Source organism: Leuresthes tenuis, unplaced genomic scaffold (genome assembly GCF_036924035.1).
Source record: "Leuresthes tenuis unplaced genomic scaffold, fLeuTen1.0.hap1 SCAF_21, whole genome shotgun sequence".
Lineage (NCBI taxonomy): Eukaryota > Metazoa > Chordata > Actinopteri > Atheriniformes > Atherinopsidae > Leuresthes > Leuresthes tenuis.
The window spans coordinates 13,742,083-13,886,261 of record NW_027325375.1 but is presented as its reverse complement, the minus strand read 5'-3'; the positions used below and the strand labels follow the sequence as shown (position 1 = coordinate 13,886,261).

The 144,179-nt window shown below is 42.5% G+C and overlaps 17 non-coding genes across 17 annotated transcripts; 10 read left to right on the top strand and 7 right to left on the bottom strand.

Annotated features, from left to right (window-relative positions):
• Positions 1-37,094: 37,094 nt before the first annotated feature.
• Positions 37,095-37,208, top strand: LOC140280687 (U5 spliceosomal RNA). Its single transcript, XR_011909621.1, has one exon. It is a non-coding gene; the product is annotated as a U5 spliceosomal RNA (small nuclear RNA).
• A 308-nt stretch (positions 37,209-37,516) lies between these two features.
• On the top strand, positions 37,517-37,700 carry LOC140280477 (U2 spliceosomal RNA). The gene has a single exon (XR_011909441.1). It is a non-coding gene; the product is annotated as a U2 spliceosomal RNA (small nuclear RNA).
• A 4,203-nt stretch (positions 37,701-41,903) lies between these two features.
• Positions 41,904-42,088, bottom strand: LOC140280494 (U2 spliceosomal RNA). The gene has a single exon (XR_011909456.1). It is a non-coding gene; the product is annotated as a U2 spliceosomal RNA (small nuclear RNA).
• A 308-nt stretch (positions 42,089-42,396) lies between these two features.
• LOC140280686 (U5 spliceosomal RNA) lies at positions 42,397-42,510 on the bottom strand. The gene has a single exon (XR_011909620.1). It is a non-coding gene; the product is annotated as a U5 spliceosomal RNA (small nuclear RNA).
• Positions 42,511-53,004: 10,494 nt separating this feature from the next.
• Positions 53,005-53,118, top strand: LOC140280609 (U5 spliceosomal RNA). Its single transcript, XR_011909550.1, has one exon. It is a non-coding gene; the product is annotated as a U5 spliceosomal RNA (small nuclear RNA).
• A 308-nt stretch (positions 53,119-53,426) lies between these two features.
• Positions 53,427-53,610, top strand: LOC140280476 (U2 spliceosomal RNA). Its single transcript, XR_011909440.1, has one exon. It is a non-coding gene; the product is annotated as a U2 spliceosomal RNA (small nuclear RNA).
• A 2,272-nt stretch (positions 53,611-55,882) lies between these two features.
• Positions 55,883-55,996, top strand: LOC140280590 (U5 spliceosomal RNA). Its single transcript, XR_011909531.1, has one exon. It is a non-coding gene; the product is annotated as a U5 spliceosomal RNA (small nuclear RNA).
• A 316-nt stretch (positions 55,997-56,312) lies between these two features.
• Positions 56,313-56,503, top strand: LOC140280617 (U2 spliceosomal RNA). The gene has a single exon (XR_011909557.1). It is a non-coding gene; the product is annotated as a U2 spliceosomal RNA (small nuclear RNA).
• A 15,901-nt stretch (positions 56,504-72,404) lies between these two features.
• On the bottom strand, positions 72,405-72,518 carry LOC140280588 (U5 spliceosomal RNA). Its single transcript, XR_011909530.1, has one exon. It is a non-coding gene; the product is annotated as a U5 spliceosomal RNA (small nuclear RNA).
• A 2,267-nt stretch (positions 72,519-74,785) lies between these two features.
• Positions 74,786-74,969, bottom strand: LOC140280536 (U2 spliceosomal RNA). The gene has a single exon (XR_011909494.1). It is a non-coding gene; the product is annotated as a U2 spliceosomal RNA (small nuclear RNA).
• Positions 74,970-75,277: 308 nt separating this feature from the next.
• On the bottom strand, positions 75,278-75,390 carry LOC140280752 (U5 spliceosomal RNA). Its single transcript, XR_011909681.1, has one exon. It is a non-coding gene; the product is annotated as a U5 spliceosomal RNA (small nuclear RNA).
• A 14,850-nt stretch (positions 75,391-90,240) lies between these two features.
• On the top strand, positions 90,241-90,424 carry LOC140280510 (U2 spliceosomal RNA). The gene has a single exon (XR_011909471.1). It is a non-coding gene; the product is annotated as a U2 spliceosomal RNA (small nuclear RNA).
• A 3,248-nt stretch (positions 90,425-93,672) lies between these two features.
• Positions 93,673-93,786, bottom strand: LOC140280647 (U5 spliceosomal RNA). The gene has a single exon (XR_011909584.1). It is a non-coding gene; the product is annotated as a U5 spliceosomal RNA (small nuclear RNA).
• A 30,371-nt stretch (positions 93,787-124,157) lies between these two features.
• LOC140280748 (U5 spliceosomal RNA) lies at positions 124,158-124,272 on the top strand. The gene has a single exon (XR_011909677.1). It is a non-coding gene; the product is annotated as a U5 spliceosomal RNA (small nuclear RNA).
• Positions 124,273-124,581: 309 nt separating this feature from the next.
• On the top strand, positions 124,582-124,765 carry LOC140280521 (U2 spliceosomal RNA). Its single transcript, XR_011909481.1, has one exon. It is a non-coding gene; the product is annotated as a U2 spliceosomal RNA (small nuclear RNA).
• A 1,017-nt stretch (positions 124,766-125,782) lies between these two features.
• LOC140280603 (U5 spliceosomal RNA) lies at positions 125,783-125,896 on the bottom strand. The gene has a single exon (XR_011909543.1). It is a non-coding gene; the product is annotated as a U5 spliceosomal RNA (small nuclear RNA).
• Positions 125,897-139,857: 13,961 nt separating this feature from the next.
• On the top strand, positions 139,858-139,970 carry LOC140280750 (U5 spliceosomal RNA). Its single transcript, XR_011909679.1, has one exon. It is a non-coding gene; the product is annotated as a U5 spliceosomal RNA (small nuclear RNA).
• The last annotated feature ends 4,209 nt before the right edge of the window (positions 139,971-144,179 follow it).

The window sequence follows — 144,179 nt, the reverse complement described above, 5'->3', positions numbered from 1 at the left end:
CAGGTTCTGGACGTCACGCGGCAGCGGAGCCTCCACTAATGGGTGATAGCACAAACACACTCACACATTTTTCCTGCTCTGTGTAGTGAAGCAACGCTTGCCGACTGTGATTCACGTAGTAAAGTTTTGCATGCTATTTCAGTCCTGGAGCAAAGATATTTCTCTCAGAATATAGGAACTTATGTTCATCAGTAGTGACGTCAGGGGAGTTTGATTGTCCTCCAAAGTTAAGTGGAAACCACGTTTACTGTATGTCTGCATCAGGCCAGGTTGTGAAGGAGAAAATGACAATGCCCATTGCGTGTTGTCACTCCAGATGGGCTCTCCTTCAAACACTCATTTTTGTTATCAGAGTTGTGTCCCATTAACCTGATGGGCTGTGATCTCATGTGTAAATTAGGCATTATTTTAACTTCTACACCAGAGGGTGTTAAGGTTATGTTACAGCCTGACAAAGTTTTCACAGCAGTGCAGTTTGATTCATCGGCACACTTATGAGTGGAAACTTCCCAGCTCTCCTTTTTCACAACAACTAGTGGAAAAAGCAAAAGCGTTAGTTTCACCCCTTTCTGATTTCATGCAACCTACTGATTTGCACTGCACATCACACATTTCTTTGGGGCCTGACAATGACTATGAGAAGAAGTGAAAAAATATGTGCGCCTACTTTATTGGCTGTGTCGCTCACTCCAGAGCACTTCGATTTTTTTAATGTTTGTGGTACTCGCCCTCACATTTCCTTGGCCAAACGTACACACTGGCAGTGACAAGGTGTGGGAGAGTTTGTTGCTACATGTCAGAAAGAAATGGAGTGGACTGTTTCACCTGCTGATCCAAATTTGATGTTTTCTGAACGATTGTCAGCATACAAAAAAACATTTTTGAGTACAATGCATTGTCAAAGAACTGTGGACTTAATTCCTACCACAGAATCACATTTTGAAGCATGTTTTTTATCTGAAACAGATTTGTCTTCGATACCCATGTTGGCTGAAGTGCCCAATGATCTTTGGGCTAAGAGCAAATATGATGTGGGGTTGATAAAAGGCTGTGAACCAGTAATTGTCACCCCTAAATCAGACTTTTGTCCATGTAAAAAACAATACCCTTTTAAGCCTGAAGCAATTAAAGGGATTAAACCTGTTTTTCAATCTTTTCAGAAAACAGGCGTTATTGTTCCTTTTGAAAATTCACCTGTGCTTACTCCATTGTTTCCTGTTAAAAAGATTAAAGATGCTGGCCAGCCAGATGAATGGCGTTTTGTACAGGACCTCCAAGCGGTGAATGCTGCAGTTCAGCCACATGCTCCTACTGTGCCCAACCCACACACTATTTTGTCTCAAATTACATCAGATGCACAGTTTTTCTCAGTGGTTGACTTGTCGCCAGTGCACCCTGATAGCCCATTTTGGTTTGCTTTTTAGTTTGAAGGGAGATCTTGGACTTTTACCCGGTTATGCCAGGGGTACTATGAAAGTCCCACTATTTACAATGCTGCCCTCAAAGCTAGTCTGGATTAACTTCAATCAACCACAGGCTCTGCTCTTTTGCAGTATGTGGATGACATCCTTTTATGTAGTCCATCTAAACAACAGTGTGAAAAAGACCAAATGACTCAAATAACTTTCTTGCTTTCAAAATTTTTCCTCTAGTGACGCTGACTTAGAGAGGGATGAAGATAATCATGTTTAATTGTTCATGTTTTGATTGTTTATCATTGGACCCTTTATTACTATGATGCCTGCATTTTAAACTCACGTTGTGTGCAAATGCAGGCTGATGTTTTACAGATAAAGTTATTATTTTCCTTGTTTCTTTTGGGTTGATTAATATAATGGTATTATTATAATCAAAAGGGAGGAATGTAATGGAAAATAATTCTTATATGCATTGTATTGAGTGTTACTGTGTATAACCTGCAAATGACCGAGCTGCAAGGTACCACCCTGCCCTGTTTTCTTAAATTCCTCTTTACAATGGTGGGCTTGTTATAATGAGATAGCTGCACTTTAGGGGGGACAGGGTTAGGCTGGTATTTACGAGTGTGTCTGGGTAACCTCAACTGATGGTTGGGGAGGAAAGTTAGAAGAACAATCAATTATACCCAAAAACAGATGACGTGATGAGCGGGCAATATAACTGTGTGTTTTTGCTTCAGTGGTCAGAGCAACTCTGTATTCTGTACTGTGTTGTTCTCTCTTGCAAGATATTATTATTAAAGCCTCTTATCTCCTCACAAGAAAATAACTGACTCCCCAAATGCAAGTGTCAGGACAAATGATCAAACTTCTCCAATTTTCAGTCTGCAGAGAGGTACAAGACAGGGTTGCTCACTTTCTCCCTCACTTTTTGCTATTTTCATCAAACCTTTAGCAGCTGCTATCAGACAAGATAGAAATATTAAAGACATCCAACCCCAAAATATTGAGCATAAAATAAGTCTTTATGCTGATGATGTATTACTTTTCCTTCAGAACTCACAGACGTCTCTCACTCACACGATCACACTCATAAATAAATTCTCAGCACTTTCTGACTACTCTATCAATTTGTCTAAGACCACAGTTCTGCCCATTATCTGTAGGGTCCAGAATATACCTGCGATCACTTTACAGTCAGGAAATATTAGATATTTAGGCATAAACATTTCCTCCAGGCTCTCAGAGCTAACAAAGCTAATTTATGTGCAATTATTAATGACAGTAGAGGACAATCTCTCTCGTTGGAAGTCCTTACCTATATCACTTATGGGGAGAGTTACAACCATTAAAATGATGATACTACCAAAAGTTAACTATTTGTTCTCAATGATCCCCATAAAACCAACCTGCTACTTGGTTTAAGTCACTAAATTCATGCATCTCCAAATTTCTGTGGAAAAACAAACCACCACGTATTAGTTTAAAAACCCTACAGAAGACCAAGGACAGTGGTGGATTAGATTTACCTAATTTTCAGCACTATTCCTTAGCCAATAGGTTACGGTATATATCAAAATGGTTTAAACCTAGCCCAATAGATGAACATGGATAAACATAGAACAAGCATTGTGTGATAATCTGGAAATCTCTGACCTGCCACTTATTAGTCAAAACGTAAAAAATCACAAATGTTTCAAAAGCATTAACATCAGCACCTCTCTGACAGCCTGGTGGGAATTTCTTAAAATAACAAAGTCTTCACTTGTCCCGTGTAAGCTTACACCCATCTGGAACAATCCTGACATCCTGCAAAACAAAAAAATGCTAAACTTTACTCTGTGGAAGATCAAAGGAATCAAACATCTGGAACATATAATCCAAAATGGACATTTTATTTCATTTGATGAGCTCATATCACAACATGAGATAGGCAGCAATAAATTCCTAGAAAATCAACAACTTAAGTCTATAATAACAAAGAAATATATCCTCCACCAACCAGACTTACAACTCCCGATTAGGGTAGCAGAATTTCTAAGCATCTGCACCCCAAAACTACTATCAAAAATATATAAATTATTGTCTAAGATAGATGACACAATGTCTCTACCGTCCTCAAAATGGGAGGCAGATTTATCCATCAGTTCTAGTTATAGCTTCTGGCCACAAATATGTTTGAACACCTTCAGAATGACTCAAAATCCTAATTTACAGCTCACACAATACAAAATTCTTCATAGAACACACTATACAGGACAAAGGATGTTCAGGATGGGTCTAACACACTCAAACATCTGCTCACATTGCACAGATAACACACCTGATGATTATGCACACGCTTTGTGGTTTTGTGCGCCTGTCCAGAAGTTCTGGCTTGAAGTCTGTGCGGACCTATCAACATGGCTAAAGTGTAGCATTCCTGCATGCCCCACACTGTGCATACTGGGTGACTTAGACAACATCAACGTGGAATTTAGCTTAGCACACATGATCCTCACAGTGTTATGTATAGCAAAGAAAACTATTCTCATGAACTGGAAAGCGAAGAACAATCTGTGTATTAACCAGTTTAGAAATTTTCTTTTAGATTATATTAGCATGGAAACAATGTCTGCCTCCTCAAAACATCAATTGGCTGAATTTAATTCTCTCTGGTCCCCTCTGATTAGCTTGATCACATAGTGTTGGTGGTGGGTTGCTGTCCCGTCGCTCTGGGCGGTTGGGTGTGTGCTGGGGGGGGCTGTGTGGCTTCGGGCGTCTGGTGGTCTCTCGGGTCGTGGGGAAATACAGCAGCCCTGTATTATTGCTTCCTGTGAAATCAAGATACAATGTGCACATGCTGGTTACAAATAAGAAAATACAAACAACAAACAGTTTGAACCATGGTTCACAGCATGTGTATGATCATCTTCATCGCTGGTCTCAGTAAGGATGTTTCAATCTTCGGTGTCAGAGGTTACTAGCACTTAACACACCGGTGGAGTACAGCTTTTACTGCTGACTCTTATCTTTGTCCTTCCGGGCGTGTTGGTTAGGCTGATGTATGTCAGGGTGGAAGTCATCTACTGGTTCTGGTACCTTCTTACAGTGACTGGCATGAATCCAGGTTGCTCTCTCTGCAACTTTAACAACTGTATGAGTGACCAGTAGCACCTGGAACGGGCCTTGCCAACGTTTGGACTTCCAATGTTTCCTGCGAAGTTCCTTCACCACCTGTCATCTGGTTGGAGTGGTGTGTTTTCTGTGGCTGGAAGGGCTGCTTTTACTGTCTGTGAAACTTGAGATAGAACAGTGGAAAGGTTTCGACAGTAAGACAACATAGCATCATCACAAACAGTTGTGGAAGGGAGGGGTCTGGTTACAGGTCCCAATCCCAGGTTAGGAGGTCTGCCAAATAAAATTTCAAATGGGCTGAGTTTCACTTGAGCTCTGATTCTCATTCTCATGTAGGTAAGCACAATAGGTAATACTTTTGTCCATGGCAGACCTGTTTCTTCACAACATTTGGCTAACTTGGACTTTAATGTACCATTTTCTCTTTCCACAGCACCTCCACTCTGTGGATGATAAGCACAATGTGTGCGCAAGGTTATTCCCAGGAATTTACCAACCTCAGTCAATGCAGTGTTTACAAAATGTGTGCCATTATCACTGCTGATCTTCTCTGGAATGCCCCATCTAGGAATGATTTCTGTTTAGCAGTGCTTTAGTCACTGCATTACTGTTTGCGTGTTTTGCAGGGAAAACTTCAACCCATTTACTAAACACGTCCACTATTACTAGTGCATATTTCTTTCCTTCAGCTGGTGTGAGTTCAACAAAATCCATCATCAAATGTTCAAAAGGTTTCTCTGGTGGAGGGTGTGCAACTTGCGATGTGTGTAATGCCTTTCCTACATTATGTGTGGCACAAACCATACATGACTGACAGTATTTTTGCGCATGTGAACTGAACCCTTTTGTGAACCACTGAGCAGTGAGTGCATTCAGCATCCCCCCTTTTGACACATGGTCCAACCCATGTGTCAATTTTGAAAAATGAGGAAAAAAATGTTTAGGTAGACAGGGTTTACCATCAGGTCCCATCCAAACACCATCCATATGAGTTGCACCCACAGAGGACCAAATGCGTCCAGAGGACCAAATTTCATCTGCAGAGGCAAAAGTTTGCAAAGCATGGAGATCTGTGAGGGAGTCTTCTGCCTGCAAAGAGAGGGAAGCGAAAACAGGAAAAGATTTAGCTGCTTGCTTAGCTGCAGCATCAGCTCTGGCATTGCCACAAGCAACAGGATCGTCTGAGTTAGTGTGAGCCGCACACTTACAGACCGAGATTGCTGTAGGCAAAAGGATCACATCAAGAAGATCAGAAACCTGCTTGGAGTTCAGAATAGTTTTACCATCTGATTTAAGGAAATGCCTGTGTTTCCACAGCGCACCAAAGTCATGAACAACACCAAAAGCATATCTGGAATCTGTGTAAATAGTGACAGACTTACCAGCTGCCAACTTACAAGCTTCAGTAAGTGCAATAAGCTCAGTAGTTTGAGCAGAGAAATGTTTAGGAAGAGAACCAGACAACAAAGTGTCATGTGAAGAACATACTGCAAACCAAACACAGTTAGTACCTGTGGCTGGATCACGCAAAGCTGATCCATCTACAAAAAGAATCATGTCAGAGTTTGGAAGAGGAGTCTCTAAAAGATCAGGTCGGGGTGTACAAACTTGTTCCAAAACAGCTTCACAGTCATGAGGCTCCCCATCCTCAGGAGTCGGAAGCAAAGTAGCAGGATTCAGAACAGTACAACGTTTAACAGTGACATTTGGCATATCACAGAGGTGTATCTGAGCCAACGAGCAGTTGAAAGATGTGAAGTTTTCTGCTCGAGAAGAATAAAGGCAACAGCATGAGGAACCAAAACAGTCAAATTAGCGTAGCCCACAATATCTTGGGAGGCCAGGACAGCTTTCTCTGCAGCTGCAACAGCACGAAGACAACCAGGCAGGCCTGCAGTCACAGAGTCCAGTTTTGCTGAGAAATGAGCCACTGGCCTTTGCCTGCCCCATGTTCCTGCATAAGAACAGATGTCATACAACCATGCTTCTCATCAACTGCCTGTATGAAAGGTTTATGAGGATCTGGAATGTCAAGTGTTGGTGCTGTTTGAAGAGCCAGCTTAAGCTGACTAAAGGCTGGAGCTGCATGTCAGAACTGCAGCTGCCTTTACCATGGATAAGAGCACCTAAGAGAGCTTCGAGAAAAGAGTAGTTAGGAATAAAGTTCCTGCAGTAAGATGTTATACCTAAGAATGACATAAGCTGTTTTTTAGTAACCGGTTTAGGAATGATCTGAACTGCAGCAACACGTTTAGGAGAAAGTGAGCGCCCATCCTTAAAAATCACATGACCCAAAAAGGTGACTTCGTCCTGTACAAACTGTAACTTAGAAAGGCTGGCTTTATGGCCATAAGAAGGAAGATGTTTCAACAGATTCACTGTCTTTTTCACACTGTTGTTTAGATGGACCACATAAAAGGATGTCATCCACATACTGCAAAAGAGCAGAGCCTGTGGTTGATTGAAGTTAATCCAGACTAGCTTTGAGGGCAGCATTGTAAATAGTGGGACTTTCACAGTACCCCTGGCATAACCGGGTAAAAGTCCAAGATCTCCCTTCAAACTAAAAAGCAAACCAAAATGGGCTATCAGGGTGCACTGGCGACAAGTCAACCACTGAGAAAAACTGTGCATCTGATGTAATTTGAGACAAAATAGTGTGTGGGTTGGGCACAGTAGGAGCATGTGGCTGAACTGCAGCATTCACCGCTTGGAGGTCCTGTACAAAACGCCATTCATCTGGCTGGCCAGCATCTTTAATCTTTTTAACAGGAAACAATGGAGTAAGCACAGGTGAATTTTCAAAAGGAACAATAACGCCTGTTTTCTGAAAAGATTGAAAAACAGGTTTAATCCCTTTAATTGCTTCAGGCTTAAAAGGGTATTGTTTTTTACATGGACAAAAGTCTGATTTAGGGGTGACAATTACTGGTTCACAGCCTTTTATCAACCCCACATCATATTTGCTCTTAGCCCAAAGATCATTGGGCACTTCAGCCAACATGGGTATCAAAGACAAATCTGTTTCAGATAAAAAACATGCTTCAAAATGTGATTCTGTGGTAGGAATTAAGTCCACAGTTCTTTGACAATGCATTGTACTCAAAAATGTTTTTTTGTATGCTGACAATCGTTCAGAAAACATCAAATTTGGATCAGCAGGTGAAACGGTCCACTCCATTTCTTTCTGACATGTAGCAACAAACTCTCCCACACCTTGTCACTGCCAGTGTGTACGTTTGGCCAAGGAAATGTGAGGGCGAGTACCACAAACATTAAAAAAATCGAAGTGCTCTGGAGTGAGCGACACAGCCAATAAAGTAGGCGCACATATTTTTTCACTTCTTCTCATAGTCATTGTCAGGCCCCGAAGAAATGTGTGATGTGCAGTGCAAATCAGTAGGTTGCATGAAATCAGAAAGGGGTGAAACTAACGCTTTTGCTTCTTCCACTAGTTGTTGTGAAAAAGGAGAGCTGGGAAGTTTCCACTCATAAGCATATGTAAGTGCCGATGAATCAAACTGCACTGCTGTGAAAACTTTGTCAGGCTGTAACATAACCTTAACACCCTCTGGTGTAGAAGTTAAAATAATGCCTAATTTACACATGAGATCACAGCCCATCAGGTTAATGGGACACAACTCTGATAACAAAAATGAGTGTTTGAAGGAGAGCTCATCGGGAGTGACAACACGCAATGGGCATTGTCATTTTCTCCTTCACAACCTGGCCTGAGGCAGACATACAGTAAACGTGGTTTCCACTTAACTTTGGAGGACAATCAAACTCCCCTGACGTCACTACTGATGAACATAAGTTCCTATATTCTGAAAGAAATATCTTTGCTCTAGGACGGAAATAGCATGCAAAACTTTACTACGTGAATCACAGTCGGCAAGCGTTTCTTCACTACACAGAGCAGGAAAAATGTGTGAGTGTGTTTGTGCTATCACCCATCAGTGGAGGCTCCGCTGCCGCGTGACGTCCAGAACCTGCCTCCCACCCTCAGTCAGCCTTTTGCCCAATTTCATCACTTTTCAGCTGTGGACAGTCCTTCTTCCAGTGTCCAGTCTGGCCACAGTAAAAACAAATATTCGGATCATAGCTCTGGCGTGGCCCATTTTCGACCTCCTCTCCCTCCTCTCTTTCAACTTCGGCCTCGTCCTCTTTTTACACCAACTGCGTAATACATGGTCATGGCTGCCAAATGCAGCTCCTTTTCACACTTGTCCCTTTTGGTTGTCTTACGCGTCTCAACTTGGTTATGAGCATGGCAAACATATCGGCGAACGTCAGCCAAACGAGGACCCTCACACCATCCCACGTAAATGTTCTTTACTTCAGTGGCGACATCTGGCATGAGGCCTTTAATTATTGCATTGCATGCAATACTCTCCCATGGTCCTGATTCATTACCCAAATCCCTTGGTCTCTGATGACCGCTGTGCTTGCTGACTTCCTCAAGGATGCGGTGTACAAAATCATCAGTCCCTTCACCGGGTTTCTGTTTGCAGGTGTAAATGTGGGACATATTGATTTTGGTTGGAAATTGAGTGGTGATGGTTTGACACAGTCTTTGGATGGCTGCTTCATATTGAGCGTTATCATTATGTCCTCGTTCACTGTTGGTAGGTCGCAAATCCAGTTGTAGCATACTGGCCTCTATTTTGCAGAGGTCGGTCGGTTTGAACTTTTTTGCCAATATGCGACGCAATTCAACCCCAGTCGGGCAGATTGCGCGCAGAAATCTCGCAACTCGTCAGCAAAATGGGGTCCAGAAATCTCTGGATCTGGTAAGCATTGTTATGCTTCCATGATGTCAGTCTCAGTCCAGGGTCGATAAACCAGTAATGGTCCAGTGGGAACTGCAACTTTAACCATAGGCATGGTTTGAATCTGGTTTTGTTTTTTCTCACGTTTAGATCTCTGAAGTCCAGATTGTGGGTAAAGGATTTTTGTCACTTGCGTTAAAAGTTCTTGGGCAGGTACGCTGGAGAACCAAACGTCTTCCTTTTCCTCATCATCAGACCTATGTAACTGATGTTGTGAGAATGATGGAATTTCTTCCCGAGGGAGGATGGAAGAAGTCCCTTCTTCCCGAGAGCCAGAGGCTTGTGGCAGGGCTGGCTGTTGTTGTTGCAGGGCAGGAGTCCAGGTCTGGATCCGGCACAGCTAATACTAAATTATTATCATCATTCCGTCATGGCATTTGTTTAACATTTTCCTTTCTTTCTCTTAATACACTTTATTTTTTCCAAAATTCTATACCTTTCTTACTTCTTATATAAACTTAATTTTCTTTTTTTTGCTTCATCTCTTTCTCATATTTGCAAAACTTTTCTTCTAATTTTCTTATTTCTAACATACTAAAAGAACCTTCAGGTGGAAAACCTCTGGACCATATGTCTTTTTCATTTCATCATGCTTAGGTCCCCCGGTAGGGTCAAAAGTCTGAGACCTACTGTTTCCCATTCTCAGACTCGGAATGGGGAAATATATTCCTTCACTCAAAGGACGTCTCCAATGAGGACCTTAATCTGTACTCACACTTCTTCGGAGTACTTCACACTTCTTCGGACTGCTTCAAAAGTTTCACTTACCCATGAAATCTCTGTCTCACTAATGACACAACCGGGAAACACTCTTTTATTCAAATAAAAACTAAAAAGCAGTCCTATCGTCTCAGACTATCATATTTCAAAAATGATCCCAGCGCTGGTATTCAAGAAAAGGACCTGCCAGTCCTCTCTCTCAGAAAAGGCCTTGGAGGTATGAGGCTGGAACAGCTACTTCAGTCCAGGCTGGCCATGCACTGCGATCCGGTCCAGAGACACCAGTCGAGGGATCCTGTTCGTGAAGCCAAAATTGTGGTGGAAATTTAGTAACGCACAGAGTCAGTTATTTTCTTCTGAGGAGATAAGAGGCTTTAATAATAATATCTTGAAAGAGAGAACAACACAGTACAGAATACAGAGTTGCTCTGACCACTGAAGCAAAAACACACAGTTATATTGCCCGCTCATCACGTCATCTGTCTTTGGTTGATAGTTGATTGTTCTTCTAACTTTCCTCCCCAACCATCAGTTTAGGTTACCCAAAAGGAGTGTATTGCTCCATCACAAGTATGCTTCTTTCACATACAGGGTAATATGAAGAATATTATGCCTGAAACCTATTTAGACATGCAAAAATATGAAGGACAAAGCAGTTTTAACTTGGTTTGAGTGAAGGAATTCATTTTATATCAAAATCCGGAATTGTGTAGAACTCGTGAAAAGAAGCTTATTCTTGGATTCCTGAAAAAATTTAGTGTTGTTGTTTCCTATCCTGAAAAGTACTACGTTCGTTTTTGTTTAAAGCTATTTAGACATGGATAAATATGAAGGACAAAGCAGTTTTAACTTGGTTTGAGTGAAGGAATTCATTTTATATCAAAATCCGAAATTGTGTAGAACTCGTGAAAATAAGCTTATTCTCAGATTCCTAAAGGTTTAGTGTTGTTCTTTCCTATCCTGCAAAGTACAACGTTCTTTTTTGTTTAAAGCTATTTAGACATGGATAAATATGAAGGAAAAAGCAGTTTTAACTTGGTTTGAGTGAAGGAATTCATTTTATATCAAAATCCGGAATTGTGCATTATGTCAGCAGAATTGTAATCTGAATACCTTTATGCCAAACAGATTTGCTTTGCCAAGGGAAGTTTTATAAATGTTTATTGTTTATGTTTACAATATATAAACTAGCAGAATAATTAATTCATCCTCCTGGTCCCTCCCACCCCGGAGAGAACAGCCAGAGACTGGCTGCAATAGGCATCCCCGCTACCTGGGACCCAACACAGGGCAGGAGGGCCTGATGTCCACCAGGCTCGGGGCCTGCAGTCACCATATTCCGGGAGCTACAGTACCCCCAGAAGGAACCCATCCCGCCCCACCCCACTCAACCCAACCCCACCCCGGAGGACCTCTACAAAAACAAACAAACAACAACAAAAATCAAACAAACAAACAAACAAATCACCCGGTCACACCAGTCGCAGCAGCGAGACCCACCATCACCCAGGCCCCCCCAGGCCCCCCCCAACAGGGGAAAAGCACACCCCCACACATACCCCCTCCCCCTCACCGCACGCCCCAACACCCTAAAGAAAATAACCACCTGCGGACACCTTGGAGTTCCCAGAGCAACAAGGCCGGCACCAGGACCTGCACCAACCCACGCATATTGTGGCATGTCCAGGGCAACCCAGACCCCCCAGGCACAGGCAGGGCCCCGCCCCGGGCGCAAGGCAGCGGCAAGCCACCAGGTCCAGGCCCAGCTCCACCACACACGCCAGAGCGGCCCGGTCACCCGGTACAGAGCCAGCAGCCACCACCCCAAGGCCCCTAAGGGACCCCGCCCCACACCGCAAGACAGCCCCACCCGCAAGCCCCCAAAACTGCCCTCCAAGCCCGACACACAGTCACCCCCAGCAATGACCAACCCGGTCCCCACGACCCGAGAGACCACCAGACGCCCGAAGCCTCACAGCCCCCCCCAGCACACACCCAACCGCCCAGAGCGACGGGACAGCAACCCACCACCAACACTATGTGATCAAGCTAATCAGAGGGGACCAGAGAGAATTAAATTCAGCCAATTGATGTTTTGAGGAGGCAGACATTGTTTCCATGCTAATATAATCTAAAAGAAAATTTCTAAACTGGTTAATACACAGATTGTTCTTCGCTTTCCAGTTCATGAGAATAGTTTTCTTTGCTATACATAACACTGTGAGGATCATGTGTGCTAAGCTAAATTCCACGTTGATGTTGTCTAAGTCACCCAGTATGCACAGTGTGGGGCATGCAGGAATGCTACACTTTAGCCATGTTGATAGGTCCGCACAGACTTCAAGCCAGAACTTCTGGACAGGCGCACAAAACCACAAAGCGTGTGCATAATCATCAGGTGTGTTATCTGTGCAATGTGAGCAGATGTTTGAGTGTGTTAGACCCATCCTGAACATCCTTTGTCCTGTATAGTGTGTTCTATGAAGAATTTTGTATTGTATGAGCTGTAAATTAGGATTTTGAGTCATTCTGAAGGTGTTCAAACATATTTGTGGCCAGAAGCTATGACTAGAACTGATGGATAAATCTGCCTCCCATTTTGAGGACGGTAGAGACATTGTGTCATCTATCTTAGACAATAATTTATATATTTTTGATAGTAGTTTTAGGGTGCAGATGCTTAGAAATTCTGCTACCCTAATCGGGAGTTGTAAGTCTGGTTGGTGGAGGATATATTTCTTTGTTATTATAGACTTAAGTTGTTGATATTCTAGGAATTTATTGCTGCCTATCTCATGTTGTGATATGAGCTCATCAAATGAAATAAAATGTCCATTTTGGATTATATGTTCCAGATGTTTGATTCCTTTGATCTTCCAGAGAGTAAAGTTTAGCATTTTTTTGTTTTGCAGGATGTCAGGATTGTTCCAGATGGGTGTAAGCTTACACGGGACAAGTGAAGACTTTGTTATTTTAAGAAATTCCCACCAGGCTGTCAGAGAGGTGCTGATGTTAATGCTTTTGAAACATTTGTGATTTTTTACGTTTTGACTAATAAGTGGCAGGTCAGAGATTTCCAGATTATCACACAATGCTTGTTCTATATTTATCCATGTTCATCTATTGGGCTAGGTTTAAACCATTTTGATATATACCGTAACCTATTGGCTAAGGAATAGTGCTGAAAATTAGGTAAATCTAATCCACCACTGTCCTTGGTCTTCTGTAGAGTTTTTAAACTAATACGTGGTGGTTTGTTTTTCCACAGAAATTTGGAGATGCATGAATCTAGTGACTTAAACCAAGTAGCAGGTTGGTTTTATGGGGATCATTGAGAACAAATAGATAACTTTTGGTAGTATCATCATTTTAATGGTTGTAACTCTCCCCATAAGTGATATAGGTAAGGACTTCCAACGAGAGAGATTGTCCTCTACTGTCTTTAATAATTGCACATAAATTAGCTTTGTTAGCTCTGAGAGCCTGGAGGAAATGTTTATGCCTAAATATCTAATATTTCCTGACTGTAAAGTGATCGCAGGTATATTCTGGACCCTACAGTTAATGGGCAGAACTGTGGTCTTAGACCAATTGATAGAGTAGTCAGAAAGTGCTGAGAATTTATTTATGTGTGATCGTGTGAGTGAGAGACGTCTGTGAGTTCTGAAGGAAAAGTAATACATCATCAGCATAAAGACTTATTTTATGCTCAATATTTTTGGGTTGGATGTCTTTAATATTTCTATCTTGTCTGATAGCAGCTGCTAAAGGTTTGATGAAAATAGCAAAAAGTGAGGGAGAAAGTGAGCAACCCTGTCTTGTACTTCTCTGCAGACTGAAGCTTGGAGAAGTTTGATCATTTGTCCTGACACTTGCATTTGGGGAGTCAGTTATTTTCTTGTGAGGAGATAAGAGACTTTAATAATAATATCTTGCAAGAGAGAACAACACAGTACAGAATACAGAGTTGCTCTGACCACTGAAGCAAAAACACACAGTTATATTGCCCGCTCATCACGTCATCTGTTTTTGGGTATAATTGATTGTTCTTTTAACTTTCCTCCCCAACCATCAGTTGAGGTTACCCAGACACACTCGTAAATACCAGCCTAACCCTGTCCCCCCTAAAGTGCAGCTATCTCATTATAACAAGCCCACCATTGTAAAGATGAATTTAAGAAAACAGGGCAGGGTGGTACCTTGCAGCTCGGTCATTTGCAGGTTATACACAGTAACACTCAATACAATGCATATAAGAATTATTTTCCATTACATTCCTCCCTTTTGATTATAATAATACCATTGTATTAATCAACCCAAAAGAAACAAGGAAAATAATAACTTTATCTGTAAAACATCAGCCTGCATTTGCACACAACGTGAGTTTAAAATGCAGGCATCATAGTAATAAAGGGTCCAATGATAAACAATCAAAACATGAACAATTAAACATGATTATCTTCATCCCTCTCTAAGTCAGCGTCACTAGAGGAAAGATTTTGAAAGCAAGAAAGTTATTTGAGTCATTTGGTCTTTTTCACACTGTTGTTTAGATGGACTACATAAAAGGATGTCATCCACATACTGCAAAAGAGCAGAGCCTGTGGTTGATTGAAGTGAATCCAGACTAGCTTTGAGGGCAGCATTGTAAATAGTGGGACTTTCACAGTACCCCTGGCATAACCGGGTAAAAGTCCAAGATCTCCCTTCAAACTAAAAAGCAAACCAAAATGGGCTATCAGGGTGCACTGGCGACAAGTCAACCACTGAGAAAAACTGTGCATCTGATGTAATTTGAGACAAAATAGTGTGTGGGTTGGGCACAGTAGGAGCATGTGGCTGAACTGCAGCATTCACCGCTTGGAGGTCCTGTACAAAACGCCATTCATCTGGCTGGCCAGCATCTTTAATCTTTTTAACAGGAAACAATGGAGTAAGCACAGGTGAATTTTCAAAAGGAACAATAACGCCTGTTTTCTGAAAAGATTGAAAAACAGGTTTAATCCCTTTAATTGCTTCAGGCTTAAAAGGGTATTGTTTTTTACATGGACAAAAGTCTGATTTAGGGGTGACAATTACTGGTTCACAGCCTTTTATCAACCCCACATCATATTTGCTCTTAGCCCAAAGATCATTGGGCACTTCAGCCAACATGGGTATCGAAGACAAATCTGTTTCAGATAAAAAACATGCTTCAAAATGTGATTCTGTGGTAGGAATTAAGTCCACAGTTCTTTGACAATGCATTGTACTCAAAAATGTTTTTTTGTATGCTGACAATCGTTCAGAAAACATCAAATTTGGATCAGCAGGTGAAACAGTCCACTCCATTTCTTTCTGACATTTAGCAACAAACTCTCCCACACCTTGTCACTGCCAGTGTGTACGTTTGGCCAAGGAAATGTGAGGGCGAGTACCACAAACATTAAAAAAATCGAAGTGCTCTGGAGTGAGCGACACAGCCAATAAAGTAGGCGCACATATTTTTTCACTTCTTCTCATAGTCATCGTCAGGACCCAAAGAAATGTGTGATGTGCAGTGCAAATCAGTAGGTTGCATGAAATCAGAAAGGGGTGAAACTAACGCTTTTGCTTCTTCCACTAGTTGTTGTGAAAAAGGAGAGCTGGGAAGTTTCCACTCATAAGCATATGTAAGTGCCGATGAATCAAACTGCACTGCTGTGAAAACTTTGTCAGGCTGTAACATAACCTTAACACCCTCTGGTGTAGAAGTTAAAATAATGCCTAATTTACACATGAGATCACAGCCCATCAGGTGAATGGGACACAACTCTGATAACAAAAATGAGTGTTTGAAGGAGAGCTCATCGGGAGTGACAACACGCAATGGGCATTGTCATTTTCTCCTTCACAACCTGGCCTGATGCAGACATACAGTAAACGTGGTTTCCACTTAACTTTGGAGGACAATCAAACTCCCCTGACGTCACTACTGATGAACATAAGTTCCTATATTCTGAAAGAAATATCTTTGCTCTAGGACGGAAATAGCATGCAAAACTTTACTACGTGAATCACAGTCGGCAAGCGTTGCTTCACTACACAGAGCAGGAAAAATGTGTGAGTGTGTTTGTGCTATCACCCATTAGTGAAGGCTCCGCTGCCGCGTGACGTCCAGAACCTGCCTCCCACCCTCAGTCAGCCTTTTGCCCAATTTCATCACTTTTTAGCTGTGGACAGTCCTTCTTCCAGTGTCCAGTCTGGCCACAGTAAAAACAAATATTCGGATCATAGCTCTGGCGTGGCCCATTTCGACCTCCTCTCCCACACGTCCACGTCTTCGACTTCGGCCTCGTCCTCTGTTTACACCAACTGCGTAATACATGGTCATGGTTGCCAAATGCAGCTCCTTTTCACACTTGTCCCTTTTGGTTGTCTTACGCGTCTCAACTTGGTTCTGAGCATGGCGAGCATATCGGCGAACGTCAGCCAAACGAGGACCCTCACACCATCCCACGTAAATGTTCTTTACTTCAGTGGCGACATCTATATAATATTGTCTGGGTCCCGTTAAAACATGTATTTTTCCCATCTAATTCCTTGTTTGCTTTAAAACAAGTATTCCCCATTTTCTATCCCTTCAGTAGCCAACCAGTTTGTATGGAGTACACTGGAGCAACTTGACTGATCAGTAAAACACTGCTTTTGTTGTCACCGCAAGGCTTCCCCCGTCGGTTGTTTCACTGAGACACTACTGAGTAACTACAACTCAACACAGTTTATACACATAACATTCATATACATACTAACAAACAAACAAACAATAATTTATCGCAATTTTCTCATCTCTGTTTGAACGTACACCCAGGTAAATATTCCTGTAGTCTTCTCATACCGACTATGGACCCATTCATTGTTTAACTTCACTGTTTTGCAAATCCTAATTGAATATTACACATTGACATTGAACTTTACTGGATAAGCAGGTCTTCATTGCATTCAGCAGCCTATATGTGAGCATCTATGTGTAAGCTGTTCTTCTTTGCATTTATCAGCAGCAAGCAATTCTTCACTGCACATGCATATGTAAATAGTAAAACAATTCCAATGTGTTAGCGAAACCTTCTATATCACAGTGGTTTCTAAGATCTATTTTAAGTTCTTTGCCATCAGTGAGATGACATAGTTTACAAAGTGTGTCAAATTATCACTGAAGATCTTTTCAGGAATTTCAAATCTAGAAATGAGTTATTTTACGCGTGATTTTGCTACTGAGAGTGCATCTGCTTGTGCACATGGAAATATTTCAGACCATTTGGTAAAAACCTCTGTTGTCACTGAGCAGAATCGTTTCCCTTAACATTAATTTAGTTCAATGAAATCTACACAATAATGAAATAATGAAATCCAAACAAATATGTTGAAAAAGATACACTGGCTTAGGGAATTATCTTCGTTTTGGTCTTAGATTGCCCTGTGGAATGTATTTTGCACATATTTGACCTGCTAGACAAAACTTTATTCATTTATTTATTCTAAAAAAAAAAATTCAATAATTAGTAAAACCATATGCTGTAAAAACCTTGTTCATTATTGCTTCCATCCCTCCTGTTGAGACATGACATGGTCCGTGGCTCAATACTGCAGCATATTTAAACAAATTCTTTGGCAGTATGGTTTTCCTTCCGGTCATTCATACGAGTCTATTGTAGATGGCAATTGAATAACATCTAATAATGCTAAAATATTTGTAGTTTATACATTTAGCTGTGGATGTCAACATACCTGTTTTTCCAATGCTGTGTTAACACATGTACAGTTGAGAAGGCATACTGACTGTCAGTGTAAACGTTAACAACCTTTTTGTTATTTAATTTACAAGCTTCAGTTAAAGCTACCAATTCGACTGCTTGAACAGAGTAATTTTTTGGTAGTGGTTGTTTTAAGAAAACTTCAGTTTCTGTTACTACTGCAAATCCTGTAGCATTTGTGCCATCAGGGTTTTTTGCTTGACCTGTTGAATAAATATAGTTATTTCTGCATTTTCATAACGTATATCAGTTAAGTCTGGCCTGGGTAAAACACTGATGGTTATTTCTGACATGCAATCATGAGGCTTTCCATCTGTGGGGTAGGTAGCAGTGTGGATGGATTAAGTGTAGCACATCTCTCGACAACAAGGTGTGGCTGTGAAAGAAGAACTGTTATGTAGGAGAGATGTCTGGTAAAGATATTTTGTTAAGTAACCATATCACAGCCACTGCATGAGGTACCTTAAGTGTTAATGGGTGAAATAACACCATTATTGTTGATGCCTGCACTGCCAATGGCTTCTGGCCATTGATTCAAAAGTACGATCTCGTCCCTGTTTCCCCCTTTCAGTGGACACTGGCCCCTAATTACCGCAATTCAGCAGGGGGTCTTTCATTAGGAGTACTGGACTCCCCCGTGCACGGTTTCAGCTCCGACCCTGGAAAGCGGAAAAAACGTTGAGATCTGGTTTGAGGACCCAATTGTTGAGAAAAGTCTCTCAATGAGACTCAGAGTTGCTGGAGTCAGTTAATGCAAATGTTTAATCTTGCAGCAAGTTCAAGAATGTGTGTGTGTATGGGTGTATGTGTGCGAACGTGTGTGAGTTTGTGTGTGTGAGAGTTTAAAGAACCTGTTATCCACAGGCCGGTCTTAACTAGTATGGCACAGGTCCAGCCTGTCTCATCTTTTTTGGAAGGTCCAGCGCTCGGCCGTAACCCTTCTGTCTGTTTGGACTCTCACATACATTCGGTTAATCATAGAAAAACGAGAACAAAACTTTTTAGCCCCTTAAATTCATAAAACAGACATGGTGCAGTTATTTCCATTCTAGAAAATAAGAGTAATCACCACCATTCCTATAAATTCTGGATATTCTAACAATCTGAATCTTTTTTAAATGTTCGATGAAGCCCTTTGCTGTTCTGTTTAGAGACTCAGCTGATCATAAACCAAGTTTTGCTCTTGAACCAAGCTTCTAAACTCTTCACCTTTTTCATTTCTCAGTTAGTATTCACTTTAAAACTGATTAAAAGAAAAATTAAATGAATGCCTATCAACAAATGTGGGATCTAAACTCTAGTGCTTTCTCTAAAATAATTTCCTTTCTCAATTCAGAAATGTGTGTGTGTAAGTCACAACACCCGTGACACCAAAACGGCTTTCTTTTCTCTCTTTTCTCTACACTCTGCACTGTGAGCACACACACCAAATCAGAAAGGCTTTTTTCTCTCTTTTCTACATTATGGACTGTGGGGACACAAAACCGCTCTCTCTCTATTTTTTTTTTGATTGTGTGCCAGGGCGTTGTCTCACGTATTAGATTATGCTTAAGATACGAATGGGTTTATCAGTCACATCAGAATCCATACATACTGATCCTCCCGTAATAAAATGGTCGGATCTTATCAAACACACTTTGTTTCTTGTGACAAGTCAGCGAAACAGCGTATACACGTCAAGACACTGAATCAAGTTTGCCACAAGAACTCATAAGTTTGGCAGTATTGCTCTGCCGTCAGCAATCATACACCCATTTTATTTTCATGAGACATGTGCACAAAGCCTGTTCAGCTGCAAGAAGGTCTAAATGTCCATCAATAATTGCTAGAAAACATGAAAGAAAATGTTCGAATATCAAACTGCACATGATCATAAGCGGGAGAGGAGGTGTTCAGCTGCAAGAAGGTGTGAATGTCTACCCATAATTACTGAAAAATGGGTAAGAAAAGGTGCGAATGCCTAACCATACATCATCAAAAGAGGGAGCGGAGGTGTTCCGCTGTAAGACGGTGTGAATGTCCGACCATAGATGGTAAAAAGCGGGTAAGAAAAGGTTAAATTACCCGACTGTACACAATCAAAAGAGGGAGCGGAGTTGTTCAGCTAAGAGAAGGTGTGAAAGTCCGACAATGGTTTGTAAAAAGCGGGTAAGAAAAGGTTCGTATGCCTAAATATACACCATCAAAAGCGGAAGCGGAGGTGTTCGGCTGCAAGATATTGTGAACGTCCGACCAAAGTTTGTAAAAAGCAGTTAAGAAAAGGTTCGAATATCTAACCAAACATAATCAAAAGCGGGAGCAGAGCTGTTCGACTGGAAGTAGGTGTGAATGTCAGATCATAATTTGCAAAAAGCTGATGAGAAAGGGTGAGAATGCCCGACTATACACCATCAAATGCGGGAGCGGAGTTGTTCGGCTGTGAGTAGGTGTGAATCTCCAACCATAATTGCTGAAAAATGTGTTAGAAAAGGTAAAAATGCCGGTCCATACATCATCGAAATCGGGAGAGGTGGTGTTCAGCTGCAAGAAGGTCTAAATGTCCATCAATAATTGCTAGAAAACATGAAAGAAAATTTTCGAAAATCAAACCACACATGATCATAAGTGGGAGAGGAGGTGTTCAGCTGCAAGAAGGTGTGAATGTCCACCCATAATACCTGAAAAATGGGTAAAAAAAAGGTGCGAATGCCCAACCATACATCATCAAAAGCAGGAGTGCATGTGTTCGGCTACAAGAAGGTGTGAACGTCCAACCAAAGTTTGTAAAAAGCAGTTAAGAAAAGGTTCGAATATCCAACCATACATAATCAAAAGAGGGAGCGGAGTTGTTCAGCTAAGAGAAGGTGTGAAAGTCCGACCTTGGTTTGTAAAAAGCGGGTAAGAAAAGGTTCGTATGCCCGAATATACACCATCAAAAGCGGAAGCGGAGGTGTTCGGCTGCAAGATATTGTGAACGTCCGACCAAAGTTTGTAAAAAGCAGTTAAGAAAAGGTTCGAATATCTAACCAAACATAATCAAAAGCGGGAGCAGAGCTGTTTGACTGGAAGTAGGTGTGAATGTCAGATCATAATTTGCAAAAAGCTGATGAGAAAGGGTGAGAATGCCCGACTATACACCATCAAATGCGGTAGCGGAGTTGTTCGGCTGTGAGTAGGTGTGAATCTCCAACCATAATTGCTGAAAAATGTGTTAGAAAAGGTAAAAATGCCGGTCCATACATAATCAAAATCGGGAGAGGTGGTGTTCAGCTGCAAGAAGGTCTAACTGTCCATCAATAATTGCTAGAAAACATGAAAGAAAATTTTCGAAAATCAAACCACACATGATCATAAGTGGGAGAGGAGGTGTTCAGCTGCAAGAAGGTGTGAATGTCCACCCATAATACCTGAAAAATGGGTAAAAAAAAAGGTGCAAATGCCCAACCATACATCATCAAAAGCAGGAGTGCATGTGTTCGGCTACAAGAAGGTGTGAACGTCCAACCAAAGTTTGTAAAAAGCAGTTAAGAAAAGGTTCGAATATCCAACCATACATAATCAAAAGCGGGAGCAGAGCTGTTCGACTGCAAGTAGGTGTGAATGTCAGATAATAATTTGCAAAAAGCTGATGAGAAAGGGTGAGAATGCCCGACTATACACCATTAAATGCGGTAGCGGAGTTGTTCGGCTGTGAGTAGGTGTGAATCTCCAACCATAATTGCTGAAAAATGTGTTAGAAAAGGTAAAAATGCCGGTCCATACATAATCAAAATCGGGAGAGGTGGTGTTCAGCTGCAAGAAGGTCTAGATGTCCATCAATAATTGCTAGAAAACATGAAAGAAAATTTTCGAAAATCAAACCACACATGATCATAAGTGGGAGAGGAGGTGTTCAGCTGCAAGAAGGTGTGAATGTCCACCCATAATACCTGAAAAATGGGTAAAAAAAAAGGTGCGAATGCCCAACCATACATCATCAAAAGCAGGAGTGCATGTGTTCGGCTACAAGAAGGTGTGAACGTCCAACCAAAGTTTGTAAAAAGCAGTTAAGAAAAGGTTCGAATATCCAACCATACATAATCAAAAGCGGGAGCAGAGCTGTTCGACTGCAAGTAGGTGTGAATGTCAGATCATAATTTGCAAAAAGCTGATGAGAAAGGGTGAGAATGCCCGACTATACACCATCAAATGCGGGAGCGGAGTTGTTCGGCTGTGAGTAGGTGTGAATCTCCGACCATAATTGCTGAAAAATGTGTTAGAAAAGGTAAGAATGCCGGTCCATACATCATCAAAAGCGAGAGAGGTTGTGTTCGGCTGCAAGTAGGTGTGAATGTCCAGCCATAATTACTCACAAACGGGTAAGAAAAGGTAGTATTGCCAGACCATATATGATCAAAACAGGGAGCGGAGGTGGTTCAGCTGCAAGAAGGTTTGAATGTCCGACTAAAGTTCAAATATATTAACAAAAGCGGGAGGAGAGGTCTTCGGATGAGAGTGGTTGAAAATTTCCAACCATAATGTATAAAATGCGGTGAAAAAAAGGTGTGATAGAACACTAAAAGGTGGAGCGGAAGTGTTCGGCTGCAAGAAGGTGTGAATGTCCGACTATATTTGGTGAAAAGCAGGTGAAGCAAGGTCTGAATGCCCAACCTTACATCATCAAAAGCGAGATCAGAGGTGTTTGGCTGCAAGAAGGGCATAGTTTGCCAAAAGCGGGTAAGGTGCGAATGTCCGACTAAATATCAACAAAATTTTGGGCGGAGGTCTTCGGATGCAAGTGGGTGTGAATGTCCGACTATATTTGGTGAAAAGCAGGTGAAGCAAGGTCTGAAAGCCCAACCTTACATCATCAAAAGCGAGATCAGAGGTGTTTGGCTGCAAGAAGGCCATAGTTTGCCAAAAGCGGGTAAGGTGCGAATGACCGACTAAATATCAACAAAAGTGGGGGCGGAGGTCTTCGGATGCAGGTGGGTGTGAATATCCCACCATACAAGTATGGTGGAGAGGAAGCTGTGAATGGCCGACCATAGTAAAAGGCGGGTGAGAGAAGGTGCGAATGTCAAACCATACATAATCAAAACAGGGAGCGGAGGTGTTCTGCTGTAAGAAGGTGTGAATGTCCAACCATAGTTGGTAAAAAGCGGGTAAGAAAAGGTTAAAATACCCGACTGTACACAATCAATAGCGGGAGCGGAGTTGTTCGGCTACTAAAAGGTGTGAAAGTCCGACCATGGTTTGTAAAAAGCTGGTAAGAAAAGGTGCAAATGCCCGACAATGTATGATCAAAAGAGGGAGTGGAGGTTTTCGGCTGCAAGAAGGTCTGAATGTCCAACCATAATTTGTAAAAACCGGGGAAGAAAAGGCTCGAAAGCCCGACTATACACCATCAAAAGTGGGAGCGGAGGTGTTCAGCTGCAAGACGGTCTGAATGTCCATCAATAATTGCTAGAAAACATGAAAGAAAATTTTCGAATATCAAACTGCACATGATCATAAGCGGGAGAGGAGGTGTTCAGCTGCAAGAAGGTGTGAAGGTCTACCCATAATTACTGAAAAATGGGTAAGAAAATACCCGACTGTACACAATCAATAGCGGGAGCGGAGTTGTTCGGCTACTAAAAGGTGTGAAAGTCCGACCATGGTTTGTAAAAAGCTGGTAAGAAAAGGTGCAAATGCCCGACAATGTATGATCAAAAGAGGGAGTGGAGGTTTTCGGCTGCAAGAAGGTCTAACTGCCGGTCCATACATAATCAAAATCGGGAGAGGTGGTGTTCAGCTGCAAGAAGGTGTGAATGTCCACCCATACATCATCAAAAGCAGGAGTGCATGTGTTCGGCTACAAGAAGGTGTGAACGTCCAACCAAAGTTTGTAAAAAGCAGTTAAGAAAAGGTTCGAATATCCAACCATACATAATCAAAAGCGGGAGCAGAGCTGTTCGACTGCAAGTAGGTGTGAATGTCAGATCATAATTTGCAAAAAGCTGATGAGAAAGGGTGAGAATGCCCGACTATACACCATCAAATGCGGGAGCGGAGTTGTTCGGCTGTGAGTAGGTGTGAATCTCCGACCATAATTGCTGAAAAATGTGTTAGAAAAGGTAAGAATGCCGGTCCATACATCATCAAAAGCGAGAGAGGTTGTGTTCGGCTGCAAGTAGGTGTGAATGTCCAGCCATAATTACTCACAAACGGGTAAGAAAAGGTAGTATTGCCAGACCATATATGATCAAAACAGGGAGCGGAGGTGGTTCAGCTGCAAGAAGGTTTGAATGCCCGACTAAAGTTCAAATATATTAACAAAAGCGGGAGGAGAGGTCTTCGGATGAGAGTGGTTGAAAATTTCCAACCATAATGTATAAAATGCGGTGAAAAAAAGGTGTGATAGAACACTAAAAGGTGGAGCGGAAGTGTTCGGCTGCAAGAAGGTGTGAATGTCCGACTATATTTGGTGAAAAGCAGGTGAAGCAAGGTCTGAATGCCCAACCTTACATCATCAAAAGCGAGATCAGAGGTGTTTGGCTGCAAGAAGGCCATAGTTTGCCAAAAGCGGGTAAGGTGCGAATGTCCGACTAAATATCAACAAAATTTGGGGCGGAGGTCTTCGGATGCAAGTGGGTGTGAATGTCCGACTATATTTGGTGAAAAGCAGGTGAAGCAAGGTCTGAATGCCCAACCTTACATCATCAAAAGCGAGATCAGAGGTGTTTGGCTGCAAGAAGGCCATAGTTTGCCAAAAGCGGGTAAGGTGCGAATGACCGACTAAATATCAACAAAAGTGGGGGCGGAGGTCTTCGGATGCAGGTGGGTGTGAATATCCCACCATACAAGTATGGTGGAGAGGAAGCTGTGAATGGCCGACCATAGTAAAAGGCGGGTGAGAGAAGGTGCGAATGTCAAACCATACATAATCAAAACAGGGAGCGGAGGTGTTCTGGTGTAAGAAGGTGTGAATGTCCAACCATAGTTGGTAAAAAGCGGGTAAGAAAAGGTTAAAATACCCGACTGTACACAATCAATAGCGGGAGCGGAGTTGTTCGGCTACTAAAAGGTGTGAAAGTCCGACCATGGTTTGTAAAAAGCGGGTAAGAAAAGGTGCGAATGCCCGACAATGTATGATCAAAAGAGGGAGTGGAGGTTTTCGGCTGCAAGAAGGTCTGAATGTCCAACCATAATTTGTAAAAACCGGGGAAGAAAAGGCTCGAAAGCCCGACTATACACCATCAAAAGTGGGAGCGGAGGTGTTCAGCTGCAAGACGGTCTGAATGTCCATCAATAATTGCTAGAAAACATGAAAGAAAATGTTCGAATATCAAACTGCACATGATCATAAGCGGGAGAGGAGGTGTTCAGCTGCAAGAAGGTGTGAATGTCTACCCATAATTACTGAAAAATGGGTAAGAAAAGGTGCGAATGCCTAACCATACATCATCAAAAGAGGGAGCGGAGGTGTTCCGCTGTAAGACGGTGTGAATGTCCGACCATAGATGGTAAAAAGCGGGTAAGAAAAGGTTAAATTACCCGACTGTACACAATCAAAAGAGGGAGCGGAGTTGTTCAGCTAAGAGAAGGTGTGAAAGTCCGACAATGGTTTGTAAAAAGCGGGTAAGAAAAGGTTCGTATGCCTAAATATACACCATCAAAAGCGGAAGCGGAGGTGTTCGGCTGCAAGATATTGTGAACGTCCGACCAAAGTTTGTAAAAAGCAGTTAAGAAAAGGTTCGAATATCTAACCAAACATAATCAAAAGCGGGAGCAGAGCTGTTCGACTGGAAGTAGGTGTGAATGTCAGATCATAATTTGCAAAAAGCTGATGAGAAAGGGTGAGAATGCCCGACTATACACCATCAAATGCGGGAGCGGAGTTGTTCGGCTGTGAGTAGGTGTGAATCTCCAACCATAATTGCTGAAAAATGTGTTAGAAAAGGTAAAAATGCCGGTCCATACATCATCGAAATCGGGAGAGGTGGTGTTCAGCTGCAAGAAGGTCTAAATGTCCATCAATAATTGCTAGAAAACATGAAAGAAAATTTTCGAAAATCAAACCACACATGATCATAAGTGGGAGAGGAGGTGTTCAGCTGCAAGAAGGTGTGAATGTCCACCCATAATACCTGAAAAATGGGTAAAAAAAAGGTGCGAATGCCCAACCATACATCATCAAAAGCAGGAGTGCATGTGTTCGGCTACAAGAAGGTGTGAACGTCCAACCAAAGTTTGTAAAAAGCAGTTAAGAAAAGGTTCGAATATCCAACCAAACATAATCAAAAGCAGGAGCAGAGCTGTTCGACTGCAAGTAGGTGTGAATGTCAGATCATAATTTGCAAAAAGCTGATGAGAAAGGGTGAGAATGCCCGACTATACACCTTCAAATGCGGGAGCGGAGTTGTTCGGCTGTGAGTAGGTGTGAATCTCCGACCATAATTGCTGAAAAATGTGTTAGAAAAGGTAAGAATGCCGGTCCATACATCATCAAAAGCGAGAGAGGTTGTGTTCGGCTGCAAGTAGGTGTGACTGTTCGACTAAAGTTTGTAAAAAGTGGGTAAGACAAGGTGCGAATGCCTGACAATGTATGATCAAATGCGGGAGCGGAGGTGTTCAGCTGCAAGAAGGTCTACATGTCCATCAATAATTGCTAGAAAACATGAAAGAAACTTTTCGAAAATCAAACCGCACATGATCATAAGTGGGACAGGAGGTGTTCAGCTGCAAGGTGTGAATGTCCACCCATAATTCCTAAAAAATGGGCAAAAAAAAGGTGTGAATGCCCAACCATACATCATCAAAAGCAGGAGTGGAAGTGTTCGGCAACAAGAAGGTGTGAACGTCCAACCAAAATATGTAAAACGAAGTTAAGAAAAGGTTCGAATATCCAACCAAACATAATAAAAAGCGGGAGCAGAGCTGTTCGACTGGAAGTAGGTGTGAATGTCAGATCATAATTTGCAAAAAGCTGATGAGAAAGGGTGAGAATGCCCGACTATACACCTTCAAATGCGGGAGCGGAGTTGTTCGGCTGTGAGTAGGTGTGAATCTCCGACCATAATTGCTGAAAAATGTGTTAGAAAAGGTAAGAATGCCGGTCCATACATCATCAAAAGCGAGAGAGGTTGTGTTCGGCTGCAAGTAGGTGTGACTGTTCGACTAAAGTTTGTAAAAAGTGGGTAAGACAAGGTGCGAATGCCTGACAATGTATGATCAAAAGCAGGAGCGGAGGTGTTCAGCTGCAAGAAGGTCTACATGTCCATCAATAATTGCTAGAAAACATGAAAGAAACTTTTCGAAAATCAAACCGCACATGATCATAAGTGGGATAGGAGGTGTTCAGCTGCAAGTTGTGAATGTCCACCCATAATTCCTAAAAAATGGGCAAAAAAAAGGTGTGAATGCCCAACCATACATCATCAAAAGCAGGAGTGGAAGTGTTCGGCTACAAGAAGGTGTGAACGTCCAACCAAAATATGTAAAAAGAAGTTAAGAAAAGGTTCGAATATCCAACCAAACATAATCAAAAGCGGGAGCAGAGCTGTTCGACTGCAAGTAGGTGTGAATGTCAGATCATAATTTGCAAAAAGCTGATGAGAAAGGGTGAGAATGCCCGACTATACATCATCAAATGCGGGAGCGGAGTTGTTCGGCTGTGAGTAGGTGTGAATCTCCGACCATAATTGCTGAAAAATGTGTTAGAAAAGGTAAAAATGCCGGTCCATACATCATCAAAAGCGAGAGGGGTTGTGTTCGGCGGCAAGTAGGTGTGAATGTCCAGCCATAATTACTCACAAACGGGTAAGAAAAGGTAGTATTGCCAGACCATAATATGATCAAAACAGGGAGCGGAGGTGGTTCAGCTGCAAGAAGGTTTGAATGTCCGACTAAAGTTCAAATATATTAAAGAAAGCGGGAGGAGAGGTCTTCGGATGAGAGTGGTTGAAAATTTCCGACCATAATGTATAAAATGCGGTGAAAAAAAGGTGTGATAGAACACTAAAAGGTGGAGCGGAAGTGTTCGGCTGCAAGAAGGTGTGAATGTCCGACTATATTCGGTGAAAAGCAGGTGAAGCAAGGTCTGAATGCCAAACCTTACATCATCAAATGCGAGATCAGAGGTGTTTGGCTGCAAGAAGGCCATAGTTTGCCAAAAGCGGGTAAGGTGCGAATGTCCGACTAAATATCAAAAAAATTTGGGGCAGAGGTCTTCGGATGCAAGTGGGTGTGAATATCCAACCATACAAGTATGGTGGAGAGGAAGCTGTGAATAGCCGACCATAGTTTGGAAAAAGCGGGTAAGAAAAGGTTTGAATACCCGAACATACACCATCAAAAGAGGGAGCGGAGGTGTTCCGCTGTACGAAGGTGTGAATGTCCGACCATAGTTGGTAAAAAGCGGGTAAGAAAAGGTTAAAATACCCGACTGTACACAATCAATAGCGGGAGCGGATGTGTTCGGCTACAAGAAGGTGTGAAAGTCCGACCATGGTTTGTAAAAAGCGGGTAAGAAAAGGTGCGAATGTCCGACAATGTATGATCAAAAGAGAGAGCGGAGGTTTTCGGATACAAGAAGGTTTGAATGTCCCACCATAGTTTGTAAAAAGCGGGTAAGAAAAGGTTCGAATGCCCGACTATACACCATCAAAAGCGGGAGCAGAGGTGTTCCGCTGTAAGACGGTGTGAATGTCCGACCATAGTTGGTAAAAAGCGGGTAAGAAAAGGTTAAAATACCCCACTGTACACAATCAATAGCAGGAGCGGAGTTGTTCGGCTACAAGAAGGTGTGAAAGTCCGACCATGGTTTGTAAAAACCGGGGAAGAAAAGGCTCGAAAGCCCGACTATACACCATCAAAAAGAAGGTTTGAATGTCCATCAATAATTGCTTTAAAACAAGAAAGTAAATTTTCGAATATCAAACCGTACATGATCATAAGCGGGAGAGGAGGTGTTCCGCTGTAAGACGGTGTGAATGTCCGACCATAGTTGTTAAAAAGCGGGTAAGAAAAGGTTAAAATACCCGACTGTACACAATCAATAGCGGGAGCGGAGTTGTTCGGCTACTAAAAGGTGTGAAAGTCCGACCCTGGTTTGTAAAAAGCGGGTAAGAAAAGGTTCGAATGCCCAAACATACACCATCAAAAGAGGGAGCGGAGGTGTTCCGCTGTAAGACGGTGTGAATGTCCGATCATAGTTGGTAAAAAGCGGGTAAGAAAAGGTTAAAATACCCGACTGTACACAATCAAAAGAGGGAGCTGAGTTGTTCAGCTAAGAGAAGGTGTGAAAGTCCGACCATGGTTTGTAAAAAGCGGGTAAGAAAAGGTTCGTATGCCCTAATATACACTATCAAAACCGGAAGTGTAGGTGTTCGGCTGCAAGAAGGTGTGAACGTCCGACCAAAGTTTGTAAAAAAGCAGTTAAGAAAATGTTCGAATATCTAACCAAACATAATCAAAAGCGGGAGCAGAGCTGTTCGACTGCAAGTAGGTGTGAATGTCAGAGAATAATTTGCAAAAAGCTGATGAGAAAGGGTGAGAAATCCCGACTATACACCATCAAATGCGGTAGCGGAGTTGTTCGGCTGTGAGTAGGTGTGATTCTCCAACCATAATTGCTGAAAAATGTGTTAGAAAAGGTAAGAATGCCGGTCCATACATCATCAAAAGCGGGAGAGGTGATGTTCGGCTGCAAGTAGGTGTGAATGTCCATTAATAATTGCTTTAAAACATGAAAGAAAATTTTCGAATATCAAACCTTACATGATCATTAGCGGGAGAGGAGGTGTTCAGCTGCAAGAAGATGTGAATATCCACCTATAATTACTGAAAAATGGGTAGGAAAAGATGCAAATGTCCAACCATAAATCATCAAAAGCAGGAGTGGAGTTGTTCAGCTACAATAAGGTATGAAAGTCCAACCATGGTTTGTAAAAAGCGGGTAAGAGAAGGTTCGAATACCCGAATATATACCATCAAAAGCGGAAGCGGGGGTGTTCGGCTGCAAGAAGGTATGAACGTCCGACCAAAGTTTGTAAAAAGCAGTTATGAAAAGGTTTGAATATCCAACCGAACATAATCAAAAGCGGGAGCAGAGCTGTTCGACTGCAAGTAGGTGTGAATGTCAGATCATAATTGCTGAAAAATGTGATAGAAAAGACTAGAATGCCGGACAATACATCATCAAAAGCGGGAGAGGTGGTTTTTCGGCTGCAAGTAGGTGTGAATGTCCAGCCATAATTACTCACAAACGGGGGAAGAAAAGGTAGTATTTCCAGACCACACATGATCAAAACAGGGAATGGAGGTGGTTCAGCTGCAAGGTGTGAATGTCTGACTAAAGTTTGTAAAAACCGTGTAAGACAAGGGGCGAATGCCCGACAATGTATGATCAAAAGAGGGAGCGGAGGTTTTAAGCTGCAAGGTCTGAATGTCCAACCATAATTTGTAAAAATCGGGGAAGAAAAGGCTCGAAAGCCCGACTATACACCATCAAAAGCGGGAGCAGAGGTGTTCAGGTGCAAGAAGGTCTGAATGTCCGACCAATAATTACTGAAAAATGGGTAAGAAAAGGTGCAAATGCCAAATCATACATCATCAAAAGCAGGAGCGGATGTGTTCGGCTACAAGAAGGTTTGAATGTCCAACCATAGTAAGTAATAGGTGGGTAAGAAAAGGCTCGAATGCCCGACTATACACCATCAAAAGCGGAAGCGGAGGTGTTCGGCTGCAAGACGGTGTGAACGTCCGACCAAAGTTTGTAAAAAGCATTAAGAAAATGTTCGAATATCCAACCAAACATAATCAAAAGCGGGAGCAGAGCTGTTCGACTTCAAGTAGGTGTGAATATCAGATCATAATTTGCAAAAAGCTGATGAGAAAGGGTGAGAATGCCCGACTATACACTATCAAATGTGGGAGCGGAGGTGTTCGTCTGTGAGTAGGTGTGAATGTCCGACCATAATTGCTGAAAAATGTGTTAGAAAAGGTAAGAAGGCCGGACCATATATCATCAAAAGCGGGAGAGGTTGTGTTCGGCTGCAAGAAGGTGTGAATGTCCAGCCATAATTACTCACAAACGGGTAAGAAAAGGTACTATTGCCAGACCATATATGATCAAAACAGGGAGCGGAGGTGGTTCAGCTGCAAGAAGGTTTGAATGTCCAACTAAAGTTTGTAAAAAGCGGGTAAGACAAGGTGTGAATGCCCGACAATGTATGATCAAAAGAGGAGCGGAGGTTTTCGGCTGCAAGAAGGTCTGAATGTCCACCCATAATTACTGAAAAATGGGTAAGAAAAGGTGCGAAAGCCCAACCGCACATGATCATAAGTGGATGAGAAGGTGTTCGACTGCAAGTAGGTGTGAATGTAATCAATGTCTAGATAGATTTCAACAAAAAACAACGTTGTACTTTGCAGTAAAAGAAAGTGCAAATCAAAAGTTTTAGGAATCCGAGAATAAGCTTATTTTCATGAGTTCTGCACGATTTCGGATTTTATGTATAAAATGAATTTCTTCACGCAAACTAAGTTAACACTGCTTTGTCCTTCATATGTACCCATTTCTACATATATTTCAAGCATAAACTTCCTCATATTACCCTGAATGAGAAAGAGCCACACTTGTGATTAAGCCATACCTCCCTTTTGAGGAGTTCTGCATGATTTGGGATTTTATCTATAAAATTAATTCCTTCACTCAAACTATGTTAAAACGGCTTTTACCTTCATATATATCAATGTCTCGATAGATTTAAACAAAAAAACAACGTTGTACTTTGCAATAAAAGAAAGAGCAAATCAAAAGTTTTAGGAATCCGACAATAAGCTTATTTTCATGAGTTCTGCACGATTTCGGATTTTATGTATAAAATGAATTCATTCACTCAAACCAAGTTAAAACTGCTTTTTCCTTCATATTTATCAATGTCTAGATCGACTTCAACAAAGAACAACATTGTATTTTGCAGTAGAAGAAAGAGCAAAACTGAAGGATCAGGAATCCGAGAATAAGCTTCTTTTCATACGTTCTGCATGATTTGGGATTTTATGTATAAAATGAATTCCTTCACTCAAACTAAGTTAACACTGCTTTGTCCTTCATATGTACCCATTTCTACATATATTTCAAGCATAAACTTCCTCATACTACCCCGAATGAGAAAGAACCACACTTGTGATTAAGCCATACGCCCCTTTTGAGGAGTTCTGCATGATTTGGGATTTTATCTATAAAATCAATTCCTTCACTCAAACTATGTTAAAACGGCTTTTACCTTCATATTTATCAATGTCTCGATATATTTAAACAAAAAAAACAACGTTGTACTTTGCAGTAAAAGAAAGAGCCAATCAAAAGTTTTAGGAATCCGAGAATAAGCTTATTTTCATGAGTTCTGCACGATTTCGGATTTTATGTATAAAATGAATTCATTCACTCAAACCAAGTTAAAACTGCTTTTTCCTTCATATTTATCAATGTCTAGATCGACTTCAACAAAGAACAACATTGTATTTTGCAGTAGAAGAAAGAGCAACACTGAAGGATCAGGAATCCGAGAATAAGCTTATTTTCTTATGGGCAAGTGGGAACTGCTTTGTCCTTCATATTTATCAATGTGTAGATGGATTTCAACTTCTTCTACTGCAAAGTCCAATGTTTTTCTTTGTTGAAGTCGATCTAGACATTGATGAATATGGAAGGACAAAGCAGTTTTAACTTGGTTTGAGCAAAGCAATTCATTTTATAGCAAAATCCGAAATCGTGCAGAACTCATGAAAGCAGGCTTATACTCGGATTCCTGAAACTTTAGATTTGCTCTTTCTTTTACTGCAAAGTACAACGTTGTTTTTTTGTTTAAATATTTCTAGACATGGTAAATATGAAGGACAAATCAGTTTTAACATAGTTTGAGTGAAGTAATGCATTTTATAAGCAAAATCCCAAATCATGCAGAACTCACGAAATGCTTTTTCTCGCTTTTCACTGCTTTTTACAAACTTTGGTCGGACGTTCACACCTTCTTGCATCCGAACACCTCCGCTTCCGCTTTTGATGATGTATATTCGGGCATTTGAACCTTTTTTTACCCGCTTTTTACAAACCATTGTCGGACTTTCACACCTTCTTGCAGCCGAACACCACCTCTCCCGCTTTTGATGATGTATGGTCCAGTATTCTTACCTTTTCTAACACATTTTTCAGCAATTATGGTCGGACATTCACACCTACTCACAGCCGGACACCTCCGCTCCCGCTTTTGATCATACAATGTCGGGACATCGCTCCTTGTCTTACCAGCTTTTTACAAACTTTAGTCGAACATTCACACCTTCTTGCAGCTGAACACCTCCGCTCCCGCTTTTGATGATGTATAGTCGGGCTTTCGAGCCTTTTCTTACCCGGTTTTTACAAATTATGGTTGGACATTCAGACCTTGCAGCCGAACACCTCCGCTCTCTCTTTTGATCATACATTGTTGGGCATTCGCACCTTGTCTTACCCGCTTTTTACAAACTATAGTCAGACATTAACACCTTGCAGCTGAACCTCCGCTCCCTGTTTTGATCATGTATGGTCTGGCAATACTACCTTTTCTTCCCCCGTTTGTGAGTAATTGTGGCTGGACATTCACACCTACTTGCAGTCGAACAGCTCTGCTCCCGCTTTTGATTATGTTTGGTTGGATATTCCAGCCTTTTCTTAACTGCTTTTTACAAACCATGGTTGGACTTTCACACCTTCTTGTAGCCGAACAACTCCACTCCCGCTATTGATTGTGTACAGTCGGGTATTTTAACCTTTTCTTACCCGCTTTTTACCAACTATGGTCGGACATTCACACCGTCTTACAGCGGAACACCTCCGCTCCCGCTTTTTATGGTGTATAGTCGGGCATTCGAACCTTTTCTTACCCGCTTTATACAAACTATGGTAGGACATTCAAACCTTCGTGTATCCGAAAACCTCCGCTCTCTCTTTTGATCATACATTGTCGGACATTCGCACCTTTTCTTACCCGCTTTTTACAAACCATGGTCGGACTGTCACACCTTCTTGTAGCCGAACACATCCGCTCCCGCTATTGATTGTGTACAGTCGGGTATTTTAACCTTTTCTTACGCGCTTTTTACCAAGTATGGTCGGACATTCACACCTTCGTACAGCGGAACACCTCCGCTACCTCTTTTGATGGTGTATGTTCGGGCATTCAAACCTTTTCTTACACGCTTTTTCCAAACTATGGTCGGCTATTCACAGCTTCCTCTCCACCATACTTGTATGGTGGGATATTCACAACCACTTGCATCCGAAAACCTCCGCCCCAAATTTTGTTGATATTTAGTCGGACATTCGCACCTTACCCGCTTTTGGCAAACTATGGCCTTCTTGCAGCCTAACAACTCTGATCTTGCTTTTGATGATGTAAGGTTGGGCATTCAGACCTTGCTTCACCTGCTTTTCACCAAATATAGTCGGACATTCACACCTTCTTGCAGCCGAACACTTCCGCTCCACCTTTTAGTGTTCTATCACACCTTTTTTTCACCGCATTTTATACATTATGGTTGGAAATTTTCAACCACTCTCATCCGAAGACCTCTCCTCCCGCTTTTGTTAATATATTTGAACTTTAGTCGGGCATTCAAACCTTCTTGCAGCTGAACCACCTCCGCTCCCTGTTTTGATCATATATGGTCTGGCAATACTACCTTTTCTTACCCGTTTGTGAGTAATTATGGCTGGACATTCACACCTACTCACAGCCGAACAACTCCGCTCCCGCATTTGATGATGTATAGTCGGGCATTCTCACCCTTTCTCATCAGCTTTTTGCAAATTATGATCTGACATTCACACCTACTTGCAGTCGAACAGCTCTGCTCCCGCTTTTGATTATGTTTGGTTGGATATTCGAACCTTTTCTTAACTTCTTTTTACATATTTTGGTTGGACGTTCACACCTTCTTGTAGCCAAACACTTCCACTCCTGCTTTTGATGATGTATGGTTGGGCATTCACACCTTTTTTTTGCCCATTTTTCAGGAATTATGGGTGGACATTCACACCTTGCAGCTGAACACCTCCTATCCCACTTATGATCATGTGCGGTTTGATTTTCGAAAAGTTTCTTTCATGTTTTCTAGCAATTATTGATGGACATGTAGACCTTCTTGCAGCTGAACACCTCCGCTCCCGCTTTTGATCATACATTGTCAGGCATTCGCACCTTGTCTTACCCACTTTTTACAAATTATGGTCGAACATTCACACCTACTTGCAGCCGAACACCTCCGCTCCCGCTTTTGATGGTGTATAGTCGGGCTTTCGAGCCTTTTCTTCCCCGGTTTTTACAAATTATGGTTGGACATTCAGACCTTGCAGCCGAAAACCTCCGCTCCCTCTTTTGATCATACATTGTCAGGCATTCGCACCTACTTGCAGCCGAATACTTCCGCTCCACCTTTTAGTGATGTATGGTTGGCATTTGCACCTTTTCTTACCCTTTCTTACCCTACTGATTGCTTAAGATGAAGTTGTTTTTTCTCAAACTACAACATTTTTTTAATTGTTGAAACTTGATTTGAAGTGGATAAATAAGGAGGACAAACAGTTTTAAGTCAGGCTGATAGAAGGAATTAATTTTATAGCAAAATCTGTATTTCGTCATATGTCGAGAGATGCTTATTGCTGAAGAAGTTCTTTCTCATTCTACAAAGTTTGTTGTTTATTGTTGAAACTTCATCAGAAGTGAAGAAATAAATGAATGCCTATCAACAAATGTGGGATCTAAACTCTAGTGCTTCCTCTAAAATAATTTCCTTTCTCAATTCAGAAATGTGTGTGTGTAAGTCACAACACCCGTGACACCAAAACGGCTTTCTTTTCTCTCTTTTCTCTACACTCTGCACTGTGAGCACACACACCAAATCAGAAAGGCTTTTTTCTCTCTTTTCTACATTATGGACTGTGGGGACACAAAACCGCTCTCTCTTTTTTTTTTGATTGTGTGCCAGGGCGTTGTCTCACGTATTAGATTATGCTTACGATACGAATGGGTTTATCAGTCACATCAGAATCCATACATACTGATCCTCCCGTAATAAAATGGTCGGATCTTATCAAACACACTTTGTTTCTTGTGACAATCAAGTCAGCGAAACAGCGTATACACGTCAAGACACTGAATCAAGTTTGCCACAAGAACTCATAAGTTTGGCAGTATTGCTCTGCCGTCAGCAATCATACACCCATTTTATTTTCGTGAGACATGTGCAGGCACCTGTTCATCTACTGTTCTATCACTATGAATTAGTTTATCTATTATCAATAAGGATACTTCTACAACTACTATCAAAGTATGTCCAGACTTCTTATGTTGTCAGTTGCTATATATGAATAAGTGGGTAGCTACTGACAAGCATTAAGCATGTCACACAGCCCAAACATATAACATTTCAGGACACACCACACAGTTAACAACCACAGTGAAGTGTCAAAGCCCAAACATGTAACATTCAACAGGACACTTACACAACACATTCAAATCAAACAGTCAGACAACATACAAGAACATATACCCCAGCCGGCATTGCTCCCTGCCTATTTTCCTACAGCTCACTATGTGTGCGCACACCTTTATTCACAAACTCTTCAACTTATACTCTTTTACCAAAGCTGCTACAGCTCGATTGGCCGAATACCCTTAGATCCTATTTCGGTGAATTTGACATCTGCCTTACATGTAACAGATTAGCGGTTTAGCAGTTTTAATTTAGTTTGAGTGAAGGAATTCATTTTATAGCAAAATCCGAAATCGTGAAGAACTCATGAAAGTAAGCTTATTCTCGGATTCCTGAAACTTTAGATTTGCTCTTTCTTTTTCTGCAAAGTACAACGTTGTTTTTTTTTTGTTTAAATCTTTCTAGACATGGTAAATATGAAGGACAAAGCAGTTTTAACATAGTTTGAGTGAAGGAATTCATTTTATAGATAAAATCCCAAGAGTCTGCTGAGAAAAGAGAGTGAATGCGAAGTAGACTTTAACACGGCTCTGGGAGCGAGCCGAGTGTGGGCTAACCGGGAGAATTGCTTGAAAGAAACGCGACACCGAATGAGAGGTCAGAACAAAGCCTCAATACGGTGTTCCCGTGGTGTTTTTGTTGCTGCCTTGTCGATTGCACAGGGGCAAGCGTTTCAACCAAGCAACGCTCACCATGGGGAAGGTGGCTATGGCAACTAGCCTGATGCCCTGCTCCCGCAGTGACGGATAATCGTACTCTGGTTTCTCTTCATAACATACAAGTCTTTCGCCTTTTACTAAAGACTTTCGTGGAGAGCAGCACTAATGAGTTGTTTCTATTTTTGGCAGGCTTTACCTTTGCGGGTGAAGCCCTTTCTGTCTGTGCAAAAGAAATCTTGTTACTGTGCAGAGTGACTTCTCTGAGTAGAGTCGCCTTACTTGTTGCGATTGTGCCGATGTTCGAAGCTGGAGTGCAAAGTTGTTGCTTGAATGGTGCTTGCTGGAGCATGCGGGAGTGCAAAGTTATACCATTTAAAAGGGCTGAAGAGTGCTCAGTGCAGCGGGTGGGCGGAGGTGCAACGTGACACTCTGGCCACCTATGGCCATAAAAAGAACACTGCTACAAGTGCGCATTGTGCCAGCAAGGGCCCTCGGACCTGAAACAGTGGACAGTTATCGCTTCTCGGCCTTTTGGCTAAGATCAAGTGTAGTATCTGTTCTTATCAGTTTAATATGTCCTCTATACGAGGACTACATATTAAATGGATTTTTAAGAATAGGAGTTGAAAAAGAAGCTTGCTCCGTTCACTCCAAGCATTGACCCAGTACTGCAGTGCCGCTGGGAACGGTGCGCTCTTCTCTGCTCTTGTGAAAAAGCAAACAGCGGTGCAGGATGCAAGTTTCAGGGAGCCCAAGATGAAACTTTCTTTTAATCTGCTGAGAAAAGAGAGTGAATGCGAAGTAGACTTTAACACAGCTCTGGGAGCGAGCCGAGTGCGGGCTAACCGGGAGAACTGCTTGAAAGAAACGCCATACCAAATGAGCGGTCAGAACAAAGCCTCAATACGGTGTTCCCGTTGTGTTTTTGTTGCTGCCGCTGTTTTTTTTTTCACAAGAGCGCACCTGTTGAGGGGGGGCCTGGGGGGGCCTGGGTGATGGTGGGTCTCAGGCCCGGGCTGCTGCGACTGGTGTGACCGGGTGGTTTGTTTGTTTGTTTTTTGTTGTTGTTTGTTTGTTTTTTGTAGAGGTCCTCCGGAGTGGGGTTGGGTTGAGTGGGGTGGGGCGGGATGGGTACCTTCTGGGGGTACAGTAGCTCCCAGAATATGGTCGCTGCAGGCCCCTGGCCTGGTGGACATCAGGCCCTCCTGTCCTGTGTTGGCTCCCTGGTAGCGGGGATGCCTATTGCAGCCAGTCCCTGGCTGCCCCCAGTGTATATCCCCATACCCCTCTCCCTTCTGGCTCCTGTACACAGCACACACTCACACATGAAGGGTTTTGGGGGCGTGTGTGTTCGGTGGGGTGTAGTGGACTCTGCAGTAGTTGCCCTCTGCAGTTCCCACCCCTGTTTTAATTACACCTTAGACATTACTACTTATCAAACACACTCACACACACACATTAGGTCTTGGGGGGTGGTTACACTGAGTGGCATCTGGTGGGCGGGGCTCTTTGGGTATGTAGGCTGCCCAGAGGGCCACGCTCCCAGTTCTACAAATTTGGCTGCCCCTCAATTTTAATTGCTCACTATTAGAAAATATTGAAGAGCCAGAAGGGTGAGGGGAGGGGTCTTCTTCGCACACCCCTGCTTCCTGGTTGCTGCTCGGGGCGGGAGGGGCCAGGAGGATTAATTAATTGTTCTGCTGGTTTGGGGTCTGTGGTGGCTGGGGGGCTGCTGGCCCCCTGGTGTGCCCGCTGCACTACACCCCAGCGGAGTCGAGGGAGGGAGGACGTGTAGATGTATGGGACATGAAAGTGTGTGTGGTAATGATTGGGCCTGGATCTTGGACTTGCTGTCGCCTGGCCTGCCTGTGCGTTTCTCCCGATGGGGGGGGCGGCGTGGCCTCTCTCCGCTGCTCGCGACTTCACCCACCTGTGGGCACGTCTTGATTCCCAGGGCACTTGGCCAGGGGTGCTGGGGCAGGCACTGACCCACTGTGTGGCTGTCTGGGGCGCTTGGCCCTCCTGGGTATTGGGTGGGGCCTCTGCCGGGGGGTTTGGGGGCGCTCGGGCTCCTGGGGCCCGGATCCAGTGCACGGCCCATGTCTGGGCGGCTGGGGCCTGGCGACGTCGGTGGGCTGTTGCCCCTGGCTCCCGGAGGGCCTCTGCCCTATGCTTATGGGGGCTCTTTCCGGGGGCTTCCTCTGCAGTCTTCTGGGTGGATGCGTGGTTGCCCCTGCGGTGGGCTTCCTGGGTTCTGTGCTCTGTGGGGGAACCTTTTCTTAACTGCTTTTTTACAAACTTTGGTCGGACGTTCACACCTTCTTGCAGCCGAACACCTACACTTCCGGTTTTGATAGTGTATATTCGGGCATACGAACCTTTTCTTACCCGCTTTTTACAAACCATGGTCGGACTTTCACACCTTCTCTTAGCTGAACAACTCCGCTCCCTCTTTTGATTGTGTACAGTCGGGTATTTTAACCTTTTCTTACCCGCTTTTTACCAACTATGATCGGACATTCACACCGTCTTACAGCGGAACGCCTCCTCTTCCGCTTATGATCATGTATGGTTTGATATTCGAAAATTTACTTTCTTGTTTTAAAGCAATTATTGATGGACATTCAAACCTTCTTTTTGATGGTGTATAGTCGGGCTTTCGAGCCTTTTCTTCCCGGTTTTTACAAACCATGGTCGGACTTTCACACCTTCTTGTAGCCGAACAACTCCACTCCTGCTATTGATTGTGTACAGTCGGGTATTTTAACCTTTTCTTACCCGCTTTTTACCAACTATGGTCGGACATTCACACCGTCTTACAGCGGAACACCTCCGCTCCCGCTTTTGATGGTGTATAGTCGGACATTCGCACCTTTTCTTACCCGCTTTTTACAAACCATGGTCGGACTTTCACACCTTCTTGTAGCCGAACACATCCGCTCCCGCTATTGATTGTGTACAGTCGGGTATTTTAACCTTTTCTTACCCGCCTTTTACCAACTATGGTCGGACATTCACACCTTCGTACAGCGGAACACCTCCGCTCCCTCTTTTGATGGTGTATGGTCGGCTATTCACAGCTTCCTCTCCACCATACTTGTATGGTTGGATATTCACACCCACTTGCATCCGAAGACCTCTGCCCCAAATTTTTTTGATAATTAGTCGGACATTCGCACCTTACCCGATTTTGGCAAACTATGGCCTTCTTGCAGCCAAACACCTCTGATCTCGCATTTGATGATGTAAGGTTTGGCATTCAGACCTTGCTTCACCTGCTTTTCACCAAATATAGTCGGACATTCACACCTTCTTGCAGCCGAACACTTCCGCTCCACCTTTTAGTGTTCTATCACACCTTTTTTTCACCGCATTTTATACATTATGGTCGGAAATTTTCAACCACTCTCATCCGAAGACCTCTCCTCCCGCTTTTGTTAATATATTTTAACTTTAGTTCCGCTCTCTGTTTTGATCATATATGGTCTGGCAATACTACCTTTTCTTACCCGTTTGTGAGTAATTATGGCTGGACATTCACACCTACTTGCAGCCGAACACAACCCCTCTCGCTTTTGATGATGTATGGACCGGCATTTTTACCTTTTCTAACACATTTTTCAGCAATTATGGTCGGAGATTCACACCTACTCACAGCCGAACAACTCCGCTCCCGCATTTGATGATGTATAGTCGGGCATTCTCACCCTTTCTCATCAGCTTTTTGCAAATTATGATCTGACATTCACACCTACTTGCAGTCGAACAGCTCTGCTCCCGCTTTTGATTATGTTTGGTTGGATATTCGAACCTTTTCTTAACTGCTTTTTACATATTTTGGTTGGACGTTCACACCTTCTTGTAGCCGAACACTTCCACTCCTGCTTTTGATAATGTATGGTTGGGCATTCACACCTTTTTTTTGCCCATTTTTCAGGAATTATGGGTGGACATTCACACCTTGCAGCTGAACACCTCCTATCCCACTTATGATCATGTGCGGTTTGATTTTCGAAAAGTTTCTTTCATGTTTTCTAGCAATTATTGATGGACATTTAGACCTTCTTGCAGCTGAACACCACCTCTCCCGATTTTGATTATGTATGGACCGGCATTTTTACCTTTTCTAACACATTTCTAAATTGAGAAAGGAAATTATTTTAGAGGAAGCACTAGAGTTTAGATCCCACATTTGTTGATAGGCATTCATTTATTTCTTCACTTCTGATAAAAATGATAAGACTGACCTAAAGAATTGGAGGCCCATCACACTTTTAAACTTTGACTGTAAACTTTTTAGCAAGGTTTTAACGACACGGATGTCCTCTGTTTTAGAGGAGGTAATTCACCCAGACCAGGCTTGTGCCATCTCAGAGAGACAACTCACCGACAGCCTCGTACTGATTCGAGACATCATTGATTACGCTAGAGACAGAAACACCCGGCTTGTCATCTTAAATTTAGACTTTGAAAAAGCTTTTGATCGGGTCTCGCATCAATATCTCTTTCAGGTGTTGCAGCCATCGAATAGGGCCCGATTGTTCCTACTTGGTGAGATTTGCTTGGTTGAGACGCTTGCTCCCCCCCCTTGCTCCTCGGCTGACCAAGTAGGAACAATCGGGCCCTATTCGATGGCTGCCTTGTCTTTTACTCTGTGCAAAAGACAAGGCAGCCACAAACACCACGGGAACACCGTATTGAGGCTTTGTTCTGACCACTCATTCGGTGTCGCGTTTCTTTCAAGCAATTCTCCCGGTTAGCCCACACTCGGATCGCTCCCAGAGCTGTGTTAAAGTCTACTTCGCATTCACTCTCTTTTCTCAGCAGATTAAAAGAAAGTTTCATCTTGGGCTCCCTGAAACTTCCATCCTGCACCGCTGTTTGCTTTTTCACAAGAGCAGAGAAGAGCGCACCGTTCCCAGCGGCACTGCAGTACTGGGTCGATGCTTGGAGTGAACGGAGCAAAGCTTCTTTTTCAACTCCTATTCTTAAAAATCCATTTAATATGTAGTCCTCGTATAGAGGACATATTAAACTGATAAGAACAGATACTACACTTGATCTTAGCCAAAAGGCCGAGAAGCGATAACTGTCCACTGTTTCAGGTCCGAGGGCCCTTGCTGGCACAATGCGCACTTGTAGCAGTGTTCTTTTTATGGCCATAGGTGGCCAGAGTGTCACGTTGCACCTCCGCCCACCCGCTGCACTGAGCACTCTTCAGCCCTTTTAAATGGTATAACTTTGCACTCCCGCATGCTCCAGCAAGCACCATTCAAGCAACAACTTTGCACTCCAGCTTCGAACAACGGCACAATCGCAACAAGTAAGGCGACTCTACTCAGAGAAGTCACTCTGCACAGTAACAAGATTTCTTTTGCACAGACAGAAAGGGCTTCACCCGCAAAGGTAAAGCCTGCCAAAAATAGAAACAACTCATTAGTGCTGCTCTCCACGAAAGTCTTTAGTAAAAGGCGAAAGACTTGTATGTTATGAAGAGAAACCAGAGTACGATTATCCGTCACTGCGGGAGCAGGGCATCAGGCTAGTTGCCATAGCCACCTTCCCGATGGTGAGCGTTGCTTGGTTGAAACGCTTGCCCCTGTGCAATCGACAAGGCAGCAACAAAAACACCACGGGAACACCGTATTGAGGCTTTGTTCTGACCGCTCATTCGGTGTCGCGTTTCTTTCAAGCAATTCTCCCGGTTAGCCCACACTCGGCTCGCTCCCAGAGCCGTGTTAAAGTCTACTTCGCATTCACTCTCTTTTCTCAGCAGACTCTTGGGATTTTATCTATAAAATGAATTCCTTCACTCAAACTATGTTAAAACTGCTTTGTCCTTCATATTTACCATGTCTAGAAAGATTTAAACAAAAAAAAACAACGTTGTACTTTGCAGTAAAAGAAAGAGCAAATCTAAAGTTTCAGGAATCCGAGAATAAGCTTACTTTCATGAGTTCTTCACGATTTCGGATTTTGCTATAAAATGAATTCCTTCACTCAAACTAAATTAAAACTGCTAAACCGCTAATCTGTTACATGTAAGGCAGATGTCAAATTCACCGAAATAGGATCTAAGGGTATTCGGCCAATCGAGCTGTAGCAGCTTTGGTAAAAGAGTATAAGTTGAAGAGTTTGTGAATAAAGGTGTGCGCACACATAGTGAGCTGTAGGAAAATAGGCAGGGAGCAATGCCGGCTGGGGTATATGTTCTTGTATGTTGTCTGACTGTTTGATTTGAATGTGTTGTGTAAGTGTCCTGTTGAATGTTACATGTTTGGGCTTTGACACTTCACTGTGGTTGTTAACTGTGTGGTGTGTCCTGAAATGTTATATGTTTGGGCTGTGTGACATGCTTAATGCTTGTCAGTAGCTACCCACTTATTCATATATAGCAACTGACAACATAAGAAGTCTGGACATACTTTGATAGTAGTTGTAGAAGTATCCTTATTGATAATAGATAAACTAATTCATAGTGATAGAACAGTAGATGAACAGGTGCCTGCACATGTCTCACGAAAATAAAATGGGTGTATGATTGCTGACGGCAGAGCAATACTGCCAAACTTATGAGTTCTTGTGGCAAACTTGATTCAGTGTCTTGACGTGTATACGCTGTTTCGCTGACTTGATTGTCACAAGAAACAAAGTGTGTTTGATAAGATCCGACCATTTTATTACGGGAGTATCAGTATGTATGGATTCTGATGTGACTGATAAACCCATTCGTATCGTAAGCATAATCTAATACGTGAGACAACGCCCTGGCACACAATCAAAAAAAAAAAGAGAGAGCGGTTTTGTGTCCCCACAGTCCATAATGTAGAAAAGAGAGAAAAAAGCCTTTCTGATTTGGTGTGTGTGCTCACAGTGCAGAGTGTAGAGAAAAGAGAGAAAAGAAAGCCGTTTTGGTGTCACGGGTGTTGTGACTTACACACACACATTTCTGAATTGAGAAAGGAAATTATTTTAGAGGAAGCCCTAGAGTTTAGATCCCACATTTGTTGATAGGCATTCATTTATTTCTTCACTTCTGATGAAGTTTCAACAATAAACAACAAACTTTGTATTATGAGAAAGAACCAGACTCATTCTTCAGGAATCCGAAAATAAGCTCTATTTTACGAGTTATGCACGAATTCGGATTCTCCTATAAAACGAATTCCTTAACTCTAACCAATTAAGACTGCTTTGTCCTTCATATTTATTCATGTCTAATCAAGTTTCAACGATAAACAACGTTGTACTTTGTAGAATGAGAAAGAACTTCTTCAGCAATAAGCATCTCTCGACATATGACGAAATACAGATTTTGCTATAAAATTAATTCCTTCTATCAGCCTGACTTAAAACTGTTTGTCCTCCTTATTTATCCACTTCAAATCAAGTTTCAACAATTAAAAAAATGTTGTAGTTTGAGAAAAAACAACTTAATCTTAAGCAATCAGTAGGGTAAGAAAGGGTAAGAAAAGGTGCAAATGCCAACCATACATCACTAAAAGGTGGAGCGGAAGTATTCGGCTGCAAGTAGGTGCGAATGCCTGACAATGTATGATCAAAAGAGGGAGCGGAGGTTTTCGGCTGCAAGGTCTGAATGTCCAACCATAATTTGTAAAAACCGGGGAAGAAAAGGCTCGAAAGCCCGACTATACACCATCAAAAGCGGGAGCGGAGGTGTTCGGCTGCAAGAAGGTGTGAATGTCTGACCATAGTTTGTAAAAAGCGGGTAAGAAAAGGTTCGAATGCCCGAACATACACCATCAAAGGAGGGAGCGGAGGTGTTCCGCTGTAAGAAGGTGTGAATGTCCGACCATAGTTGGCAAAAAGCAGGTAAGAAAAGGTTAAAATACCCGATTGTACACAATCAATAGCGGGAGCAGAGTTGTTCCACTACTAAAAGGTGTGAAAGTCCGACCATGGTTTGTAAAAAGCGGGTAAGAAAAGGTGCGAATGCCCGACAATGTATGATCAAAAGAGGGAGAGGAGGTTTTCGGCTGAAACAAGGTCTGAATGTCCATCCATATTTTGTAAAAATCTGGGAAGAAAAGGCTCGAAAGCCCGACTATACACCATCAACAGCTGGAGCGGAGGTGTTCAGCTGCAAGAAGGTCTGAATGTCCATCAATAATTGCTAGAAAACATGGAAGAGAATTTTCGAATATCAAACCGCACATGATCATAATCGGGAGAGGAGGTGTTCAAATGCAAGAAGGTGTGAATGTCCACCCATAATTACTGCAAAATGGGTAAGAAAAGGTACGAATGCCCAACCATACATGATCCTCACAGGGAGCGGAGGTGTTTGGCTGCGACAAGGTGTGTATGTCCACCCATAATTAATGAAAAGCGGGCAACAAGTAGGTTTGAATACCCATCATCAAAAGCAGGAGTGGATGTGTTCGGCTACAAGAAGGTTTGAATGTCTGACCATAGTTTGTAAAAAGCGGGTAGGAAAAGGTTCGAATGCCCGAACATACACCATCATAGGAGGGAGCGGAGGTGTTCCGCTGTAAGAAGGTGTGAATGTCCAACCATAATTGGCAAAAAGCAGGTAAGAAAAGGTTAAAATACCCTATTGTACACAATCAATAGCGGGAGCAGAGTTGTTCCGCTACTAAAAGGTGTGAAAGTCCGACCATGAATTGTAAAAAGCGGGTAAGAAAAGGTGCGAATGCCCGACAATGTATGATCAAAAGAGGGAGTGGAGGTTTTCGGCTGAAAGAAGGTCTGAATGTCCATCCATAATTTGTAAAAATCGGGGAAGAAAAGGCTCGAAAGCCCGACTATACACCATCAACAGCTGGAGCGGAGGTGTTCAGCTGCAAGAAGGTCTGAATGTCCATCAATAATTGCTAGAAAACATGGAAGAGAATTTTCGAATATCAAACCGCACATGATCATAAGCGGGAGAGGAGGTGTTAAAATGCAAAAAGGTGTGAATTTCCACCCATAATTACTGCAAAATGGGTAAGAAAAGGTACGAATGCCCAACCATACATCATCAAAAGCAGGAGTGGATGTGTTCGGCTACAAGAAGGTTTTAATGTCCGACCATAGTTTGTAAAAAGCGGGTTAGAAAAGGTTCGAATGCCCGAACATACACCATCAAAAGAGGGAGCGGAGGTGTTCCGCTGTACGAAGGTGTGAATGTCCGACCATACTTGGTAAAAAGCGGGTAAGAAAAGGTTAAAATACCCGACTGTACACAATCAATAGCGGGAGCGGATGTGTTCGGCTACAAGAAGGTGTGACAGTCCGACCATGGTTTGTAAAAACCGGGGAAGAAAAGGCTCGAAAGCCCGACTATACACCATCAAAAGCGGGAGCGGAGGTGATCGGCTGCAAGTAGGTGTGAATGTTCGACCATAATTTGTAAAAAGTGGGTAAGAAAAGGTTTGAAACCCGACTATATATTAACAAAAGCAGGAGGAGAGGTCTTCGGATAAGAGTGGGTGAGAATTTCCAACCATAATCAATAAAATAAGGTGAAAAAAAAGGTGTGAATACCCCATAGAACACTAAAAGGTGGAGCAGAAGTGTTCGGCTGCAAGAAGGTGTGACTGTTCGACTATATTTGGTGAAAAGCAGGTGAAGCAAGGTCTGAATGCCCAACCTTACATCATCAAAAACGAGATCAGAGGTGTTTGGCTGAAAGAAGGCCATAGTTTGCCAAAAGCGGGTAAGCTGCGAATGACCGACTAAATATCAACAAAAGTGGGGGCGGAGGTCTTCGGATGCAAGTGGGTGTGAATATCCCACCATACAAGTATGGTGGAGAGGAAGCTGTGAATGGCCGACCATAGTAAAAAGCGGGTGAGAAAAGGTGCGAATGTCCAATCATACATGATCAAAACAGGAAGCGGAGGTGTTTGGCTGCGACAAGGTGTGTATGTCCACCCATAATTAATGAAAAGCGGGCAAAGAGTAGGTTTGAATACCCATCATCAAAAGCAGGAGTGGATGTGTTCGGCTACAAGAAGGTTTGAATGTCTGACCATAGTTTGTAAAAAGCGGGTAAGAAAAGGTTCGAGTGCCCGAACATACACCATCAAAAGAGGGAGCGGAGGTGTTCCGCTGTACGAAGGTGTGAATGTCCGACCATACTTGGTAAAAAGCGGGTAAGAAAAGGTTAAAATACCCGACTGTACACAATCAATAGCGGGAGCGGATGTGTTCGGCTACAAGAAGGTGTGACAGTCCGACCATGGTTTGTAAAAAGCGGGTAAGAAAAGGTGCGAATGTCCGACAATGTATGATCAAAAGAGAGAGCGGAGGTTTTCGGATACACGAAGGTTTGAATGTCCTACCATAGTTTGTAAATAGCGGGTAAGAAAAGGTTCGAATGCCCGACTATACACCATAAAAAGCAGGAGCGGAGGTGTTCCCGCTGTAAGACGGTGTGAATGTCCGACCATAGTTGGTAAAAAGCGGGTAAGAAAAGGTTAAAATACCCGACTGTACACAATCAATAGCGGGAGCGGAGGTGTTCCATTACAAGAAGGTGTGAAAGTCCGACCATGGTTTTTAACCAAGTTAAAACTGCTTTGTCCTTCCATATTCATCAATGTCTAGATCGACTTCTACAAAGAAAAACATTGGACTTTTCAGTAGAAGAAGTTGAAATCCATCTACACATTGATAAATATGAAGGACAAAGCAGTTCCCACTTGCCCATAAGAAAATAAGCTTATTCTCGGATTCCTGATCCTTCAGTGTTGCTCTTTCTTCTACTGCAAAATACAATGTTGTTCTTTGTTGAAGTCGATCTAGACATTGATAAATATGAAGGAAAAGGCAGTTTTAACTTGGTTTGAGTGAATGAATTCATTTTATACATAAAATCCGAAATCGTGCAGAACTCATGAAAATAAGCTTATTCTCGGATTCCTAAAACTTTTGATTGGCTCTTTCTTTTACTGCAAAGTACAACGTTGTTTTTTTGTTTAAATCTATCGAGACATTGATAAATATGAAGGTAAAAGCCGTTTTAACATAGTTTGAGTGAAGGAATTGATTTTATAGATAAAATCCCAAATCATGCAGAACTCCTCAAAAGGGGCGTATGGCTTAATCACAAGTGTGGTTCTTTCTCATTCAGGGTAGTATGAGGAAGTTTATGCTTGAAATATATGTAGAAATGGGTACATATGAAGGACAAAGCAGTGTTAACTTAGTTTGAGTGAAGGAATTCATTTTATACATAAAATCCCAAATCATGCAGAACGTATGAAAAGAAGCTTATTCTCGGATTCCTGATCCTTCAGTTTTGCTCTTTCTTCTACTGCAAAATACAATGTTGTTCTTTGTTGAAGTCGATCTAGACATTGATAAATATGAAGGAAAAAGCAGTTTTAACATGGTTTGAGTGAATGAATTCATTTTATACATAAAATCCAAAATCGTGCAGAACTCATGAAAATAAGCTTATTCTCGGATTCCTAAAACTTTTGATTTGCACTTTCTTTTACTGCAAAGTACAACGTTGTTTTTTGTTGAAATCTATCTAGACATTGATAAATACCAGCCGAAACTCTGCTGCCGCTTTTGATAATTTATGGTTGGGCAATCTTACCTTTTCTTACCCGCTTTTTACAAATTATGATCTTACATTCACACCTACTTGGAGTCGAACACCTTCTCATCCACTTATGATCATGTGCGGTTGGGCTTTCGCATCTTTTCTTACCCATTTTTCAGTAATTATGGGTGGACATTCAGACCTTCTTGCAGCCGAAAACCTCCGCTCCTCTTTTGATCATACATTGTCGGGCATTCACACCTTGTCTTACCCGCTTTTTACAAACTTTAGTCGGACATTCAAACCTTCTTGCAGCTGAACCACCTCCGCTCCCTGTTTTGATCATATATGGTCTGGCAATAGTACCTTTTCTTACCCGTTTGTGAGTAATTATGGCTGGACATTCACACCTTCTTGCAGCCGAACACAACCTCTCCCGCTTTTGATGATATATGGTCCGGCATTCTTACCTTTTCTAACACATTTTTCAGCAATTATGGTCGGACATTCACACCTACTCACAGACGAACACCTCCGCTCCCACATTTGACAGTGTATAGTCGGGCATTCTCACCCTTTCTCATCAGCTTTTTGCAAATTATGATCTGATATTCACACCTACTTGCAGTCGAACAGCTCTGCTCCCGCTTTTGATTATGTTCGGTTGGATATTCGAACCTTTTCTTAATGCTTTTTACAAACTTTGGTTGGACGTTCACACCGTCTTGCAGCCGAACACCTCCGCTTCCGCTTTTGATGGTGTATAGTTGGGCATTCGAGCCTTTTCTTACCCACCTATTACTTACTATGGTTGGACATTCAAACCTTCTTGTAGCCGAACACATCCGCTCCTGCTTTTGATGATGTATGATTTGGCATTCGCACCTTTTCTTACCCATTTTTCAGTAATTATTGGTCGGACATTCAGACCTTCTTGCACCTGAACAACTCTGCTCCCGCTTTTGATGGTGTATAGTCGGGCTTTCGAGCCTTTTCTTCCCCGATTTTTACAAATTATGGTTGGACATTCAGACCTTGCAGCCGAAAACCTCCGCTCCCTCTTTTGATCATACATTGTCGGGCATTCGCCCCTTGTCTTACACGGTTTTTACAAACTTTAGTCAGACATTCACACCTTGCAGCTGAACCACCTCCATTCCCTGTTTTGATCATGTGTGGTCTGGAAATACTACCTTTTCTTCCCCTGTTTGTGAGTAATTATGATCTGACATTCACACCTACTTGCAGTCGAACAACTCTGCTCCCGCTTTTGATTATGTTCGGTTGGATATTCAAACCTTTTCTTAACTGCTTTTTACAAACTATGGTCGGACGTTCACACGTTCTTGCAGCCGAACACCCCGGCTTCCGCTTTTGATGGTATATATTCGGGTATTCGAACCTTCTCTTACCCGCTTTTTACAAACCATGGTTGGACTTTCATACCTTCTTGTAGCCGAACAACTCCACTCCTGCTTTTGATGATTTATGGTTGGACATTCGCATCTTTTCCTACCCATTTTTCAGTAATTATGGGTGGATATTCACATCTTCTTGCAGCTGAACACCTCCTCTCCCGCTAATGATCATGTAAGGTTTGATATTCGAAAATTTTCTTTCATGTTTTAAAGCAATTATTAATGGACATTCACACCTACTTGCAGCCGAACACCACCTCTCCCGCTTTTGATGATGTATGGACCGGCATTCTTACCTTTTCTAACACATTTTTCAGCAATTATGGTTGGAGAATCACACCTACTCACAGCCGAACAACTCCGCTCCCGCATTTGATGGTGTATAGTCGGGATTTCTCACCCTTTCTCATCAGCTTTTTGCAAATTATTCTCTGACATTCACACCTACTTGCTCCCGCTTTTGATTATGTTTGGTTAGATATTCGAACCTTTTCTTAACTGCTTTTTTACAAACTTTGGTCGGACGTTCACACCTTCTTGCAGCCGAACACCTACGCTTCCGGTTTTGATAGTGTATATTCGGGCATACGAACCTTTTCTTACCCGCTTTTTACAAACCATGGTCGGACTTTCACACCTTCTCTTAGCTGAACAACTCCGCTCCCTCTTTTGATTGTGTACAGTCGGGTATTTTACCCTTTTCTTACCCGCTTTTTACCAACTATGATCGGACATTCACACCGTCTTACAGCGGAACACCTCCGCTCCCTCTTTGATGGTGTATGTTCGGGTATTCAAACCTTTTCTTACCCGCTTTTTCCAAACTATGGTCGGCTATTCACAGCTTCCTCTCCACCATACTTGTATGGTTGGATATTCACACCCACTTGCATCCGAAGACCTCTGCCCCAAATTTTGTTGATATTTAGTCGGACATTCGCACCTTACCCGCTTTTGGCAAACTATGGCCTTCTTGCAGCCAAACACCTCTGATCTCGCTTTTGATGATGTAAGGTTGGGCATTCAGACCTTGCTTCACCTGCTTTTCACCAAATATAGTCGGACATTCACACCTTCTTGCAGCCGAACACTTCCGCTTTTAGTGTTCTATGAGGCATTCACATATTTTTTTTCACCGTATTTTATAGATTATGGTTGGAAATTCTCACCCACTCTCATCCGAAGACCTCTCCTCCCGCTTTTGTTAATATATAGTCGGGCATTCGAACCTTTTCTTACCCGCTTTTTACAAATTATGGTCGAACATTCACACCTACTTGCAGCTGAATACTTCCGCTCCACCTTTTAGGTATGTATGGTTGGCATTTGCACCTCTTTTTATACTGATTGCTGAAGATTAAGTTGTTCTTTCTCAAACTACAAATTTTTTTTAATTGTTGTAACTTGATTTGAAGTGGATAAATAAGGAGGACAAACAGTTTTAAGTCAGGCTGATAGAAGGAATTAATTTTATAGCAAAATCTGTATTTCGTCATATGTCGAGAGATGCTTATTGCTGAAGAAGTTCTTTCTCATAATACAAAGTTTGTTGTTTATTGTTGAAACTTCATCAGAAGTGAAGAAATAAATGAATGCCTATCAACAAATGTGGGATCTAAACTCTAGTGCTTCCTCTAAAATAATTTCCTTTCTCAATTTAGAAATGTGTGTGTGTAAGTCACAACACCCGTGACACCAAAACGGCTTTCTTTTCTCTACACTCTGCACTATGAGCACACACACCAAATCAGAAAGGCTTTTTTCTCTCTTTTCTACATTATGGACAGTGGGGACACAAAACCGCTCTCTCTCTTTTTTTTTTTTTATCGTGTGCCAGGGCGTTGTCTCACGTATTAGATTATGCTTAAGATACGAATGGGTTTATCAGTCACATCAGAATCCATACATACTGATCCTCCCGTAATAAAATGGTCGGATCTTATCAAACACACTTTGTTTCTTGTGACAATCAAGTCAGCGAAACAGCGTATACACGTCAAGACACTGAATCAAGTTTGCCACAAGAACTCATAAGTTTGGCAGTATTGCTCTGCCGTCAGCAATCATACACCCATTTTATTTTCGTGAGACATGTGCAAGCACCTGTTCATCTACTGTTCTATCACTATGAATTAGTGATCTATTATCAATAAGGATACTTCTACAACTACTATCAAAGTATGTCCGGACTTCTTATGTTGTCAGTTGCTATATATGAATAAGTGGGTAGCTACTGACAAGCATTAAGCATGTCACACAGCACAAACATATAACATTTCAGGACACACCACACAGTTAACAACCACAGTGAAGCGTGTCAAAGCCCAAACATGTAACATTCAACAGGACACTTACACAACACATTCAAATCAAACAGTCAGACAACATACAAGAACATATACCCCAGCCGGCATTGCTCCCTGCCTATTTTCGTACAGCACACTATGTGTGCGCACACCTTTATTCACAAACTCTTCAACTTATACTCTTTTACCGAAGCTGCTACAGCTCGATTGGCCGAATACCCTTAGATCCTATTTCGGTGAATTTGACATCTGCCTTACATGTAACAGATTAGCGGTTTAGCAGTTTTAATTTAGTTTGAGTGAAGGAATTCATTTTATAGCAAAATCCGAAATCTTGAAGAACTCATGAAAGTAAGCTTATTCTCGGATTCCTGAAACTTTAGATTTGCTCTTTCTTTTACTGCAAAGTACAACGTTGTTTTTTTTTTGTTTAAATCTTTCTAGACATGGTAAATATGAAGGACAGAGCAGTTTTAACATAGTTTGAGTGAAGGAATTCATTTTATAGATAAAATCCCAAGAGTCTGCTGAGAAAAGAGAGTGAATGCGAAGTAGACTTTAACACGGCTCTGGGAGCGAGCCGAGTGTGGGCTAACCGGGAGAATTGCTCTAGTGCCTCAATACGGTGTTCCCGTGGTGTTTTTGTTGCTGCCTTGTCGATTGCACAGGGGCAAGCGTTTCAACCAAGCAACGCTCACCATGGGGAAGGTGGCTATGGCAACTAGCCTGATGCCCTGCTCCCGCAGTGACGGATAATCGTACTCTGGTTTCTCTTCATAACATACAAGTCTTTCGCCTTTTACTAAAGACTTTCGTGGAGAGCAGCACTAATGAGTTGTTTCTATTTTTGGCAGGCTTTACCTTTGCAGGTGAAGCCCTTTCTGTCTGTGCAAAAGAAATCTTGTTACTGTGCAGAGTGACTTCTCTGAGTAGAGTTGCCTTACTTGTTGCGATTGTGCCGATGTTCGAAGCTGGAGTGCAAAGTTGTTGCTTGAATGGTGCTTGCTGGAGCATGCGGGAGTGCAAAGTTATACCATTTAAAAGGGCTGAAGAGTGCTCAGTGCAGCGGGTGGGCGGAGGTGCAACGTGACACTCTGGCCACCTATGGCCATAAAAAGAACACTGCTACAAGTGCGCATTGTGCCAGCAAGGGCCCTCGGACCTGAAACAGTGGACAGTTATCGCTTCTCGGCCTTTTGGCTAAGATCAAGTGTAGTATCTGTTCTTATCAGTTTAATATGTCCTCTATACGAGGACTACATATTAAATGGATTTTTAAGAATAGGAGTTGAAAAAGAAGCTTGCTCCGTTCACTCCAAGCATTGACCCAGTACTGCAGTGCCGCTGGGAACGGTGCGCTCTTCTCTGCTCTTGTGAAAAAGCAAACAGCGGTGCAGGATGGAAGTTTCAGGGAGCCCAAGATGAAACTTTCTTTTAATCTGCTGAGAAAAGAGAGTGAATGCGAAGTAGACTTTAACACAGCTCTGGGAGCGAGCCGAGTGTGGGCTAACCGGGAGAATTGCTTGAAAGAAACGCGACACCGAATGAGTGGTCAGAACAAAGCCTCAATACGGTTTTCCCGTGGTGTTTGTGGCTGCCTTGTCTTTTGCACAGAGTAAAAGACAAGGCAGCCATCGAATAGGGCCCAATTGTTCCTACTTGGTCAGCCGAGGAGCAAGGGGGGGGAGCAAGCGTCTCAACCAAGCAAATCTCACCAAGTAGGAACAATCGGGCCCTATTCGATGGCTGCAACACCTGAAAGAGATATTGATGCGAGACCCGATCAAAAGCTTTTTCAAAGTCTAAATTTAAGATGACAAGCCGGGTGTTTCTGTCTCTAGCGTAATCAATGATGTCTCGAATCAGTACGAGGCTGTCGGTGAGTTGTCTCTCTGAGATGGCACAAGCCTGGTCTGGGTGAATTACCTCCTCTAAAACAGAGGACATCCGTGTCGTTAAAACCTTGCTAAAAAGTTTACAGTCAAAGTTTAAAAGTGTGATGGGCCTCCAATTCTTTAGGTCAGTCTTATCATTTTTATCAGAAGTGAAGAAATAAATGAATGCCTATCAACAAATGTGGGATCTAAACTCTAGTGCTTCCTCTAAAATAATTTCCTTTCTCAATTTAGAAATGTGTGTGTGTAAGTCACAACACCCGTGACACCAAAACGGCTTTCTTTTCTCTACACTCTGCACTATGAGCACACACACCAAATCAGAAAGGGTTTTTTCTCTCTTTCCTACATTATGGACTGTGGGGACACAAAACCGCTCTCTCTTTTTTTTTTTATCGTGTGCCAGGGCGTTGTCTGACGTATTAGATTGTGCTTAAGATACGAATGGGTTTATCAGTCACATCAGAATCCATACATACTGATCCTCCCGTAATAAAATGGTCGGATCTTATCAAACACACTTTGTTTCTTGTGACAATCAAGTCAGCGAAACAGCGTATACACGTCAAGACACTGAATCAAGTTTGCCACAAGAACTCATAAGTTTGGCAGTATTGCTCTGCCGTCAGCAATCATACATCCATTTTATTTTCGTGAGACATGTGCAGGCACCTGTTCATCTACTGTTCTATCACTATGAATTAGTTTATCTATTATCAATAAGGATACTTCTACAACTACTCTATCAAAGTATGTCCGGACTTCTTACGTTGTCAGTTCCTATATATGAATAAGTGGGTAGCTACTGACAAGCATTAAGCATGTCACACAGCCCAAACATATAACATTTCAGGACACACCACACAGTTAACAACCACAGTGAAGCGTGTCAAAGCCCAAACATGTAACATTCAACAGGACACTTACACAACACATTCAAATCAAACAGTCAGACAACATACAAGAACATATACCCCAGCCGGCATTGCTCCCTGCCTATTTTCCTACAGCTCACTATGTGTGCGCACACCTTTATTCACAAACTCTTCAACTTATACTCTTTTACCGAAGCTGCTACAGCTCGATTAGCCGAATACCGAATAATCCTAATTCGGTGAATTTGACATCTGCCTTACATGTAACAGATTAGCGGTTTAGCAGTTTTAATTTAGTTTGAGTGAAGGAATTCATTTTATAGCAAAATCCGAAATCGTGAAGAACTCATGAAAGTAAGCTTATTCTCGGATTCCTGAAACTTTAGATTTGCTATTTCTTTTACTGCAAAGTACAACGTTGGTTTTTTTGTTTAAATCTTTCAAGACATGGTAAATATGAAGGACAAAGCAGTTTTAACATAGTTTGAGTGAAGGAATTCATTTTATTGATAAAATCCCAAGAGTCTGCTGAGAAAAGAGAGTGAATGCGAAGTAGACTTTAACACGGCTCTGGGAGCGAGCCGAGTGCGGGCTAACCGGGAGAATTGCTTGAAAGAAACGCGACACCGAATGAGCGGTCAGAACAAAGCCTCAATACGGTTTTCCCGTGGTATTTTTGTTGCTGCCTTGTCTTTTGCACAGAGTAAAAGACAAGGCAGCCATCGAATAGGGCCCGATTGTTCCTACTTGGTCAGCCGAGGAGCAAGGGGGGGGGGGGGCAAGCGTCTCAACCAAGCAAAGCTCACCATGGGGAAGGTGGCTATGCCAACTAGCCTGATGCCCTGCTCCCGCAGTGACGGATAATCGTACTCTGGTTTCTCTTCATAACGTACAAGTCTTTCGCCTTTTACTAAAGACTTCTGTGGAGAGCAGCACTAATGAGTTGTTTCTATTTTTGGCAGGCTTTACCTTTGCGGGTGAAGCCCTTTCTGTCTGTGCAAAAGAAATCTTGTTACTGTGCAGAGTGACTTCTCTGAGTAGAGTCGCCTTACTTGTTGCAACTGTGCCGATGTTCGAAGCTGGAGTGCAAAGTTGTTGCTTGAATGGTGCTTGCTGGAGCGTGCGGGAGTGCAAAGTTATACCATTTAAAAGGGCTGAAGAGTGCTCAGTGCAGCGGGTGGGCGGAGGTGCAAAGTGACACTCTGGCCACCTATGGCCATAAAAAGAACAGGGGTGTTAGCGGACAAGTGCGCATTGTGCCAGGAAGGGCCCTCGGACGTGAACCAGTGGACAGTTGTCGCTTCTCGGCCTTTTGGCTAAGATCAAGTGTAGTATCTGTTCTTATCAGTTTAATATCTGATATGTCCTCTATACGAGGACTACATATTAAATGGATTTTTAGCAATAGGAGTTGAAAAATTAGCTTGCTCCGTTCACTCCAAGCATTGACCCCGTACTGCAGTGCCGCTGGGAACGGTGCACTCTTCTCTACTCTTGTGAAAAAGCAAACAGCGGTGCAGGATGCAAGTTTCAGGGAGCCCAAGATGAAACTTTCTTTTAGTCTGCTGAGAAAAGAGAGTGAATGCGAAGTAGACTTTAACACGGCTCTGGGAGCGAGCCGAGTGCGGGCTAACCGGGAGAATTGCTTGAAAGAAACGCCATACCAAATGAGCGGTCAGAACAAAGCCTCAATACGGTGTTCCCGTTGTGTTTTTGTTGCTGCCGCTGTTTGCTTTTTCACAAGAGCACACCTGTTGAGGGGGGGCCTGGGGGGGCCTGGGTGATGGTGGGTCTCAGGCCCGGGCTGCTGCGACTGGTGTGACCGGGTGGTTTGTTTGTTTGTTTTTTGTTGTTGTTTGTTTGTTTTTTGTAGAGGTCCTCCGGAGTGGGGTTGGGTTGAGTGGGGTGGGGCGGGATGGGTACCTTCTGGGGGTACAGTAGCTCCCAGAATATGGTCGCTGCAGGCCCCGAGCCTGGTGGACATCAGGCCCTCCTGTCCTGTGTTGGCTCCCTGGTAGCGGGGATGCCTATTGCAGCCAGTCCCTGGCTGCCCCCAGTGTATATCCCCATACCCCTCTCCCTTCTGGCTCCTGTACACAGCACACACTCACACATGAAGGGTTTTGGGGGCGTGTGTGTTCGGTGGGGTGTAGTGGACTCTGCAGTAGTTGCCCTCTGCAGTTCCCACCCCTGTTTTAATTACACCTTAGACATTACTACTTATTAAACACACTCACACACACACATTAGTTCTTGGGGGGTGGTTACACTGAGTGGCATCTGGTGGGCGGGGCTCTTTGGGTATGTAGGCTGCCCAGAGGGCCACGCTCCCAGTTCTACAAGTTTGGCTGCCCCTCAATTTTAATTGCTCACTATTAGAAAATATTGAAGAGCCAGAAGGGTGAGGGGAGGGGTCTTCTTCGCACACCCCTGCTTCCTGGTTGCTGCTCGGGGCGGGAGGGGCCAGGAGGATTAATTAATTGTTCTGCTGGTTTGGGGTCTGTGGTGGCTGGGGGGCTGCTGGCCCCCTGGTGTGCCCGCTGCACTACACCCCAGCGGAGTCGAGGGAGGGAGGACGTGTGGATGTATGGGACATGAAAGTGTGTGTGGTAATGATTGGGCCTGGATCTTGGACTTGCTGTCGCCTGGCCTGCCTGTGCTTCTCCCGATGGGGGGGGCGGCGTGGCCTCTCTCCGCTGCTCGCGACTTCACCCACCTGTGGGCACGTCTTGACTCCCAGGGCACTTGGCCAGGGGTGCTGGGGCAGGCACTGACCCACTGTGTGGCTGTCTGGGGCGCTTGGCCCTCCTGGGTATTGGGTGGGGCCTCTGCCGGGGGGTTTGGGGGCGCTCGGGCTCCTGGGGCCCGGATCCAGTGCACGGCCCATGTCTGGGCGGCTGGGGCCTGGCGACGTCGGTGGGCTGTTGCCCCTGGCTCCCGGAAGGCCTCTGCCCTATGCTTATGGGGGCTCTTTCCGGGGGCTTCCTCTGCAGTCTTCTGGGTGGATGCGTGGTTGCCCCTGCGGTGGGCTTCCTGGGTTCTGTGCTCTGTGGGGGCTGCTGGTGGCCTGGGTCTTGTGGCCCTCTCTGCCTGCTTCTGATTGCTTGGGGGGGCTGTGGATTGTGGCCCTGTACGCTTATACACTCATAACTAAGCACGGTTATCATGTAGGTCCTGTGCCATGGGTGTTGCATGTTCTCACACACACACAACCACATTCATTAGTCCAGTAGCATGGTCGCTAAGCAGTTGATGTATTATCATGTCGTCTCAGGTCATCTATATCCACAGCTGTGTTGTATGCGATGTATGTTCTGTTTTTCTCTTCTTTCCTCTTCTTCTTCTTCTTCTTTCCTTGTCCCCCGGTCCGGTTCAGTTCTATTACATGTCATATATTGTAAACAGAAATAAATATATTTATTATATATATAAAAATCATATTTACCATGTCTTGAAAGATTTAAACAAAAAAACCAACGTTGTACTTTGCAGTAAAAGAAATAGCAAATCTAAAGTTTCAGGAATCCAAGAATAAGCTTACTTTCATGAGTTCTTCACGATTTCGGATTTTGCTATAAAATGAATTCCTTCACTCAAACTAAATTAAAACTGCTAAACCGCTAATCTGTTACATGTAAGGCAGATGTCAAAATTTCCGACCATAATGTATAAAATGCGGTGAAAAAAAGGTGTGATAGAACACTAAAAGGTGGAGCGGAAGTGTTCGGCTGCAAGAAGGTGTGAATGTCCGACTATATTTGGTGAAAAGCAGGTGAAGCAAGGTCTGAATGCCAAACCTTACATCATCAAATGCGAGATCAGAGGTGTTTGGCTGCAAGAAGGCCATAGTTTGCCAAAAGCGGGTAAGGTGCGAATGTCCGACTAAATATCAAAAAAATTTGGGGCAGAGGTCTTCAAATGCAAGTGGGTGTGAATATCCAACCATACAAGTATGGTGGAGAGGAAGCTGTGAATAGCCGACCATAGTTTGGAAAAAGCGGGTAAGAAAAGGTTTGAATACCCGAACATACACCATCAAAAGAGGGAGCGGAGGTTTTCGGATACAAGAAGGTTTGAATGTCCCACCATAGTTTGTAAAAACCGGGTAAGAAAAGGTTCGAATGCCCGACTATACACCATCAAAAGCGGGAGCAGAGGTGTTCCGCTGTAAGACGGTGTGAATGTCCGACCATAGTTGGTAAAAAGCGGGTAAGAAAAGGTTAAAATACCCGACTGTACACAATCAATAGCGGGAGCGGAGTTGTTCGGCTACTAAAAGGTGTGAAAGTCCGACCCTGGTTTGTAAAAAGCGGGTAAGAAAAGGTTCGAATGCCCGAACATACACCATCAAAAGAGGGAGTGGAGGTGTTCCGCTGTAAGACGGTGTGAATGTCCGATCATAGTTGGTAAAAAGCGGGTAAGAAAAGCTTAAAATACCCGACTGTACACAATCAAAAGAGGGAGCGGAGTTGTTCAGCTAAGAGAAGGTGTGAAAGTCCGACAATGGTTTGTAAAAAGCGGGTAAGAAAAGGTTCGTATGCCCGAATATACACTATCAAAACCGGAAGTGTAGGTGTTCGGCTGCAAGAAGGTGTGAACGTCCGACCAAAGTTTGTAAAAAAGAAGTTAAGAAAAGGTTCGAATATCTAACCAAACATAATCAAAAGCGGGAGCAGAGCTGTTCGACTGCAAGTAGGTGTGAATATCAGAGAATAATTTGCAAAAAGCTGATGAGAAAGGGTGAGAAATCCCGACCATACACCATCAAATGCGGTAGCCTAGTTGTTCGGCTGTGAGTAGGTGTGAATCTCCAACCATAATTGCTGAAAAATGTGTTAGAAAAGGTAAAAATGCCGGTCCATACATCATCAAAATCGGGAGAGGTGGTGTTCAGCTGCAAGAAGGTCTAAATGTCCATCAATAATTGCTAGAAAACATGAAAGAAAATTTTCGAAAACCAAACCACACATGATCATAAGTCGGAGAGGAGGTGTTCAGCTGCAAGAAGGTGTGAATGTCCACCCATAATACCTGAAAAATGGGTAAAAAAAAAGGTGCGAATGCCCAACCATACATCATCAAAAGCAGGAGTGCATGTGTTCGGCTACAAGAAGGTGTGAACGTCCAACCAAAGTTTGTAAAAAGCAGTTAAGAAAAGGTTCGAATATCCAACCGAACATAATCAAAAGCGGGAGCAGAGCTGTTCGACTGCAAGTAGGTGTGAATGTCAGATCATAATTGCTGAAAAATGTGATAGAAAATACTAGAATGCCGGACAATACATCATCAAAAGCGGGAGAGGTGGTTTTTCGGCTGCAAGTAGGTGTGAATGTCCAGCCATAATTACTCACAAACGGGGGAAGAAAAGGTAGTATTGCCAGACCATATATGATCAAAACAGGGAATGGAGGTGGTTCAGCTGCAAGGTGTGAATGTCTGACTAAAGTTTGTAAAAACCGTGTAAGACAAGGGGCGAATGCCCGACAATGTATGATCAAAAGAGGGAGCGGAGGTTTTCGGCTGCAAGGTCTGAATGTCCAACCATAATTTGTAAAAATCGGGGAAGAAAAGGCTCGAAAGCCCGACTATACACCATCAAAAGCGGGAGCAGAGGTGTTCAGGTGCAAGAAGGTCTGAATGTCCGACCAATAATTACTGAAAAATGGGTAAGAAAAGGTGCGAATGCCAAATCATACATCATCAAAAGCAGGAGCGGATGTGTTCGGCTACAAGAAGGTTTGAATGTCCAACCATAGTAAGTAATAGGTGGGTAAGAAAAGGCTCGAATGCCCGACTATACACCATCAAAAGCGGAAGCGGAGGTGTTCGGCTGCAAGACGGTGTGAACGTCCGACCAAAGTTTGTAAAAAGCATTAAGAAAAGATTCGAATATCCAACCAAACATAATCAAAAGCGGGAGCAGAGCTGTTCGACTTCAAGTAGGTGTGAATATCAGATCATAATTTGCAAAAAGCTGATGAGAAAGGGTGAGAATGCCCGACTATACACTATCAAATGTGGGAGCGGAGGTGTTCGTCTGTGAGTAGGTGTGAATGTCCGACCATAATTGCTGAAAAATGTGTTAGAAAAGGTAAGAAGGCCGGACCATATATCATCAAAAGCAGGAGAGGTTGTGTTCAGCTGCAAGAAGGTGTGAATGTCCAGCCATAATTACTCACAAACGGGTAAGAAAAGGTACTATTGCCAGACCATATATGATCAAAACAGGGAGCGGAGGTGGTTCAGCTGCAAGAAGGTTTGAATGTCCGACTAAAGTTTGTAAAAAGCGGGTAAGACAAGGTGTGAATGCCCGACAATGTATGATCAAAAGAGGAGCGGAGGTTTTCGGCTGCAAGAAGGTCTGAATGTCCACCCATAATTACTGAAAAATGGGTAAGAAAAGGTGCGAAAGGTGCACATGATCATAAGTGGATGAGAAGGTGTTCGACTGCAAGTAGGTGTGAATGTAATCAATGTCTAGATTGATTTCAACAAAAAACAACGTTGTACTTTGCAGTAAAAGAAAGTGCAAATCAAAAGTTTTAGGAATCCGAGAATAAGCTTATTTTCATGAGTTCTGCACGATTTCGGATTTTATGTATAAAATGAATTCATTCACTCAAACCAAGTTAAAACTGCTTTTTCCTTCATATTTATCAATGTCTAGATCGACTTCAACAAAGAACAACATTGTATTTTGCAGTAGAAGAAAGAGCAAAACTGAAGGATCAGGAATCCGAGAATAAGCTTCTTTTCATACGTTCTGCATGATTTGGGATTTTATGTATAAAATGAATTCCTTCACTCAAACTAAGTTAACACTGCTTTGTCCTTCATATGTACCCATTTCTACATATATTTCAAGCATAAACTTCCTCATACTACCCTGAATGAGAAAGAACCACACTTGTGATTAAGCCATACGCCCCTTTTGAGGAGTTCTGCATGATTTGGGATTTTATCTATAAAATCAATTCCTTCACTCAAACTATGTTAAAACGGCTTTTACCTTCATATTTATCAATGTCTCGATAGATTTAAACAAAAAAAACAACGTTGTACTTTGCAGTAAAAGAAAGGGCCAATCAAAAGTTTTAGGAATCCGAGAATAAGCTTATTTTCATGAGTTCTGCACGATTTCGGATTTTATGTATAAAATGAATTCATTCACTCAAACCAAGTTAAAACTGCTTTTTCCTTCATTTTTATCAATATCTAGATCTACTTCAACAAAGAACAACATTGTATTTTGCATTAGAAGAAAGAGCAACACTGAAGGATCAGGAATCCGAGAATAAGCTTATTTTCTTATGGGCAAGTGGGAACTGCTTTGTCCTTCATATTTATCAATGTGTAGATGGATTTCAACTTCTTCTACTGCAAAGTCCAATGTTTTTCTTTGTTGAAGTCGATCTAGACATTGATGAATATGGAAGGACAAAGCAGTTTTAACTTGGTTTGAGCAAAGCAATTCATTTTATAGCAAAATCCGAAATCGTGCAGAACTCATGAAAGCAGGCTTATACTCGGATTCCTGAAACTTTAGATTTGCTCTTTCTTTTACTGCAAAGTACAACGTTGTTTTTTTGTTTAAATATTTCTAGACATGGTAAATATGAAGGACAAATCAGTTTTAACATAGTTTGAGTGAAGTAATGCATTTTATAAGCAAAATCCCAAATCATGCAGAACTCACGAAATACTTTTTCTCGCTTTTCACTGCTTTTTACAAACTTTGGTCGGACGTTCACACCTTCTTGCATCCGAACACCTCCGCTTCCGCTTTTGATGATGTATATTCGGGCATTTGAACCTTTTTTTACCCGCTTTTTACAAACCATTGTCAGACTTTCACACCTTCTTGCAGCCGAACACCACCTCTCCCGCTTTTGATGATGTATGGTCCAGTATTCTTACCTTTTCTAACACATTTTTCAGCAATTATGGTCGGACATTCACACCTACTCACAGCTGGACACCTCCGCTCCAGCTTTTGATCATACAATGTCGGGACATCGCTCCTTGTCTTACCAGCTTTTTACAAACTTTAGTCAAACATTCACACCTTCTTGCAGCTGAACACCTCCGCTCCCGCTTTTGATGATGTATAGTCGGGCTTTCGAGCCTTTTCTTACCCGGTTTTTACAAATTATGGTTGGACATTCAGACCTTGCAGCCGAACACCTCCGCTCTCTCTTTTGATCATACATTGTTGGGCATTCGCACCTTGTCTTACCCGCTTTTTACAAACTATAGTCAGACATAAACACCTTGCAGCAAACCTCCGCTCCCTGTTTTGATCATGTATGGTCTGGCAATACTACCTTTTCTTCCCCCGTTTGTGAGTAATTGTGGCTGGACATTCACACCTACTTGCAGTCGAACAGCTCTGCTCCCGCTTTTGATTATGTTTGGTTGGATATTCGAACCTTTTCTTAACTGCTTTTTACAAACCATGGTCGGACTTTCACACCTTCTTGTAGCCGAACAACTCCGCTCCCGCTATTGATTGTGTACAGTCGGGTATTTTAACCTTTTCTTACCCGCTTTTTACCAACTATGGTCGGACATTCACACCGTCTTACAGCGGAACACCTCCGCTCCCGCTTTTTATGGTGTATAGTCGGGCATTCGAACCTTTTCTTACCCGCTTTTTACAAACTATGGTAGGACATTCAAACCTTCGTGTATCCGAAAACCTCCGCTCTCTCTTTTGATCATACATTGTCGGACATTCGCACCTTTTCTTACCCGCTTTTTACAAACTATAGTCAGACATTAACACCTTGCAGCAAACCTCCGCTCCCTGTTTTGATCATGTATGGTCTGGCAATACTACCTTTTCTTCCCCCGTTTGTGAGTAATTATGGCTGGACATTCACACCTACTTGCAGTCGAACAGCTCTGCTCCCGCTTTTGATTATGTTTGGTTGGATATTCGAACCTTTTCTTAACTGCTTTTTACAAACCATGGTCGGACTTTCACACCTTCTTGTAGCCGAACAACTCCGCTCCCGCTATTGATTGTGTACAGTCGGGTATTTTAACCTTTTCTTACCCGCTTTTTACCAACTATGGTCAGACATTCACACCGTCTTACAGCGGAACACCTCCGCTCCCGCTTTTTATGGTGTATAGTCGGGCATTCGAACCTTTTCTTACCCGCTTTTTACAAACTATGGTAGGACATTCAAACCTTCGTGTATCTGAAAACCTCCGCTCTCTCTTTTGATCATACATTGTCGGACATTCGCACCTTTTCTTACCCGCTTTTTACAAACCATGGTCGGACTGTCACACCTTCTTGTAGCCGAACACATCCGCTCCCGCTATTGATTGTGTACAGTCGGGTATTTTAACCTTTTCTTACCCGCTTTTTACCAAGTATGGTCGGACATTCACACCTTCGTACAGCGGAACACCTCCGCTCCCTCTTTTGATGGTGTATGTTCGGGCATTCAAACCTTTTCTTACCCGCTTTTTCCAAACTATGGTCGGCTATTCACAGCTTCCTCTCCACCATACTTGTATGGTGGGATATTCACACCCACTTGCATCCGAAAACCTCCGCCCCAAATTTTGTTGATATTTAGTCGGACATTCGCAACCTTCCCCGCTTTTGGCAAACTATGGCCTTCTTGCAGCCTAACAACTCTGATCTTGGTTTTGATGATGTAAGGTTGGGCATTCAGACCTTGCATCACCTGCTTTTCACCAAATATAGTCGGACATTCACACCTTCTTGCAGCCGAACACTTCCGCTCCACCTTTTAGTGTTCTATCACACCTTTTTTTTCACCGCATTTTATACATTATGGTTGGAAATTTTCAACCACTTTCATCCGAAGACCTCTCCTCCCGCTTTTGTTAATATATTTGAACTTTAGTTTGACATTCAAACCTTCTTGCAGCTGAACCACCTCCGCTCCCTGTTTTGATCATATATGGTCTGGCAATACTACCTTTTCTTACCCGTTTGTGAGTAATTATGGCTGGACATTCACACCTACTTGCAGCCGAACACAACCTCTCTCGCTTTTGATGATGTATGGACCGGCATTTTTACCTTTTCTAACACATTTTTCAGCAATTATGGTCGGAGATTCACACCTACTCACAGCCGAACAACTCCGCTCCCGCATTTGATGATGTATAGTCGGGCATTCTCACCCTTTCTCATCAGCTTTTTGCAAATTATGATCTGACATTCACACCTACTTGCAGTCGAACAGCTCTGCTCCCGCTTTTGATTATGTTTGGTTGGATATTCGAACCTTTTCTTAACTTCTTTTTACATATTTTGGTTGGACGTTCACACCTTCTTGTAGCCGAACACTTCCACTCCTGCTTTTGATGATGTATGGTTGGGCATTCACACCTTTTTTTTGCCCATTTTTCAGGAATTATGGGTGGACATTCACACCGTGCAGCTGAACACCTCCTCTCCCACTTATGATCATGTGCGGTTTGATTTTCGAAAAGTTTCTTTCATGTTTTCTAGCAATTATTGATGGACATGTAGACCTTCTTGCAGCTGAACACCTCCGCTCCCGCTTTTGATCATACATTGTCAGGCATTCGCACCTTGTCTTACCCACTTTTTACAAACTTTAGTCGAACAGTCACACCTTTTTGCAGCCGAACACCACCTCTACCGCTTTTGATGATGTATGGTCCAGCATTCTTACCTTTTCTAACACATTCTTCAGCAATTATGGTCGGACATTCACACCTACTCAGAGCCGAACACCTCCGCTCCCGCATTTGATGGTCTATAGTCGGGCATTCTACAGCGGAAAAGACTCATTCTTATGTTTGGTTAGATATTCAAACCTTTTCTTAACTGCTTTTTACAAACTTTGGTCGGACGTTCACAATATCTTGCAGCCGAACACCTCCGCTTCCGCTTTTGATGGTGTATATTCGGGCATACGAACCTTTTCTTACCCGCTTTTTACAAACCAAGGTCGGACTTTCACACCTTCTCTTAGCTGAACAACTCCGCTCCCTCTTTTGATTGTGTACAGTCGGGTAATTTAACCTTTTCTTACCCGCTTTTTACCATCTATGGTCGGACATTCACACCGTCTTACAGCGGAACACCTCCGCTCCCTCTTTTGATGATGTATGGTTAGGCATTCGCACTTTTTCTTACCCATTTTTCAGTAATTATGGGTAGACATTCACACCTTCTTTTAGCTGAACACCTCCTCTCCTGCTTATGATCATGTGCAGTTTGATATTCGAAAATTTTCTTTCATGTTTTCTAGCAATTATTGATGGACATTCAGACCGTCTTGAAGCTGAACACCGTCTTGAAGCTGAACACCTCCGCTCCCACTTTTGATGGTGTATAGTCGGGCTTTCGAGCCTTTTCTTCCCCGGTTTTTACAAATTATGGTTGGACATTCAGACCTTCTTGCATCCGAAAACCTCCACTCCCTCTTTTGATCATACATTGTCGGGCATTAGCACCTTTTCTTACCCGCTTTTTACAAACCATGGTCGGACTTTCACACCTTCTTGTAGCCGAACAACTCCGCTCCCGCTATTGATTGTGTACAGTCGGGTATTTTAACCTTTTCTTACCCGCTTTTTACCAACTATTGTTGGACATTCACACCGTCTTACAGCGGAACACCTCCGCTCCCTCTTTTGATGGTGTATGTTCGGGCACTCGAACCTTTTCTTACCCGCTTTTTACAAACTATGGTCAGACATTCAAACCTTCTTGTAGCCGAACACATCCACTCCTGCTTTTGATGATGGGTATTCAAACCTACTTGTTGCCCGCTTTTCATTAATTATGGGTGGACATACACACCTTGTCGCAGCCAAACACCTCCGCTCCCTGTTTTGATCATGTATGATTGGACATTCGCACCTTTTCTCACCCGCTTTTTACTATGGTCGGCCATTCACAGCTTCCTCTCCACCATACTTGTATGGTGGGATATTCACACCCACTTGCATCCGAAGACCTCCGCCCCCACTTTTGTTGATATTTAGTCAGTCATTCGCAGCTTACCCGCTTTTGGCAAACTATGGCCTTCTTGCAGCCAAACACCTCTGATCTCGTTTTTGATGATGTAAGGTTGGGCATTCAGACCTTGCTTCACCTGCTTTTCACCAAATATAGTCGAACAGTCACACCTTCTTGCAGCCGAACACTTCTGCTCCACCTTTTAGTGTTCTATGGGGTATTCACACCTTTTTTTTCACCGCATTTTATTGATTATGGTTGGAAATTCTCACCCACTCTTATCCGAAGACCTCTCCTCCTGCTTTTTTTAATATATAGTCGGGCATTCAAACCTTTTCTTACCCGCTTTTTACAAATTATGGTCGAACATTCACACCTACTTGCAGCCGAACACCTCCACTCCCGCTTTTGATGGTGTATAGTCGGGCTTTCGAGCCTTTTCTTCCCCGGTTTTTACAAATTATGGTTGTACATTCAGACCTTGCAGCCGAAAACCTCCGCTCCCTCATTTGATCATACATTGTCAGGCATTCGCACCTTGTCTTACCCGCTTTTTATAAACTTTAGTCAGACATTCACACCTTGCAGCTGAACCACCTCCGCTCCCTGTTTTGATAATGTATGGTCTGGCAATACTACCTTTTCTTACCGGTTTGTGAGTAATTATGGCTGGACATTCACACCTACTTGCAGTCGAACACCACTTTTCCCGCTTTTGATGATGTATGGTCCGGCATTCTAGTCTTTTCTAACACATTTTTCAGCAATTATGGTTTGACATTCACACCTACTCACAGCCGAACACTTCCGCTCCCGCTTTTGATTATGTTTGGTTGGATATTCGAAACTTTTCTTCACTGCTTTTTACAAACTTTGGTCGGACATTCACACCTTCTTGCAGACGAACACCTCCGCTTCCGCTTTTGATGGTATATATTCGGGCATTCGAACCTTTTCTTACCCGCTTTTTACAAACCATGGTCGGACTTTCACACCTTCTTGTAGCCGAACAACTCCGCTCCCGCTATTGATTGTGTACAGTCGGGTATTTTAACCTTTTCTTACCCACTTTATACCAACTATTGTTGGACATTCACACCGTCTTACAGCGGAACACCTCCGCTCCCTCTTTTGATGGTGTATGTTTGGGCATTCGAACCTTTTCTTACCCGCATTTTACGAACTATGGTCGGACATTCAAACCTTCATTTAGCCGAACACATCCACTCCTGCTTTTGATGATGTATGGTTGAGCATTCGCACCTTTTCTTACCCATTTTTTACAAACTATGGTCGGACATTCACACCTTCTTGCAGCTGAACACCTCCTCTCCTGCTTATGATGATGTGTGGTTTGATATTCGAAAATTTTCTTTCATGTTTTCTAGCAATTATTAATGGACATTCAGACCTTCTTGCAGCTGAACACCTCCGCTCCCGCTTTTGATGATGTATAGTCGGGCTTTCGAGCCTTTTCTTCCCCGGTTTTTACAAAATTATTGTTGGACATTCAGACCTTCTTGCAGCCGAAAACCTCCGCTCCCTCTTTTGATCATACATTGTCGGGCATTCGCACCTTCTCTTACCCGCTTTTTACAAACCAGGGTCGGACTTTCACACCTTTTAGTAGCCGAACAACTCCGCTCCCGCTATTGATTGTGTAGAGTCGGGTATTTTCACCTTTTCTTACCCGCTTTTTACCAACTATGGTCAGACATTCACACCTTCTTACAGTGGAACACCTCCGCTCCCTCTTTTGATGGTGTATGTTCGGGCATTCGAACCTTTTCTTACCCGTTTTTTACAAACTATGGTCGGACATTAAAACCTTCTTGTAGCCGAACACATCCACTCCTGCTTTTGATGATGTATGGTTGGGCATTCGTACCTTTTCTTACCCATTTTGCAGTAATTATGGGTGGACATTCACACCTTTTTGCATTTTAACACCTCCTCTCCCGCTTATGATCATGTGCGGTTTGATATTCGAAAATTCTCTTCCATGTTTTCTAGCAATTATTGATGGACATTCAGACCGTCTTGCAGCTGAACACCTCCGCTCCAGCTGTTGATGGTGTATAGTCGGGCTTTCGAGCCTTTTCTTCCCCGATTTTTACAAATTATGGATGGACATTCAGACCTTCTTTCAGCCTAAAACCTCCGCTCCCTTTTTTGATCATACATTGTCGGGCATTCGCACCTTTTCTTACCCGCTTTTTACAATTCATGGTCGGACTTTCACACCTTTTAGTAGCGGAACAACTCTGCTCCCGCTATTGATTGTGTACAATAGGGTATTTTAACCTTTTCTTACCTGCTTTTTGCCAATTATGGTTGGACATTCACACCTTCTTACAGCGGAACACCTCCGCTCCCTCCTTTGATGGTGTATGTTCGGGCATTCGAACCTTTTCTTACCCGCTTTTTACAAACTATGGTCAGACATTCAAACCTTCTTGTAGCCGAACACATCCACTCCTGCTTTTGATGATGGGTATTCAAACCTACTTGTTGCCCGCTTTTCATTAATTATGGGTGTACATACACACCTTGTCGCAGCCAAACACCTCCGCTCCCTGTTAGGATCATGTATGGTTGGGCATTCGTACCTTTTCTTACCCATTTTGCAGTAATTATGGGTGGACATTCACACCTTCTTGCATTTGAACACCTCATCTACCGCTTATGATCATGTGCGGTTTGATATTCGAAAATTCTCTTCCATGTTTTCTAGCAATTATTGATGGACATTCAGACCTTCTTGCAGCTGAACACCTCCGCTCCAGCTGTTGATGGTGTATAGTCGGGCTTTCGAGCCTTTTCTTCCCAGATTTTTACAAAATATGGATGGACATTCAGACCTTGTTTCAGCCGAAAACCTCCTCTCCCTCTTTTGATCATACATTGTCGGGCATTCACACCTTTTCTTACCCGCTTTTTACAAACCATGGTCGGACTTTCACACCTTTTAGTAGTGGAACAACTCTGCTCCCGCTATTGATTGTGTACAATCGGGTATTTTAACCTTTTCTTACCTGCTTTTTGCCAACTATGGTCGGACATTCACACCTTCTTACAGCGGAACACCTCCGCTCCCTCCTTTGATGGTGTATGTTCGGGCATTCGAACCTTTTCTTACCCGCTTTTTACAAAGTATGGTCAGACATTCACACCTTCTTGCAGCCGAACACTTCCGCTCTACCTTTTAGTGTTCTATGGGGTATTCACACCTTTTTTTTCACCGCATTTTATAGATTATGGTTGTAAATTCTCACCCACTCGTATCCGAAGACCTCTCCTCCTGCTTTGGTTAATATATAGTCGGGCATTCGAACCTTTTCTTACCCGCTTTTTACAAATTATGGTCGAACATTCACACCTACTTGCAGCCGAACACCTCCGCTCCCGCTTTTGATGGTGTATAGTCGGGCTTTCGAGCCTTTTCTTCCCCGGTTTTTACAAATTATGGTTGGACATTCAGACCTTGCAGCCGAAAACCTCCGCTCCCTCTTTTGATCATACATTGTCAGGCATTCGCACCTACTTGCAGCCGAATACTTCCGCTCCACCTTTTAGTGATGTATGGTTGGCATTTGCACCTTTTCTTACCCTTTCTTACCCTACTGATTGCTTAAGATGAAGTTGTTTTTTCTCAAACTACAACATTTTTTTGATTGTTGAAACTTGATTTGAAGTGGATAAATAAGGAGGACAAACAGTTTTAAGTCAGGCTGATAGAAGGAATTAATTTTATAGCAAAATCTGTATTTCGTCATATGTCGAGAGATGCTTATTGCTGAAGAAGTTCTTTCTCATTTACAAAGTACAACGTTGTTTATCGTTGAAACTTGATTAGACATGAATAAATATGAAGGACAAAGCAGTCTTAACTTGGTTAGAGTTAAGGAATTCGTTTTATAGGAGAATCCGAATTCGTGCATAACTCGTAAAATAGAGCTTATTTTCGGATTCCTGAAGAATGAGTCTGGTTCTTTCTCATAATACAAAGTTTGTTGTTTATTGTTGAAACTTCATCAGAAGTGAAGAAATAAATGAATGCCTATCAACAAATGTGGGATCTAAACTCTAGTGCTTCCTCTAAAATAATTTCCTTTCTCAATTTAGAAATGTGTGTGTGTAAGTCACAAGACCCGTGACACCAAAACGGCTTTCTTTTCTCTACACTCTGCACTATGAGCACACACACCAAATCAGAAAGGGTTTTTTCTCTCTTTCCTACATTATGGACTGTGGGGACACAAAACCGCTCTCTCTTTTTTTTTTTATCGTGTGCCAGGGCGTTGTCTGACGTATTAGATTGTGCTTAAGATACGAATGGGTTTATCAGTCACATCAGAATCCATACATACTGATCCTCCCGTAATAAAATGGTCGGATCTTATCAAACACACTTTGTTTCTTGTGACAATCAAGTCAGCGAAACAGCGTATACACGTCAAGACACTGAATCAAGTTTGCCACAAGAACTCATAAGTTTGGCAGTATTGCTCTGCCGTCAGCAATCATACACCCATTTTATTTTCGTGAGACATGTGCAGGCACCTGTTCATCTACTGTTCTATCACTATGAATTAGTTTATCTATTATCAATAAGGATACTTCTACAACTACTATCAAAGTATGTCCAGACTTCTTATGTTGTCAGTTGCTATATATGAATAAGTGGGTAGCTACTGACAAGCATTAAGCATGTCACACAGCCCAAACATATAACATTTCAGGACACACCACACAGTTAACAACCACAGTGAAGTGTCAAAGCCCAAACATGTAACATTCAACAGGACACTTACACAACACATTCAAATCAAACAGTCAGACAACATACAAGAACATATACCCCAGCCGGCATTGCTCCCTGCCTATTTTCCTACAGCTCACTATGTGTGCGCACACCTTTATTCACAAACTCTTCAACTTATACTCTTTTACCAAAGCTGCTACAGCTCGATTGGCCGAATACCCTTAGATCCTATTTCGGTGAATTTGACATCTGCCTTACATGTAACAGATTAGCGGTTTAGCAGTTTTAATTTAGTTTGAGTGAAGGAATTCATTTTATAGCAAAATCCGAAATCGTGAAGAACTCATGAAAGTAAGCTTATTCTCGGATTCCTGAAACTTTAGATTTGCTCTTTCTTTTACTGCAAAGTACAACGTTGGTTTTTTTTTTTGTTTAAATCTTTCTAGACATGGTAAATATGAAGGACAAAGCAGTTTTAACATAGTTTGAGTGAAGGAATTCCTTTTATAGATAAAATCCCAAGAGTCTGCTGAGAAAAGAGAGTGAATGCAAAGTAGACTTTAACACGGCTCTGGGAGCGAAGTCAGAGAAGTCACTCTGCACAGTAACAAGATTTCTTTTGCACAGACAGAAAGGGCTTCACCCGCAAAGGTAAAGCCTGCCAAAAATAGAAACAACTCATTAGTGCTGCTCTCCACAGAAGTCTTTAGTAAAAGGCGAAAGACTTGTACGTTATGAAGAGAAACCAGAGTACGATTATCCGTCACTGCGGGAGCAGGGCATCAGGCTAGTTGGCATAGCCACCTTCCCCATGGTGAGCTTTGCTTGGTTGAGACGCTTGCCCCCCCCCTGCTCCTCGGCTGACCAAGTAGGAACAATCGGGCCCTATTCGATGGCTGCCTTGTCTTTTACTCTGTGCAAAAGACAAGGCAGCAACAAAAACACCACGGGAAAACCGTATTGAGGCTTTGTTCTGACCGCTCATTCGGTGTCGCGTTTCTTTCAAGCAATTCTCCCGGTTAGCCCGCACTCGGCTCGCTCCCAGAGCCGTGTTAAAGTCCACTTCGCATTCACTCTCTTTTCTCAGCAGACTCTTGGGATTTTATCAATAAAATGAATTCCTTCACTCAAACTATGTTAAAACTGCTTTGTCCTTCATATTTACCATGTCTTGAAAGATTTAAACAAAAAAACCAACGTTGTACTTTGCAGTAAAAGAAATAGCAAATCTAAAGTTTCAGGAATCCGAGAATAAGCTTACTTTCATGAGTTCTTCACGATTTCGGATTTTGCTATAAAATGAATTCCTTCACTCAAACTAAATTAAAACTGCTAAACCGCTAATCTGTTACATGTAAGGCAGATGTCAAATTCACCGAATTAGGATTATTCGGTATTCGGCCAATCGAGCTGTAGCAGCTTTGGTAAAAGAGTATAAGTTGAAGAGTTTGTGAATAAAGGTGTGCGCACACATAGTGAGCTGTAGGAAAATAGGCAGGGAGCAATGCCGGCTGGGGTATATGTTCTTGTATGTTGTCTGACTGTTTGATTTGAATGTGTTGTGTAAGTGTCCTGTTGAATGTTACATGTTTGGGCTTTGACACGCTTCACTGTGGTTGTTAACTGTGTGGTGTGTCCTGAAATGTTATATGTTTGGGCTGTGTGACATGCTTAATGCTTGTCAGTAGCTACCCACTTATTCATATATAGCAACTGACAACATAAGAAGTCCGGACATACTTTGATAGAGTAGTTGTAGAAGTATCCTTATTGATAATAGATAAACTAATTCATAGTGATAGAACAGTAGATGAACAGGTGCCTGCACATGTCTCACGAAAATAAAATGGATGTATGATTGCTGACGGCAGAGCAATACTGCCAAACTTATGAGTTCTTGTGGCAAACTTGATTCAGTGTCTTGACGTGTATACGCTGTTTCGCTAACTTGATTGTCACAAGAAACAAAGTGTGTTTGATAAGATCCGACCATTTTATTACGGGAGGATGAGTATGTATGGATTCTGATGTGACTGATAAACCCATTCGTATCTTAAGCACAATCTAATACGTCAGACAACGCCCTGGCACACGATAAAAAAAAAAAGAGAGAGCGGTTTTGTGTCCCCACAGTCCATAATGTAGAAAAGAGAGAAAAAACCCTTTCTGATTTGGTGTGTGTGCTCATAGTGCAGAGTGTAGAGAAAAGAAAGCCGTTTTGGTGTCACGGGTGTTGTGACTTACACACACACATTTCTAAATTGAGAAAGGAAATTATTTTAGAGGAAGCACTAGAGTTTAGATCCCACATTTGTTGATAGGCATTCATTTATTTCTTCACTTCTGATAAAAATGATAAGACTGACCTAAAGAATTGGAGGCCCATCACACTTTTAAACTTTGACTGTAAACTTTTTAGCAAGGTTTTAACGACACAGATGTCCTCTGTTTTAGAGGAGGTAATTCACCCAGACCAGGCTTGTGCCATCTCAGAGAGACAACTCACCGACAGCCTCGTACTGATTCGAGACATCATTGATTACGCTAGAGACAGAAACACCCGGCTTGTCATCTTAAATTTAGACTTTGAAAAAGCTTTTGATCGGGTCTCGCATCAATATCTCTTTCAGGTGTTGCAGCCATCGAATAGGGCCCGATTGTTCCTACTTGGTGAGATTTGCTTGGTTGAGACGCTTGCTCCCCCCCCTTGCTCCTCGGCTGACCAAGTAGGAACAATCGGGCCCTATTCGATGGCTGCCTTGTCTTTTACTCTGTGCAAAAGACAAGGCAGCCACAAACACCACGGGAACACCATATTGAGGCTTTGTTCTGACCACTCATTCGGTGTCGCGTTTCTTTCAAGCAATTCTCCCGGTTAGCCCAAACTCGGCTCGCTCCCAGAGCTGTGTTAAAGTCTACTTTGCATTCACTCTCTTTTCTCAGCAGATTAAAAGAAAGTTTCATCTTGGGCTCCCTGAAACTTCCATCCTGCACCGCTGTTTGCTTTTTCACAAGAGCAGAGAAGAGCGCACCGTTCCCAGCGGCACTACAGTACTGGGTCGATGCTTGGAGTGAACGGAGCAAGCTTCTTTTTCAACTTCTATTCTTAAAAATCCATTTAATATGTAGTCCTCGTATAGAGGACATATTAAACTGATAAGAACAGATACTACGCTTGATCTTAGCCAAAAGGCCGAGAAGCGATAACTGTCCACTGTTTCAGGTCCGAGGGCCCTTGCTGGCACAATGCGCACTTGTAGCAGTGTTCTTTTTATGGCCATAGGTGGCCAGAGTGTCACGTTGCACCTCCGCCCACCCGCTGCACTGAGCACTCTTCAGCCCTTTTAAATGGTATAACTTTGCACTCCCGCATGCTCCAGCAAGCACCATTCAAGCAACAACTTTGCACTCCAGCTTCGAACATCGGCACAATCGCAACAAGTAAGGCGACTCTACTCAGAGAAGTCACTCTGCACAGTAACAAGATTTCTTTTGCACAGACAGAAAGGGCTTCACCCGCAAAGGTAAAGCCTGCCAAAAATAGAAACAACTCATTAGTGCTGCTCTCCACGAAGTCTTTAGTAAAAGGCGAAAGACTTGTATGTTATGAAGAGAAACCAGAGTACGATTATCCGTCACTGCGGGAGCAGGGCATCAGGCTAGTTGGTATAGCCACCTTCCCCATGGTGAGCGTTGCTTGGTTGAAACGCTTGCCCCTGTGCAATAGACAAGGCAGCAACAAAAACACCACGGGAACACCGTATTGAGGCTTTGTTCTTACCGCTCATTCGGTGTCGCGTTTCTTTCAAGCAATTCTCCCGGTTAGCCCACACTCGGCTCGCTCCCAGAGCCGTGTTAAAGTCTACTTCGCATTCACTCTCTTTTCTCAGCAGACTCTTGGGATTTTATCTATAAAAGGAATTCCTTCACTCAAACTATGTTAAAACTGCTTTGTCCTTCATATTTACCATGTCTAGAAAGATTTAAACAAAAAAAAACCCAACGTTGTACTTTGCCGTAAAAGAAAGAGCAAATCTAAAGTTTCAGGAATCCGAGAATAAGCTTACTTTCATGAGTTCTTCACGATTTCGGATTTTGCTATAAAATGAATTCCTTCACTCAAACTAAATTAAAACTGCTAAACCGCTAATCTGTTACATGTAAGGCAGATGTCAAATTCACCGAAATAGGATCTAAGGGTATTCGGCCAATCGAGCTGTAGCAGCTTTGGTAAAAGAGTATAAGTTGAAGAGTTTGTGAATAAAGGTGTGCGCACACATAGTGAGCTGTAGGAAAATAGGCAGGGAGCAATGCCGGCTGGGGTATATGTTCTTGTATGTTGTCTGACTGTTTGATTTGAATGTGTTGTGTAAGTGTCCTGTTGAATGTTACATGTTTGGGCTTTGACACTTCACTGTGGTTGTTAACTGTGTGGTGTGTCCTGAAATGTTATATGTTTGGGCTGTGTGACATGCTTAATGCTTGTCAGTAGCTACCCACTTATTCATATATAGCAACTGACAACATAAGAAGTCTGGACATACTTTGATAGTAGTTGTAGAAGTATCCTTATTGATAATAGATAAACTAATTCATAGTGATAGAACAGTAGATAAACAGGTGCCTGCACATGTCTCACGAAAATAAAATGGGTGTATGATTGCTGACGGCAGAGCAATACTGCCAAACTTATGAGTTCTTGTGGCAAACTTGATTCAGTGTCTTGACGTGTATACGCTGTTTCGCTGACTTGATTGTCACAAGAAATAAAGTGTGTTTGATAAGATCCGACCATTTTATTACGGGAGGATCAGTATGTATGGATTCTGATGTGACTGATAAACCCATTCGTATCTTAAGCATAATCTAATACGTGAGACAACGCCCTGGCACACAATCAAAAAAAAAAAGAGAGAGCGGTTTTGTGTCCCCACAGTCCATAATGTAGAAAAGAGAGAAAAAAGCCTTTCTGATTTGGTGTGTGTGCTCACAGTGCAGAGTGTAGAGAAAAGAGAGAAAAGAAAGCCGTTTTGGTGTCACGGGTGTTGTGACTTACACACACACATTTCTGAATTGAGAAAGAAAATTATTTTAGAGGAAGCACTAGAGTTTAGATCCCACATTTGTTGATAGGCATTCATTTATTTCTTCACTTCTGATGAAGTTTCAACAATAAACAACAAACTTTGTATTATGAGAAAGAACCAGACTCATTCTTCAGGAATCCGAAAATAAGCTCTATTTTACGAGTTATGCACGAATTCGGATTCTCCTATAAAACGAATTCCTTAACTCTAACCAAGTTAAGACTGCTTTGTCCTTCATATTTATTCATGTCTAATCAAGTTTCAACGATAAACAACGTTGTACTTTGTAGAATGAGAAAGAACTTCTTCAGCAATAAGCATCTCTCGACATATGACGAAATACAGATTTTGCTATAAAATTAATTCCTTCTATCAGCCTGACTTAAAACTGTTTGTCCTCCTTATTTATCCACTTCAAATCAAGTTTCAACAATTAAAAAAATGTTGTAGTTTGAGAAAAAACAACTTCATCTTAAGCAATCAGTAGGGTAAGAAAGGGTAAGAAAAGGTGCAAATGCCAACCATACATCACTAAAAGGTGGAGCGGAAGTATTCGGCTGCAAGTAGGTGCGAATGCCTGACAATGTATGATCAAAAGAGGGAGCGGAGGTTTTCGGCTGCAAGGTCTGAATGTCCAACCATAATTTGTAAAAACCGGGGAAGAAAAGGCTCGAAAGCCCGACTATACACCATCAAAAGCGGGAGCGGAGGTGTTCGGCTGCAAGTAGGTGTGAATGTTCGACCATAATTTGTAAAAAGCGGGTAAGAAAAGGTTCGAATGCCCGACTATATATTAACCAAAGCAGGAGGAGAGGTCTTCGGATACGAGTGGGTGAGAATTTACAACCATAATCTATAAAATGCGGTGAAAAAAAAGGTGTGAATACCCCATAGAACACTAAAAGGTAGAGCGGAAGTGTTCGGCTGCAAGAAGGTGTGAATGTCTGACCATAGTTTGTAAAAAGCGGGTAAGAAAAGGTTCGAGTGCCCGAACATACACCATCAAAGGAGGGAGCGGAGGTGTTCCGCTGTAAGAAGGTGTGAATGTCCGACCATAGTTGGCAAAAAGCAGGTAAGAAAAGGTTAAAATACCCGATTGTACACAATCAATAGCGGGAGCAGAGTTGTTCCACTACTAAAAGGTGTGAAAGTCCGACCATGGTTTGTAAAAAGCGGGTAAGAAAAGGTGTGAATGCCCGACAATGTATGATCAAAAGAGGGAGAGGAGGTTTTCGGCTGAAACAAGGTCTGAATGTCCATCCATATTTTGTAAAAATCTGGGAAGAAAAGGCTCGAAAGCCCGACTATACACCATCAACAGCTGGAGCGGAGGTGTTCAGCTGCAAGAAGGTCTGAATGTTCATCAATAATTGCTAGAAAACATGGAAGAGAATTTTCGAATATCAAACCGCACATGATCATAAGCGGGAGAGGAGGTGTTCAAATGCAAGAAGGTGTGAATGTCCACCCATAATTACTGCAAAATGGGTAAGAAAAGGTACGAATGCCCAACCATACATGATCCTAACAGGGAGCGGAGGTGTTTGGCTGCGACAAGGTGTGTATGTACACCCATAATTAATGAAAAGCGGGCAACAAGTAGGTTTGAATACCCATCATCAAAAGCAGGAGTGGATGTGTTCGGCTACAAGAAGGTTTGAATGTCTGACCATAGTTTGTAAAAAGCGGGTAAGAAAAGGTTCGAATGCCCGAACATACACCATCAAAGGAGGGAGCGGAGGTGTTCCGCTGTAAGAAGGTGTGAATGTCCAACCATAATTGGCAAAAAGCAGGTAAGAAAAGGTTAAAATACCCTATTGTACACAATCAATAGCGGGAGCAGAGTTGTTCCGCTACTAAAAGGAGGTTTTCGGCTGAAAGAAGGTCTGAATGTCCATCCATAATTTGTAAAAATCGGGGAAGAAAAGGCTCGAAAGCCCGACTATACACCATCAACAGCTGGAGCGGAGGTGTTCAGCTGCAAGACGGTCTGAATGTCCATCAATAATTGCTAGAAAACATGGAAGAGAATTTTCGAATATCAAACCGCACATAATCATAAGCGGGAGAGGAGGTGTTAAAATGCAAAAAGGTGTGAATGTCCACCCATAATTACTGCAAAATGGGTAAGAAAAGGTACGAATGCCCAACCATACATCATCAAAAGCAGGAGTGGATGTGTTCGGCTACAAGAAGGTTTTAATGTCCGACCATAGTTTGTAAAAAACGGGTAAGAAAAGGTTCGAATGCCCGAACATACACCATCAAAAGAGGGAGCGGAGGTGTTCCACTGTAAGAAGGTGTGAATGTCTGACCATAGTTGGTAAAAAGCGGGTAAGAAAAGGTTAAAATACCCGACTGCACACAATCAATAGCGGGAGCGGAGTTGTTCGGCTACTAAAAGGTGTGAAAGTCCGACCCTGGTTTGTAAAAAGCGGGTAAGAAAAGGTGCGAATGCCCGACAATGTATGATCAAAAGAGGGAGTGGAGGTTTTCGGCTGCAAGAAGGTCTGAATGTCCAACCATAATTTGTAAAAACCGGGGAAGAAAAGGCTCGAAAGCCCGACTATACACCATCAAAAGTGGGAGCGGAGGTGTTCAGCTTCAAGACGGTGTTCAGCTTCAAGACGGTCTGAATGTCCATCAATAATTGCTAGAAAACATGAAAGAAAATTTTCAAATATCAAACTGCACATGATCATAAGCAGGAGAGGAGGTGTTCAGCTGCAAGAAGGTGTGAATGTCTACCCATAATTACTGAAAAATGGGTAAGAAAAAGTGCGAATGCCTAACCATACATCATCAAAAGAGGGAGCGGAGGTGTTCCGCTGTAAGACGGTGTGAATGTCCGACCATAGATGGTAAAAAGCGGGTAAGAAAAGGTTAAATTACCCGACTGTACACAATCAAAAGAGGGAGCGGAGTTGTTCAGCTAAGAGAAGGTGTGAAAGTCCGACCTTGGTTTGTAAAAAACGGGTAAGAAAAGGTTCGTATGCCCGAATATACACCATCAAAAGCGGAAGCGGAGGTGTTCGGCTGCAAGATATTGTGAACGTCCGACCAAAGTTTGTAAAAAGCAGTTAAGAAAAGGTTTGAATATCCAACCATACATAATCAAAAGCGGGAGCAGAGCTGTTCGACTGCAAGTAGGTGTGAATGTCCAACCATAATTGCTGAAAAATGTGTTAGAAAAGGTAAGAATACTGGACCATACATCATCAAAAGCGGGAGAGGTGGTGTTCGGCTGCAAGAAGGTGTGAAAGTCCGACAATGGTTTGTAAAAAGCGGGTAAAAAAAGGTTCAAATGCCCGAATATACATCATCAAAAGCGGAAGCGGAGGTGTTCGGATGCAAGAAGGTGTGAACGTCCGACCAAAGTTTGTAAAAAGCAGTGAAAAGCGAGAAAAAGCATTTCGTGAGTTCTGCATGATTTGGGATTTTGCTTATAAAATGCATTACTTCACTCAAACTATGTTAAAACTGATTTGTCCTTCATATTTACCATGTCTAGAAATATTTAAACAAAAAAACAACGTTGTACTTTGCAGTAAAAGAAAGAGCAAATCTAAAGTTTCAGGAATCCGAGTATAAGCCTGCTTTCATGAGTTCTGCACGATTTCGGATTTTGCTATAAAATGAATTGCTTTGCTCAAACCAAGTTAAAACTGCTTTGTCCTTCCATATTCATCAATGTCTAGATCGACTTCAACAAAGAAAAACATTGGACTTTGCAGTAGAAGAAGTTGAAATCCATCTACACATTGATAAATATGAAGGACAAAGCAGTTCCCACTTGCCCATAAGAAAATAAGCTTATTCTCGGATTCCTGATCCTTCAGTGTTGCTCTTTCTTCTACTGCAAAATACAATGTTGTTCTTTGTTGAAGTCGATCTAGACATTGATAAATATGAAGGAAAAAGCAGTTTTAACTTGGTTTGAGTGAATGAATTCATTTTATACATAAAATCCGAAATCGTGCAGAACTCATGAAAATAAGCTTATTCTCGGATTCCTAAAACTTTTGATTGGCTCTTTCTTTTACTGCAAAGTACAACGTTGTTTTTTTTGTTTAAATCTATCGAGACATTGATAAATATGAAGGTAAAAGCCGTTTTAACATAGTTTGAGTGAAGGAATTGATTTTATAGATAAAATCCCAAATCATGCAGAACTCCTCAAAAGGGGCGTATGGCTTAATCACAAGTGTGGTTCTTTCTCATTCAGGGTAGTATGAGGAAGTTTATGCTTGAAATATATGTAGAAATGGGTACATATGAAGGACAAAGCAGTGTTAACTTAGTTTGAGTGAAGGAATTCATTTTATACATAAAATCCCAAATCATGCAGAACGTATGAAAAGAAGCTTATTCTCGGATTCCTGATCCTTCAGTTTTGCTCTTTCTTCTACTGCAAAATACAATGTTGTTCTTTGTTGAAGTCGATCTAGACATTGATAAATATGAAGGAAAAAGCAGTTTTAACTTGGTTTGAGTGAATGAATTCATTTTATACATAAAATCCGAAATCGTGCAGAACTCATGAAAATAAGCTTATTCTCGGATTCCGAAAACTTTTGATTTGCACTTTCTTTTACTGCAAAGTACAACGTTGTTTTTTGTTGAAATCTATCTAGACATTGATTACATTCACACCTACTTGCAGTCGAACACCTTCTCATCCACTTATGATCATGTGCGGTTGGGCTTTCGCACCTTTTCTTACCCATTTTTCAGTAATTATGGGTGGACATTCAGACCTTCTTGCAGCCGAAAACCTCCGCTCCTCTTTTGATCATACATTGTCGGGCATTCACACCTTGTCTTACCCGCTTTTTACAAACTTTAGTCGGACATTCAAACCTTCTTGCAGCTGAACCACCTCCGCTCCCTGTTTTGATCATATATGGTCTGGCAATAGTACCTTTTCTTACCCGTTTGTGAGTAATTATGGCTGGACATTCACACCTTCTTGCAGCTGAACACAACCTCTCCTGCTTTTGATGATATATGGTCCGGCCTTCTTACCTTTTCTAACACATTTTTCAGCAATTATGGTCGGACATTCACACCTACTCACAGACGAACACCTCCGCTCCCACATTTGATAGTGTATAGTCGGGCATTCTCACCCTTTCTCATCAGCTTTTTGCAAATTATGATCTGATATTCACACCTACTTGAAGTCGAACAGCTCTGCTCCCGCTTTTGATTAAGTTTGGTTGGATATTCGAACCTTTTCTTAATGCTTTTTACAAACTTTGGTCGGACGTTCACACCGTCTTGCAGCCGAACACCTCCGCTTCCGCTTTTGATGGTGTATAGTCGGGCATTCGAGCCTTTTCTTACCCACCTATTACTTACTATGGTTGGACATTCAAACCTTCTTGTAGCCGAACACATCCGCTCCTGCTTTTGATGATGTATGATTTGGCATTCGCACCTTTTCTTACCCATTTTTCAATAATTATTGGTCGGACATTCAGAACTTCTTGCACCTGAACACCTCTGCTCCCGCTTTTGATGGTGTATAGTCGGGCTTTCGAGCCTTTTCTTCCCCGATTTTTACAAATTATGGTTGGACATTCAGACCTTGCAGCCGAAAACCTCCGCTCCCTCTTTTGATCATACATTGTCGGACATTCGCCCCTTGTCTTACACGGTTTTTACAAACTTTAGTCAGACATTGACACCTTGCAGCTGAACCACCTCCATTCCCTGTTTTGATCGTGTGTGGTCTGGAAATACTACCTTTTCTTCCCCCGTTTGTGAGTAATTATGGCTGGACATTCACACCTACTTGCAGCCGAAAAACCACCTCTCCCGCTTTTGATGATGTATTGTCCGGCATTCTAGTCTTTTCTATCACATTTTTCAGCAATTATGATCTGACATTCACACCTACTTGCAGTCGAACAGCTCTGCTCCCGCTTTTGATTATGTTCGGTTGGATATTCAAACCTTTTCTTAACTGCTTTTTAAAAACTTTGGTCGTACGTTCACACCTTCTTGCAGCCGAACACCCCCGCTTCCGCTTTTGATGGTATATATTCGGGTATTCGAACCTTCTCTTACCCGCTTTTTACAAACTATGGTTGGACTTTCATACCTTCTTGTAGCCGAACACATCCGCTCCTGCTTTTGATGATGTATGATTTGGCATTCGCACCTTTTCTTACCCATTTTTCAATAATTATTGGTCGGACATTCAGAACTTCTTGCACCTGAACACCTCTGCTCCCGCTTTTGATGGTGTATAGTCGGGCTTTCGAGCCTTTTCTTCCCCGATTTTTACAAATTATGGTTGGACATTCAGACCTTGCAGCCGAAAACCTCCGCTCCCTCTTTTGATCATACATTGTCGGACATTCGCCCCTTGTCTTACACGGTTTTTACAAACTTTAGTCAGACATTGACACCTTGCAGCTGAACCACCTCCATTCCCTGTTTTGATCGTGTGTGGTCTGGAAATACTACCTTTTCTTCCCCCGTTTGTGAGTAATTATGGCTGGACATTCACACCTACTTGCAGCCGAAAAACCACCTCTCCCGCTTTTGATGATGTATTGTCCGGCATTCTAGTCTTTTCTATCACATTTTTCAGCAATTATGATCTGACATTCACACCTACTTGCAGTCGAACAGCTCTGCTCCCGCTTTTGATTATGTTCGGTTGGATATTCAAACCTTTTCTTAACTGCTTTTTAAAAACTTTGGTCGTACGTTCACACCTTCTTGCAGCCGAACACCCCCGCTTCCGCTTTTGATGGTATATATTCGGGTATTCGAACCTTCTCTTACCCGCTTTTTACAAACTATGGTTGGACTTTCATACCTTCTTGTAGCTGAACAACTCCACTCCTGCTTTTGATGATTTATGGTTGGACATTCGCATCTTTTCCTACCCATTTTTCAGTAATTATAGGTGGATATTCACATCTTCTTGCAGCTGAACACCTCCTCTCCCGCTAATGATCATGTAAGGTTTGATATTCGAAAATTTTCTTTCATGTTTTAAAGCAATTATTAATGGACATTCACACCTACTTGCAGCCGAACACCACCTCTCCCGCTTTTGATGATGTATGGACCGGCATTCTTACATTTTCTAACACATTTTTCAGCAATTATGGTTGGAGAATCACACCTACTCAGAGCCGAACAACTCCGCTACCGCATTTGATGGTGTATAGTCGGGATTTCTCACCCTTTCTCATCAGCTTTTTGCAAATTATTCTCTGACATTCACACCTACTTGCAGTCGAACAGCTCTGCTCCCGCTTTTGATTATGTTTGGTTAGATATTCGAACCTTTTCTTAACTGCTTTTTTACAAACTTTGGTCGGACGTTCACACCTTCTTGCAGCCGAACACCTACACTTCCGGTTTTGATAGTGTATATTCGGGCATACGAACCTTTTCTTACCCGCTTTTTACAAACCATGGTCGGACTTTCACACCTTTTAGTAGCCGAACAACTCCGCTCCCGCTATTGATTGTGTACAGTCGGGTATTTTAACCTTTTCTTACCCGCTTTTTACCAACTATGGTCGGACATTCACACCTTCGTACAGCGGAACACCTCCGCTCCCTCTTTTGATGGTGTATGTTCGGGTATTCAAACCTTTTCTTACCCGCTTTTTACCAACTATAGTTGGACATTCACACCTTCTTACAGCAGAACACCTCCGCTCCCTGTTTTGATTATGTATGGTTTGACATTCGCACCTTCTCTCAACCGCCTTTTACTATGGTCGGCCATTCACAGCTTCCTCTCCACCATACTTGTATGGTGGGATATTCACACCCACCTGCATCCGAAGACCTCCGCCCCCACTTTTGTTGATATTTAGTCGGTGATTCGCACCTTACCCGCTTTTGGCAAACTATGGCCTTCTTGCAGCCAAACACCTCTGATCTCGCTTTTGATGATGTAAGGTTGGGCATTCAGACCTTGCTTCACCTGCTTTTCACCAAATATAGTCGGACATTCACACCCACTTGCATCCGAAGTCCTCCGCCCCAAATTTTGTTGATATTTAGTCGGACATTCGCACCTTACCCGCTTTTGGCAAACTATGGCCTTCTTGCAGCCAAACACCTCTGATCTCGCTTTTGATGATGTAAGGTTGGGCATTCAGACCTTGCTTCACCTGCTTTTCACCAAATATAGTCGGACATTCACACCTTCTTGCAGCCGAACACTTCCGCTCCACCTTTTAGTGTTCTATCACACCTTTTTTTCACCGCATTTTATACATTATGGTTGGAAATTTTCAACCACTCTCATCCGAAGACCTCTCCTCCCGCTTTTGTTAATATATTTGAACTTTAGTCGGACATTCAAACCTTCTTGCAGCTGAACCACCTCCGCTCCCTGTTTTGATCATATATGGTCTGGCAATACTACTTTTTCTTACCCGTTTGTGAGTAATTATGGCTGGACATTCACACCTACTTGCAGCCGAACACAACCTCTCTCGCTTTTGATGATGTATGGACCGGCATTCTTACCTTTTCTAACACATTTTTCAGCAATTATGGTCGGAGATTCACACCTACTCACAGCCGAACAACTCCGCTACCGCATTTGATGGTGTATAGTCGGGCATTCTCACCCTTTCTCATCAGCTTTTTGCAAATTATGATCTGACATTCACACCTACTTGCAGTCGAACAGCTCTGCTCCCGCTTTTGATTATGTATGGTTGGATATTCGAACCTTTTCTTAACTGCTTTTTACAAACTTTGGTTGGACGTTCACACCTTCTTGTAGCCGAACACATGCACTCCTGCTTTTGATGATGTATGGTTGGGCATTCGCACCTTTTTTTTACCCATTTTTCAGGTATTATGGGTGGACATTCACACCTTCTTGCAGCTGAACACCTCCTCTCCCACTTATGATCATGTGTGGTTTGATTTTCGAAAATTTTCTTTCATGTTTTCTAGCAATTATTGATGGACATTTAGACCTTCTTGCAGCTGAACACCACCTCTCCCGATTTTGATTATGTATGGACCGGCATTTTTACCTTTTCTAACACATTTTTCAGCAATTATGGTTGGAGATTCACACCTACTCACAGCCGAACAACTCCGCTACCGCATTTGATGGTGTATAGTCGGGCATTCTCACCCTTTCTCATCAGCTTTTTGCAAATTATGATCTGACATTCACACCTACTTGCAGTCGAACAGCTCTGCTCCCGCTTTTGATTATGTATGGTTGGATATTCGAACCTTTTCTTAACTGCTTTTTACAAACTTTGGTTGGACGTTCACACCTTCTTGTAGCCGAACACATGCACTCCTGCTTTTGATGATGTATGGTTGGGCATTCGCACCTTTTTTTTACCCATTTTTCAGGTATTATGGGTGGACATTCACACCTTCTTGCAGCTGAACACCTCCTCTCCCACTTATGATCATGTGTGGTTTGATTTTCGAAAATTTTCTTTCATGTTTTCTAGCAATTATTGATGGACATTTAGACCTTCTTGCAGCTGAACACCACCTCTCCCGATTTTGATTATGTATGGACCGGCATTTTTACCTTTTCTAACACATTTTTCAGCAATTATGGTTGGAGATTCACACCTACTCACAGCCGAACAACTCCGCTACCGCATTTGATGGTGTATAGTCGGGCATTCTCACCCTTTCTCATCAGCTTTTTGCAAATTATGATCTGACATTCACACCTACTTGCAGTCGAACAGCTCTGCTCCCGCTTTTGATTATGTTTGGTTAGATATTCTAACCTTTTCTTAACTGCTTTTTACAAACTTTGGTCGGACGTTCACAATATCTTGCAGCCGAACACCTCCGCTTCCACTTTTGATGGTGTATATTCGGGCATACGAACCTTTTCTTACCCGCTTTTTACAAACCAAGGTCGGACTTTCACACCTTCTCTTAGCTGAACAACTCCGCTCCCTCTTTTGATTGTGTACAGTCGGGTAATTTAACCTTTTCTTACCCGCTTTTTACCATCTATGGTCGGACATTCACACCGTCTTACAGCGGAACACCTCCGCTCCCTCTTTTGATGATGTATGGTTAGGCATTCGCACCTTTTCTTACCCATTTTTCAGTAATTATGGGTAGACATTCACACCTTCTTGCAGCTGAACACCTCCTCTCCCGCTTACGATCATGTGCAGTTTGATATTCGAAAATTTTCTTTCATGTTTTCTAGCAATTATTGATGGACATTCAGACCGTCTTGCAGCTGAACACCTCCGCTCCCACTTTTGATGGTGTATAGTCGGGCTTTCGAGCCTTTTCTTCCCCGGTTTTTACAAATTATGGTTGGACATTCAGACCTTCTTGCAGCCGAAAACCTCCACTCCCTCTTTTGATCATACATTGTCGGGCATTCGCACCTTTTCTTACCTGCTTTTTACAAACTATGGTCGGACTTTCACACCTTTTAGTAGCCGAACAACTCCGCTCCCGCTATTGATTGTGTACAGTCGGGTATTTTAACCTTTTCTTACCTGCTTTTTACCAACTATGGTTGGACATTCACACCTTCTTACAGCAGAACACCTCCGCTCCCTGTTTTGATTATGTATGGTTTGACATTCGCACCTTCTCTCACCCGCCTTTTACTATGGTCGGCCATTCACAGCTTCCTCTCCACCATACTTGTATGGTGGGATATTCACACCCACTTGCATCCGAAGACCTCCGCCCCCACTTTTGTTGATATTTAGTCGGTCATTCGCACCTTACCCGCTTTTGGCAAACTATGGCCTTCTTGCAGCCAAACACCTCTGATCTCGCTTTTGATGATGTAAGGTTGGGCATTCAGACCTTGCTTCACCTGCTTTTCACCAAATATAGTCGGACATTCACACCTTCTTGCAGCCGAACACTTCCGCTTTTAGTGTTCTATGAGGCATTCACATATTTTTTTTCACCGTATTTTATAGATTATGGTTGGAAATTCTCACCCACTCTCATCCGAAGACCTCTCCTCCCGCTTTTGTTAATATATAGTCGGGCATTCGAACCTTTTCTTACCCGCTTTTTACAAATTATGGTCGAACATTCACACCTACTTGCAGCTGAATACTTCCGCTCCACCTTTTAGGTATGTATGGTTGGCATTTGCACCTCTTTTTATACTGATTGCTGAAGATTAAGTTGTTCTTTCTCAAACTACAATTTTTTTTTAATTGTTGAAACTTGATTTGAAGTGGATAAATAAGGAGGACAAACAGTTTTAAGTCAGGCTGATAGAAGGAATTAATTTTATAGCAAAATCTGTATTTCGTCATATGTCGAGAGATGCTTATTGCTGAAGAAGTTCTTTCTCATTCTACAAAGTACAACGTTGTTTATCGTTGAAACTTGATTAGACATGAATAAATATGAAGGACAAAGCAGTCTTAACTTGGTTTGAGTTAATGAATTCGTTTTATAGGAGAATCCAAATTCGTGCATAACTCATAAAATAGAGCTTATTTTCGGATTCCTGAAGAATGAGTCTGGTTCTTTCTCATAATACAAAGTTTCTTGTTTATTGTTGAAACTTCATCAGAAGTGAAGAAATAAATGAATGCCTATCAACAAATGTGGGATCTAAACTCTAGTGCTTCCTCTAAAATAATTTCCTTTCTCAATTTAGAAATGTGTGTGTGTAAGTCACAACACCCGTGACACCAAAACGGCTTTCTTTTCTCTACACTCTGCACTATGAGCACACACACCAAATCAGAAAGGCTTTTTTCTCTCTTTTCTACATTATGGACTGTGGGGACACAAAACCGCTCTCTCTTTTTTTTTTTGATTGTGTGCCAGGGCGTTGTCTCACATATTAGATTATGCTTAAGATACGAATGGGTTTATCAGTCACATCAGAATCCATACATACTGATCCTCCCGTAATAAAATGGTCGGATCTTATCAAACACACTTTGTTTCTTGTGACAATCAAGTCAGCGAAACAGCGTATACACGTCAAGACACTGAATCAAGTTTGCCACAAGAACTCATAAGTTTGGCAGTATTGCTCTGCCGTCAACAATCATACACCCATTTTATTTTCGTGAGACGTGCAGGCACCTGTTCATCTACTGTTCTATCACTATGAATTAGTTTATCTATTATCAATAAGGATACTTCTACAACTACTATCAAAGTATGTCCAGACTTCTTATGTTGTCAGTTGCTATATATGAATAAGTGGGTAGCTACTGACAAGCATTAAGCATGTCACACAGCCCAAACATATAACATTTCAGGACACACCACACAGTTAACAACCACAGTGAAGTGTCAAAGCCCAAACATTCAACAGGACACTTACACAACACATTCGAATCAAACAGTCAGACAACATACAAGAACATATACCCCAGCCGGCATTGCTCCCTGCCTATTTTCTTACAGCTCACTATGTGTGCGCACACCTTTATTCACAAACTCTTCAACTTATACTCTTTTACCGAAGCTGCTACAGCTCGATTGGCCGAATACCCTTAGATCCTATTTCGGTGAATTTGACATCTGCCTTACATGTAACAGATTAGCGGTTTAGCAGTTTTAATTTAGTTTGAGTGAAGAAATTCATTTTATAGCAAAATCTGAAATCGTGAAGCACTCATGAAAGTAAGCTTATTCTCGGATTCCTGAAACTTTAGATTTGCTCTTTCTTTTACTGCAAAGTACAACGTTGTTTTTTTTGTTTAAATCTTTCTAGACATGGTAAATATGAACGACAAAGCAGTTTTAACATAGTTTGAGTGAAGGAATTCATTTTATAGATAAAATCCCAAGAGTCTGCAGAGAAAAGAGAGTGAATGCGAAGTAGACTTTAACTAGGCTATGGGAGCGAGCCGAGTGTCGGCTAACCGGGAGAATTGCTTGAAAGAAACGCGACACCGAATGAACGGTCAGAACAAAGCCTCAATACGGGATTCTCGTGGTGTTTTTGTTGCTGCCTTGTCTTTTGCATAGAGTAAAAGACAAGGCAGCCATCGAATAGGGCCCGATTGTTCCTACTTGGTCAGCCGAGGAGCAAGGGGCACTAATGACTTGTTTCTATTATTGGCAGGCTTTACCTTTGCGGGTGAAGCCCTTTCTGTCTGTGCAAAAGAAATCTTGCTACTTTGCAGAGTGACTTCTCTGAGTAGAGTCGCCTTACTTGTTGCGACTGTGCCGATGTTCGAAGCTGGAGTGCAAAGTTGTTGCTTGAATGGTGCTTGCTGGAGCATGCGGGAGTGCAAAGTTATACCATTTAAAAGGGCTGAAGAGTGCTCAGTGCAGCGGGTGGGCGGAGGTGCAACGTGACACTCTGGCCACCTATGGCCATAAAAAGAACACTGCTACAAGTGCGCATTGTGCCAGCAAGGGCCCTCGGACCTGAAACAGTGGACAGTTATCGCTTCTCGGCCTTTTGGCTAAGATCAAGTGTAGTATCTGTTCTTATCAGTTTAATATGTCCTCTATACGAGGACAACATATTAAATGGATTTTTAAGAATAGGAGTTGAAAAAGAAGCTTGCTCCGTTCACTCCAAGCCTCGACCCGGTACTGCAGTGCCGCTGGGAACGGTGCGCTCTCCTCTGCTCTTGTGAAAAAGCAAACAGCGGTGCAGGATGGAAGTTTCAGGGAGCCCAAGATGAAACTTTCTTTTAATCTGCTGAGAAAAGAGAGTGAATGCGAAGTGGACTTTAACACGGCTCTGGGAGCGAGCCGAGTGCGGGCTAACCGGGAGAATTGCTTGAAAGAAACGCGACACCGAATGAGTGGTCAGAACAAAGCCTCAATACGGTGTTCCCGTGGTGTTTGTGGCTGCCTTGTCTTTTGCACAGAGAAAAAGACAAGGCAGCCATCGAATGGATTGTTTCTACTTGGTCAGCCGAGGAGCAGGGGGGGGGGGCAAGCGTCTCAACCAAGCAAAGCTCACCAAGTAGGAACAATCGGGCCCTTTTCGATGGCTGCAACACCTGAAAGAGATATTGATGCGAGACCCGATCAAATGCTTTTTCAAAGTCTAAATTTAAGATGACAAGCCGGGTGTTTCTGTCTCTAGCGTAATCAATGATGTCTCGAATCAGTACGAGGCTGTCGGTGAGTTGTCTCCCTGAGATGGCACAAGCTTGGTCTGGGTGAATTACCTCCTCTAAAACAGAGGACATCCGTGTCGCTAAAACCTTGCTAAAAAGTTTACAGTCAAAGTTTAAAAGTGTGATGGGCCTCCAATTCTTTAGGTCAGTCTTATCATTTTTTTTATAAAGTAGAGTCACTATTCCCACTCTAAAACTGTCAGGCAGTCGGTCGAGTTTTTCAAAATCTTTAAAAACATCTAAAATGTCTGATGATAAAAGGTCCCAATAGGTCAGATAGAATTCTGCAGGAAGCCCGTCTAAACCCGGAGCTCGACTTCTCTTAAAACCTGTTTTAAAACCATTTTTTTAACTCTAAAGCAGTAAAATTCTGTGTCAAGTGTGCATTCTCTTTTACGGTTTTGTCAACGAATTTTAAGATTTCTGCCGATGTTTCCAAGTGCACTGGTTTCTCTTTGTACATGTTACTATAAAAGGTATGTACAGTTTCAATCATCTCTTGTGTGGATTTTGTTAAAAACCCATCTTCTCTTTTTAGATTTTGAATACACTCCTTTTTATTTATAACTTTCTTTCTTTTTCACCTTCCTCAATTTCCTGCTCCCTGCTTCTTACAAAAATTCCTTTACTCTTTATTTCTGCTAAAACTGACATTTCCTTTTTGACATCTTTGATTTCTTCTTTAAAGTCTATGCCACACTGATTTAGTTTAAAGTAGCGCTGTAAGCGTTTATGTAGTCCCATCATACATCTATTCTCTTTCCTTTTTTTACGTTTACCTTGCTGTTTAAAAAAAGTCTGGGTCGTTTCCTTCACCATTTCCCACCATTGTGCATGTGTTTCGTAGAGGTCTTGAAGGGTCTGCCACTCTTTATAACATTCCCTGTACTGACTGACTATGATTTCATCCTCCAACAGGGAACAGTTGAGTTTCCACAGACCACTTCCTACCGTCACACCAGAAGGGGGTGAAAGGGTGCAGGAGAGCACAAGGTGGTCTGAAAAGAAAACAGGGGTTAATCTAACATCAGTGGGTGGGCAATCTCTAGTAAAGAAATAATCAATGCGAGAGGCTCTGGTGCCATCATGACTAAACCAGGTGAAGCCCTCCTCTCTGGGATGCATGGTTTTAAAACAGTCAGTAAGCTTAAAATCCCTGCATATGCCCTGAAGTAAAATCGAAGTCTTATCCACTTTAAAATCTACCCCTGCTCTTTTTCTATCTTTCCTGCTCAAGATACAGTTAAAATCCCCTCCTACAACTAAAGGTACTTGCCCTAGCATGTAAAGCTGTATATCTTCTAAAAGGTCATACCTTTCATTTTTTCCATTGAAACCATAAATATTTAAGAGGTTAAAGTCTTGCCCCATAAAATTCAAGTGTGCTAAAAGTGCCCGTCCGTCTCTCACCACTGTGCTACCTTTCACCAGAACATGCGGATTTTTAATTAGAATGGCCACACCATCATTTTTATTTTGATTTGAGCCACTCCATATCGATAAATGGGGCCACATTTCCTCCCATTGTCTATGGTTTTTTAAAAAAGGTAGTCCACATTCTTGTATTAAAAACACATCTGATTTTATGGAGTCTAAGAAGGATAAAATACTCTGGGCTCTTGTCTTTGATTTCACACTTCTCACATTTAGTGTTGAGAAGGTGAGAACCATTAAAAGCATAAAGGAAAGTAGGTATGTCATTTTCGTTTTTCTAAGTTATCAAAACAAATTACACACAGGTTATTTCTTGGGAAACTAGCTCTTCCTTCATTTCTTTAGGTGAAAAGTGAGTAGGGTGATCTATATTTCCTTTTCGGACTCTCGGTGTTGGCCTCTGACGCAATGTTGCATTTAACTTTGAGTCCCTGGGGGTTGATTGCAGAGCTGAAGTTAAAAAGGAGACCTCATTTGGTGAGTCGGAGGGGAAGACTCTAGGTTCTTCCACTGAAGAACTGTCTGAAAGGGACCTAACCCTTCCCCTCTTCTCTGATACCACTGGGGAATCAGAGGCTCAGATGCCGTCCTCTTCGGCTGTTGACCTTCTGGGAGGTGAGTATCTTCACTAGACTCACCTGTCTGCTCTTCCTCCTCATTTAGCGTAGCTCCACCCTCTGCCTGTGAATTCTCACAGACTTCAACACTGAGTGGTGAGGCCTCTACAGGCCCCTCCCCTTTTTGCTCCTCACTTCCAATCCAAGCTTTTGGCGGGAAGTTTGAATTTATTGGGTCAACCTCTTCACTTTGTTCACCAACTGCCACCTTTGGTCCTTCTCTTTGTTGGCTTGACTGTGGCTTTACCGTCTTTAATTTGTTGGCAAAAGATTTAGGGCAATCTCTGAAGAGGTGATTTAATTCTCCACAGAGATTACATTTCCTGCCATTTGGACACTCTCCAAAAGTTTGCCCAATTTCTCTGCTCTTCCCACATAACACCTTGGTACAAGCCTCAACCAGGTGCCCATGCTCACCACACTTGCGGCAGAACTTGGGCTGCCCCTGGTAGTGGATGTAACCTCCGTTTTCAAGGTGGCCAGAGTGTCGCCCACCCGCTGCACTGAGCACTCTTCAGCCCTTTTAAATGGTATAACTTTGCACTCCCGCACGCTCCAGCAAGCACCATTCAAGCAACAACTTTGTACTCCAGCTTCGAACATCGGCACAGTCGCAAAGAGTAAGGCGACTCTACTCAGAGAAGTCACTCTGCATAGTAAGAAGATTTCTTTTGCACAGACAGAAAGGGCTTCACCCGCAAAGGTAAAGCCTGCCAAAAATAGAAACAACTCATTAGTGCTGCTCTCCACAGAAATCTTTAGTAAAAGGCGAAAGACTTGTACGTTATGAAGAGAAACCAGAGTACGATTATCCGTCACTGCGGGAGCAGGGCATCAGGCTAGTTGGCATAGCCACCTTCCCCATGGTGAGCTTTGCTTGGTTGAGACGCTTGCTCCCCCCCCCCCCTTGCTCCTCGGCTGACTAACTAGGAACAATCGGGCCCTATTCGATGGCTGCCTTGTCTTTTACTCTGTGCAATAGACAAGGCAGCAACAAAAACACCACGAGAATCCCGTATTGAGGCTTTGTTCTGATCGCTCATTCGGTGTCGCGTTTCTTTCAAGCAATTCTCCCGGTTAGCCCACACTCGGCTCGCTCCCATAGCCGTGTTAAAGTCTACTTCGCATTCACTCTCTTTTCTCAGCAGACTCTTGGGATTTTATCTATAAAATGAATTCCTTCACTCAAACTATGTGAAAACTGCGTTGTCCTTAATATTTACCATGTCTAGAAAGATTTAAACAAAAAAAACAACGTTGTACTTTGCAGTAAAAGAAAGAGCAAATCTAAAGTTTCAGGAATCCGAGAATAAGCTTACTTTCATGAGTTCTTCACGATTTCGGATTTTGCTATAAAATGAATTCCTTCACTCAAACTAAATTAAAACTGCTAAACCGCTAATCTGTTATATGTAAGGCAGATGTCAAATTCACCGAAATAGGATCAAAGGGTATTCGGCCAATCGAGCTGTAGCAGCTTCGGTAAAAGAGTATAAGTTGAAGAGTTTGTGAATAAAGGTGTGCGCACACATAGTGTGCTGTACAAAAATAGTTAGGGAGCAATGCCGGCTGGGGTATATGTTCTTGTATGTTGTCTGACTGTTTGATTTGAATGTGTTGTGTAAGTGTCCTGTTGAATGTTACATGTTTGGGCTTTGACACGCTTCACTGTGGTTGTTAACTGTGTGGTGTGTCCTGAAATGTTATATGTTTGGGCTGTGTGACATGCTTAATGCTTGTCAGTAGCTACCCACTTATTCATATATAGCAACTGACAACGTAAGAAGTCCGGACATACTTTGATAGAGTAGTTGTAGAAGTATCCTTATTGATAATAGATAAACTAATTCATACTGATAGAACAGTAGATGAACAGGTGCCTGCACATGTCTCACGAAAATAAAATGGATGTATGATTGCTGACGGCAGAGCAATACTGCCAAACTTATGAGTTCTTGTGGCAAACTTGATTCAGTGTCTTGACGTGTATACGCTGTTTCGCTGACTTGATTGTCACAAGAAACAAAGTGTGTTTGATAAGATCCGACCATTTTATTACGGGAGGATCAGTATGTATGGATTCTGATGTGACTGATAAACCCATTCGTATCTTAAGCATAATCTAATACGTGAGACAACGCCCTGGCACACGATAAAAAAAAAAAAAGAGAGAGAGCGGTTTTGTGTCCCCACAGTCCATAATGTAGAAAAGAGAGAAAAAAGCCTTTCTGATTTGGTGTGTGTACTCATAGTTCAGAGTGTAGAGAAAAGAAAGCCGTTTTGGTGTCACGGGTGTTGTGACTTACACACACACATTTCTAAATTGAGAAAGGAAATTATTTTAGAGGAAGCACTAGAGTTTAGATCCCACATTTGTTGATAGGCATTCATTTATTTCTTCACTTCTGATGAAGTTTCAACAATAAACAACAAACTTTGTATTATGAGAAAGAACCAGACTCATTCTTCAGGAATCCGAAAATAAGCTCTATTTTATGAGTTATGCACGAATTCGGATTCTCCTATAAAACGAATTCATTAACTCAAACCAAGTTAAGACTGCTTTGTCCTTCATATTTATTCATGTCTAATCAAGTTTCAACGATAAACAACGTTGTACTTTGTAGAATGAGAAAGAACTTCTTCAGCAATAAGCATCTCTCGACATATGACGAAATACAGATTTTGCTATAAAATTAATTCCTTCTATCAGCCTGACTTAAAACTGTTTGTCCTCCTTATTTATCCACTTCAAATCAAGTTTCAACAATTAAAAAAAATTTGTAGTTTGAGAAAGAAGAACTTAATCTTCAGCAATCAGTATAAAAAGAGGTGCAAATGCCAACCATACATACCTAAAAGGTGGAGCGGAAGTATTCAGCTGCAAGTAGGTGTGAATGTTCGACCATAATTTGTAAAAAGCGGGTAAGAAAAGGTTCGAATGCCCGACTATATATTAACAAAAGCGGGAGGAGAGGTCTTCGGATGAGAGTGGGTGAGAATTTCCAACCATAATCTATAAAATACGGTGAAAAAAAATATGTGAATGCCTCATAGAACACTAAAAGCGGAAGTGTTCGGCTGCAAGAAGGTGTGAATGTTCGACCATAATTTGTAAAAAGCGGGTAAGAAAAGGTTCGAATGCCCGACTATATATTAACAAAAGGGGGAGGAGAGGTCTTCGGATGAGAGTGGGTGAGAATTTCCAACCATAATCTATAAAATACGGTGAAAAAAAATATGTGAATGCCTCATAGAACACTAAAAGCGGAAGTGTTCGGCTGCAAGAAGGTGTGAATGTCCGACTATATTTGGTGAAAAGCAGGTGAAGCAAGGTCTGAATGCCCAACCTTACATCATCAAAAGCGAGATCAGAGGTGTTTGGCTGCAAGAAGGCCATAGTTTGCCAAAAGCGGGTAAGGTGCGAATGACCGACTAAATATCAACAAAATTGGGGGCGGAGGTCTTCGGATGCAAGTGGGTGTGAATATCCCACCATACAAGTATGGTGGAGAGGAAGCTGTGAATGGCCGACCATAGTAAAAGGCGGGTGAGAGAAGGTGCGAATGTCAAACCATACATAATCAAAACAGGGAGCGGAGGTGTTCTGCTGTAAGAAGGTGTGAATGTCCAACCATAGTTGGTAAAAAGCGGGTAAGAAAAGGTTAAAATACCCGACTGTACACAATCAATAGCGGGAGCGGAGTTGTTCGGCTACTAAAAGTCCGACCATGGTTTGTAAAAAGCGGGTAAGAAAAGGTGCGAATGCCCGACAATGTATGATCAAAAGAGGGAGTGGAGGTTTTCGGCTGCAAGAAGGTCTGAATGTCCAACCATAATTTGTAAAAACCGGGGAAGAAAAGGCTCGAAAGCCCGACTATACACCATCAAAAGTGGGAGCGGAGGTGTTCAGCTGCAAGACGGTCTGAATGTCCATCAATAATTGCTAGAAAACATGAAAGAAAATTTTCGAATATCAAACTGCACATGATCATAAGCGGGAGAGGAGGTGTTCAGCTGCAAGAAGGTGTGAATGTCTACCCATAATTACTGAAAAATGGGTAAGAAAAGGTGCGAATGCCTAAACATACATCATCAAAAGAGGGAGCGGAGGTGTTCCGCTGTAAGACGGTGTGAATGTCCGACCATAGATGGTAAAAAGCGGGTAAGAAAAGGTTAAATTACCCGACTGTACACAATCAAAAGAGGGAGCGGAGTTGTTCAGCTAAGAGAAGGTGTGAAAGTCCGACCTTGGTTTGTAAAAAGCGGGTAAGAAAAGGTTCGTATGCCCGAATATACACCATCAAAAGCGGAAGCGGAGGTGTTCGGCTGCAAGATATTGTGAACGTCCGACCAAAGTTTATAAAAAGCAGTTAAGAAAAGGTTCGAATATCTAACCAAACATAATCAAAAGCGGGAGCAGAGCTGTTCGACTGGAAGTAGGTGTGAATGTCAGATCATAATTTGCAAAAAGCTGATGAGAAAGGGTGAGAATGCCCGACTATACACCATCAAATGCGGTAGCGGAGTTGTTCGGCTGTGAGTAGGTGTGAATCTCCAACCATAATTGCTGAAAAATGTGTTAGAAAAGGTAAAAATGCCGGTCCATACATAATCAAAATCGGGAGAGGTGGTGTTCAGCTGCAAGAAGGTCTGAATGTCCATCAATAATTGCTAGAAAACATGAAAGAAAATTTTCCAAAATCAAACCACACATGATCATAAGTGGGAGAGGAGGTGTTCAGCTGCAAGAAGGTGTGAATGTCCACCCATAATACCTGAAAAATGGGTAAAAAAAAGGTGCGAATGCCCAACCATACATCATCAAAAGCAGGAGTGCATGTGTTCGGCTACAAGAAGGTGTGAACGTCCAACCAAAGTTTGTAAAAAGCCGTTTAGGAAAGGTTCGAATATCCAACCATACATAATCAAAAGCGGGAGCAGAGCTGTTCGACTGCAAGTAGGTGTGAATGTCAGATCATAATTTGCAAAAAGCTGATGAGAAAGGGTGAGAATGCCCGACTATACACCATTAAATGCGGTAGCGGAGTTGTTCGGCTGTGAGTAGGTGTGAATCTCCAACCATAATTGCTGAAAAATGGGTAAAAAAAAGGTGCGAATGCCCAACCATACATCATCAAAAGCAGGAGTGCATGTGTTCGGCTACAAGAAGGTGTGAACGTCCAACCAAAGTTTGTAAAAAGCAGTTAAGAAAAGGTTCGAATATCCAACCATACATAATCAAAAGCGGGAGCAGAGCTGTTCGACTGCAAGTAGGTGTGAATGTCAGATCATAATTTGCAAAAAGCTGATGAGAAAGGGTGAGAATGCCCGACTATACACCATCAAATGCGGGAGCGGAGTTGTTCGGCTGTGAGTAGGTGTGAATCTCCGACCATAATTGCTGAAAAATGTGTTAGAAAAGGTAAGAATGCCGGTCCATACATCATCAAAAGCGAGAGAGGTTGTGTTCGGCTGCAAGTAGGTGTGAATGTCCAGCCATAATTACTCACAAACGGGTAAGAAAAGGTAGTATTGCCAGACCATATATGATCAAAACAGGGAGCGGAGGTGGTTCAGCTGCAAGAAGGTTTGAATGTCCGACTAAAGTTCAAATATATTAACAAAAGCGGGAGGAGAGGTCTTCGGATGAGAGTGGTTGAAAATTTCCAACCATAATGTATAAAATGCGGTGAAAAAAAGGTGTGATAGAACACTAAAAGGTGGAGCGGAAGTGTTCGGCTGCAAGAAGGTGTGAATGTCCGACTATATTTGGTGAAAAGCAGGTGAAGCAAGGTCTGAATGCCCAACCTTACATCATCAAAAGCGAGATCAGAGGTGTTTGGCTGCAAGAAGGCCATAGTTTGCCAAAAGCGGGTAAGGTGCGAATGTCCGACTAAATATCAACAAAATTTGGGGCGGAGGTCTTCGGATGCAAGTGGGTGTGAATGTCCGACTATATTTGGTGAAAAGCAGGTGAAGCAAGGTCTGAATGCCCAACCTTACATCATCAAAAGCGAGATCAGAGGTGTTTGGCTGCGAGAAGGCCATAGTTTGCCAAAAGTGGGTAAGGTGCGAATGACCGACTAAATATCAACAAAAGTGGGGGCGGAGGTCTTCGGATGCAGGTGGGTGTGAATATCCCACCATACAAGTATGGTGGAGAGGAAGCTGTGAATGGCCGACCATAGTAAAAGGCGGGTGAGAGAAGGTGCGAATGTCAAACCATACATAATCAAAACAGGGAGCGGAGGTGTTCTGCTGTAAGAAGGTGTGAATGTCCGACCATAGTTGGTAAAAAGCGGGTAAGAAAAGGTTAAAATACCCGACTGTACACAATCAATAGCGGGAGCGGAGTTGTTCGGCTACTAAAAGGTGTGAAAGTCCGACCATGGTTTGTAAAAAGCGGGTAAGAAAAGGTGCGAATGCCCGACAATGTATGATCAAAAGAGGGAGTGGAGGTTTTCGGCTGCAAGAAGGTCTGAATGTCCAACCATAATTTGTAAAAACCGGGGAAGAAAAGGCTCGAAAGCCCGACTATACACCATCAAAAGTGGGAGCGGAGGTGTTCAGCTGCAAGACGGTCTGAATGTCCATCAATAATTGCTAGAAAACATGAAAGAAAATGTTCGAATATCAAACTGCACATGATCATAAGCGGGAGAGGAGGTGTTCAGCTGCAAGAAGGTGTGAATGTCTACCCATAATTACTAAAAAATGGGTAAGAAAAGGTGCGAATGCCTAACCATACATCATCAAAAGAGGGAGCGGAGGTGTTCCGCTGTAAGACGGTGTGAATGTCCGACCATAGATGGTAAAAAGCGGGTAAGAAAAGGTTAAATTACCCGACTGTACACAATCAAAAGAGGGAGCGGAGTTGTTCAGCTAAGAGAAGGTGTGAAAGTCCGACCTTGGTTTGTAAAAAGCGGGTAAGAAAAGGTTCGTATGCCCGAATATACACCATCAAAAGCGGAAGCGGAGGTGTTCGGCTGCAAGATATTGTGAACGTCCGACCAAAGTTTGTAAAAAGCAGTTAAGAAAAGGTTCGAATATCTAACCAAACATAATCAAAAGCGGGAGCAGAGCTGTTCGACTGGAAGTAGGTGTGAATGTCAGATCATAATTTGCAAAAAGCTGATGAGAATGGCTGAGAATGCCCGACTATACACCATCAAATGCGGTAGCGGAGTTGTTTGGCTGTGAGTAGGTGTGAATCTCCAACCATAATTGCTGAAAAATGTGTTAGAAAAGGTAAAAATGCCGGTCCATACATCATCAAAATCGGGAGAGGTGGTGTTCAGCTGCAAGAAGGTCTAAATGTCCATCAATAATTGCTAGAAAACATGAAAGAAAATTTTCAAAAATCAAACCACACATGATCATAAGTGGGAGAGGAGGTGTTCAGCTGCAAGAAGGTGTGAATGTCCACCCATAATACCTGAAAAATGGGTAAAAAAAAGGTGCTAATGCCCAACCATACATCATCAAAAGCAGGAGTGCATGTGTTCGGCTACAAGAAGGTGTGAACGTCCAACCAAAGTTTGTAAAAAGCAGTTAAGAAAAGGTTCGAATATCCAACCAAACATAATCAAAAGCAGGAGCAGAGCTGTTCGACTGCAAGTAGGTGTGAATGTGAGATCATAATTTGCAAAAAGCTGATGAGAAAGGGTGAGAATGCCCGACTATACACCATCAAATGCGGGAGCGGAGTTGTTCGGCTGTGAGTAGGTGTGAATCTCCAACCATAATTGCTGAAAAATGTGTTAGAAAAGGTAAAAATGCCGGTCCATACATCATCAAAAGCGAGAGAGGTTGTGTTCGGCTGCAAGTAGGTGTGACTGTTCGACTAAAGTTTGTAAAAAGTGGGTAAGACAAGGTGCGAATGCCTGACAATGTATGATCAAAAGCGGGAGCGGAGGTGTTCAGCTGCAAGAAGGTCTACATGTCCATCAATAATTGCTAGAAAACATGAAAGAAACTTTTCGAAAATCAAACCGCACATCATCATAAGTGGGATAGGAGGTGTTCAGCTGCAAGGTGTGAATGTCCACCCATAATTCCTGAAAAATGGGCAAAAAAAAGGTGTGAATGCCCAACCATACATCATCAAAAGCAGGAGTGGAAGTGTTCGGCTACAAGAAGGTGTGAACGTCCAACCAAAATATGTAAAAAGCAGTTAAGAAAAGGTTCGAATATCCAACCAAACATAATCAAAAGCGGGAGCAGAGCTGTTCGACTGCAAGTAGGTGTGAATGTCAGATCATAATTTGCAAAAAGCTGATGAGAAAGGGTGAGAATGCCCGACTATACATCATCAAATGCGGGAGCGGAGTTGTTCGGCTGTGAGTAGGTGTGAATCTCCGACCATAATTGCTGAAAAATGTATTAGAAAAGGTAAAAATGCCGGTCCATACATCATCAAAAGCGAGAGGGGTTGTGTTCGGCTGCAAGTAGGTGTGAATGTCCAGCCATAATTACTCACAAACGGGTAAGAAAAGGTAGTATTGCCAGACCATATATGATCAAAACAGGGAGCGGAGGTGGTTCAGCTGCAAGAAGGTTTGAATGTCCGACTAAAGTTCAAAAATATTAAAGAAAGCGGGAGGAGAGGTCTTCGGATGAGAGTGGTTGAAAATTTCCGACCATAATGTATAAAATGCGGGTAAGGTGCGAATGTCCGACTAAATATCAAAAAAATTTGGGGCAGAGGTCTTCGGATGCAAGTGGGTGTGAATGTCCAACCATACAAGTATGGTGGAGAGGAAGCTGTGAATAGCCGACCATAGTTTGGAAAAAGCGGGTAAGAAAAGGTTTGAATACCCGAACATACACCATCAAAAGAGGGAGCGGAGGTGTTCCGCTGTACGAAGGTGTGAATGTCCGACCATAGTTGGTAAAAAGCGGGTAAGAAAAGGTTAAAATACCCGACTGTACACAATCAATAGCGGGAGCGGATGTGTTCGGCTACAAGAAGGTGTGAAAGTCCGACCATGGTTTGTAAAAAGCGGGTAAGAAAAGGTGCGAATGTCCGAAAATTTATGTTCAAAAGAGAGAGCGGAGGTTTTCGGATACAAGAAGGTTTGAATGTCCCACCATAGTTTGTAAAAAGCGGGTAAGAAAAGGTTCGAATGCCCGACTATACACCATCAAAAGTGGGAGCAGAGGTGTTCCGCTGTAAGACGGTGGGAATGTCCGACCATAGTTGGTAAAAAGCGGGTAAGAAAAGGTTAAAATACCCGACTGTACACAATCAATAGCAGGAGCGGAGTTGTTCGGCTACAAGAAGGTGTGAAAGTCCGACCATGGTTTGTAAAAACCGGGAAGAAAAGGCTCGAAAGCCCGACTATACACCATCAAAAAGAAGGTTTGAATGTCCATCAATAATTGCTTTAAAACAAGAAAGTAAATTTTCGAATATCAAACCGTACATGATCATAAGCGGGAGAGGAGGTGTTCCGCTGTAAGACGGTGTGAATGTCCGACCATAGTTGGTAAAAAGCGGGTAAGAAAAGGTTAAAATACCCGACTGTACACAATCAATAGCGGGAGCGGAGTTGTTCGGCTACTAAAAGGTGTGAAAGTCCGACCCTGGTTTGTAAAAAGCGGGTAAGAAAAGGTTCGAATGCCCGAACATACACCATCAAAAGAGGGAGCGGAGGTGTTCCGCTGTAAGACGGTGTGAATGTCCGACCATAGTTGGTAAAAAGCGGGTAAGAAAAGGTTAAAATACCCGACTGTACACAATCAATAGCAGGAGCGGAGTTGTTCGGCTACAAGAAGGTGTGAAAGTCCGACCATGGTTTGTAAAAACCGGGAAGAAAAGGTTCGAATGCCCGACTATACACCATCAAAAAGAAGGTTTGAATGTCCATCAATAATTGCTTTAAAACAAGAAAGTAAATTTTCGAATATCAAACCGTACATGATCATAAGCGGGAGAGGAGGTGTTCCGCTGTAAGACGGTGTGAATGTCCGACCATAGTTGGTAAAAAGCGGGTAAGAAAAGGTTAAAATACCCGACTGTACACAATCAATAGCGGGAGCGGAGTTGTTCGGCTACTAAAAGGTGTGAAAGTCCGACCCTGGTTTGTAAAAAGCGGGTAAGAAAAGGTTCGAATGCCCGAACATACACCATCAAAAGAGGGAGCGGAGGTGTTCCGCTGTAAGACGGTGTGAATGTCCGATCATAGTTGGTAAAAAGCGGGTAAGAAAAGGTTAAAATACCCGACTGTACACAATCAAAAGAGGGAGCGGAGTTGTTCAGCTAAGAGAAGGTGTGAAAGTCCGACCATGGTTTGTAAAAAGCGGGTAAGAAAAGGTTCGTATGCCCGAATATACACTATCAAAACCGGAAGTGTAGGTGTTCGGCTGCAAGAAGGTGTGAACGTCCGACCAAAGTTTGTAAAAAAGCAGTTAAGAAAAGGTTCGAATATCTAACCAAACATAATCAAAAGCGGGAGCAGAGCTGTTCGACTGCAAGTAGGTGTGAATGTCAGAGAATAATTTGCAAAAAGCTGATGAGAAAGGGTGAGAAATCCCGACTATACACCATCAAATGCGGTAGCCTAGTTGTTCGGCTGTGAGTAGGTGTGAATCTCCAACCATAATTGCTGAAAAATGTGTTAGAAAAGGTAAAAATGCCGGTCCATACATCATCAAAATCGGGAGAGGTGGTGTTCAGCTGCAAGAAGGTCTAAATGTCCATCAATAATTGCTAGAAAACATGAAAGAAAATTTTCAAAAATCAAACCACACATGATCATAAGTGGGAGAAGAGGTTTTCAGCTGCAAGAAGGTGTGAATGTCCAGCCATAATTACTCACAAACGGGTAAGAAAAGGTAGTATTGCCAGACCATATATGATCAAAACAGGGAGCGGAGGTGGTTCAGCTGCAAGAAGGTTTGAATGCCCGACTAAAGTTCAAATATATTAACAAAAGCGGGAGGAGAGGTCTTCGGATGAGAGTGGTTGAAAATTTCCAACCATAATGTATAAAATGCGGTGAAAAAAAGGTGTGATAGAACACTAAAAGGTGGAGCGGAAGTGTTCGGCTGCAAGAAGGTGTGAATGTCCGACTATATTTGGTGAAAAGCAGGTGAAGCAAGGTCTGAATGCCCAACCTTACATCATCAAAAGCGAGATCAGAGGTGTTTGGCTGCAAGAAGGCCATAGTTTGCCAAAAGCGGGTAAGGTGCGAATGTCCGACTAAATATCAACAAAATTTGGGGCGGAGGTCTTCGGATGCAAGTGGGTGTGAATGTCCGACTATATTTGGTGAAAAGCAGGTGAAGCAAGGTCTGAATGCCCAACCTTACATCATCAAAAGCGAGATCAGAGGTGTTTGGCTGCAAGAAGGCCATAGTTTGCCAAAAGCGGGTAAGGTGCGAATGACCGACTAAATATCAACAAAAGTGGGGGCGGAGGTCTTCGGATGCAGGTGGGTGTGAATATCCCACCATACAAGTATGGTGGAGAGGAAGCTGTGAATGGCCGACCATAGTAAAAGGCGGGTGAGAGAAGGTGCGAATGTCAAACCATACATAATCAAAACAGGGAGCGGAGGTGTTCTGCTGTAAGAAGGTGTGAATGTCCAACCATAGTTGGTAAAAAGCGGGTAAGAAAAGGTTAAAATACCCGACTGTACACAATCAATAGCGGGAGCGGAGTTGTTCGGCTACTAAAAGTTGTGAAAGTCCGACCATGGTTTGTAAAAAGCGGGTAAGAAAAGGTGCGAATGCCCGACAATATATGATCAAAAGAGGGAGTGGAGGTTTTCGGCTGCAAGAAGGTCTGAATGTCCAACCATAATTTGTAAAAACCGGGGAAGAAAAGGCTCGAAAGCCCGACTATACACCATAAAAAGTGGGAGCGGAGGTGTTCAGCTGCAAGACGGTCTGAATGTCCATCAATAATTGCTAGAAAACATGAAAGAAAATGTTCAAATATCAAACTGCACATGATCATAAGCGGGAGAGGAGGTGTTCAGCTGCAAGAAGGTGTGAATGTCTACCCATAATTACTGAAAAATGGGTAAGAAAAGGTGCGAATGCCTAACCATACATCATCAAAAGAGGGAGCGGAGGTGTTCCGCTGTAAGACGGTGTGAATGTCCGATCATAGTTGGTAAAAAGCGGGTAAGAAAAGGTTAAAATACCCGACTGTACACAATCAAAAGAGGGAGCGGAGTTGTTCAGCTAAGAGAAGGTGTGAAAGTCCGACCATGGTTTGTAAAAAGCGGGTAAGAAAAGGTTCGTATGCCCGAATATACACTATCAAAACCGGAAGCGTAGGTGTTCGGCTGCAAGAAGGTGTGAACGTCCGACCAAAGTTTGTGAAAAAGCAGTTAAGAAAAGGTTCGAATATCTAACCAAACATAATCAAAAGCGGGAGCAGAGCTGTTCGACTGCAAGTAGGTGTGAATGTCAGAGAATAATTTGCAAAAAGCTGATGAGAAAGGGTGAGAAATCCCGACTATACACCATCAAATGCGGTAGCGGAGTTGTTCTGCTGTGAGTAGGTGTGATTCTCCAACTATAATTGCTGAAAAATGTGTTAGAAAAGGTAAGAATGCCGGTCCATACATCATCAAAAGCGAGAGAGGTTGTGTTCGGCTGCAAGTAGGTGTGAATGTCCAGCCATAATTACTCACAAACGGGTAAGAAAAGGTAGTATTGCCAGACCATATATGATCAAAACAGGGAGCGGAGGTGGTTCAGCTGCAAGAAGGTTTGAATGTCCGACTAAAGTTCAAATATATTAACAAAAGCGGGAGGAGAGGTCTTCGGATGAGAGTGGTTGAAAATTTCCGACCATAATGTATAAAATGCGGTGAAAAAAAGGTGTGATAGAACACTAAAAGGTGGAGCGGAAGTGTTCGGCTGCAAGAAGGTGTGAATGTCCGACTATATTTGGTGAAAAGCAGGTGAAGCAAGGTCTGAATGCCCAACCTTACATCATCAAAAGCGAGATCAGAGGTTTTTGGCTGCAAGAAGGCCATAGTTTGCCAAAAGCGGGTAAGGTGCGAATGTCCGACTAAATATCAACAAAATTTGGGGCGGAGGTCTTCGGATGCAAGTGGGTGTGAATGTCCGACTATATTTGGTGAAAAGCAGGTGAAGCAAGGTCTGAATGCCCAACCTTACATCATCAAAAGCGAGATCAGAGGTGTTTGGCTGCAAGAAGGCCATAGTTTGCCAAAAGCGGGTAAGGTGCGAATGACCGACTAAATATCAACAAAAGTGGGGGCGGAGGTCTTCGGATGCAGGTGGGTGTGAATATCCCACCATACAAGTATGGTGGAGAGGAAGCTGTGAATGGCCGACCATAGTAAAAGGCGGGTGAGAGAAGGTGCGAATGTCAAACCATTCATAATCAAAACAGGGAGCGGAGGTGTTCTGCTGTAAGAAGGTGTGAATGTCCAACCATAGTTGGTAAAAAGCGGGTAAGAAAAGGTTAAAATACCCGACTGTACACAATCAATAGCAGGAGCGGAGTTGTTCGGCTACAAGAAGGTGTGAAAGTCCGACCATGGTTTGTAAAAACCGGGAAGAAAAGGCTCGAAAGCCCGACTATACACCATCAAAAAGAAGGTTTGAATGTCCATCAATAATTGCTTTAAAACAAGAAAGTAAATTTTCGAATATCAAACCGTACATGATCATAAGCGGGAGAGGAGGTGTTCCGCTGTAAGACGGTGTGAATGTCCGACCATACTTGGTAAAAAGCGGGTAAGAAAAGGTTAAAATACCCGACTGTACACAATCAATAGCGGGACCGGATGTGTTCGGCTACAAGAAGATGTGAAAGTCCGACCATGGTTTGTAAAAAGCGGGTAAGAAAAGGTGCGAATGTCCGACAATGTATGATCAAAAGAGAGAGCGGAGGTTTTCGGATACAAGAATGTTTGAATGTCCCACCATAGTTTGTAAAAAGCGGGTAAGAAAAGGTTCGAATGCCCGACTATACACCATCAAAAGCGGGAGCAGAGGTGTTCCGCTGTAAGACGGTGTGAATGTCCGACCATAGTTGGTAAAAAGCGGGTAAGAAAAGGTTAAAATACCCGACTGTACACAATCAATAGCGGGAGCGGAGTTGTTCAGCTACAAGAAGGTGTGAAAGTCCGACCATGGTTTGTAAAAACCGGGAAGAAAAGGCTCGAAAGCCCGAGTATACACCATCAAAAGTGGGAGCGGAGGTGTTCAGCTGCAAGACGGTCTGAATGTCCATCAATAATTGCTTTAAAACAAGAAAGTAAATTTTCGAATATCAAACCGCACATGATCATAAGCGGGAGAGGAGGTGTTCGGCTGCAAGAAGGTGTGAATGTCCACCCATAATTCATGAAAAATGGGTAAAAAAAAGGTGCGAATGCCTAAAAATACATTATCAAAAGCAGGTGTGAATGTCAGATCATAATTTGTAAAAAGCTGATGAGAAAGGGTGAGAATGCCCGACTATACACCATCAAAAGCGGGAGAGGTGGTGTTCGACTGCAAGTAGGTGTGAATGTCAAGCCATAATTACTCACAAACGGGTAAGAAAAGGTAGTAGCCAGACCATATATGATCAAAACAGGGAGCGGAGGTGGTTCAGCTTCAAGAAGGTTTGAATGTCAAACTAAAGTTCAAATATATTAACAAAAGCGGGAGGAGAGGTCTTCGGATGAGAGTGGTTGAAAATTTCCAACCATAATGTATAAAATGCGGTGAAAAAAAAGGTGTGATAGAACACTAAAAGGTGGAGCGGAAGTGTTCGGCTGCAAGAAGGTGTGAATGTCCGACTATATTTGGTGAAAAGCAGGTGAAGCAAGGTCTGAATGCCCAACCTTACATCATCAAAAGCAAGATCAGAGTTGTTTGGCTGCAAGAAGGCCATAGTTTGCCAAAAGCGGGTAAGGTGCGAATGTCCGACTAAATATCAACAAAATTTGGGGCGGAGGTCTTCGGATGCAAGTGGGTGTGAATATCCCACCATACAAGTATGGTGGAGAGGAAGCTGTGAATAGCCGACCATAGTTTGGAAAAAGCGGGTAAGAAAAGGTTTGAATGCCCGAACATACACCATCAAAAGAGGGAGCGGAGGTGTTCCGCTGTACGAAGGTGTGAATGTCCAACCATACTTGGTAAAAAGCGGGTAAGAAAAGGTTAATATACCCGACTGTACACAATCAATAGCGGGAGCGGAGTTGTTCGGCTACAAGAAGGTGTGACAGTCCGACCATGGTTTGTAAAAAGCGGGTAAGAAAAGGTGCGAATGTCCGACAATGTATGATCAAAAGAGAGAGCGGAGGTTTTCGGATACACGAAAGTTTGAATGTCCTACCATAGTTTGTAAATAGCGGGTAAGAAAAGGTTCGAATGCCCGACTATACACCATCAAAAGTGGGAGCAGAGGTGTTCCGCTGTAAGACGGTGTGAATGTCCGACCATAGTTGGTAAAAAGCGGGTAAGAAAAGGTTAAAATACCCGACTGTACACAATCAATAGCAGGAGCGGAGTTGTTCGGCTACAAGAAGGTGTGAAAGTCCGACCATGGTTTGTAAAAACCGGGAAGAAAAGGCTCGAAAGCCCGACTATACACCATCAAAAAGAAGGTTTGAATGTCCATCAATAATTGCTTTAAAACAAGAAAGTAAATTTTCGAATATCAAACCGTACATGATCATAAGCGGGAGAGGAGGTGTTCCGCTGTAAGACGGTGTGAATGTCCGACCATAGTTGGTAAAAAGCGGGTAAGAAAAGGTTAAAATACCCGATTGTACACAATCAATAGCGGGAGCGGAGTTGTTCGGCTACTAAAAGGTGTGAAAGTCCGACCCTGGTTTGTAAAAAGCGGGTAAGAAAAGGTTCGAATGCCCGAACATACACCATCAAAAGAGGGAGCGGAGGTGTTCCGCTGTAAGACGGTGTGAATGTCCGACCATAGTTGGTAAAAAGCGGGTAAGAAAAGGTTAAAATACCCGACTGTACACAATCAATAGCAGGAGCGGAGTTGTTCGGCTACAAGAAGGTGTGAAAGTCCGACCATGGTTTGTAAAAACCGGGAAGAAAAGGTTCGAATGCCCGACTATACACCATCAAAAAGAAGGTTTGAATGTCCATCAATAATTGCTTTAAAACAAGAAAGTAAATTTTCGAATATCAAACCGTACATGATCATAAGCGGGAGAGGAGGTGTTCCGCTGTAAGACGGTGTGAATGTCCGACCATAGTTGGTAAAAAGCGGGTAAGAAAAGGTTAAAATACCCGACTGTACACAATCAATAGCGGGAGCGGAGTTGTTCGGCTACTAAAAGGTGTGAAAGTCCGACCCTGGTTTGTAAAAAGCGGGTAAGAAAAGGTTCGAATGCCCGAACATACACCATCAAAAGAGGGAGCGGAGGTGTTCCGCTGTAAGACGGTGTGAATGTCCGATCATAGTTGGTAAAAAGCGGGTAAGAAAAGGTTAAAATACCCGACTGTACACAATCAAAAGAGGGAGCGGAGTTGTTCAGCTAAGAGAAGGTGTGAAAGTCCGACCATGGTTTGTAAAAAGCGGGTAAGAAAAGGTTCGTATGCCCGAATATACACTATCAAAACCGGAAGTGTAGGTGTTCGGCTGCAAGAAGGTGTGAACGTCCGACCAAAGTTTGTAAAAAAGCAGTTAAGAAAAGGTTCGAATATCTAACCAAACATAATCAAAAGCGGGAGCAGAGCTGTTCGACTGCAAGTAGGTGTGAATGTCAGAGAATAATTTGCAAAAAGCTGATGAGAAAGGGTGAGAAATCCCGACTATACACCATCAAATGCGGTAGCCTAGTTGTTCGGCTGTGAGTAGGTGTGAATCTCCAACCATAATTGCTGAAAAATGTGTTAGAAAAGGTAAAAATGCCGGTCCATACATCATCAAAATCGGGAGAGGTGGTGTTCAGCTGCAAGAAGGTCTAAATGTCCATCAATAATTGCTAGAAAACATGAAAGAAAATTTTCAAAAATCAAACCACACATGATCATAAGTGGGAGAGGAGGTGTTCAGCTGCAAGAAGGTGTGAATGTCCAGCCATAATTACTCACAAACGGGTAAGAAAAGGTAGTATTGCCAGACCATATATGATCAAAACAGGGAGCGGAGGTGGTTCAGCTGCAAGAAGGTTTGAATGCCCGACTAAAGTTCAAATATATTAACAAAAGCGGGAGGAGAGGTCTTCGGATGAGAGTGGTTGAAAATTTCCAACCATAATGTATAAAATGCGGTGAAAAAAAGGTGTGATAGAACACTAAAAGGTGGAGCGGAAGTGTTCGGCTGCAAGAAGGTGTGAATGTCCGACTATATTTGGTGAAAAGCAGGTGAAGCAAGGTCTGAATGCCCAACCTTACATCATCAAAAGCGAGATCAGAGGTGTTTGGCTGCAAGAAGGCCATAGTTTGCCAAAAGCGGGTAAGGTGCGAATGTCCGACTAAATATCAACAAAATTTGGGGCGGAGGTCTTCGGATGCAAGTGGGTGTGAATGTCCGACTATATTTGGTGAAAAGCAGGTGAAGCAAGGTCTGAATGCCCAACCTTACATCATCAAAAGCGAGATCAGAGGTGTTTGGCTGCAAGAAGGCCATAGTTTGCCAAAAGCGGGTAAGGTGCGAATGACCGACTAAATATCAACAAAAGTGGGGGCGGAGGTCTTCGGATGCAGGTGGGTGTGAATATCCCACCATACAAGTATGGTGGAGAGGAAGCTGTGAATGGCCGACCATAGTAAAAGGCGGGTGAGAGAAGGTGCGAATGTCAAACCATACATAATCAAAACAGGGAGCGGAGGTGTTCTGCTGTAAGAAGGTGTGAATGTCCAACCATAGTTGGTAAAAAGCGGGTAAGAAAAGGTTAAAATACCCGACTGTACACAATCAATAGCGGGAGCGGAGTTGTTCGGCTACTAAAAGTTGTGAAAGTCCGACCATGGTTTGTAAAAAGCGGGTAAGAAAAGGTGCGAATGCCCGACAATGTATGATCAAAAGAGGGAGTGGAGGTTTTCGGCTGCAAGAAGGTCTGAATGTCCAACCATAATTTGTAAAAACCGGGGAAGAAAAGGCTCGAAAGCCCGACTATACACCATCAAAAGTGGGAGCGGAGGTGTTCAGCTGCAAGACGGTCTGAATGTCCATCAATAATTGCTAGAAAACATGAAAGAAAATGTTCGAATATCAAACTGCACATGATCATAAGCGGGAGAGGAGGTGTTCAGCTGCAAGAAGGTGTGAATGTCTACCCATAATTACTAAAAAATGGGTAAGAAAAGGTGCGAATGCCTAACCATACATCATCAAAAGAGGGAGCGGAGGTGTTCCGCTGTAAGACGGTGTGAATGTCCGACCATAGATGGTAAAAAGCGGGTAAGAAAAGGTTAAATTACCCGACTGTACACAATCAAAAGAGGGAGCGGAGTTGTTCAGCTAAGAGAAGGTGTGAAAGTCCGACCTTGGTTTGTAAAAAGCGGGTAAGAAAAGGTTCGTATGCCCGACTATACACCATCAAATGCGGTAGCCTAGTTGTTCGGCTGTGAGTAGGTGTGAATCTCCAATCATAATTGCTGAAAAATGTGTTAGAAAAGGTAAAAATGCCGGTCCATACATCATCAAAATCGGGAGAGGTGGTGTTCAGCTGCAAGAAGGTCTAAATGTCCATCAATAATTGCTAGAAAACATGAAAGAAAATTTTCAAAAATCAAACCACACATGATCATAAGTGGGAGAGGAGGTGTTCAGCTGCAAGAAGGTGTGAATGTCCAGCCATAATTACTCACAAACGGGTAAGAAAAGGTAGTATTGCCAGACCATATATGATCAAAACAGGGAGCGGAGGTGGTTCAGCTGCAAGAAGGTTTGAATGCCCGACTAAAGTTCAAATATATTAACAAAAGCGGGAGGAGAGGTCTTCGGATGAGAGTGGTTGAAAATTTCCAACCATAATGTATAAAATGCGGTGAAAAAAAGGTGTGATAGAACACTAAAAGGTGGAGCGGAAGTGTTCGGCTGCAAGAAGGTGTGAATGTCCGACTATATTTGGTGAAAAGCAGGTGAAGCAAGGTCTGAATGCCCAACCTTACATCATCAAAAGCGAGATCAGAGGTGTTTGGCTGCAAGAAGGCCATAGTTTGCCAAAAGCGGGTAAGGTGCGAATGTCCGACTAAATATCAACAAAATTTGGGGCGGAGGTCTTCGGATGCAAGTGGGTGTGAATGTCCGACTATATTTGGTGAAAAGCAGGTGAAGCAAGGTCTGAATGCCCAACCTTACATCATCAAAAGCGAGATCAGAGGTGTTTGGCTGCAAGAAGGCCATAGTTTGCCAAAAGCGGGTAAGGTGCGAATGACCGACTAAATATCAACAAAAGTGGGGGCGGAGGTCTTCGGATGCAGGTGGGTGTGAATATCCCACCATACAAGTATGGTGGAGAGGAAGCTGTGAATGGCCGACCATAGTAAAAGGCGGGTGAGAGAAGGTGCGAATGTCAAACCATACATAATCAAAACAGGGAGCGGAGGTGTTCTGCTGTAAGAAGGTGTGAATGTCCAACCATAGTTGGTAAAAAGCGGGTAAGAAAAGGTTAAAATACCCGACTGTACACAATCAATAGCGGGAGCGGAGTTGTTCGGCTACTAAAAGTTGTGAAAGTCCGACCATGGTTTGTAAAAAGCGGGTAAGAAAAGGTGCGAATGCCCGACAATGTATGATCAAAAGAGGGAGTGGAGGTTTTCGGCTGCAAGAAGGTCTGAATGTCCAACCATAATTTGTAAAAACCGGGGAAGAAAAGGCTCGAAAGCCCGACTATACACCATCAAAAGTGGGAGCGGAGGTGTTCAGCTGCAAGACGGTCTGAATGTCCATCAATAATTGCTAGAAAACATGAAAGAAAATGTTCGAATATCAAACTGCACATGATCATAAGCGGGAGAGGAGGTGTTCAGCTGCAAGAAGGTGTGAATGTCTACCCATAATTACTGAAAAATGGGTAAGAAAAGGTGCGAATGCCTAACCATACATCATCAAAAGAGGGAGCGGAGGTGTTCCGCTGTAAGACGGTGTGAATGTCCGATCATAGTTGGTAAAAAGCGGGTAAGAAAAGGTTAAAATACCCGACTGTACACAATCAAAAGAGGGAGCGGAGTTGTTCAGCTAAGAGAAGGTGTGAAAGTCCGACCATGGTTTGTAAAAAGCGGGTAAGAAAAGGTTCGTATGCCCGAATATACACTATCAAAACCGGAAGCGTAGGTGTTCGGCTGCAAGAAGGTGTGAACGTCCGACCAAAGTTTGTGAAAAAGCAGTTAAGAAAAGGTTCGAATATCTAACCAAACATAATCAAAAGCGGGAGCAGAGCTGTTCGACTGCAAGTAGGTGTGAATGTCAGAGAATAATTTGCAAAAAGCTGATGAGAAAGGGTGAGAAATCCCGACTATACACCATCAAATGCGGTAGCGGAGTTGTTCTGCTGTGAGTAGGTGTGATTCTCCAACTATAATTGCTGAAAAATGTGTTAGAAAAGGTAAGAATGCCGGTCCATACATCATCAAAAGCGAGAGAGGTTGTGTTCGGCTGCAAGTAGGTGTGAATGTCCAGCCATAATTACTCACAAACGGGTAAGAAAAGGTAGTATTGCCAGACCATATATGATCAAAACAGGGAGCGGAGGTGGTTCAGCTGCAAGAAGGTTTGAATGTCCGACTAAAGTTCAAATATATTAACAAAAGCGGGAGGAGAGGTCTTCGGATGAGAGTGGTTGAAAATTTCCGACCATAATGTATAAAATGCGGTGAAAAAAAGGTGTGATAGAACACTAAAAGGTGGAGCGGAAGTGTTCGGCTGCAAGAAGGTGTGAATGTCCGACTATATTTGGTGAAAAGCAGGTGAAGCAAGGTCTGAATGCCCAACCTTACATCATCAAAAGCGAGATCAGAGGTTTTTGGCTGCAAGAAGGCCATAGTTTGCCAAAAGCGGGTAAGGTGCGAATGTCCGACTAAATATCAACAAAATTTGGGGCGGAGGTCTTCGGATGCAAGTGGGTGTGAATATCCCACCATACAAGTATGGTGGAGAGGAAGCTGTGAATAGCCGACCATAGTTTGGAAAAAGCGGGTAAGAAAAGGTTTGAATGCCCGAACATACACCATCAAAAGAGGGAGCGTAGGTGTTCTGCTGTACGAAGGTGTGAATGTCCGACCATACTTGGTAAAAAGCGGGTAAGAAAAGGTTAAATTACCCGACTGTACACAATCAATAGCGGGACCGGATGTGTTCGGCTACAAGAAGATGTGAAAGTCCGACCATGGTTTGTAAAAAGCGGGTAAGAAAAGGTGCGAATGTCCGACAATGTATGATCAAAAGAGAGAGCGGAGGTGTTCCGCTGTAAGACGGTGTGAATGTCCGACCATAGTTGGTAAAAAGCGGGTAAGAAAAGGTTAAAATACCCGACTGTACACAATCAATAGCGGGAGCGGAGTTGTTCGGCTACAAGAAGGTGTGAAAGTCCGACCATGGTTTGTAAAAACCGGGAAGAAAAGGCTCGAAAGCCCGAGTATACACCATCAAAAGTGGGAGCGGAGGTGTTCAGCTGCAAGACGGTTTGAATGTCCATCAATAATTGCTTTAAAACAAGAAAGTAAATTTTCGAATATCAAACCGCACATGATCATAAGCGGGAGAGGAGGTGTTCGGCTGCAAGAAGGTGTGAATGTCCACCCATAATTCATGAAAAATGGGTAAAAAAAAGGTGCGAATGCCTAAAAATACATTATCAAAAGCAGGTGTGAATGTCAGATCATAATTTGTAAAAAGCTGATGAGAAAGGGTGAGAATGCCCGACTATACACCATCAAAAGCGGGAGAGGTGGTGTTCGACTGCAAGTAGGTGTGAATGTCAAGCCATAATTACTCACAAACGGGTAAGAAAAGGTAGTAGCCAGACCATATATGATCAAAACAGGGAGCGGAGGTGGTTCAGCTTCAAGAAGGTTTGAATGTCAAACTAAAGTTCAAATATATTAACAAAAGCGGGAGGAGAGGTCTTCGGATGAGAGTGGTTGAAAATTTCCAACCATAATGTATAAAATGCGGTGAAAAAAAAGGTGTGATAGAACACTAAAAGGTGGAGCGGAAGTGTTCGGCTGCAAGAAGGTGTGAATGTCCGACTATATTTGGTGAAAAGCAGGTGAAGCAAGGTCTGAATGCCCAACCTTACATCATCAAAAGCAAGATCAGAGTTGTTTGGCTGCAAGAAGGCCATAGTTTGCCAAAAGCGGGTAAGGTGCGAATGTCCGACTAAATATCAACAAAATTTGGGGCGGAGGTCTTCGGATGCAAGTGGGTGTGAATATCCCACCATACAAGTATGGTGGAGAGGAAGCTGTGAATAGCCGACCATAGTTTGGAAAAAGCGGGTAAGAAAAGGTTTGAATGCCCGAACATACATAATCAAAAGAGGGAGCGGAGGTGTTCCGCTGTACGAAGGTGTGAATGTCCAACCATACTTGGTAAAAAGCGGGTAAGAAAAGGTTAATATACCCGACTGTACACAATCAATAGCGGGAGCGGAGTTGTTCGGCTACAAGAAGGTGTGACGGTCCGACCATGGTTTGTAAAAAGCGGGTAAGAAAAGGTGCGAATGTCCGACAATGTATGATCAAAAGAGAGAGCGGAGGTTTTCGGATACACGAAAGTTTGAATGTTCTACCATAGTTTGTAAATAGCGGGTAAGAAAAGGTTCGAATGCCCGACTATACACCATAAAAAGCGGGAGCGGAGGTGTTCCGCTGTAAGACGGTGTGAATGTCCGACCATAGTTGGCAAAAAGCGGGTAAGAAAAGGTTAAAATACCCGACTGTACAAAATCAATAGCGGGAGTGGAGTTGTTCGGCTACAAGAAGGTGTGAAAGTCCGACCATGGTTTGTAAAAAGCAGTTAAGAAAAGGTTCGAATATCCAACCAAACATAATCAAAAGCGGGAGCAGAGCTGTTCGACTGCAAGTAGGTGTGAATGTCCAGCCATAATTACTCACAAACGGGGGAAGAAAAGGTAGTATTGCCAGACCATACATGATCAAAACAGGGAGCGGAGGTTCAGCTGCAAGGTGTGAATGTCTGACTATAGTTTGTAAAAAGCGGGTAAGACAAGGTGTGAATGCCCGACAATGTATGATCAAAAGAGAGAGCGGAGGTGTTCGGCTGCAAGGTCTGAATGTCCAACCATAATTTGTAAAAACCGGGTAAGAAAAGGCTCGAAAGCCCGACTATACATCATCAAAAGTGGGAGCGGAGGTGTTCAGCTTCAAGAAGGTGTGAATGTTCGACTAAAGTTTGTAAAAAGCTGGTAAGACAAGGAGCGATGTCCCGACATTGTATGATCAAAAGCGGGAGCGGAGGTGTTCGGCTGCAAGAAGGTGTGAAAGTCCGACAATGGTTTGTAAAAAGCGGGTAATAAAAGGTTCGAATGCCCGAATATACATCATCAAAAGCGGAAGCGGAGGTGTTCGGATGCAAGAAGGTGTGAACGTCCGACCAAAGTTTGTAAAAAGCAGTGAAAAGCGAGAAAAAGCTTTTCGTGAGTTCTCTATGATTTGGGATTTTGCTTATAAAATGCATTACTTCACTCAAACTATGTTAAAACTGATTTGTCCTTCATATTTACCATGTCTAGATCGACTTCAACAAAGAAAAACATTGGACTTTGCAGTAAAAGAAAGAGCAAATCTAAAGTTTCAGGAATCCGAGTATAAGCCTGCTTTCATGAGTTCTGCACGATTTCGGATTTTGCTATAAAATGAATTGCTTTGCTCAAACCAAGTTAAAACTGCTTTGTCCTTCCATATTCAATGTCTAGATCGACTTCAAAAAAGAAAAACATTGGACTTTGCAGTAGAAGAAGTTGAAATCCATCTACACATTGATAAATATGAAGGACAAAGCAGTTCCCACTTGCCCATAAGAAAATAAGCTTATTCTCGGATTCCTGATCCTTCAGTGTTGCTCTTTCTTCTACTGCAAAATACAATGTTGTTCTTTGTTGAAGTCGATCTAGACATTGATAAATATGAATGAAAAAGCAGTTTTAACTTGGTTTGAGTGAAGGAATTGATTTTATAGATAAAATCCCAAATCATGCAGAACTCCTCAAAAGGGGCGTATGGCTTAATCACAAGTGTGGCTCTTTCTCATTCAGGGTAGTATGAGGAAGTTTATGCTTGAAATATATGTAGAAATGGGTACATATGAAGGACAAAGCAGTGTTAACTTAGTTTGAGTGAAGGAATTCATTTTATACATAAAATCCGAAATCGTGCAGAACGTATGAAAAGAAGCTTATTCTCGGATTCCTGATCCTTCAGTTTTGCTCTTTCTTCTACTGCAAAATACAATGTTGTTCTTTGTTGAAGTCGATCTAGACATTGATAAATATGAAGGAAAAAGCAGTTTTAACTTGGTTTGAGTGAATTAATTCATTTTATACATAAAATCCGAAATCGTGCAGAACTCATGAAAATAAGCTTATTCTCGGATTCCTAAAACTTTTGATTTGCTCTTTCTTTTATTGCAAAGTACAACGTTGTTTTTTGTTTAAATCTATCGAGACATTGATAAATATGAAGGTAAAAGCCGTTTTAACATAGTTTGAGTGAAGGAATTAATTTTATAGATAAAATCCCAAACCATGCAGAACTCCTCAAAAGGGGCGTATGGCTTAATCACAAGTGTGGCTCTTTCTCATTCAGGGTAGTATGAGGAAGTTTATGCTTGAAATATATGTAGAAATGGGTACATATGAAGGACAAAGCAGTGTTAACTTAGTTTGCGTGAAGGAATTCATTTTATACATAAAATCCGAAATCGTGCAGAACTCATGAAAATAAGCTTATTCTCGGATTCCTGGATATTCACACCTTCTTGCAGCTGAACACCTCCTCTCCCGCTAATGATCATGTAAGGTTTGATATTCGAAAATTTTCTTTCATGTTTTAAAGCAATTATTCTCTGACATTCACACCTACTTGCAGTCGAACAGCTCTGCTCCCGCTTTTGATTATGTTTGGTTAGATATTCGAACCTTTTCTTAACTGCTTTTTCACAAACTTTTGTCGGACGTTCACACCTTCTTGCAGCCGAACACCTACGTTTCCGGTTTTGATAGTGTATATTCGGGCATACGAACCTTTTCTTACCCGCTTTTTACAAACCATGGTCGGACTTTCACACCTTCTCTTAGCTGAACAACTCCGCTCCCTCTTTTGATTGTGTACAGTCGGGTATTTTAACCTTTTCTTACCCGCTTTTTACCAACTATGATCGGACATTCACACCGTCTTACAGCGGAACACCTCCGCTACCTCTTTTGATGGTGTATGTTCGGGCATTCGAACCTTTTCTTACCCGCTTTTTAAAACCAGGGTCGGACTTTCACACCTTTTAGTAGCCGAACAACTCCGCTCCCGCTATTGATTGTGTACAGTCGGGTATTTTAACCTTTTCTTACCCGCTTTTTACCAACTATGGTCGGACATTCACACCTTCTTACAGCGGAACACCTCCGCTCCCTCTTTTGATGGTGTATGTTTGGGCATTCGAACCTTTTCTTACCCGCTTTTTACAATCTATGGTCGGACATTCAAACCTTCTTGTAGCCGAACACATCCATTCGTGCATTTGATGATGTATGGTTGGGAATTCGCACCTTTTCTTACCCATTTTTCAGTAATTATGGGTGGACATTCACACCTTCTTGCAGCTGAACACCTCCTCTCCCGCTTATTATCATGTGCGGTTTGATATTCGAAAATTCTCTTTCATGTTTTCTAGCAATTATTGATGGACATTCAGACCTTCTTGCAGCTGAACACCTCCGCTCCAGCTTTTGATGGTGTATAGTCGGGCTTTCGAGCCTTTTCTTCCCCGGTTTTTACAAATTATGGTTGGACATTCAGACCTTCTTTCAGCCGAAAACCTCCGCTCCCTCTTTTGATCATACATTGTCGGGCATTCGCACCTTTTCTTACCCGCTTTTTACAAACTTTAGTCGGACATTAACACCTTCTTGCAGCTTAACCACCTCCGCTCCCTTTTTTGATCATGTATGGTCTGGCAATACTACCTTTTCTTACCCATTTGTGAGTAATTATGGCTAGACATTCACACCTACTTGCAGCCGAACACCACCTCTCCCGCTTTTGATGATGTATGGACCGGCATTCTTACCTTTTCTAACACATTTTTCAGCAATTATGGTTGGAGATTCACACCTACTCACAGCCGAACACCTCCGCTCCCGCATTTGATGGTGTATATTCGGGCATACGAACCTGTTCTTACCCGCTTTTTACAAACCATGGTCGGACTTTCACACCTACTCACAGCCGAACACCTCCGCTCCCGCATTTGATGGTGTATATTCGGGCATACGAACCTGTTCTTACCCGCTTTTTACAAAATATGGTCGGACTTTCACATCTTCTTGTAGCCGAACACATCCGCTCCCGCTATTGATTGTGTACAGTCGGGTATTTTAACCTTTTCTTACCCGCTTTTTACCAAGTATGGTCGGACATTCACACCTTCGTACAGCAGAACACCTACGCTCCCTCTTTTGATGGTGTATGTTTGGGCATTCAAACCTTTTCTTACCCGCTTTTTCCAAACTATGGTCGGCTATTCACAGCTGGAGAGGACTCCACCATAGTTGTATGTTGGGATAATCACACCCACTTGCATCCGAAGACCTCCACCCCAAATTTTGTTGATATTTAGTCGGACATTCGCACCTTACCCGCTTTTGGCAAACTATGGCCTTCTTGCAGCCAAACACCTCTGATCTCGCTTTTGATGATGTAAGGTTGGGCATTCAGACCTTGCTTCACCGGCTTTTCACCAAATATAGTCGGACATTCACACCTTCTTGCAGCCGAACACTTCCGCTCCACCTTTTAGTGTTCTATCACACCTTTTTTTCACCGCATTTTATAGATTATGGTCGGAAATTTTCAACCACTCTCATCCGAAGACCTCTCCTCCCGCTTTTGTTAATATATTTGAACTTTAGTCGGACATTCAAACCTTCTTGCAGCTGAACCACCTCCGCTCCCTGTTTTGATCATATATGGTCTGGCAATACTACCTTTTCTTACCCGTTTGTGAGTAATTATGGCTGGACATTCACACCTACTTGCAGCCGAACACAACCTCTCTCGCTTTTGATGATGTATGGACCGGCATTCTTACCTTTTCTAACACATTTTTCAGCAATTATGGTTGGAGAATCACACCTACTCACAGCAGAACAACTCCGCTACCGCATTTGATGGTGTATAGTCGGGATTTCTCACCCTTTCTCATCAGCTTTTTGCAAATTATTCTCTGACATTCACACCTACTTGCAGTCGAACAGCTCTGCTCCCGCTTTTGATTATGTTTGGTTAGATATTCGAACCTTTTCTTAACTGCTTTTTCACAAACTTTGGTCGGACGTTCACACCTTCTTGCAGCCGAACACCTACGCTTCCGGTTTTGATAGTGTATATTCGGGCATACGAACCTTTTCTTACCCGCTTTTTACAAACCATGGTCGGACTTTCACACCTTCTCTTAGCTGAACAACTCCGCTCCCTCTTTTGATTGTGTACAGTCGGGTATTTTAACCTTTTCTTACCCGCTTTTTACCAACTATGATCGGACATTCACACCGTCTTACAGCGGAACACCTCCGCTACCTCTTTTGATGGTGTATGTTCGGGCATTCGAACCTTTTCTTACCCGCTTTTTAAAACCAGGGTCGGACTTTCACACCTTTTAGTAGCCGAACAACTCCGCTCCCGCTATTGATTGTGTACAGTCGGGTATTTTAACCTTTTCTTACTCGCTTTTTACCAACTATGGTCGGACATTCACACCTTCTTACAGCGGAACACCTCCGCTCCCTCTTTTGATGGTGTATGTTTGGGCATTCGAACCTTTTCTTACCCGCTTTTTACAAACTATGGTCGGACATTCAAACCTTCTTGTAGCCGAACACATCCACTCGTGCATTTGATGATGTATGGTTGGGAATTCGCACCTTTTCTTACCCATTTTTCAGTAATTATGGGTGGACATTCACACCTTGCAGCTGAACACCTCCTCTCCCGCTTATTATCATGTGCGGTTTGATATTCGAAAATTCTCTTTCATGTTTTCTAGCAATTATTGATGGACATTCAGACCTTCTTGCAGCTGAACACCTCCGCTCCAGCTTTTGATGGTGTATAGTCGGGCTTTCGAGCCTTTTCTTCCCCGGTTTTTACAAATTATGGTTGGACATTCAGACCTTCTTTCAGCCGAAAACCTCCGCTCCCTCTTTTGATCATACATTGTCGGGCATTCGCACCTGTTCTTACCCGCTTTTTACAAACCATGGTCGGACTTTCACACCTTCTTGTAGCTGAACAACTCCGCTCCCTCTTTTGATTGTGTACAGTCGGGCATACAAACCTGTTCTTACCCGCTTTTTACAAACTATGGTCGGACATTCAAACCTTCTTGTAGCCGAACACATCCACTCCTGCTTTTGATGATGTATGGTTGGGCATTCGCACCTTTTCTTACCCATTTTTCAGTAATTATGGGTGGATATTCTCACCTTCTTGCAGCGGAACACCTCCTCTCCCGCTTATGATTATGTGCGGTTTGATATTCGAAAATTTTCTTTCATGTTTTATAGCAATTATTGATGGACATTCATACCTTCTTGAAGCCGAACACATCCACTCCTGCTTTTGATGATGTATGGTTGGGCATTCGAACCTACTTCTTGCCCGTTTTTCATTAATTATGGGTGGACATTCACACCTTGTCGCAGCCAAACACCTCCGCTCCCTGTTTTGATCATGTATGTTTTGACATTCGCACCTTTTCTCACCTGCTTTTTACTATTGTCGGCCAATCACAGCTTCCTCTCCACCATACTTGTATGGTAGGAAATTCTCACCCACTCTCATCCGAAGACCTCTCCTCCCGCTTTTGTTAATATTTAGTCGGGCATTCAAACCTTTTCTTACCCACTTTTTACAAATTATGGTCGAACATTCACACCTACTTGCAGCTGAATACTTCCGCTCCACCTTTTAGTGATGTATGGTTGGCATTTGCACCTTTTGTTACCCTCTTTTTATACTAATTGCTGAAGATTAAGTTGTTCTTTCTCAAACTACAATTTTTTTTTAATTGTTGAAACTTGATTTTGAAGTGATAAAATAAGGAGGACAAACAGTTTTAAGTCACGCTGATAGAAGAAATGAATTTTATAGCAAAATCTGTATTTCGTCATATGTCGAGGGAGATGCTTATTGCTGAAGAAGTTCTTTCTCATTCTACAAAGTACAACGTTGTTTATCGTTGAAACTTGATTAGACATGAATAAATATGAAGGACAAAGCAGTCTTAACTTGGTTTGAGTTAATGAATTCGTTTTATAGGAGAATCCGAATTCGTGCTTATTTTCGGATTCCTGAAGAATGAGTCTGGTTCTTTCTCATAATACAAAGTTTGTTGTTTATTGTTGAAACTTCATCAGAAGTGAAGAAATAAATGAATGCCTATCAACAAATGTGGGATCTAAACTCTACTGCTTCCTCTAAAATAATTTCTTTCTCAATTCAGAAATGTGTGTGTGTAAGTCACAACACCCGTGACACCAAAACGGCTTTCTTTTCTCTCTTTTCTCTACACTCTGCACTATGAGCACACACACAAAATCAGAAAGGCTTTTTTCTCTCTTTTCTACATTATGGACTGTGGGGACACAAAACCGCTCTCTCTTTTTTTTTTTTATTGTGTGCCAGGGCGTTGTCCTCACGTATTAGATTATGCTTAAGATACGAATGGGTTTATCAGTCACATCAGAATCCATACATACTGATCCTCCCGTAATAAAATGGTCGGATCTTATCAAACACACTTTGTTTCTTGTGACAATCAAGTCAGCGAAACAGCGTATACACGTCAAGACACTGAATCAAGTTTGCCACAAGAACTCATAAGTTTGGCAGTATTGCTCTGCCGTCAGCATCATACACCCATTTTATTTTCGTGAGACGTGCAGGCACCTGTTCATCTACTGTTCTATCACTATGAAGTTAGTTTATCTATTATCAATAAGGATACTTCTACAACTACTATCAAAGTATGTCCAGACTTCTTATGTTGTCAGTTGCTATATATGAAGTAAGTGGGTAGCTACTGACAAGCATTAAGCATGTCACACAGCCCAAACATATAACATTTCAGGACACACCACACAGTTAACAACCACAGTGAAGTTGTCAAAGCCCAAACATTCAACAGGGACACTTACACAACACATTCAAATCAAACAGTCAGACAACATACAAGAACATATACCCCAGCCGGGCATTGCTCCCTGCCTATTTTCCTACAGCTCACTATGTGTGCGCACACCTTTATTCACAAACTCTTCAACTTATACTCTTTTACCGAAGCTGCTACAGCTCAATTGGCCGAATACCCTTAGATCCCTATTTCGGTGAATTTGACATTCTGCCTTACATGTAACAGATTAGCGGTTTACCAGTTTTAATTTAGTTTGAGTGAAGGAATTCATTTTATAGCAAAATCCAAAATCGTGAAGCACTCATGAAAGTAAGCTTATTCTCGGATTCCTGAAACTTTAGATTTGCTCTTTCTTTTACTGCAAAGTACAACGTTGTTTTTTTTGTTTAAATCTTTCTAGACATGGTAAATATGAACGACAAAGCAGTTTTAACATAGTTTGAGTGAAGGAATTCATTTTATAGATAAAATCCCAAGAGTCTGCAGAGAAAAGAGAGTGAATGCGAAGTAGACTTTAACACGGCTATGGGAGCGAGGCCGGGTGTGGCTTAACCGGGAGAATTGCTTGAAGAGAAACGCGACACCGAATGAGCGATCAGAACAAAGCCTCAATACGGGATTCTTCGTGGTGTTTTTTGTTGCTGCCTTGGTCTTTTGCATAGAGTAAAAGACAAGGCAGCCATCGAATAGGGGCCCGAATGTTCCTACTTGGTCAGCCGAGGAGCAAGGGGGGGGGGGGGGGGGGGGGGGGGGGGGGGCAAGCGTCTCAACCAAGCAAAGCTCACCATGGGGAAGGTGGGCTATACCAACTAGCCTGATGCCCTGCTCCCGCAGTGACGGATAATCGTACTCTGGTTTCTCTTCATAACATACAAGTCTTTCGCCTTTTACTAAAGACTTCCGTGGAGGAGCAGCACTAATGAGTTGTTTCTATTATTGGCAGGCTTTACCTTTGCGGGTGAAGCCCTTTCTGTCTGTGCAAAAGAAATCTTGCTACTTTGCAGAGTGACTTCTCTGAGTAGAGTCGCCTTACTTGTTGCGACTGTGCCGATGTTCGAAGCTGGAGTGCAAAGTTGTTGCTTGAATGGTGCTTGCTGGAGCATGGCGGGAGTGCAAAGTTATACCATTTAAAAGGGCTGAAGAGTGCTCAGTGCAGCGGGTGGGCGGATGTGCAACGTGACACTCTGGCCACCTATGGCCATAAAAAGAACACTGCTACAAGTGCGCATTGTGCCAGCAAGGGCCCTCGGACCTGAAACAGTGGACAGTTATCGCTTCTCGGCCTTTTGGCTAAGATCAAGTGTAGTATCTGTTCTTATCAGTTTAATATGTCCTCTATACGAGGACTACATATTAAATGGATTTTTAAGAATAGGAGTTGAAAAAGAAGCTTGCTCCGTTCACTCCAAGCCTCGACCCGGTACTGCAGTGCCGCTGGGAACGGTGCGCTCTCCTCTGCTCTTGTGAAAAAGCAAACAGCGGTGCAGGATGGAAGTTTCAGGGAGCCCAAGATGAAACTTTCTTTTAATCTGCTCAGAAAAGAGAGTGAATGCGAAGTGGACTTTAACACGGCTCTGGGAGCGAGCCGAGTGCGGGCTAACCGGGAGAATTGCTTGAAAGAAACGCGACACCGAATGAGTGGTCAGAACAAAGCCTCAATACGGTGTTCCCGTGGTGTTTGTGGCTGACTTGTCTTTTGCACAGAGTAAAAGACAAGGCAGCCATCGAATAGATTGTTTCTACTTGGTCAGCCGAGGAGCGGGGGGGGGGGGGGGGCAAGCGTCTCAACCAAGCAAAGCTCACCAAGTAGGAACAATCGGGCCCTTTTCGATGGCTGCAACACCTGAAAGAGATATTGATGCGAGACCCGATCAAATGCTTTTTTCAAAGTCTAAATTTAAGATGACAAGCCGGGTGTTTCTGTCTCTAGCGTAATCAATGATGTCTCGAATCAGTACGAGGCTGTCGGTGAGTTGTCTCCCTGAGTTGTCTCCTTCTCTTTGTTGGCTTGACTGTGGCTTTACCGTCTTTAATTTGTTGGCAAAAGATTTAGGGCAATCTCTGAAGAGGTGATTTAATTCTCCACAGAGATTACATTTCCTGCCATTTGGACACTCTCCAAAAGTTTGCCCAATTTCTCTGCTCTTCCCACATAACACCTTGGTACAAGCCTCAACCAGGTGCCCATGCTCACCACACTTGCGGCAGAACTTGGGCTGCCCCTGGTAGTGGATGTAACCTCGGTTTTCAAGGTGGCCAGAGTGTCGCCCACCACCGCTGCACTGAGCACTCTTCAGCCCTTTTAAATGGTATAACTTTGCACTCCCGCACGCTCCAGCAAGCACCATTCAAGCAACAACTTTGCACTCCAGCTTCGAACATCGGCACAGTCGCAACAAGTAAGGCGACTCTACTCAGAGAAGTCACTCTGCACAGTAAGAAGATTTCTTTTGCACAGACAGAAAGGGCTTCACCTGCAAAGGTAAAGCCTGCCAAAAATAGAAACAACTCATTAGTGCTGCTCTCCACAGAAATCTTTAGTAAAAGGCGAAAGACTTGTACGTTATGAAGAGAAACCAGAGTACGATTATCCGTCACTGCGGGAGCAGGGCATCAGGCCAGTTGGCATAGCCACCTTCCCCATGGTGAGCTTTGCTTGGTTGAGACTCTTGCTCCCCCCCCCCCCCTTGCTCCTCGGCTGACCAACTAGGAACAATCGGGCCCTATTCGATGGCTGCCTTGTCTTTTACTCTGTGCAAAAGACAAGGCAGCAACAAAAACACCACGAGAATCCCGTATTGAGGCTTTGTTCTGATCGCTCATTCGGTGTCGCGTTTCTTTGTTAGCCCACACTCGGCTCGCTCCCATAGCCGTGTTAAAGTCTACTTCGCATTCACTCTCTTTTCTCAGCAGACTCTTGGGATTTTATCTATAAAATGAATTCCTTCACTCAAACTATGTTAAAACTGCTTTGTCCTTAATATTTACCATGTCTAGAAAGATTTAAACAAAAAAAACAACGTTGTACTTTGCAGTAAAAGAAAGAGCAAATCTAAAGTTTCAGGAATCCGAGAATAAGCTTACTTTCATGAGTTCTTCATGATTTCGGATTTTGCTATAAAATGAATTCCTTCACTCATACTAAATTAAACTGCTAAACCGCTAATCTGTTATATGTAAGGCAGATGTCAAATTCACCGAAATAGGATCAAAGGGTATTCGGCCAATCGAGCTGTAGCAGCTTCGGTAAAAGAGTATAAGTTGAAGAGTTTGTGAATAAAGGTGTGCGCACACATAGTGTGCTGTACGAAAATAGGCAGGGAGCAATGCCGGCTGGGGTATATGTTCTTGTATGTTGTCTGACTGTTTGATTTGAATGTGTTGTGTAAGTGTCCTGTTGAATGTTACATGGGCTTTGACACGCTTCACTGTGGTTGTTAACTGTGTGGTGTGTCCTGAAATGTTATATGTTTGGGCTGTGTGACATGCTTAATGCTTGTCAGTAGCTACCCACTTATTCATATATAGCAACTGACAACATAAGAAGTACGGACATACTTTGATAGTAGTTGTAGAAGTATCCTTATTGATAATAGATCACTAATTCATAGTGATAGAACAGTAGATGAACAGGTGCTTGCACATGTCTCACGAAAATAAAATGGGTGTATGATTGCTGACGGCAGAGCAATACTGCCAAACTTATGAGTTCTTGTGGCAAACTTGATTCAGTGTCTTGACGTGTATACGCTGTTTCGCTGACTTGATTGTCACAAGAAACAAAGTGTGTTTGATAAGATCCGACCATTTTATTACGGGAGGATCAGTATGTATGGATTCTGATGTGACTGATAAACCCATTCGTATCTTAAGCATAATCTAATACGTGAGACAACGCCCTGGCACACGATAAAAAAAAAAAAAAAGAGAGAGAGCGGTTTTGTGTCCCCACAGTCCATAATGTAGAAAAGAGAGAAAAAAGCCTTTCTGATTTGGTGTGTGTGCTCATAGTGCAGAGTGTAGAGAAAAGAAAGCCGTTTTGGTGTCACGGGTGTTGTGACTTACACACACACATTTCTAAATTGAGAAAGGAAATTATTTTAGAGGAAGCACTAGAGTTTAGATCCCACATTTGTTGATAGGCATTCATTTATTTCTTCACTTCTGATGAAGTTTCAACAATAAACAACAAACTTTGTATTATGAGAAAGAACCAGACTCATTCTTCAGGAATCCGAAAATAAGCTCTATTTTTATGAGTTATGCACGAATTCGGATTCTCCTATAAAACGAATTCATTAACTCAAACCAAGTTAAGACTGCTTTGTCCTTCATATTTATTCATGTCTAATCAAGTTTCAACGATAAACAACGTTGTACTTTGTAGAATGAGAAAGAACTTCTTCAGCAATAAGCATCTCTCGACATATGAGGAAATACAGATTTTGCTATAAAATTAATTCCTTCTATCAGCCTGACTTAAAACTGTTTGTCCTCCTTATTTATCCACTTCAAATCAAGTTTCAACAATTAAAAAAAATTTGTAGTTTGAGAAAGAACAACTTAATCTTCAGCAATCAGTATAAAAAGAGGTGCAAATGCCAACCATACATACCTAAAAGGTGGAGCGGAAGTATTCAGCTGCAAGTAGGTGTGAATGTTCGACCATAATTTGTAAAAAGCGGGTAAGAAAAGGTTCGAATGCCCGACTATATATTAACAAAAGCGGGAGGAGAGGTCTTCGGATGAGAGTGGGTGAGAATTTCCAACCATAATCTATAAAATACGGTGAAAAAAAATATGTGAATGCCTCATAGAACACTAAAAGCGGAAGTGTTCGGCTGCAAGAAGGTGTGAATGTCCGACTATATTTGGTGAAAAGCAGGTGAAGCAAGGTCTGAATGCCCAACCTTACATCATCAAAAGCGAGATCAGAGGTGTTTGGCTGCAAGAAGGCCATAGTTTGCCAAAAGCGGGTAAGGTGCGAATGTCCGACTAAATATCAACAAAAGTGGGGGCGGAGGTCTTCGGATGCAAGTGGGTTTGAATATCCCACCATACAAGTATGGTGGAGAGGAAGCTGTGAATGGCCGACCATAGTAAAAGGCGGGTGAGAGAAGGTGCGAATGTCAAACCATACATAATATAAACAGGGAGCGGAGGTGTTCTGCTGTAAGAAGGTGTGAATGTCCAACCATAGTTGGTAAAAAGCGGGTAAGAAAAGGTTAAAATACCCGACTGTACACAATCAATAGCGGGAGCGGAGTTGTTCGGCTACTAAAAGGTGTGAAAGTCCGACCATGGTTTGTAAAAAGCGGGTAAGAAAAGGTGCGAATGCCCGATAATGTATGATCAAAAGAGGGAGTGGAGGTTTTCGGCTGCAAGAAGGTCTGAATGTCCAACCATAATTTGTAAAAACCGGGGAAGAAAAGGCTCGAAAGCCCGACTATACACCATCAAAAGTGGGAGCGGAGGTGTTCAGCTGCAAGAAGGTGTGAATGTCTACCCATAATTACTGAAAAATGGGTAAGAAAAGGTGCGAATGCCGAACCATACATCATCAAAAGAGGGAGCGGAGGTGTTCCGCTGTAAGACGGTGTGAATGTCCGACCATAGATGGTAAAAAGCGGGTAAGAAAAGGTTAAATTACCCGACTGTACACAATCAAAAGAGGGAGCGGAGTTGTTCAGCTAAGAGAAGGTATGAAAGTCCGACCTTGGTTTGTAAAAAGCGGGTAAGAAAAGGTTCGTATGCCCGAATATACACCATCAAAAGCGGAAGCGGAGGTGTTCGGCTGCAAGATATTGTGAACGTCCGACCAAAGTTTGTAAAAAGCAGTTAAGAAAAGGTTCGAATATCTAACCAAACATAGTCAAAAGCGGGAGCAGAGCTGTTCGACTGGAAGTAGGTGTGAATGTCAGATCATAATTTGCAAAAAGCTGATGAGAAAGGGTGAGCATGCCCGACTATACACCATCAAATGCGGTAGCGGAGTTGTTCGGCTGTGAGTAGGTGTGAATCTCCAACCATAATTGCTGAAAAATGTGTTAGAAAAGGTAAAAATGCCGGTCCATACATAATCAAAATCGGGAGAGGTGGTGTTCAGCTGCAAGAAGGTCTAAATGTCCATCAATAATTGCTAGAAAACATGAAAGAAAATTTTCGAAAATCAAACCACACATGATCATAAGTGGGAGAGGAGGTGTTCAGCTGCAAGATATTGTGAATGTCCGACCAAAGTTTGTAAAAAGCAGTTAAGAAAAGGTTCGAATATCTAACCAAACATAATCAAAAGCGGGAGCAGAGCTGTTCGACTGGAAGTAGGTGTGAATGTCAGATCATAATTTGCAAAAAGCTGATGAGAAAGGGTGAGAATGCCCGACTATACACCATCAAATGCGGTAGCGGAGTTGTTCGGCTGTAAGTAGGTGTGAATCTCCAACCATAATTGCTGAAAAATGTGTTAGAAAAGGTAAAAATGCCGGTCCATACATAATCAAAATCGGGAGAGGTGGTGTTCAGCTGCAAGAAGGTCTAAATGTCCATCAATAATTGCTAAAAAACATGAAAGAAAATTTTCGAAAATCAAACCACACATGATCATAAGTGGGAGAGGAGGTGTTCAGCTGCAAGAAGGTGTGAATGTCCACCCATAATACCTGAAAAATGGGTAAAAAAAAGGTGCGAATGCCCAACCATACATCATCAAAAGCAGGAGTGCATGTGTTCGGCTACAAGAAGGTGTGAACGTCCAACCAAAGTTTGTAAAAAGCAGTTAAGAAAAGGTTAGAATATCCAACCATACATAATCAAAAGCGGGAGCAGAGCTGTTCGACTGCAAGTAGGTGAGAATTTCAGATCATAATTTGCAAAAAGCTGATGAGAAAGGGTGAGAATGCCCGACTATACACCATCAAATGCGGTAGCGGAGTTGTTTGACTGTGAGTAGGTGTGAATCTCCAACCATAATTGCTGAAAAATGTGTTAGAAAAGGTAAAAATGCCGGTCCATACATGATCAAAATCGGGAGAGGTGGTGTTCAGCTGGAAGAAGGTCTAAATGTCCATCAATAATTGCTAGAAAACATGAAAGAAAATTTTCGAAAATCAAACCACACATGATCATAAGTGGGAGAGGAGGTGTTCAGCTGCAAGAAGGTGTGAATGTCCACCCATAATACCTGAAAAATGGGTAAAAAAAAGGTGCGAATGCCCAACCATACATCATCAAAAGCAGGAGTGCATGTGTTCGGCTACAAGAAGGTGTGAACGTCCAACCAAAGTTTGTAAAAAGCAGTTAAGAAAAGGTTCGAATATCCAACCATACATAATCAAAAGCGGGAGCAGAGCTGTTCGACTGCAAGTAGGTGTGAATGTCAGATCATAATTTGCAAAAAGCTGATGAGAAAGGGTGAGAATGCCCGACTATACACCATCAAATGCGGGAGCGGAGTTGTTCGGCTGTGAGTAGGTGTGAATCTCCGACCATAATTGCTGAAAAATGTGTTAGAAAAGGTAAGAATGCCGGTCCATACATCATCAAAAGCGAGAGAGGTTGTGTTCGGCTGCAAGTAGGTGTGAATGTCCAGCCATAATTACTCACAAACGGGTAAGAAAAGGTAGTATTGCCAGACCATATATGATCAAAACAGGGAGCGGAGGTGGTTCAGCTGCAAGAAGGTTTGAATGTCCGACTAAAGTTCAAATATATTAACAAAAGCGGGAGGAGAGGTCTTCGGATGAGAGTGGTTGAAAATTTCCAACCATAATGTATAAAATGCGGTGAAAAAAAGGTGTGATAGAACACTAAAAGGTGGAGCGGAAGTGTTCGGCTGCAAGAAGGTGTGAATGTCCGACTATATTTGGTGAAAAGCAGGTGAAGCAAGGTCTGAATGCCCAACCTTACATCATCAAAAGCGAGATCAGAGGTGTTTGGCTGCAAGAAGGCCATAGTTTGCCAAAAGCGGGTAAGGTGCGAATGTCCGACTAAATATCAACAAAATTTGGGGCGGAGGTCTTCGGATGCAAGTGGGTGTGAATGTCCGACTATATTTGGTGAAAAGCAGGTGAAGCAAGGTCTGAATGCCCAACCTTACATCATCAAAAGCGAGATCAGAGGTGTTTGGCTGCAAGAAGGCCATAGTTTGCCAAAAGCGGGTAAGGTGCGAATGACCGACTAAATATCAACAAAAGTGGGGGCGGAGGTCTTCGGATGCAAGTGGGTGTGAATATCCCACCATACAAGTATGGTGGAGAGGAAGCTGTGAATGGCCGACCATAGTAAAAGGCAGGTGAGAGAAGGTGCGAATGTCAAACCATACATAATCAAAACAGGGAGCGGAGGTGTTCTGCTGTAAGAAAGTGTGAATGTCCAACCATAGTTGGTAAAAAGCGGGTAAGAAAAGGTTAAAATACCCGACTGTACACAATCAATAGCGGGAGCGGAGTTGTTCGGCTACTAAAAGGTGTGAAAGTCCGACCATGGTTTGTAAAAAGCGGGTAAGAAAAGGTGCGAATGCCCGACAATGTATGATCAAAAGAGGGAGTGGAGGTTTTCGGCTGCAAGAAGGTCTGAATGTCCAACCATAATTTGTAAAAACCGGGGAAGAAAAGGCTCGAAAGCCCGACTATACACCATCAAAAGTGGGAGCGGAGGTGTTCAGCTGCAAGACGGTCTGAATGTCCATCAATAATTGCTAGAAAACATTAAAGAAAATTTTCGAATATCAAACTGCACATGATCATAAGCGGGAGAGGAGGTGTTCAGCTGCAAGAAGGTGTGAATGTCTACCCATAATTACTGAAAAATGGGTAAGAAAAGGTGCGAATGCCTAACCATACATCATCAAAAGAGGGAGCGGAGGTGTTCCGCTGTAAGACGGTGTGAATGTCCGACCATAGATGGTAAAAAGCGGGTAAGAAAAGGTTAAATTACCCGACTGTACACAATCAAAAGAGGGAGCGCAGTTGTTCAGCTAAGAGAAGGTGTGAAAGTCCGACCTTGGTTTGTAAAAAGCGGGTAAGAAAAGGTTCGTATGCCCGAATATACACCATCAAAAGCGGAAGCGGAGTTGTTCGGCTGTGAGTAGGTGTGAATCTCCAACCATAATTGCTGAAAAATGTGTTAGAAAAGGTAAAAATGCCGGTCCATACATAATCAAAATCGGGAGAGGTGGTGTTCAGCTGCAAGAAGGTGTGAATGTCCACCCATAATACCTGAAAAATGGGTAAAAAAAAAGGTGCGAATGCCCAACCATACATCATCAAAAGCAGGAGTGCATGTGTTCGGCTACAAGAAGGTGTGAACGTCCAACCAAAGTTTGTAAAAAGCAGTTAAGAAAAGGTTCGAATATCCAACCATACATAATCAAAAGCGGGAGCAGAGCTGTTCGACTGCAAGTAGCTGTGAATGTCAGATCATAATTTGCAAAAAGCTGATGAGAAAGGGTGAGAATGCCCGACTATACACCATCAAATGCGGGAGCGGAGTTGTTTGGCTGTGAGTAGGTGTGAATCTCCGACCATAATTGCTGAAAAATGTGTTAGAAAAGGTAAGAATGCCGGTCCATACATCATCAAAAGCGAGAGAGGTTGTGTTCGGCTGCAAGTAGGTGTGAATGTCCAGCCATAATTACTCACAAACGGGTAAGAAAAGGTAGTATTGCCAGACCATATATGATCAAAACAGGGAGCGGAGGTGGTTCAGCAGCAAGAAGGTTTGAATGCACGACTAAAGTTCAAATATATTAACAAAAGCGGGAGGAGAGGTCTTCGGATGAGAGTGGTTGAAAATTTCCAACCATAATGTATAAAATGCGGTGAAAAAAAGGTGTGATAGAACACTAAAAGGTGGAGCGGAAGTGTTCGGCTGCAAGAAGGTGTGAATGTCCAACTATATTTGGTGAAAAGCAGGTGAAGCAAGGTCTGAATGCCCAACCTTACATCATCAAAAGCTAGATCAGAGGTGTTTGGCTGCAAGAAGGCCATAGTTTGCCAAAAGCGGGTAAGGTGCGAATGTCCGACTAAATATCAACAAAATTTGGGGCGGAGGTCTTCGGATGCAAGTGGGTGTGAATGTCCGACTATATTTGGTGAAAAGCAGGTGAAGCAAGGTCTGAATGCCCAACCTTACATCATCAAAAGCGAGATCAGAGGTGTTTGGCTGCAAGAAGGCCATAGTTTGCCAAAAGCGGGTAAGGTGCGAATGACCGACTAAATATCAACAAAAGTGGGGGCGGAGGTCTTCGGATGCAGGTGGGTGTGAATATCCCACCATACAAGTATGGTGGAGAGGAAGCTGTGAATGGCCGACCATAGTAAAAGGCGGGTGAGAGAAGGTGCGAATGTCAAACCATACATAATCAAAACAGGGAGCGGAGGTGTTCTGCTGTAAGAAGGTGTGAATGTCCAACCATAGTTGGTAAAAAGCGGGTAAGAAAAGGTTAAAATACCCGACTGTACACAATCAATAGCGGGAGCGGAGTTGTTCGGCTACTAAAAGGTGTGAAAGTCCGACCATGGTTTGTAAAAAGCGGGTAAGAAAAGGTGCGAATGCCCGACAATGTATGATCAAAAGAGGGAGTGGAGGTTTTCGGCTGCAAGAAGGTCTGAATGTCCAACCATAATTTGTAAAAACCGGGGAAGAAAAGGCTCGAAAGCCCGACTATACACCATCAAAAGTGGGAGCGGAGGTGTTCAGCTGCAAGACGGTCTGAATGTCCATCAATAATTGCTAGAAAACATGAAAGAAAATTTTCGAATATCAAACTGCACATGATCATAAGCGGGAGAGGAGGTGTTCAGCTGCAAGAAGGTGTGAATGTCTACCCATAATTACTGAAAAATGGGTAAGAAAAGGTGCGAATGCCTAACCATACATCATCAAAAGAGGGAGCGGAGGTGTTCCGCTGTAAGACGGTGTGAATGTCAGATCATAGATGGTAAAAAGCGGGTAAGAAAAGGTTAAATTACCCGACTGTACACAATCAAAAGAGGGAGCGGAGTTGTTCAGCGAAGAGAAGGTGTGAAAGTCCAACCTTGGTTTGTAAAAAGCGGGTAAGAAAAGGTTCGTATGCCCGAATATACACCATCAAAAGCGGAAGCGGAGTTGTTCGGCTGTGAGTAGGTGTGAATCTCCAACCATAATTGCTGAAAAATGTGTTAGAAAAGGTAAAAATGCCAGTCCATACATAATCAAAATCGGGAGAGGTGGTGTTCAGCTGCAAGAAGGTGTGAATGTCCACCCATAATACCTGAAAAATGGGTAAAAAAAAAGGTGCGAATGCCCAACCATACATCATCAAAAGCAGGAGTGCATGTGTTCGGCTACAAGAAGGTGTGAACGTCCAACCAAAGTTTGTAAAAAGCAGTTAAGAAAAGGTTCGAATATCCAACCATACATAATCAAAAGCGGGAGCAGAGCTGTTCGATCATAATTTGCAAAAAGCTGATGAGAAAGGGTGAGAATGCCCGACTATACACCATCAAATGCGGGAGCGGAGTTGTTCGGCTGTGAGTAGGTGTGAATCTCCGACCATAATTGCTGAAAAATGTGTTAGAAAAGGTAAGAATGCCAGTCCATACATCATCAAAAGGGAGAGAGGTTGTGTTCGGCTGCAAGTAGGTGTGAATGTCCAGCCATAATTACTCACAAACGGGTAAGAAAAGGTAGTATTGCCAGACCATATATGATCAAAACAGGGAGCGGAGGTGGTTCAGCAGCAAGAAGGTTTGAATGCACGACTAAAGTTCAAATATATTAACAAAAGCGGGAGGAGAGGTCTTCGGATGAGAGTGGTTGAAAATTTCCAACCATAATGTATAAAATGCGGTGAAAAAAAGGTGTGATAGAACACTAAAAGGTGGAGCGGAAGTGTTCGGCTGCAAGAATGTGTGAATGTCCGACTATATTTGGTGAAAAGCAGGTGAAGCAAGGTCTGAATGCCCAACCTTACATCATCAAAAGCGAGATCAGAGGTGTTTGGCTGCAAGAAGGCCATAGTTTGCCAAAAGCGGGTAAGGTGCGAATGTCCGACTAAATATCAACAAAATATGGGGCGGAGGTCTTCGGATGCAAGTGGGTGTGAATGTCCGACTATATTTGGTGAAAAGCAGGTGAAGCAAGGTCTGAATGCCCAACCTTACATCATCAAAAGCGAGATCAGAGGTGTTTGGCTGCAAGAAGGCCATAGTTTGCCAAAAGCGGGTAAGGTGCGAATGACCGACTAAATATCAACAAAAGTGGGGGCGGAGGTCTTCGGATGCAGGTGGGTGTGAATATCCCACCATACAAGTATGGTGGAGAGGAAGCTGTGAATGGCCGACCATAGTAAAAGGCGGGTGAGAGAAGGTGCGAATGTCAAACCATACATAATCAAAACAGGGAGCGGAGTTGTTCGGCTACTAAAAGGTGTGAAAGTCCGACCCTGGTTTGTAAAAAGCGGGTAAGAAAAGGTTCGAATGCCCGAACATACACCATCAAAAGAGGGAGCGGAGGTGTTCCGCTGTAAGACGGTGTGAATGTCCGATCATAGTTGGTAAAAAGCGGGTAAGAAAAGCTTAAAATACCCGACTGTACACAATCAAAAGAGGGAGCGGAGTTGTTCAGCTAAGAGAAGGTGTGAAAGTCCGACCATGGTTTGTAAAAAGCGGGTAAGAAAAGGTTCGTATGCCCGAATATACACTATCAAAACCGGAAGTGTAGGTGTTCGGCTGCAAGAAGGTGTGAACGTCCGACCAAAGTTTGTAAAAAAGAAGTTAAGAAAAGGTTCGAATATCTAACCAAACATAATCAAAAGCGGGAGCAGAGCTGTTCGACTGCAAGTAGGTGTGAATATCAGAGAATAATTTGCAAAAAGCTGATGAGAAAGGGTGAGAAATCCCGACCATACACCATCAAATGCGGTAGCCTAGTTGTTCGGCTGTGAGTAGGTGTGAATCTCCAACCATAATTGCTGAAAAATGTGTTAGAAAAGGTAAAAATGCGGGTCCATACATCATCAAAATTGGGAGAGGTGGTGTTCAGCTGCAAGAAGGTCTAAATGTCCATCAATAATTGCTAGAAAACATGAAAGAAAATTTTCGAAAACCAAACCACACATGATCATAAGTGGGAGAGGAGGTGTTCAGCTGCAAGAAGGTGTGAATGTCCACCCATAATACCTGAAAAATGGGTAAAAAAAAGGTGCGAATGCCCAACCATACATCATCAAAAGCAGGAGTGCATGTGTTCGGCTACAAGAAGGTGTGAACGTCCAACCAAAGTTTGTAAAAAGCAGTTAAGAAAAGGTTCGAATATCCAACCGAACATAATCAAAAGCGGGAGCAGAGCTGTTCGACTGCAAGTAGGTGTGAATGTCAGATCATAATTGCTGAAAAATGTGATAGAAAAGACTAGAATGCCGGACAATACATCATCAAAACCGGGAGAGGTGGTTTTTCGGCTGCAAGTAGGTGTGAATGTCCAGCCATAATTACTCACAAACGGGGGAAGAAAAGGTAGTATTTCCAGACCACACATGATCAAAACAGGGAATGGAGGTGGTTCAGCTGCAAGGTGTGAATGTCTGACTAAAGTTTGTAAAAACCGTGTAAGACAAGGGGCGAATGCCCGACAATGTATGATCAAAAGAGGGAGCGGAGGTTTTCGGCTGCAAGGTCTGAATGTCCAACCATAATTTGTAAAAATCGGGGAAGAAAAGGCTCGAAAGCCCGACTATACACCATCAAAAGCGGGAGCAGAGGTGTTCAGGTGCAAGAAGGTCTGAATGTCCGACCAATAATTACTGAAAAATGGGTAAGAAAAGGTGCGAATGCCAAATCATACATCATCAAAAGCAGGAGCGGATGTGTTCGGCTACAAGAAGGTTTGAATGTCCAACCATAGTAAGTAATAGGTGGGTAAGAAAAGGCTCGAATGCCCGACTATACACCATCAAAAGCGGAAGCGGAGGTGTTCGGCTGCAAGACGGTGTGAACGTCCGACCAAAGTTTGTAAAAAGCATTAAGAAAAGGTTCGAATATCCAACCAAACATAATCAAAAGCGGGAGCAGAGCTGTTCGACTTCAAGTAGGTGTGAATATCAGATCATAATTTGCAAAAAGCTGATGAGAAAGGGTGAGAATGCCCGACTATACACTATCAAATGTGGGAGCGGAGGTGTTCGTCTGTGAGTAGGTGTGAATGTCCGACCATAATTGCTGAAAAATGTGTTAGAAAAGGTAAGAAGGCCGGACCATATATCATCAAAAGCAGGAGAGGTTGTGTTCAGCTGCAAGAAGGTGTGAATGTCCAGCCATAATTACTCACAAACGGGTAAGAAAAGGTACTATTGCCAGACCATATATGATCAAAACAGGGAGCGGAGGTGGTTCAGCTGCAAGAAGGTTTGAATGTCCGACTAAAGTTTGTAAAAAGCGGGTAAGAAAAGGTGTGAATGCCCGACAATGTATGATCAAAAGAGGAGCGGAGGTTTTCGGCTGCAAGAAGGTCTGAATGTCCACCCATAATTACTGAAAAATGGGTAAGAAAAGGTGCGAAAGGTGCACATGATCATAAGTGGATGAGAAGGTGTTCGACTGCAAGTAGGTGTGAATGTAATCAATGTCTAGATAGATTTCAAGATAGATTTTCTCAAACTACAACATTTTTTTAATTGTTGAAACTTGATTTGAAGTGGATAAATAAGGAGGACAAACAGTTTTAAGTCAGGCTGATAGAAGGAATTAATTTTATAGCAAAATCTGTATTTCGTCATATGTCGAGAGATGCTTATTGCTGAAGAAGTTCTTTCTCATTCTACAAAGTACAACGTTGTTTATCGTTGAAACTTGATTAGACATGAATAAATATGAAGGACAAAGCAGTCTTAACTTGGTTAGAGTTAAGGAATTCGTTTTATAGGAGAATCCGAATTCGTGCATAACTCGTAAAATAGAGCTTATTTTCGGATTCCTGAAGAATGAGTCTGGTTCTTTCTCATAATACAAAGTTTGTTGTTTATTGTTGAAACTTCATCAGAAGTGAAGAAATAAATGAATGCCTATCAACAAATGTGGGATCTAAACTCTAGTGCTTCCTCTAAAATAATTTCCTTTCTCAATTCAGAAATGTGTGTGTGTAAGTCACAACACCCGTGACACCAAAACGGCTTTCTTTTCTCTCTTTTCTCTACACTCTGGACTGTGAGCACACACACCAAATCAGAAAGGCTTTTTTCTCTCTTTTCTACATTATGGACTGTGGGGACACAAAACCGCTCTCTCTTTTTTTTTTGATTGTGTGCCAGGGCGTTGTCTCACGTATTAGATTATGCTTAAGATACGAATGGGTTTATCAGTCACATCAGAATCCATACATACTGATCCTCCCGTAATAAAATGGTCGGATCTTATCAAACACACTTTATTTCTTGTGACAATCAAGTCAGCGAAACAGCGTATACACGTCAAGACACTGAATCAAGTTTGCCATAAGAACTCATAAGTTTGGCAGTATTGCTCTGCCGTCAGCAATCATACACCCATTTTATTTTCGTGAGACATGTGCAGGCACCTGTTCATCTACTGTTCTATCACTATGAATTAGTTTATCTATTATCAATAAGGATACTTCTACAACTACTATCAAAGTATGTCCAGACTTCTTATGTTGTCAGTTGCTATATATGAATAAGTGGGTAGCTACTGACAAGCATTAAGCATGTCACACAGCCCAAACATATAACATTTCAGGACACACCACACAGTTAACAACCACAGTGAAGTGTCAAAGCCCAAACATGTAACATTCAACAGGACACTTACACAACACATTCAAATCAAACAGTCAGACAACATACAAGAACATATACCCCAGCCGGCATTGCTCCCTGCCTATTTTCCTACAGCTCACTATGTGTGCGCACACCTTTATTCACAAACTCTTCAACTTATACTCTTTTACCAAAGCTGCTACAGCTCGATTGGCCGAATACCCTTAGATCCTATTTCGGTGAATTTGACATCTGCCTTACATGTAACAGATTAGCGGTTTAGCAGTTTTAATTTAGTTTGAGTGAAGGAATTCATTTTATAGCAAAATCCGAAATCGTGAAGAACTCATGAAAGTAAGCTTATTCTCGGATTCCTGAAACTTTAGATTTGCTCTTTCTTTTACTGCAAAGTACAACGTTGGTTTTTTTTTGGTTTAAATCTTTCTAGACATGGTAAATATGAAGGACAAAGCAGTTTTAACATAGTTTGAGTGAAGGAATTCCTTTTATAGATAAAATCCCAAGAGTCTGCTGAGAAAAGAGAGTGAATGCGAAGTAGACTTTAACACGGCTCTGGGAGCGAGCCGAGTGTGGGCTAACCGGGAGAATTGCTTGAAAGAAACGCGACACCGAATGAGCGGTCAGAACAAAGCCTCAATACGGTGTTCCCGTGGTGTTTTTGTTGCTGCCTTGTCGATTGCACAGGGGCAAGCGTTTCAACCAAGCAACGCTCACCATGGGGAAGGTGGCTATACCAACTAGCCTGATGCCCTGCTCCCGCAGTGACGGATAATCGTACTCTGGTTTCTCTTCATAACATACAAGTCTTTCGCCTTTTACTAAAGACTTCGTGGAGAGCAGCACTAATGAGTTGTTTCTATTTTTGGCAGGCTTTACCTTTGCGGGTGAAGCCCTTTCTGTCTGTGCAAAAGAAATCTTGTTACTGTGCAGAGTGACTTCTCTGACTTCGCTCCCAGAGCCGTGTTAAAGTCTACTTCGCATTCACTCTCTTTTCTCAGCAGACTCTTGGGATTTTATCTATAAAAGGAATTCCTTCACTCAAACTATGTTAAAACTGCTTTGTCCTTCATATTTACCATGTCTAGAAAGATTTAAACAAAAAAAAAAACAACGTTGTACTTTGCAGTAAAAGAAAGAGCAAATCTAAAGTTTCAGGAATCCGAGAATAAGCTTACTTTCATGAGTTCTTCACGAAATGATGATGATGTATGGTTGGGCATTCACACCTTTTTTTTTACCCATTTTTCAGGTATTATGGGTGGACATTCACACCTTCTTGCAGCTGAACACCTCCTCTCCCACTTATGATCATGTGTGGTTTGATTTTCGAAAATTTTCTTTCATGTTTTCTAGCAATTATTGATGGACATTTAGACCTTCTTGCAGCTGAACACCACCTCTCCCGATTTTGATTATGTATGGACCGGCATTTTTACCTTTTCTAACACATTTTTCAGCAATTATGGTTGGAGATTCACACCTACTCACAGCTGAACAACTCCGCTACCGCATTTGATGGTGTATAGTCGGGCATTCTCACCCTTTCTCATCAGCTTTTTGCAAATTATGATCTGACATTCACACCTACTTCCAGTCAAACAGCTCTGCTCCCGCTTTTGATTATGTTTGGTTAGATATTCTAACCTTTTCTTAACTGCTTTTTACAAACTTTGGTCGGACGTTCACAATATCTTGCAGCCGAACACCTCCGCTTCCGCTTTTGATGGTGTATATTCGGGCATACGAACCTTTTCTTACCCGCTTTTTACAAACCAAGGTCGGACTTTCACACCTTCTCTTAGCTGAACAACTCCGCTCCCTCTTTTGATTATGTATGGTTGGATATTCGAACCTTTTCTTAACTGCTTTTTACAAACTTTGGTTGGACGTTCACACCTTCTTGTAGCCGAACACATGCACTCCTGCTTTTGATGATGTATGGTTGGGCATTCGCACCTTTTTTTTACCCATTTTTCAGGTATTATGGGTGGACATTCACACCTTCTTGCAGCTGAACACCTCCTCTCCCACTTATGATCATGTGTGGTTTGATTTTCGAAAATTTTCTTTCATGTTTTCTAGCAATTATTGATGGACATTTAGACCTTCTTGCAGCTGAACAGGCTTTGTGCACATGTCTCATGAAAATAAAATGGGTGTATGATTGCTGACGGCAGAGCAATACTGCCAAACTTATGAGTTCTTGTGGCAAACTTGATTCAGTGTCTTGACGTGTATACGCTGTTTCGCTGACTTGTCACAAGAAACAAAGTGTGTTTGATAAGATCCGACCATTTTATTACGGGAGGATCAGTATGTATGGATTCTGATGTGACTGATAAACCCATTCGTATCTTAAGCATAATCTAATACGTGAGACAACGCCCTGGCACACAATCAAAAAAAAAATAGAGAGAGAGCGGTTTTGTGTCCCCACAGTCCATAATGTAGAAAAGAGAGAAAAAAGCCTTTCTGATTTGGTGTGTGTGCTCACAGTGCAGAGTGTAGAGAAAAGAGAGAAAAGAAAGCCGTTTTGGTGTCACGGTTGTTGTGACTTACACACACACATTTCTGAATTGAGAAAGGAAATTATTTTAGAGAAAGCCCTAGAGTTTAGATCCCACATTTGTTGATAGGCATTCATTTAATTTTTCTTTTAATCAGTTTTAAAGTGAATACTAACTGAGAAATGAAAAAGGTGAAGAGTTTAGAAGCTTGGTTCAAGAGCAAAACTTGGTTTATGATCAGCTGAGTCTCTAAACAGAACAGCAAAGGGCTTCATCGAACATTTAAAAAAGATTCAGATTGTTAGAATATCCAGAATTTATAGGAATGGTGGTGATTACTCTTATTTTCTAGAATGGAAATAACTGCACCATGTCTGTTTTATGAATTTAAGGGGCTAAAAAGTTTTGTTCTCGTTTTTCTATGATTAACCGAATGTATGTGAGAGTCCAAACAGACAGAAGGGTTACGGCCGAGCGCTGGACCTTCCAAAAAAGATGAGACAGGCTGGACCTGTGCCATACTAGTTAAGACCGGCCTGTGGATAACAGGTTCTTTAAACTCTCACACACACAAACTCACACACGTTCGCACACATACACCCATACACACACACATTCTTGAACTTGCTGCAAGATTAAACATTTGCATTAACTGACTCCAGCAACTCTGAGTCTCATTGAGAGACTTTTCTCAACAATTGGGTCCTCAAACCAGATCTCAACGTTTTTTCCGCTTTCCAGGGTCGGAGCTGAAACCGTGCACGGGGGAGTCCAGTACTCCTAATGAAAGACCCCCTGCTGAATTGCGGTAATTAGGGGCCAGTGTCCACTGAAAGGGGGAAACAGGGACGAGATCGTACTTTTGAATCAATGGCCAGAAGCCATTGGCACTGCAGGCATCAACAATAATGGTGTTATTTCACCCATTAACACTTAAGGTACCTCATGCAGTGGCTGTGATATGGTTACTTAACAAAATATCTTTACCAGACATCTCTCCTACATAACAGTTCTTCTTTCACAGCCACACCTTGTTGTCGAGAGATGTGCTACACTTAATCCATCCACACTGCTACCTACCCCACAGATGGAAAGCCTCATGATTGCATGTCAGAAATAACCATCAGTGTTTTACCCAGGCCAGACTTAACTGATATACGTTATGAAAATGCAGAAATAACTATATTTATTCAACAGGTCAAGCAAAAAACCCTGATGGCACAAATGCTACAGGATTTGCAGTAGTAACAGAAACTGAAGTTTTCTTAAAACAACCACTACCAAAAAATTACTCTGTTCAAGCAGTCGAATTGGTAGCTTTAACTGAAGCTTGTAAATTAAATAACGAAAAGGTTGTTAACGTTTACACTGACAGTCAGTATGCCTTCTCAACTGTACATGTGTTAACACAGCATTGGAAAAACAGGTATGTTGACATCCACAGCTAAATGTATAAACTACAAATATTTTAGCATTATTAGATGTTATTCAATTGCCATCTACAATAGACTCGTATGAATGACCGGAAGGAAAACCATACTGCCAAAGAATTTGTTTAAATATGCTGCAGTATTGAGCCTCGGACCATGTCATGTCTCAACAGGAGGGATGGAAGCAATAATGAACAAGGTTTTTACAGCATATGGTTTTACTAATTATTGAATTTTTTTTTTTAGAATAAATAAATGAATAAAGTTTTGTCTAGCAGGTCAAATATGTGCAAAATACATTCCACAGGGCAATCTAAGACCAAAACGAAGATAATTCCCTAAGCCAGTGTATCTTTTTCAACATATTTGTTTGGATTTCATTATTTCATTATTGTGTAGATTTCATTGAACTAAATTAATGTTAAGGGAAACGATTCTGCTCAGTGACAACAGAGGTTTTTACCAAATGGTCTGAAATATTTCCATGTGCACAAGCAGATGCACTCTCAGTAGCAAAATCACGCGTAAAATAACTCATTTCTAGATTTGAAATTCCTGAAAAGATCTTCAGTGATAATTTGACACACTTTGTAAACTATGTCATCTCACTGATGGCAAAGAACTTAAAATAGATCTTAGAAACCACTGTGATATAGAAGGTTTCGCTAACACATTGGAATTGTTTTACTATTTACATATGCATGTGCAGTGAAGAATTGCTTGCTGCTGATAAATGCAAAGAAGAACAGCTTACACATAGATGCTCACATATAGGCTGCTGAATGCAATGAAGACCTGCTTATCCAGTAAAGTTCAATGTCAATGTGTAATATTCAATTAGGATTTGCAAAACAGTGAAGTTAAACAATGAATGGGTCCATAGTCGGTATGAGAAGACTACAGGAATATTTACCTGGGTGTACGTTCAAACAGAGATGAGAAAATTGCGATAAATTATTGTTTGTTTGTTTGTTAGTATGTATATGAATGTTATGTGTATAAACTGTGTTGAGTTGTAGTTACTCAGTAGTGTCTCAGTGAAACAACCGACGGGGGAAGCCTTGCGGTGACAACAAAAGCAGTGTTTTACTGATCAGTCAAGTTGCTCCAGTGTACTCCATACAAACTGGTTGGCTACTGAAGGGATAGAAAATGGGGA